The 112,548-nt window shown below is 44.8% G+C and overlaps 1 protein-coding gene across 1 annotated transcript; it reads right to left on the bottom strand.

Annotated features, from left to right (window-relative positions):
• Positions 1–243: 243 nt before the first annotated feature.
• UNC13C (unc-13 homolog C) lies at positions 244–82,907 on the bottom strand (the record flags this gene model as incomplete). Its single annotated transcript, XM_080351315.1, has 31 exons — positions 244–529; positions 1,350–1,509; positions 2,210–2,302; positions 6,037–6,184; positions 7,775–7,855; positions 8,882–8,938; positions 10,192–10,315; positions 10,616–10,765; positions 11,948–12,036; positions 16,811–16,888; positions 18,367–18,444; positions 19,442–19,585; positions 20,037–20,133; positions 20,427–20,553; positions 28,364–28,449; positions 32,948–33,081; positions 35,296–35,424; positions 36,396–36,485; positions 37,478–37,546; positions 38,366–38,516; positions 45,174–45,337; positions 46,004–46,119; positions 47,847–48,016; positions 52,027–52,168; positions 55,063–55,290; positions 58,339–58,558; positions 61,812–61,883; positions 66,749–66,827; positions 71,627–71,691; positions 72,194–72,216; positions 79,943–82,907. The coding sequence occupies 31 exons, from the start codon at positions 82,905–82,907 to the stop codon at positions 244–246; spliced, it is 6,615 nt and encodes a 2,204-aa protein (XP_080207441.1).
• Positions 82,908–112,548: the final 29,641 nt, after the last annotated feature.

The following is a 112,548-nucleotide window of genomic DNA, read 5'->3' on the forward strand; positions in this document are numbered from 1 at the left end:
ATGAAACCTATACTCTTAATCTTAGTTTTGGCACTTCATTGGGACAATTACTTTACCAAAGACCAAAATATGTATAAAAGATGTACAGCTCCTTGACATACCTTGCAAATATAGTACAGAAGTACTGGCAAACACTGAAAACATGGTTAAACATTCCCACAGATTTGCACATGCATGCACTACTCAGACGACAGCACTGGATCTAAGTTCTTGGCGGCGACAATCTTGCATCGCTTGGGTATTTTAGGCCGTTTCTTCAGCAGATCGTGTTTCTGATTTCAGTCTTACAAACTCTTTAGCAACTTCATCATTGTTCCTCTGAGAAAGTATTCTGAGAATGGTCAGCCCGGTTTCATCCACAGAGACGTTCCTCAGCAGGGGGTACCAGGAGGCACAGCCGCCCTTCTCCGCCACGTTCTGCAGCTGGATGACGGTCATGCCGATCACGCGATCCTCGCGCGCAAAGCAGTAATCCTTCACGGACACGTGCAGCTCGTAGGCTCCCGGCTTGTCTTCGCTACCCAAGATGCTGCATGCATTAAAAATGTGGATTTAGAACAAGCAGTTCAGTTTAATTCTCCTGAGGAAGGAACTTACTAGAAATCTTGTAAAAAGTAAAGTGATAGTAATAGTTTAGTTTTTGTAGATCCATCTACACAGTTATCTGTTCAGATGCTACTGGTGATGTAGCCTCTGTTGCCCACTGACCTGAACAGAAACGGGTAATTCACCGTTCCCTCAATGGCTGAAACGAACGCTCTTACCTTTCCTGGAGAGCACCTCGACCGGTCCCGCGGCTGCCATGGACAGACACGCCGGAAAGGAACCGCAGGAGCGGGGCCGCCAGCAGCGGGCGCCGGGCGCCCTGGTCAGGCGCCGGGAGGGCGAACGCCGCCCTAGCCGGGGCGCGGGCAGGAAAGGGGCTGCCAGGGTCACTCCAGGTTAGCTCAGTAATCCTTAGTGCCTTAAGGATTAATACTACTACTATTAACACGTGTACAACCCTTTACATACCTAGATAGCTCAACAGTCAGAAAAGCCCAGCTACCTCGCAGTACTAGTTAAGGCTTCAGTCCAGATAACTACTGGGGCAAATAGATTCGTTGGGTACATGAACAGTTACCCCTGTGCATGGAAATGAGTTGTACTTTAACTGGCTTTTGTAACACTGAAAGCTTAGTGTTGTCATTAATATAAAACAAAATTACAAGTTACTAAACAATTTTGAAGTCGTGTCTATCTGATACGTATAGAGGCCTTGGGATGTTTTTCATGTTCTTGCCAGTTTAACTGCAAAAAATTCTGACAAACTGCATACAATGTGCAAGTAACAGACAAAAAAGACTTACAATTGGAAAGTTTCGTTGTATTTTGGTGACCAGGTGTTGCTCTTTGTCTTGGTTCCGTGTTTTCTTTTCTTGTCACTTAGGTTAGGACCTAATATGCAAACTTCCACAAACGGCCGGAACATGGCTGTTGTTTGCCAGTTTAGTTTGTTAATTGCCACAACTATAAATAAATAAAAGCAAAGAAGTTCAATACAGTTCCATTGAAGAGATCCAAATAATTGTCCATATGGCTTCGTATAGGCAGTGAAAGGTGACCTGAGAGCTTTGCTGCAGGATGCCAATAGCCAGCACGCCTGCAAGGAGCTTCGCCTGTTCTCTGTACCACGTCTGACTGGTTTCAGTTACAACATAGCAAATATAAACATGTACTTTACAGCTCTTTTGTCTGCTACATTCACTGTAATTAAAAAAATATATACTAATGTAAATGATAGTGGGTTTCCTCTGCAATTCAGGTTGTGCAAAACAAAGACATTTGGTTAACAATTTAACTTTTAAAGTCAAGTCTTGATGCAATCATTCACTACCCAGCTTTGCTACAGCTTCTGGAAAATCAAATGATATGCAATTAATTCAGAAGTGTAATTTGGCACATTTGAATTTATCATTCCATGACTTCATGTAGTAAAGTCTGTCTACACAGAGACGCATGGGCAGCGCTTGCCACATCAGCTTAACTTCTGCTGATGAGCAAGGAGAAAGTACAGCCCCAAAGGCTTGAGCCATACTCAGAGATTTACAAGTACTGTAATACTTCACATTTGTTTTTTCGGTACTGGTGTGGTTTACTTAGGATGTAGTGCTTTGGGGTTTTGCACTTTGTAGTTGCTTTCTTTTCACATGAGCTATTTGAAACTTACCTTTTACAGTGACTTTATGCTCCCCGGTTCCAGGATGTGTAGAAATGTCCACCTGTATGGATATCTCACCCACCGTATTGTTAGTGCTGTGACCTGAAATAATAATGAGGAGATTAGCACACTTGGCTGCTCTACACATCCAGAGAAACAGACAAGGAGAGAAGGTAAGTGCTATTTTCTGTCATGCGAATTTCTGACATACACTTCATACTTAAGTGGGAATCAGTTACAGAGTCACAGGTGATTTGCACCTTGCAAGTGCAAATGTCTGTGTGAAGTGCCTCAGTAAAATAAAAGCCCCTTTCATTTGGAACCTCGCATTCCGGTTGTCATTGTGTTTGTATCCTGGGATGTACAACTTGGTGGTTCTGTCAGACTTTGTTTGCATGTGCAGCCCAGACACCATCCTGCAAGCCCACATTTGGGAAGTCATCTCTGTATTGCTATTGATGAATCCTTTGCTGGGGGTTAAGCCAAGTCTAAGCCAAGTACTAAAGTTCTGCGCTGGCACAGACAAAGTGCTACAAGTTACACTTCACCAGCCGTCTTTTCAATACGTGAACTTTTCAAATGGTTATTTTCTGCCACTCTTTTGAATGCATTGATTTTGATATTAGCATGTGCTAGAATACCTATATTGGCTTTAATTCTGCAAGTTTATTCGTTGTTGTTATGTTTTCTGTTGCTCGTTACTATCAATTCCTTGCAATTGTGTGTGACTTCTGCAGCTTCTAAGGCTGCTCTGTTTATTTTCTTTCTTGAAATAAGGTTGTGTAACACATGATCGTGACCTCAATTTCAAACTAGAGTGGATGAAGTGGGGATTATTTCTTGAGCAAAATTCTGTCTGCAGTGTAGGTTGTGAGAGAACTGGAAATGCTCTGTAGGACTTAAAGTTCATAATAGAACAGGCACAGCTTTCAAAATATGACAGTAAATAATACAACAATTCTGACATGTGAAAGACCAGGAAAAACAAGTTGCTTTTTCACTTACAAGAGCTGCCAAACAACTTCTATTTCCCATAGTCCGAAGTCATCGATCTGCTCGCCAAAACAGTGGTGCGTTTGCTGTTCGCCAAGTTAACTGTCAGTTCAGTATTTGAATCTGATTCCATCTATTTAAGAAGATAATGAGGTTCTGCTTTGCCTCGGACCGTTACGGGTGGCAGGAGAACATGGAACGCAGCTTTGGCTTTGAATTTACCTTCACTTTGATCATGTGATTTCCCTCCCTCGTGCTGGTGGCTTCACAAGATGAGTATGGAGTAACTGATACAGATACTCACTCTCATTAGGTGAGTATTTTACATTCCGCTTACTATATTTTACTGTTTTCAGATGCTTCTTCCCTTTTTTCCTTTCAATTGCCCACCATAAGAATGAAGAAATGCGCTCCCGCTGCGGCACCACGGGCTCTTCGGAGCCCAACTAGGAAGTACAGTGCAGCCCTGCCACTGTGGATCGCTGCATCGTATACCTTACGATAACAACAGCATGCTGTGGTGACATTTATGGAACTAAGCTACTGTGAATGTACAAGAAAAAATATTTCTCTATTTCCAATAAGTAACTACTTTGGATGGTATTTACTTTGTAGATATTAGTGGTAATGAATGCGAGCAAATTCAGAACACTAATGTTTGAAGTGGTCTTTTTTACATTGCTTGTTAAAACTAAAATCATATTAATCCAAATGTTATTAGAGCTGATGATAATCAAACGCAGCCATTCACAACACAGGCTCTAGTTTATGAAATTACTGAAGATTTAAGACAGTTGCTAAGATAAATCACAGGTATAAATCTCCTTTCAATGTTTATACCCTTTAAAGTACTCTAGAAGGTGAATGTATAACTTAATTCAATAAATGGGTGACTGCTAGGCTGAAAATTCTCATTTTTAAGGAATGAATTCTGAGAAGCATCACCAGGACTGGTCTGAGCATTAACAGTAAGGCAAATATACCATAGAGTAGGACCCACAGATATGGATGTAGTTTTACTTCACTGTTCTGTTTCTCCTTTTCTGAAATGCAGACATACCGTAAGAGTTCGTCCTTTATAGTTTTGTCTTGATTGTGAAACTGTGGTTGAATTTGGCTCAAGTTTAGTTAAAATTAACTCATCCTGCCTGATCTGAAATCGGACTTTCTTGTCTAGAGTTGATGTAGGTTGACAACTTGTATAAATACATAAATATACTAATACGTGGTCATTTGGAGCTCTCCTTGATGATCCTCTGTGCTGGCTTCCATCCCATCCAGCTGTTAGCCAGCTGTGGTGTGTGTTAGCCAGGCAGCACCGAGCCCCAGGTCCTGCAGCTGAGCGACTGTTCTACAACCGATCCACACTTGACATGACTGGAGCACACGGAACAATGGTACGGTCACTAAAGATGTTGAGAACAATCCATATTATAGTCTACGTTTGTGCCAAAATTGTGTCCTGCAGCTGGATTTAGAGAAGGAAAGAAGATCACTTTTACAGTAGTGTCCAATCTGAAAGTGACAGTTCAGAGCTGAGCAGCGTCCAGAGGAGCCAGAATCAACCGGAGGTCGGAACCTCAGGGCATCTGCTTGGTAATGGTGCACGGACGCGGTGAGACGCGCTTGGCTGTGCCTTATCCGCTCTTTGCAGAGGCATCAATCACAATTAGTGTGTAAGGTACCAGTCGGGCTCTGAAATGCTGCGGAAGACGGGAGTCGCCCAGGGTCCGGAACACCGTTCTGTTCGCTAAACTGACTTCAGGTCTTGAAAATCCTTCAGCTCTACATCGGTGTCCATTTTAGAGATGCTAAAACTGACCTGCTGCACAACATGGCTCTTGGCAGTGCTAACACTAGTGTATGGTTGAAAACGAAGAAGACGGTGATCCAGAACAATGTGCTTACAACAGGCGCTGCAGAATCACCCACACACCTTCTGGTTAATACTGAATGTGAACTTCAGGTAAGTGCAATTAATTTAGTTAGCAGTTTATAATGAGTTGTATATAAAATTGTAATGTTTTGCCACCAAACAATGTTGTTTGCAGAAGAGAATGCTGCTCTACAACTTGTACATTTGTGGGTGAGTATTAAAATAGATCAAGTGCTGGCAGGTTTTTCTTGTTTTCCTGCAGTTCTGATGAAGCTGGTGCGCAAGCACAGGCATCCCACGGTGCGCGCAGGAAAGAACGCAGACCTTGGACTGAATTGTGATGAAAATCGGAAAATCCAGGTTTCTGTTTCAGGACTTACAAAGGATTTCTGCTGCATTTTAGTCTACAGAAGCCTCCTATTCCTTTTGAATCCGCAGACCACCTGCTAGGGAAGTGTGTGTTCCGTAACGTGGAGCCAGTGACTTCCTTAGGGACACGCTGCTCAAAGTTTTATGTTCTTAATCCCCAAAGGAAACCTTAACTACAAAAATCATGACATATGCCTTATTTGTAATTAGTAACTAATATCCTCCAGCTCTGAAAGTATCTAGAGCTGCCAATGAACTCTAAGAATGTACTCTGTTTCTGCAATTATAATACACACTGATATGGCCTCTACTGCCCTGTTTGCATGTGGAGTGCTCCTATAGATAACCCAGATATTCAGTGATCATATACAGCTATAGGAACTATTCTTCCTGGTAGGTGACAAGCTGATGAACTCACTGCCCTCGGACAAGCTCCGCTGGTTGACAACAGCAGTTGGTATAGGATAACATCACAGGGGCAAATCTGTGGAAGTAAATGCTAAAGTACCACAGTGTTTGGAGAATGTAACGCAACCAACCGTTTAAAACACTTAAAACATCATTTGATGCACTTATTTCTCTATTATAGGTCACTTACTCTGAGACGTCTGAGTGTCTATGAACTTCTTTATCAGGGCGTCAGTCGTTTGTGTGTAAAGGCTCAGGGCGTATTTCAAGGACTGCAGGTCTGGGCTCTTCTCCAGGAAACCCTTCTTCAGGCCACTTCCTCCAGCGTGGAAGTATTGCTGAAACAACACCGGCACGGCTGTTCAGAGGCGAGTTACCCCGGTACAGACAGTTATTTAACACGCAGCGCGTGTGGCTACTGACGGTCACAGTGGTGAGGTAAGTGCCACCACGCCTGCCGCAGAGCTGCTCCAAGGGTCAGCGCTCGAGGGGTGGTGGAGAAAAGGGCAGAACGGTTATCTGGTGCTCGTGATGGCTGGTCCTGCCCATGGAGCACTTCGCAGCCAAGTCACATTCCTGCACCATCAAGGCTATTTACTTAGCATTTTGGACAATCGGATTTTGCCGTATGATGCAAGCAGAGCTTACACGGAGAAGTAAGGCTTTTCAGAGAGCATTGCTTTGCTCGGTTCATGAATGTGCTGCATGGAGATAATACGCTGTTCATTCTATAAACTGATTCAAGTTGTTTACATCAAGAAAAGACCCAGGCCAAAGTGAAAAGGACTGTTAAATACATTTAATCTTATTCCCTAATGATTTCTTTTGACTTCAGAAATCCAGTCTGTGAGGACTGTACAAAATTCTCTAGTTTTTAATCCAAAAAAAGGACAGTGTTGATTGCTTTACATTTTGGAGCATAATGCAATAACCATAAGAGGAGCGGAAGAGAAAACAAAGTTTTCAGAACATTTCAGCTGGCCTGTGGTCTAATCCTTTCAGCGTTACTTTATCAATAACCAATAAACTCATTAGCATTTCTAGCAATGCGATTAGCACCAGGTAAGGTTGGATGGATTGTGGCTGCTTTAAAACTCTAATGTAAAACATTTACTGCAATGCTAAGACTTTTCTAGAGTATTTTTACGCATTACCAACATCTGCATCAAGACAATGTTGGTAATGCATAAAAATTAACTTATTCAGAAGTGTTTTTAACAGGTGTGCAATGAATGGGGTTTTCTTGTTTTCACTGAAAAGGGACCAATGTGTAGAATAATTAAATGGTATCTTTAAATTAAATCAAAGTATGCAGGAGTGACAGTAAATTAGGTGGTGAATTCCAAATGACATATAGTTGATAAATTCAGCTGGACATAGAATTTAAAACAGCACACAGTAATTGATGCATGGTATTAAAAGCCCTGTTTTCTGGTGTGCGATAAAAACCCATGTCATACATGTTTGCAGGCAAGTGCAGCTTCGAATAACGGCACTCTTCAGACTCAGTGTCTTGTTTGTGGGAGAAACGAGGCCACGCCGCAGCACGGTGAGGACTCGACTCGCTCAGCCCGGCCGCGGCACGGTGAGGACTCGACTCGCTCAGCCCGGCCGCGGCACGGTGAGGACTCGACTCGCTCAGCCCGGCCGCAGCACGAGAACCAGATGAGCTGTGGCCGCCTCCTCCTTCAGGAGATGCTGCACTGTCCTGTCTGCAACTGGCGGAATAATGTTTCTAACTTTCCTGCAAGGAGACAATTAGACATTTGCTTTCAAGCCAATGCAAGCAGCTGAGGATCAAATGGTTCTGGACATATTAAAGGGATCTTCATGCTTCTAAAGGACAATTCTATTTTAGAATCTATTGTTTAGGCCAATGGTGTTCCCGGTCATTCCAGCACAGAACGGACAACCCGAGCAAGCCGCACCTTGATGGTCGCGAGGGCCACGTCCATGACCGCGCACTGCCGCAGCGTCAGGCTCCGCGCCTCCTCCCGGATCACGTGCTCCTGCAAAGCAAGACGGGGCTGCAGCGGCTGTGGAACCGGCGGCAGCGCGCGCTCCGCCTGTTCCTGGAGAGACACACAAACCCAGCTGCCAAGTGCCCAAGTGCCCCCGAGCCCCTACAGTTAATGGGGATTAATTCCACTTCCGATTTTTTCACAACAAATTATAACCTAAAGCGATCATGTTGTTTGTTAAAAACATAGATTGTAGGGAAAAAGAACCAATGTTTAATACTGAATATCTGTGTTGCTTTGTTTCTTTTTGTAGGATATATTACTTCTCTGTTCTGGAGGACAGGGAAAAGGTTACATTTTAAGTTAAAATAATTTTATTAGGTGATACTGAAACAATGCTATAAATAAACCTGACTGTTTAATTAATGTTTGTTCAAAATAAAAGTGTTTCCTATTAGAACATAAGCTTAATAGAGTCATAAAGTGACTACATTCTTGTGAAATCTTTGTCTAAAATAAGCATCCACTGATTTATTTAGGCAACATTCTAAGTCCCCCAGCAAACTTATCAGTTACTCATAGAAGCACAAATTACTGCATTTCTGCACAAATCTGAACTCTTAATGGCAGAACTGAGTGGCAACCACCTGACCTCGGTATCAGCTGTCCGAGCTCTCCATCGAGTGCACTAAGGACTTCAGTAATGCTGAAGTGCTGAGGAGTTTACTGTAGAAGTACGTTATATGTTTCTTTACATACCATAAAGAATAAGCAGAAGAAACGGCTAGTATTCCCATCCTAGAAGGGAACGTGACGTGTTCTGCTCGTGAGGTTCAGTGCTTACAGGGCCTATCTGTGCAACATGGGAAGGACGTCTCCTATGGGCATCTAGGGATCGCTTTACCAGTTAAGCATACAGTCTGTGCTCTATCACATTACTCACCTATGAATAATCAGTCTTAGGAAGTAAACAAGCACAAGAAAGCGACATGAAGCCTGGCCTCACAGTCACTAACACTTCATCTATTTTCTCCATTACAGCAAGCCATTCACTGCTTTATTTGGCTCCATTACCTTCAGTTTTGATAGCTGTCCAAGATCTTTGGCGGCACTGAATATCATCTGGGGGCCCTGTAATCACATTGAAAATTCAGGAAACAGCCTCTCTACACGGTGTTTGTTTTTATGACATGATGTTATGTTCTGCTAGGACATTAGCCAAAATCACTGTTTTGCAAAGCTAAATACAAATTTCAATTACACATGAGACATACTTTCATTCAGTTGCTAAGGCCAAGTAGCTGAGCGCCTGCAGCACGATTCCCTCCAGTGTCCCACACCCGATGCAAACAGCGCACGTTCTGTTGACCGGTGCTGTGTGCTCCCGTCTGCTATCTCAGTTTGTGTTCAGTATTTTTAAGCTGAGGCTGGGGTTGTTATACAGTGTGCCAGTGAGATATCTGTCCACAACCGCAGCTCTCAGGTCTATGCCAATATCAACCACCATGGAACGCGAGCGGCCCTGAGGAACCTGCAAAAGCTTAACTGTCCACAGTGAAATGCTCCGGTGAGGAACCCGGCGTAACAGCACCCAAAGCTGTTTTGTAAAGAGAAGATACCGAGGCGTTACAAAGTTAAAACAACATTTTACAATTGCCAAATCCTGATAGCGAAGTCCACTGCCTACGTGTTTGTCTTCGAGAAACAGAATGCTGCTGAAATGCCATGCTCACCTTTTTTATTACAATTACTCCAAGAAATAGAATTCCTAGTGCAGTTACTTGGCAGTTCAGCAGTTCTTGGCAGTTCTGAGTGCCTGGATTTCAAAGGTTATTTCCACTATGGTTAAAAGTAAAGGTCTATATTCAAACTCTTCAGGGGAATGTTTAAAAAAATGTTTTACTGTCTTAACTAACTGAACCACATTGTGCCATTGTCCAGGTCTTTGACAGGTAATTCTGCATTATGGGCAGCCAAGTAAAAAAAGCGACAGAAAACCCCAAACTCTGAACCACGTGAGTCAGAGCGCAACAAGTGATCCTGCACGCAGCTCCTGAACACCCCAGCGCCGGACAGGAGGTGCACTGATGCACTCACCCAGTTTGGATGCTGCTTCTGTATTTGCAGATTAAATTTGCACAAAAGTGTTTGCAACACAAATTAAATGTCTCAGAAATATAAATTTGACACATTCATTGAAAGAGAGGCTGTTTTTAAGTAAGCATAGTAAACCAGAGCATTGCAGTGAGTGTGAAGTGCAGTGAATGAAGTGCTGGCCACGGGCCTGTGATGAGCTGGAACGTTACCGACTCAGGTTTCCATCACCTCGTAACGCACAGTGTTTGTTACAGACCCGCACACTGCGTGTGAACTGGGACACTTACGGTTTGGTCCGTCAGAGGTGGAAGCACAATCTGTTTCTCTATTTTGTTCAAGACTAACTTCCACAGCTCTTTTAAAACGCGTTTCAGAACCGTCTTCTCACAGATCTTTGCAGAGACACTTAGGCTGGAAATAAAACCAAAACACAAATCAGTCTCCAAACGTAGCATTAAGACTTCAGAGGTGTTGTATCACTATATGCTCACATTAATGGCCATAATGGTTTAACTTTATCAGTAAGGATTTCTCAATGGCTTAGTTATTTTGCAATATTATCAATAAATATTTTTGGTAAAAAATTACAGATAAAGCAGGTAATTTTTTCCACACTCGGAATCCAGACACCGCACTTGACAGTGGTGCAAAAATAGTCAAATCTTACGAAGTGCATTGATGGAGCATTTGCCCGTTCCCTGCCACGCTTACGTTTTGTCCAGGAAATCCATGAGAGGTCGAAGCACAATCTCAGCATCGATGGCCGCACTGTTCTTATTGGCTGCTGCATTCCCGTTGCCTCTCATTTGATTGAGCTCATTGCTCATTTGCCTTACACAATCTTCAATAATAAACTGGAAACTACAGGATGAGGGAAAAAAGAGAGAATGAGAAAATTCTGGGATAGAAAGCAACATTTATCATTTTTGCATCAGGTTCTTTAACAAGACTTAAAAGTTTTCTGCAAAGATGGAAAGTTCACAAGCACAAGATACTGCGTGTGCTACAGACAGAAAACCATAATTAGGCAGTGAGCTGGTCCAGCTACACAGCCAAGCGTAGAAAGAGAATGCAGATTCCCATGTGAAAACACTGGGAAAGTGGGAAACCTTTCCAAGTACACCTGGATGTGTAATAACCTACACGTCAAAGCCCTGGATAAAATCAGCACGAAGCTGCTACTGATGCTGCTCCTGGAAATGCTAAGCACCAGTCACTGCCAGAAACGCCAGAGGACACACGCACGGGCTTTCCCTGGCACAGCCGCCTTCCCGACACCTTCAGCCCCACATCCCCCGCAACGCCCCGGCCCGTGCGCAGCGCTCGGGCTGCGTGGAGCAGCCCTGCACCGAGCCGTCCTGCCGCTCCTGTGCAGACACCCAGCCGGCTCATTCGGAAAGAAGCCCTGGGAAGGCAGTTCAAGGATGGATTAAAAAAGCAGCTACAGACTTCGCCTGATGAACACCACCACGGCACTAATCCCTCTTTCCTAGGGTCCATTCTAATTTGAAGTAAAATTAACTTGCAGCTTCTCAGAGCGCAGGCCCTGCTGGCACAGCACCACACTCATTCCAGACTGCAGCACGCACTCTGCTTAATGAAGGATTTGGAGAGTAAGGCTCAGCAGACAAGTTTTGCAGAGCCGCAGGCAAGCAGTGACCATCCCACGGCTGTCTGAGCAGGCTCGACACGGGCAGACATCCCTGGTTGAAGCAGCCCGCTCAGAAAGAGCGGTACAAGCGTAACAGCATCAGGCAAGAACAAACCAGCGATGTTTGTTTTCGCAAAGCAGAGAGGGAAGCCATGGGCCGCGCTGCTGCAGCACGTCCGTGCCCACGTAACCTCTTCCGTTTCCTTGCAGTGAAGTTACTGCCGTGTGCTTCAGTCTGAACACACACGCTCACATGCGCGCTCAAATACACCCCGCTCACCGGGGCAGAGCACGCCGCACCTGCAGACATCCAGACACCCGGACTCAAGCAACGAGGTACGTTTTGGAACAGGAACATTTCTCTGAGGTTTGCAGTAAAATAGGCTTCTTACCTTGTAGCGTATGTTATGCTGAGTTCGTCCAATACATTGCTCAGTTTCACCTGCAGTTCCTTCAGAACGACACTAGCTTCAGGGTCCAACTGCAAAGAGATAAGTAGCGTAATCTTCACCTATACAATATGTTTTGGGGTTTCCACTACAACTGATGAATGAGGAATTGTATGCAATGATGCACTGCATTATGGAAAACCAACTGTGGAAACACCTGTTACAACACAGGATTGCTTCAGTAGGCCTAAATATCCAATTTGCATTTAAAGGAAAACATTTTATTATAATAGTGAAGAATTATACTGTTAGAAACCAAAACTATGCCATTAAACAATGGCTTTCTGTGGAATGGTGCAAATTGTGTTGGCAGTCACAAGAACAGAACTGCCATTATCAGGCAGATGTTACTCACAGGCCATACCAGGAGAAGGATGTGGGAGACGCTAGTGTTTGTGCTAATAACACTGCAGATGCTTTTGGCTTTTAATTACGTTCACAGGTTTCAGCACAGTTGGTATTTGTTGTGATTTGTGTTGAAGACGTTTCATATTCCCATTAATGCAGTGGAAAAGCAGAAAAGGTGGTTTGAAGGCTTTCCATGCTGCTTCCGCTGGCGCGGTGTGAGGGAGGGGAATCCACTGCGTTCAGTACTCGTGTTCCTAAAGCCCGTGAGGACGTCCGTAACGCAAGCACAGCGCAACATGTTCTGATGCGCAGGGAGAACAGCTGCGGCACCTCCGATACGGGTTTTCTAAACATGGGAAAACGAGAATGCAGGGGAGAAATATGGTTTTACATTTACAGGGATGGGATCCATGCACAGATATTGAATCAAAAAGGCACTCTGTTGATATTGGCCACTTGTTTATTTGCTATGCATTCTCTTTCAAATTAAAAAATGATGGTTCTATACTATGAAATTCTGGAGGGACTTCACAAAGATAGTTTTAGGATGGTCTTGTGCAGCGGAGCTGAGTCAGCTCAGGAAGGGTTACTGTCTCCCTCCTAAATATTCTAACAGGTTGCAATTCACAACACGACTACCCTACACAAAAACATCACAGTTTTGAAACAAGCAGCTCAGAAAGGAATTTCATCTGTGCTTTAGAAGGATTTACTATTTCAGCAATTGTTTGAACAACTCCTGCTAACACATTTCACACCAGGTTTGCTTGTTCTCAGGAAAGCGCTGTGCGGGAAATGCACGGTAGCAATGTCCCAATGGCCTAATGAAGCTACAAGGCGCAAGACCTGCGCGTGTTGACACCCCAACACTCACACCGAGACCGCAACTCGCGCCTCTCCAAGCACCATGTTAGCGAGGAAAGCTTCCCAGTGAGGCAAGTCAGTGAGGAAGAGGTTAATTCATCTATCAGGCTTTCCAGAGACCACAAGGGACAGTCCTCAGCACGCCTGGCTCGGCTGAGGCCGCTTGCGAGCAAGGCAGTACCGACGAAAACGGCCACCCCTGCTGCACGAGCAGCCTGCCTCTGGACAGCGCAGAGTTACTCTGGGAGGCGTGCAAGAACCCAGGGAAATGCAACCTGCAATTCTTCAGGCCAGCTGCTACCAGCAGCAGCCTAAGGGAACGGACACGAATGCGCTGAGCTGCGGGACCGCAGCACCGGCTGTGGCCGCAGGAGCCGCAGGGAGCCCAGCGCGGGGCCGCCCTGCCCTGCGGCCGGGGAGCCGGGCAGAGCCCCAGCGCCGGGCACGTCTGAGAGGACGTCATGAAGGGACACGCAGCTATGAAAAGTACCTACAGTTCTTCAAGTCCCACCTGTTCCATGGGGTTTGATGAGGACAAAAACCCAAAAAACCACATGCCTGAACACTTCTCCAGAAAAATGTAAGAAACCTCCCCCCACACACCTGAGCAGATTATTGTCAGGGGAAAAAACAAGTTTCATTATGTGCCATATCTGATCTAAGAATCAAACGACAGAAACACCACTCGTCCCTTGGGTTCCCGCGCTGCGCTTGCGGCTCGCGCGCGCGGTCCTGCCGCACACCGCCCGGCCGCGCAGCTGCCAGCACCTGGACTTTCTACAGAGCAAACTTATTTTAGTAGTGGAAATGCTATTAACCTGTTAACATGTTAATTATACTTTTCTTCCAATTCTTAATTTGCTTGGCTTTCTTAGGTTCATAAATATTGCTGTTATTTTACCGCCTTCTTGAATAATAGATTTTATTTTCACCCCCAACAGAACATGCTGAGAAATCTTTCACAAGATCTGCTAATTACGGATTATTAAATAGATAATTAGAAGTCTGACTTTTTCTGAATGCTAAAGAAAAGCAGAGAATGCTTTTGCTGAAGAGATGAAAAAGAAATGAGGAGTATTTGAACATCACTGTTTCCAAATGCTGCCCGTCTAAAACCGTGACATTTTTACACATACAAGCCTCGGAAGAGCGTTAAAGATCTGATGAATTTGGCTGCTTTTGACATAATGTGTTAGATTGAGCTATTCCATGCTGTAATTTAATGCATGCTACTATGGACATAATCTCGTCAACTGCAAATTCGGTAATGTTTCTCTGGGAAACTACAGAGATGCAAATTACTTTTGCACAAGTTAAATGGAACCTCTCTAATCTGAATTCCATTTATCTGCAGCACCACAGGTCTAATTGCTTATAGTTTCCTAATGGGACCACCTGGTAACTCCTGTTCAGAAACAGTTGTACATGTTCTGTGCACATCCAGGGAAGACGCAGGGATTCCAGAGCCACCCCGTTGGGGCTGGTTCGCCCTCCTGCGCGCGCCGCTCCGCCAGCTGGGCACGGGCAGCCCCACAGCGCGTTCGGCTGCCGCTTCAAACGCTTCGGCCTCTGACTTAACAGGTTCCAAGACAGACACCTCAGGACTATTCTGCTCAACCCGGGGCCTCCGTCATGCCATCCAAGTCTTTAGGACCACACACAGATTCCTATAGGAATTCCTAAGCATTACCGGTAAAGTTGTAACTGAACTTACTGGAGAGGAAACACGATTTGCCTACAGTCAGTGTAATGCTGTTGTACACAAACAACCTGCTTTTTCTTTCCCCCTGTTTATTGTAAATGCCAATTGCAGTAACTCACTCCTGCCTGTTCTGCCATCTGGTGAAGGGCAACGCAGTTTTGTCTTTGCCTTTTTATCAGCTTCCAGCTTGGCAGACATGAAAAGTGGCTTAGTGCAAAGGTATGCTCTACTTTTGTACGAAACAAACAGGATCTAAGCAAAAATTCTACATTATGATAATCTGTGACCATAATTTAGGACGTGATTTTGAAGAAGGAAAGACAGTGGGCTGTATCCCACTTTACTACTCTTTATTAAGGCAGGCTGATCTGACTTACATGATTTTTTAGGTATGCTCCCTGCTCGGCTACAGCGGAGAGTTAACAAGAAACCCGTGTTGCTCAGACTCTTCACCCCGGTGCCGGGGGAGCCGCGGCGCTCCCCGCGCCGCAATGGCACCGGCCCCGCTCCGACACGGAGCTGCGGCTCGCCCGCGCCATCCTGACCGCACAGCGCAAAGACACTGCTCACAACGCGGCACCGAGGAGATTAACAGCGTTTCATTCTTAGGATCAGTTTTGCTTCAACTGAAATGGGTCTCATTATTCTACTGAAAAGCACCTGAATTCTTATGCTCTCCACATGCAAAAAATTAAACTGTTTCATTCCTGCGAGGAACCTGCTTACGGATCTTATTGCTGGCTTTGTTTTTTAAGTACCAGTTGGATGAGGTCAATTAGCTGTTAGCGTTCATGCTCTTGCAATAGCCAGGAAAGCAGGTATTCCAACTTGAGGGCAAACACGTCAGGAGAACTTCAACAGAGGTGCCACAAAATCGAAGATGAATGTGCCTTTCTTCAAGAAATTTCCCTAACGAGATGCAAACAAAACTCTGAAGGTATTTTCCAGATCTTTTTTCTTGCATTTTATCAGATACGCACTTAAGGTACCTAACAAAGGCATTTCAGAACAGGATCTCTCAATTCTCTCCAAGGGTTGCATGTTGCACCACATCTGTAGGAAATGTTGCAAATCAGCAAATTATTGGAGGACATGTTGATGTCCTTTACTGCTGACAGCACTTCAGGCACTTTGAAGTCTCCTGAAATATAAAGCCAGGCACGTTCTGGACTGTTGAGCAGCAGCTCTTGCTGACGCGGCGCCAAATCCTGCCCGCAAGCAGGCCCGCCGGTGCTGAACAGCGCACCGCAAAACGGTTCAGGGATTTGTTAGGAATTCCGAAAGACTTTACGCTATCTGCCTAGTAAGACTTTTCAATTTAGAGTATCAACTGAATGCCCAGGCATAGCTCTTTTTGATTTTAAATCACAGGGAATCGCACAAATGCATCAATGGAAATTAGTAGGAAATGTGACTGGTCTTAACCTTAGAAAATATGGTCTGGAATAATAAAAGATGCTTACTATCACAAACCTCATAAGAGAATCTCTCTCCTTCTTTCTTCTGCTCAGTGGAGTGCAAGTCAAAGGCATTAGACAAAGACAGGACACATTACAGACAAAGCACAAGGCACATATTGTACAGAGTTTTCAGATACAGGCGAAACACGTCAGTACATAAAAAAGCAAAGCATAGTCCAATACAAACAGTAAAACAAAGCTGGCACTGCAGATTACAACACAAAACACCCAGTGCTGCTGACCGTTACAGATCATTAGCATGTTTCTGTGAAATGCTGTCAGCTCTGTCTAGTGCTGTCACGACATTACATCGTTTTTGCAGACTTTTTAAAATTTGATTTTCTTTGCAAGCACAAGTGAAACTGGGTTGAAAACATGGTGCTAATGATCTCTAAGGAACTTTGAATGAACCAGGAAACAATTCTGACTCACCTCCTTTCCTCCCATGGACTCAAACATTTTCTCAAGCTGGACTCTCAATTGTTGAATGTTGTTCATCAAGATACGGGGCTGCAAAGAGAGCACCAAATGTGACAATGTGCAGGTTTTGTTCCTTTTATGTATGAATATATCTTCATAACTTTAGTCTCTTGTAATGTTGCTCACGCCAACCACCAATAGTTGATATCTAGCTGCAATAAATGTCTTTCTGAATTCTACCATGGTGTGTATGTTGGTGACCCCTAGATTACGCCGCCGCCTCACGCTACAGGGGGCAGGGCCCGGCCGGGAGGCGGCAGGACCCCCGGGATCTCTGTGTGAGCTCCGCCAGCGCTGCGCTGCACGGCCGGGCAGTGTGAGGGCAGGGCTGCCGTTACTGTCTACGCGTAGATGGGCACATCTGCACAACACACTACTAACCATAGTGACACGGTGCCAAGCGTTGCCTGCCTGGGCAGCACTGCCTTGGTTTGCGTATCAGTGACACCGAAAAGGCGGTTTACGAGAACAATTCGCCTCAGTCACGTTAAGCTACTAATAACGTCTTGGTTTGTTTAAGCACATCTTTAGTGCCCATATCTCATTCATTTCTGAGTCCATGGCAATCTGGCCCTTCACTGGGGACTCCCTTGTCAGCAGTGAGTCAGCACAACAGCACGCGGTGCTCCCCTCCGCGCCAGGGGCGAGGAGCCGAGCGAGTGGCGGGAGCAGCGCGGCTGCGGGGGGAGTAGGGCGGCCTGCAGCGGGAGCAGGGCGGCTGCGGCGGGAGCAGGGCGGCTGCGGGGGGAGTAGGGCGGCTGCGGGGGGAGTAGGGCGGCCTGCAGCGGGAGCAGGGCGGCTGCAGCGGGAGCAGGGCGGCTGCGGCGGGAGCAGCGCGGCTGCGGCGGGAGCAGCGCGGCTGCGGCGGGAGCAGGGCGGCTGCGGCGGGAGCAGGGCGGCTGCGGCGGGAGCAGGGCGGCTGCGGGGGGAGTAGGGCGGCCTGCAGCGGGAGCAGGGCGGCTGCAGCGGGAGCAGGGCGGCTGCGGGGGGAGTAGGGCGGCCTGCAGCGGGAGCAGGGCGGCTGCAGCAGGAGCAGGGCGGCTGCGGGGGGAGTAGGGCGGCCTGCAGCGGGAGCAGGGCGGCCTGCAGCAGCCCGCACGGGCAGGCGGCTCGCCAGCCCTCCTGGGAGCGCCGATCAAGCAAGCTGGTGCTGAGTGACAACACAGCAGCGTTTTCTTCTGGTTGGAAAAAACCAAAGGATGAAGACACGTGCACCACTGTATTAGGCTGTTACCAGGGGGTGTTTCTGACCATCCTGCATTTTTTTTCTACTTTAATACTGAAATTATTAACTACAATTCTTAACTAATTCCACCAATTCCAGATCTTACATAGCAAAGTAAGCAGTTATGAAAGCATGCTGGCCTTATTAAAAAATACAGCAACCCAAAAATCTCTTCCTCCATTCATGCTTTTTCTCACGGACAAAAATAATTACATTTCAAAAAGTACACTAAGTCACTTATACATCATTTCTGAAGCAGAAAGAAAACACGCTTCTTACTCACCACATCTTCTTTATCACAATATGAGCTGAAATAATTTGAAATAATTACAGCATACTGAAGAAGCACTTTGTTGATAGTCTAGGAGAAGAGAAGAATCTTTTAAATGGTTAATTTCACAACGTAAAACAAATATAATAATTAAAAAACACAGAAAGTGAGGTTTATATAAAGTATCGATTTTACAGGTGCTTCCATGTTTAGTATATGGTATGTTTTTAGATACAAAACACACAATCCCGTGAGTGCATTTCCAAATTCCCACACAAGAGCTGGTGGGTTTTTCCGCACGGAATGGAATCGCCAAGGGCGCAGACACTTCGACTTTGGTCGCACTGTTTCTGAGAGGCACTGACAGCTCTGCTCCTTGCAACGTGCTCCGTACTTAACGGAACGGTAGCAAGGTCAGGAGATCCTCTAGGGTTATAATGTATAGATTACAAATAATGGAGAAACAAGACCAAAGGCGTGTTGTTCAAAGCCTGGCAATATGGGCTTACCTTACAATAATAATGTAAATAGGAACTTTGTTTGCAATGGAAAACTGTTGCAACGGGAAAACAGGAATAAATGTAAATGCAAGCTTTTTTAAAGCCATCAGGACTATAATGGAAATCTATGTCCTGTGAGGAAATGTTACCATTCAAACAGAAAGCTGGCCTAACAAAGCTGAGTTTATCCAACAGCAGATGGATGAGAACTACTACCTAAGGACTTCTGCCAGCCATACGTTATTGCCATACCTTCAACTTCTCCTTCCCTTGCACCGAATAATGAGATAATTGCATTTCACTGAATTGCTCCATCAATGGAACTGTAATCAGTGCTTAATAATCGATTGTATAGCATACGTAAATATGAAATCTTAGAGAGGTTACAACGCCTCAAACTGGTAAATGATTTTGACAAAGTAGATGAAAGCCAGTCTGAAGCCACAGACAGCACATCTTTCTAAGGCTCTAAAGATCGCAGAAGAGATTGATTCTCAACGACACTGGAATTACTTAGCTCTTAAGTACATGGCGACACAATGTCACCCTCTCTGAAGCTTAGTTGAGGTGCAGTGATTTTAATTCACCTTCGCAAATCTTCTCATTAAATGAGATAGTGCTTCTGGATTAGGACACTCAAGCTTCCTAATAATCTCAAAGCTTTGGTTGAGCTGTGTGAAGACATCAACCACGGAACACGAGAAGAGAGCGTGATCCGATGTTTTCTGGAACTAGAGAGAAACATTCAAATGAGTTAATACTTGTTCGGAGATCAAAACCGTATGAACTGATTTTCTTAGATGTGAAATTCTTCGCAGAGTCATAAAAAGTATTAAAAAGAAAAAAAGGAAATTAAAAAGTCTCACTGCTAACACTGAGAAATGTAGCTTTACACATTTCTAGTACTTTTCAACCTCTTAAAAATAAGAACAAAATTCTCTTTCATGACATCAGTACCACATCAGTTCAGAGCAGCCATGGACTGAGGTCCATGGGGAGTTTGGGCAGATGGAACCAGAGGAGCCTGTCCCCAGGGTTATTATCTTCCAGAGCCGCTACTGACTGTGCACCTTGTGAGGTGCGACAAGGATACTGCGGGACCAACGGTACGTTTGGCTTCCTAATACTAAATAACTGTTTCAATACTTTCTTTACTCTCTTCTTTAAAAAGTAAAGGCTCACCCCGTCTTTTTTGTCTCTTTCTAGTGCTCCATGAAGAAATTCCATTGAGACGTCCTCGTTTTCATCCAGCCACTGAATGACAAATGGTTCAAACCACCTGAAAACAAAAACCGATTTTGTAAAGTATGTACATTTATTTGCTTTAATGAAACATCAGCTGTGTTTTATTTTTCTTTGATAACAGGCCCCATCCCATACAACAAATCAGCCAAATTGCAGCAGATTAAGGAGTGAGATTAAGGATAGATCATGTAAAAGCAGAGGCCTGAATGTATCAATTGCAGGAGGAAAGGTGAAAATGAAAACAGCAGCTGAATATTACCCCAAAGCAGTAAGAATAATTTCAGTAATATATCTATATACATAGAGACATGCCTCTACACTACTTACAGAGAGTATTCAGGCACCGCATCCTTGAAAGCAGAGAGTTCTCTCACGTATTCATTATAAAACCATTTCACTTTGAAGTGCAAATTCATATAATCTGTGCTTTTGCATAGCCGCTGCTTTTCATGTTCTGTAACAGAATGCGTTGAAATAAGAGCATTTAATAACATTCTAACAGTAAATAACATTCTCGTGCCTCAAAGCACTAGTGACATAATAATATAGTACTTGCATGATAAACAATTGGGCGGTTTAGAGGTAGACGGACCCACCGGTCCAGTCTTCAGGGTCTCGGTGCTCTTTGGAAAACCAAAGACAACGGGGAGCAGGGCAGGGCAGGGCAGGGCAGGGCAGGGCAGAGCAGGGCAGAGCAGGGCAGAGCAGGGCAGGGCAGGGCAGGGCAGGGCAGAGCAGGGCAGGGCAGGGCAGGGCAGGGCAGGGCAGGGCAGAGCAGGGCAGGGCAGGGCAGGGCAGAGCAGGGCAGGGCAGGGCAGGGCAGAGCAGAGCAGGGCAGGGCAGGGCAGGGCAGGGCAGGGCAGGGCAGGGCAGGGCAGGGCAGGGCAGGGCAGGGCAGAGCAGAGCAGGGCAGGGCAGGGCAGGGCAGGGCAGGGCAGGGCAGGGCAGAGCAGAGCAGAGCAGGGCAGAGCAGAGCAGAGCAGGGCAGGGCAGGGCAGGGCAGGGCAGGGCAGAGCAGAGCAGAGCAGAGCAGAGCAGGGCACAGCAGGGCAGAGCAGAGCAGAGCAGAGCAGAGCAGAGCAGGGCAGAGCAGGGCAGAGCAGGGCAGAGCAGGGCAGGGCAGAGCAGGGCAGAGCAGAGCAGGGCAGAGCTCAGCTCCTCGGTGCAGGAGGCCCTGCCGCCGGGCCTGGCCTCGGGCACTGGAGTTGGACCAGGGCCAGGGAGCTGTGCCAGGTGTCGAGTTAGAAACGACAAATAAAGCCCTGCAGCCAAATGAGGTAACAACTACAAATGACAGTCCTACAGGAATCTGTGAAACCTGCATTACTAAATGGGCTGCGTTTGTCCTATATAGTTAACGAAAGAGGAGACAGCTCCGCCGCTCTACAGCCGTCTAATTTATGCATGGCACAAGTAGAAAAGCTGCTTTAATAAAGCGCTGAAGTTTTTCAAATGGGCTTCTCCACTTTCTCAGTCTCCTGTTTTCAACATAATCAATATGCAGCTCATGGAGCCACCTGTAACCACCTTCTGCATTTCTGAAGCCTGATTTAACTGGTTGGTAACACATGCCCATCTCTGCCCCAGCACTGTGATCCTCACTTCAGCTTTCCAAGGCTCTGCAGTCCGTGCCCTCAGGCCCCCCAGCCCTGTCCCCTCCGTCCCCAGGCAACGGGCGCCTTATCCTGTTAGCAGCCAGGAGGTTCTGTTACGAACACCCCGGCTGCCCTCTGCCCTGTCCCCTCCACAGCAGGAGCCACGGCTCCGCCAGCCCCGGACCGCAGCCCTTCCCGCTCCGCCCGCTCGCAGCTCCGTCGCTCTGAGGTCCCGTGTCACTCGCGCGCTCTTCCTCGGGCAAAGCAGTTACGTCTTTTCCCTTAAAATGTGACCTCCCACAGACGCTGAGCAGCAATGGCGTTCCCGTGTAAACAGCACGTACTGCCAGCCCGCCTTTTCAAACCTCCTCATTCCTACTTCTGCTTGTGTGCTAACACAGTATTACACGTTTTTGCATATGTATTTTGGATGTGCACCTGATTTTATTAATAGCAGGAGCATCCCATCCTCTGTCATACACACACCCCAATACACCACCCGGTTCTGTGTTTTTCAGATCTGATCGGGTACAGTCAAAGGAAATTCATAGTTTTATTATGATGCCAAATCAGCACTCTACTAATATCACTGTGCCATACGAGAAAGAAATATTTCAGAAATGTATTATTATGCAGCGAACTACTAAGTTTTGTGGGAATCAGCTAATGAAGTGCCTCTGTGGGTCGGATTCAGACAGCAACTCAGTTTCTGTCTCAATACTGCACTCGTCCGCGCCCCATCGCTACTTGAGAGCACCATGAATTCTCCCCAGCACGGTATCATCCATTACTGAGAGCGCGATGGGCAGAACGTGTTTGCATAGCCTCACGATTCTTCCTTCCCACAGACCCGGGGAATCTTTGTTTCATTCTGGCAGGAGTTTTTGCACAATGTGTTACTACAGACAGCTGGATGACCACGTTTGCTCGATAAAGGCAGCTCTTACAAGCGATACCAGTCTTTGACAATTGTCTTACTGTTATCAAATCGACTGCACATCTACCGCTCAAGTCATTATTAAGAACGAACCATCTTCTGTTGCATCCAACAGAGTGGAATTTCTGAAATGAACAGCATTTTTTGCATGAATGGGTTATTAGATTATACAATGCAACTGAAGAGTGTTTGCTATAGTATCACAAACGAAGCAACTGCTCATTTCCATTTTAGAAATGAGCTGCTGCCAATGATGGGCAAACTTGTCTAAAGGGTACAATTTATACAATACCATTCATTTATATTTTCTCTTTTAAGTTAAGATCTAAATTACCACACATGAGAAATGAGCGCGCTAGTCGTTCATGAATAATTGAGGTGTTTTCTTGGGGCTATTATAACTTGTAAAGAATATTTCAAAAGAGTCTCCTAGGATATTATTGTAGCTGCACATAAGCGAAAAATGCACCCTCAATTCCTAATATTAACTATCAGAACATCAGAAAATACACATGATCTACAGAGCCATTGTGTATCCATGTGTGTTACCTCTTCAGCCTGTACGAACCAAAGAACGGAGAAAATGGTGCCTGCGCGAGGCAGTTTTAATGGATGGTATCAGGTGGGTTTATTGGCAGCAACCATCCCTTTCTGTCAGAGATCACAGGAGCATCGCTGTACGAACTCTAGATCTAGATTAGGACCCACCTTCTCAATTTCTGAAAAACTTGCACAAGGTAACGCAAAAGTGGGACGACATACATATACACCAGCAGTTGGGAGATGTGTCAGTCTTCCTGGGGGAAAACTGGCCCCGTGTTGTCCTGTGCAGACACATCCATTCCGGACGCTCTGCAGGACAGATGTGCCAGCTGTTTTTCTTTTACAGAAACATGTATACAAAGATCCTGCAGGAAGGACTATAATCCAAGGCGCTTTCCTCACGGGCCGGTAACCAAACTGCAACGCTCTGCAACCAGGGTTGATTTCAGCCATCGCTAAGAAAGCCGAGATGCTTTTCTTAAGGCAGCAAACAAAAAGAAACTGTAATACAACTATTATGTTCCGGTTTTATGTTGGTAGTGTCGTGGTGCTTTGTCAATAAAGTCATAACTGTGGCTTGTTAACAGAAACATCTATATGGCACTGAAGATACCATGCATTTAACAAACTGGGGCAGAATACTGTTCACTGTGGTTCTCTTTTCCTTTTTAACCTTAGGTACCATCAGTCTGAGTATCCACATCATTTCTGATATGTACTAGTTGCTAAAAAGGAAAATCTAATAACCTTCATAAAAGACGAACATTTTAAATGTTCAGGTAATCAATCTGATATTTTGTTCAGCTCTAATTTTCCTTTATTCTGGTACAAAAGCTGAGAGCATTTTATTTTACAGCAGCTTCCTCGCCCCTGTTTTTTGTTGAACTCCCTGAAGGATTCTAACAAGGCTGTTTTTAAAGAGTATTTCAAACCCTTACTAACAAAAACTGCAAGAAGGAAATGTGGCTGTAGAAATGAACAAACTAACTAAATATACATAAATATAGGTGAATATTTAACAAAAAGCCCCCAAACTTGTCCAGTTTCCAGGCTTTAATGTTTCAGAGATAACTACTACACAGAATATTTATGCGTAGCAAGTTAATTATGTCACAATCGCTTAGTCTGACTTAGTTAGACTTATGTCTAACTTATCTCTAGCTTTTGCAAAACTACCCATGCTACTGGTGAAGAACAGTGAAAGAAGAAAGAAGAGGCCCATTATTCTTCTGGGCTGGGACACCTCATAAACGCCAGGGGAAGCCCTGACTGCCCCTGGGTGTAAGACACAGCTGTCTCCCTGCTCCTACAGAAGACATACAGCCCCTCCAGCTGAGCACAACACTTCTCCCTTACTTGCATACTCAGCTGATTAGTTGGTGGAAAGGACAGGGCCATATGAGTTGTAAATAGCCCCTAATTATTAATCAATGCAGGGTTCATTGAAAGCATCATTTACAGTCTAATAACGTATCAAGCACAGCAGTAGTAGCACACGTTGACTAGCAAAATTGTCTTGCTCACAATTAGGCAACACTGGAAAAGTGTGTGTGCAAACATTTTACAGTCAGCGATTGCTTGGGTATGAGCTAAAAATGTTTCAGAACAGGATTAATATTAAGTGCTTAAAAGGAGATTAAATAAGGCCAGAGCTTTCATTAAGTATATGGGGCAATATACACTGCTATTATTGAGTGACAAATTAAAACTGAATAACGAAGCTGGGCATTCACCGGTGCACTCCGTTTTTTCTAGTAACATCTGGCCCCACACAGACACCACAACCAGCCATAAAGAAGCTTTAACTTACTAAGATTACTGTAGACTCGGACTGCAAGTATGAACACTCGGGTAACTGTTCTGATTACGGCTCAGTATTTAAAAACAAAGGAAAATGGGTTAGGGAATGAGGAATGACACGGTGGGATGCCCCCAAGTGCAAGGTCAGGCCATTCCAGGAGTCTCTGCGGTAGTTCCTGGTAAAATGACACAGCGATGCAGCACAATATGATGCCACGAAGAAATATTAACTTAGCTCCCGGGAGCAGTTCTGTCCACTTTATCTGTCTTAATTAGCTGGTCTAATTCACTTCAACAGAGCAGTGCCATTTGGCATGGTGACAGTGATTTTTAGGCAGGCCTGGGGACGTGCTGTCGCACGGGACAGGTTCTGCCCGGACGCCCAGCGCTCAGCGCGCACGGCACGCGGCCGCCGGTACCCGCACTGTCTGTGCGCCGACCGAAGGACACCGCTCACTCCCTTCCTCCTCCAATCATGTCACCTTAAATCTTATTGATTATCTGCCAAAGGAAAGTTTATTATTAACCCCAAATGAAATTTCCTTGTCTTTCTGAATCCCCCATGAGACTGCGTACGACTATTCCTCAGGCCCCTGGAGAAACGGGGATGGAATACATTTGTTGAAATGTGTGAACGCAGAATGGGATACACCAAGATACAAAGGTCTCACGTTTTGATATCCTGGTGAAACCCTGCGTTCTGGTTGATGCCGCCGCGTTCTCCTTTCCACCGCCTCAGTGCCACCTCCTCAAACCTGCTCTGGAGTCTCCCGCTAAGCTGGGGCTATATCTGAGGCTATATCCTGTCTGAAGGGGAACTTTGTAAATCTAGAGTGAAAACAGAGCTGAAATCCGACACCAAATGGCGTGACATTTCTCTGGGCAGCATTAGCCATTTCTGTTCGCTTTGTTGTATGCTGTCCCTGTGCTCAGCATCAACTCAGACCTGTCTCTTCTCTTTCCAATCACTTTATCAGTTTCTGTCATGAAAGAGGAATCTGTCAGAGAATCAGGATGACGATATCTGCTTATGCACTGAGGACAACAGCAACCTTAGAAAAACAAATCTACGGTAAACGCACAAAATGCTGTAAAGACCTTCTTGTTCTTCTATTTCTATAAAGCCTGACGCTTTGGAATCTTAGCTCTGCAGACTGACACTGTTTATTGCTGTATTTACATGGCAGATAATTCACTTCTGGCCTGATCCAGGTCTACCGGCCACTACTAGAATTAGATTATCATAATAACAGCAATTAGAATGTTCTCTTTCTAATAGACCACATAGCTTTGGACATTTGATCTGACCTATTCAAATGTTAAGAGATATGAGAGACCTGAAAACGACATTTCTGAGGACATAGAATAAAAAATCACATGACCAATTTCAACTCATTTCTCTTTTTCATAATCTATTAACCTTCACATCTTCATACTTATAGAAGGTTTCTTACCATATGATACCAGTAACAAATGACTTCCAGTGCTGCTGAAATGCTCTCTCTGTTCTCATTTGTTTGCGCCATAAATACAGAACAACTTAAGGACCAGACAGACAGTACAAAAACATTAACATCCTATAAGCTCAGATATTCTTGTGTAAACTCAATGCCGAACGACAATGTATAATCTATCATGCAAATCATTGTTGCTTTATGAATAACCTGCAGAGAAAAAGCAAAAAAAGGGGTAAATCTAATGAAGTCAGGTCTCCAAGAGAAACGTGTCATAGCTTCTCCATTCAAAACCTATACATGAAAATAACCGCACCTCCTCAGATCAGAAAAAATTACAACTAGCGAATTACTGTCGACTTAATTTGTTAAAGTCTGCATAAAACCTTTAACACTACACAAAGGTTAAAGATTGTTATTAATTTAGAATGGAAGAAAATCTAGAATGAGATGATGAACTCAATACCAGACTTCAGCGGTTCTGTTTGCAAGGCATGCCAGCTCGGCACAGTATAGCCCTGGTTCTTGGCCGCTGGTGAGACCCGAGCGGTGCTCTGGGATATGCTTTCTGCCTTCCCCCAGCAAGGGAGCTCTTGCCAACAGCCACCCGCCCCGCCACAGCAAACACGCCGCCCGCGCCGGCGAGCTGCGCAGCGCTGCGCCCCCTCCAGCCACAGGACACGGCTCCGCGCTGCGGTGCCCTCTGTCCCCTCCACGGCACCCAGCAGCCTCCCGGCCCGGCTGTGCGGGCAGGAACCGGGGCTGTCCGGGCAGGAACCGGGGCTGTCCCAGCAGGGCTGTCCGGGCAGGAACCGGGGCTGTCCCGGCTGCCGTGCCGGGATCACGGGGCTGTCCCAGCAGGGCTGTCCGGGCAGGAACCGGAGCTGCCCCGGCTGCCGTGCTGGGACCACGGGGCTGCCCCGGCTGCTGTGCCGGGACCACGGGGCTGTCCCGGCTGCCATGCCGAGCTCACGGCTCCTACCGGGACGGGGTCACAGCGCGGCTGGAGAGCACGAACCTCCTCAGCAGCAGCTGCCGCTCCAATCAGCCCCAAGCGCACCCAGGAGCACCCGTGCGGGGACAGGACGCAGCCCGAACAGCCATTCCAAACTGCTCTCAGAAAAGAGGGGAAAACGAATGTAACTGGAGGTCCCGTAATAGCCTTCTGTTAAAGAATGGAGTTATGACACACCCATTTCCTGAATTTAAGCTGATGGGAATGGCTGGATATATTTGGGAATATATAGCACAGGAAAAACCAGAAACAGGATCTTGGATGAGCTAATTCAGTCTTTTTTATCACATCAGCATTCCTTTTGCCAGTGTTGTTGAACTATTGCATTGCTTCTTGACTGGATGCAGAAAGGAATCAACTTTGTAACACAAAAGATGCTGCTTCAGGTGATTAACAGTAAATCAAATCACGCAAAGACTGCATCGCAGCCCTGGGCACCACATAGAACAGATGGCAGCCTACGCTAATAACCTGGAAGGTGAGACTGGCAGAGCAGGATGCAATACATTTTAATGAACTCCATTAAAACCATGAGGATCGGGTGCGACCATATTTAAGGGCTTGCTCCTAATCTTGTAGAATTCAAAGCAAAAAAATTTCTTGCCATCAGCAATTTTCAGCTAGGAAGAAAATACGGAATGCCTACGCTGCTGCCTAGCAAGCATATCTGTGTTTCTTCTGTCAGATTTAGGTAAGAACAAGCAGTATTTCAAGTCACAGCTCTTTTGCTTGCTTCTTCCGTACATAACTTCATACAGCTGCAGCGCAACAGTTCGCTTCCCTTGCAACACCCTGCCAGCAATCTAGTAAACACCTTGAACAAGTATGCCAGAAAACTCTTACCATTCACAGGCATCTGATGGCAGTGGCAAACAGTCTCGGTGAGCTCTCTAGTGCAATAAATAGTTCATTCTAATTACCTTCCAGAGCATATTTCATGTCCTGGGCAAACAGAATCCACATGATTTCAGCACTGACTTTTCCCATGTTCAGCTCTTGCGGGAACCTGCAATCAATGAATGACACCAGTTCACCCGATGCTGGGAATGATGCTTACAGCTGCACAGCAGAAAGGCAAGTATCCACAAAATAACTCCCCCTGTTCTGTCTTGCGCTTTGTACTATTACATGAACCATCCAATCTTCAAATAAAAACTTCCCCGTGTCTAACGTCAGGGGCCTAAGAAATTAGCTGAGTGTTGCACCAGTTCCCTCACATGACATTTTAAACCAAGAAACATCCACCTGTCTTACAGATAATTCTTCAGCTTCAGATAAATCAGGTGGCTTACGATACAACCTGACACAGGTGGCTCAGACGTTCAGCAGCTACAGGTTCTCCTTATTTCCCTTATTACAGCGCAAAATGTAAAGTTGTCTGTGAAGCAACATTGGATTATACTAGTTAAATCACTGTTGGAAGACTTCACTCTGAAGTATGGATAAAACAGTAAGGACTATAAAAGGTAGAAAAAGAAATACTTCCAATTAAAAAGTTTAGTTTTGGTCCTATGCCTCATGTCATCTCCAAGAAACAGTCCTTTTTAGATGTTCTTTGCTGTTATAAGCAAGTATTTTCCCCAACTTTTCCATAGATCCCAGCTGCTTCTTAATCTATGTGAATAAGTCACCGTCTGCACTGTCACCGACTGGCCACGCTGACGTTCTAGTGAGACGCTGTACACTGGTATCACAGGACACTTAGAAGGACAGGTATTGGTCTGTCGTTTACAAAAAACAACAGCGCCACCAACAAAAATAACCCAACAAAACCCCAAGCAAATATCTGTCCCTACATAAAACCCCCAGGGAATATTCCTGAGGAAACACGCGGAGCTACGTGGCTTTCATCGTGAGCAGCAGCAGACAATGTGATCCAAAGCAGTTTGACCTTCTGCTGGAGCAGTAATCAAATCCAGAAAATTCTGTAACAATTCTTGTAAAAATGTAAGAATTCTTAAAGGTGGCAGCAATGTGATCCAAGTGAGCTTTTCTTTCCAGGGACGTGTTTGACCCTCATCTTATCTGCAAAGAAAAAGGGCTTAAATAGCTCATTAGCTCTGTTGCTTTAATGTGAAGCAACTGTTAGCTCAGATCACAGATATGCCTTCGTTATGCTAATGGCTGCTCACTTACAGAACTTTGTATTAATTCTGTTAACACAAAATTAATTGTTGCTCAAAAGCTCAAATGTATTTCAACTGTCTTAATTTCTTTCTGTCCGGTCCAGCCTGAGTGTTGTTTCAGCTCAACTTTGACAATGCTGCGCTGAGGAAATACTTCAGAGTTGATTTAATATTGACACTGTCTTCTGGCCATAATGCAAGGCTGGGTTTGAGAAAAACGCATTTGTTTGATTAGTGGTGTGTACACAAGTATATATGTTTTACTATGTATCTTAAACAATCTATCCCACTGTCAAAATACCATTTGTGCATTTGATTAAGAGTAGAAGTGCACATGCACAGCTTGACACTGCAGAGTACTGATGAAGATTTTCTCTCTATAAGCACCGTATGGAAGTGCAAGCCGTTTTTCTTGTGCCGGGTGGGCACCGTGCCGACACAGCTTTCCTCAGAGCTACTCAGCTTTACTTTCATTTGGCTACTCATATTTCTAAGATTGCTCATGTAATAATAATCTATCATTTATTATTTGCATTACAGTAGCACTTAGAGGCTTCTGGTAGATTTAAAAAATTACTATGCAGGAACTTTAAAGTATGTAACGAGAAAAATCCCCGACCTTCAAAACACACAGCTTAGAAGGACAAGAAGAGGACAGGGAGGTGGCAGGGAGCAGTGCCTGCTCAGGAGCCCGTGACACGTGAGTGCGCTCAGCAAGAGAACCTAAGCTTTTGAATCTTCCTTCTGAGCCCTATTCCCAACCAGGACAGGGTTCTAGTTTGCTTTAGTATACATACCTACATACAAATATATATACATGCATACTATTACATGAATATTCAGAGAAAATACAAAATAAATAAGAAAGTTCCAGGTGATCAATTAATGTTTGATACTGATCTCCAAGTACGGGACTCCAACAAGCTCGCATCTTGTGTTCCGCGAGCCTCATTTCGCAGCCTGATTGAACTGACAGGCTGAATCATCAGCATTATGAGAAATGCCCATCTTAGAAAAGTACACAATAAGCGGTCATGTAAACTGCAAGGGAGAACATGACCGAGATTTTATTATGCCTGTTATTCTTCGGTATTCATCTGTTCAGAAGGTTTTGCTTCTAAGTATATTATGTACACTTAACATTTTCAATAGAGGACGCAGGAATTACAGGGATGTAAGAATCAGTAAATAACAAATCTAGAAGTCCCACCACAGCTGTCTTGTTTCTTAAATCTGTATTACAACACACACGGCTCTGCTGAGTTACGTGCTGTACAGCTGAAGGGAAAGCTTTCTACTGCGCAGTGGCACAAAGCTTAGATCCTCATTTCCAAACGCACAGGCAGATTTCAGTTGAAGATTTTGTTCTTGATTTGTTGATCATTTTAGCTGAACAGATAATTTATTTTGACAGCCATCTCTGCTGTCTCAGGGTGTGTACAACGCATATTGACAAGCGCTGGCAAGTCCTCGATCTGCTTGGGAATCGTTCCAATCACGTTTTACGTTGTATTAACTAGCAGGATGAGAATTTTACAACCTTAACACCAGACTTCATGTTTTCCCCTCGAACTTGTCAAGTTTCTGATATCACATCAGAGCTGCGGTTGCCACACAACTCCCACTGAGTGGGCTGGTGTGGTCTTTCGGTTGCTGCAAAGCTTGCTGAGGCAATCACATCATGTGTCATCTGGATTCACCATCTGATACAGTTCAAACTGCTCATCATACCATCTTCTTTGCCTCCAAGGTACGTTTAAAAATAGAGTTTCCAAAACTGGTTGAGGAAAAGAATTCTGAGCAATATTACACCATTATGAAAACTACTATGGGATTACTTGGAGCTCTCCTGGGGATCTCCAGCAACCTCGTTTCTACAGCAGGATTCAAAAGGATGTAGGCCTGATATTCCACTGAGACACCGCGTGGCCACACGCTGCTGATAAGGAGTCACAGATTTTGCAATATTCTTATACATCCAACTTACATTTTCCTTTTACCCCTTTTCTGGGGTAAAAAAGAGGGAAGAGGCTGTCTGTCATTTTTGTTGCCAGTTTTTACACGGTGCTTTTGTGTCAGGAAAACTTTAAAACAAAACAAAACAACAACAAACAGAAACCCCACCGAACTCTCCCGGGCTACCGTGGACAGTTGCTCTGGTTTCTCCACCCACAGCCTCTCTTTCTCTCCATCTCTTTCTCTTGGCGTCTCCTGTTTCTCAGAGACGTTTCATTCACGCTATTCACCCTTCCGCTTCCAAAACAGCAGCGAAGAAAGGAAGAACTCAGAAGGTAATGAAATATCTTCCAACCTCTGACTATCGCCAAGAGGTTTCTTTGGTAAATACATTGTGAGCCCACAAAAAGTACGATACCTTTTACCAAGAGATGAGCACATCTGTGTGTACACTCGACCACCCCATTTTGGCTGAAAGAAGCAGACTTGTTCTTTCCCCCTCTCGACCCTCCCATTAAAAGCCACTGCACACCTCTATTAATTGTTTAGCCTAACACGGATATAGGTTTCAATTTTAACTTTTGCGCAAGTCATCACAGCTACGCTATGCCCAGATTTTCTAGAATCTCTCTGTAAAATGGCTCTAAAAAGCTAAAACTCCTCCCTAGGCCTTCATCATGGCACATTTCTATTAGTGCAATATCCTTTTCTTCAGCCTTAAGATGTGAAATATGTTCCTTTGTACTCCTTCTGTGTATTTAATTTTGAAAATCCAGCATTCTATCTCCTCTTTCTGTGTTTATTGACTGGCGCTCTCTTCTCTACTAAACATCAGTTATTCAGCTTGTCTTGGCTACTGATTGTAACTCGCTCGTCTGTCACCTCTTCAGTTCTGGGAGTCAGTTCCATCTCTGCTGGGCCCAGGAAGCTGCTCTCCTTTCGGGAAGTTCCGGGAGGGCCTGGCCAGGCTTTGTCTCTAGCCAATAACCGATTTGTAGAGGGGTTTTTGTGAAGTTCATTATTCTTTTACAAACACAAGCCTAAAAGTCTATTATAATGCTTTAAAAAGCCTCAGCATGATTTGAACCTTTTATGTGCCAAGATAAAATCATAACATGAATATCATCACACTATTTCACTGAACTTTCCCTTCCGTCCATCCATTTAGCTCTCTCACATAATATTTTTCTATTTAACATGTAGGGATGGTTCATACATCACGTATCTATGGTGTTCGTGAAACAAGAGGTTCTCTTTCCATGATCACAGCGCTAAGTCAAACTACGTCACTGTTACATTCCATACTTCAAAAACCTCTAGTTAGGTTATATTTAAAATAAAACTACTGATTCCAGTGTATATCCTGTCCTTATTTTAATAAATCCATGATTCTTACTTTTTATGGGGAAAGTAATAACTTACTGGTTCAAGACGGGTGTATACGCTGTTTTATCTTCATCTATGATAGTGACCATCAGGGTAATAAGCTGTGCCCAGAAATCCAAATTCTTCGTTGTTGGTCCCTGTTCTTCTTTAGGAACTTCTTGTTTCTTACTCTGTTAAAACAAGGTGGAGTATATTTGACATTAGAGAAATTAAAGAAAATTGCTGGGATTTCCATCTGTAGAATGTTAATTGCTTGGAAAGAATGATGTATTAAGAATCTTCAGACATTCTGGACGGACTCTCTATCCATCTTCGAGCAGCTCGTATGGCAGACGGCACCTGGCTGTGGACACACACCGTGCAAAGACAGGTCAGCAAAGATAACGGAGACCTGGTTTGTAGTCTGCTTTTACAGACTGAATTTTCTATTCCCTCCCGTATCACCACCCAAACCTGGAAGGAGGGAAGAGAAAATCTCTTGAGCCCCAGACTCCTCTACCATCCGTCCCAAGGCCTTGAAATCTTTCCTCATTCCCCAGCTTTCACTACTGCACAATTTCACTTCCCACTTCATACTTTTGAATGCATTTGGCAGTCACACTTCACATGCTTCACGATTCAATTCTTACAGCGTTTCTGTAAGAAATTAATAACCTACTATTGTTTTGTCATGTCTGCTAAAGAAAAAGAGGTGCACCTTCAAAAGCAACTAAGTGGCTTGGGGTCCCAAATCCCAAATGGAAAGGTGACCAGGGACTCAGCAGAGCAGAGCTGAGCCGGCCCTGCGAGCGCAGGTCCATCCACACGCCAGCCTGCAGCGTCGCGCTAGCACAGAAACTCTGATTCCGAACGCTAGGGTGTTAGTAACACGTTATCGACCTGCCCTACGGTGTGACACCTCTCAGCAGAGATAAGTACTGTGCGGCTGCAGCCGTGCAACGTCTGGCTCCAGAACCAGTTAGTTTATTGCCAGCTCCCGGTCTCCTGCACCGCGCTCCACTGACACAACACCCAGAACTGAGCAACAGGCACAAGAAAAGGTCTCCAAAATCAGCTACAACTTCAATACTATTCCTCTGAGCAGGTGTCAAATACAGAGTATTCCCGTGTTTTGTTCCAGGGTGCTGGCACCATCAGTCATGAAACGATTTGCACTGATCAATGTGTACTGAGCTTTTCAAAAAACAGGAAGAATTTATCTGCACTTTGTTGGTTTCACTCAGTGGAGAAGATCGCAAAAAGAATATTGAGGGGACTTCAGTCATCGTGAGCACCAGCCAAGACTTCTCTCGTTTGTTGCTGTTTTCTTAAGAAAACAGAAACAGTGACATTCGTACAAGGAGTCAGAAAGTGATCCAAGCGCTCCCTGAACTACTCACCCAAGGCATTGTTTTTGCTCAGTCCAAGGCGGTACCTCTGCACTCCGATCAGTGTTCATTAAAACCAGAAAACACTACGTCTGCTGCATAGGGAATTAGGCAGTTACTCATCAGAGTGCTGTGTCTCAAATAACGAGGACAGTAATGTATGTGTCTGTAAGGCTGTCAAGATGTCATGTTTTACTACCTGTAGCACCCATTTGTTTTGGGTTTTTTGTCATCAGCTGTTCTTTGTATTCTGGTATGAAATTACAGTATGGCACTTTCTGCACACTGTGAGCACTGACCGTACTTTACCCCAGGAAATATTGCTGTTCCCCAGGGGTATTGTTTTGCTGCAAGATATTTGCTTTATAACGGTGGTTGTCTCTCGAACATGGAAGTAGAGACTAATAAAATGATGAAGTGGGGACTGCTGAGCATATTTTATGATTTACTTGTTGCTCTTGTTATAGTGATAGATTTCCCAAAACTCCAGCTTGAGCACCCTCAATTTCATCATTCATTGTTCTGTTTTCACCTCACATCAGACAACTGCACATAATCAGATATTAAACGTATTTTCTAGAAATACTGGGGCAGGCATCTTTGAAAATTCTAGGTTGAAGACAAAAGCAAATGCAGGAGGTGATTAACATGAGTTACACACGGAGATAGTACATATAACACGCAGGAACACCCACTTCTGGATCTTTTGGATCCCCATTATGGATCTTAAATAAACAGTAACAATCTAACATCATCTTCCCTAAAGCCACTGGAAAATTTTAGTCATGTCCAATGGGATGACTAAGTTAGGAGTTAACACATTCACTTTGAAACTCATATTGTCAAACATTTCAGAGTTCATAGGCATCTGTGGGTTTGTGTTACATTGCTCCTTCTCTCATAAATAACATGAAAATAACCTTGGTATGAGGAACATTGAGATGCTTTGTATTTACTTACGCTCAACTAAAAATAACGAATGAGCAACATGGCACGAAACAAGTTGACGGGTCCCACCTGATCCAGCAGCTGGGAATAGAGGTCGCAGCAGTTGTCGAAGATGTATCTGTAGGTCGAGTCCAGGCAGGCCCGCACGCAGTCCTTCACCACGGCGCTGGCTCGGGGCGGGCTCTGCAGCTCCAGCACCTGAGAACAGATCGCAGGAACTGCATTTAACACGAAAAATCCAAGTGTTGCAACTAACGTACTTCTGTAATACAGGATGAAAGGTTTAGAAATATAATAATAAATATAATAATAAATATAATAAGAAATGTTTAAAATTGTGATAACCAAAGGTGGTCTTAGCTTAAAGATGCAATAAAACATACACTTAAGCAAGTAGGTTGTATCACTAAGTTTTATTTGACTGAAACTATTCATATAATGGAAAAGGCAGATGTGCCCAGGGTTTACATCTTCACATTTCCCACTTAAGAAGTTTTTCCATTATTTAGGAACTATTTAGACACACAATTATGTACTTTCCTCTGAAAATCAGCCAAGTAGCTCTTCATTTTTTAAAGCAAAGGGTTCAGCTTTTTACTGCTTTTCAGGATACGTTAATTTGAACTCCAACTTACTGGATCAGTTTAATTCTCTATGTAGTGCCTGTCGCAGTGCAATCACATGCTATTGCAACAAATGTTGGCTTTCTATGTTTGCATTCAGTAATAACTATGTGTACCATTCTATTCTAAAAACTTTTCAGAACTTGACCACCTGGAGCAACTAAGGCAAGTGCAGTTATCAGATGTATTTTGCTGTTTAACCGTGTTGATACTAGTAGGAAAACATCATTCTACGTGTTCCTGAGTTCAGCTGAATTAGCTTCTTGTGACTTAACTTTACACTGATCTAAAAGGTAATTTCTGTTGTTTCCTTCAGGAAATGTAAAGTAATTGCTAAAAAAGGAAAAGTTAATTGTTTATTTATCATAGATAATGGCTTTACCAAACTGATAATACAAGGTGTGAATGAGTTCAATGATTGTCAGTACATAGAGTTATTTATTTAAAACTGAAGGAGTTAGGGGTGTTAACCAGAGCATGATTTTCCTGGAAAATAAAAGGCGACAGCATTTTTTTTAGAGTCACGGTGTTAATAAAGGACGATACCTTCATTCGAAAGAAAGTGATGCTGGTGAGCAGGTCCACGGTTGATTTCAGATCCTGGAGTCTTTCGGAATTGCTGGCAGGAAAATTATCCTGGTGAATGGAAGACGGGAATGACAACAGCTGAGTTACAGGTGGAACCTGGGCCACTGGGAAACAGCGCCCTAGGAAAACTGAGCTGCTGCTCGGAAGGAGCAGAAATGGTGAACCTGAAGTTAGCGATGAGTATCACTTTAAGAGGAACAGGAATAGTTCTGGTAACACGCCTGTATTCGTAATATGAGTGACTAAAAATATTGTGATCTTTCCAAAACATTAATGGAGTAAAAAATACTACAAAAAAGACTTTAAAATGTTGCTAATGAAAATCATTGATGGGCCACCCCTGGTACACAAATCACTTGTAGGCATAAATGCATTAACAAGCTTAACTGAACAAATCGTGTCTAAAAATTTGCTCTGATCTCTGGGTCAGCAGGAAGAGCGACTCCAGTACCGATCGGCTTCGTGCCGAAGCACCATCAGCGCACGGGCTCCACGGTGGAGGCGCGCGCGCTGCCTTCCCGAAAGGCCGGCGCTGCACCAGCCCCCGGCGGAAAGAGCTTCCGAGGCAGAGACGAAACCCGAATTCCGATCGCGTAGAAGCACCTAGAAACACTCCGAGGATCTTAGTACGGGAGCCGCAGGAAAGATGTCGGCCTCTCAGAATAAACACAGCAGTAACTGAAACTTGCACTACCTGAGCCAGTAACGGCAATTCCCAGAGGAATTAACATAACGAAGTTAGGGATTAATTTAATCAGCTGTTGGATCCTACTCTCTCCTGAATGTCTGCTCATTCCTTGACCCATTCTTAGCTTTTGGACAGAAAATAATAACTTTATTTTTCCCCCCCCCTCAAATTGGAAAAATATTGTTGAACTGCTTAAAATCTGTAAGCTTTTGTTCCAAAGGATTTGGGGTGTCTTGTTGGCACCCCGTATTTTCAGCTTCTACGCCACAAGAGGGATTCATCTCTCGAAGTTTCAGCAGATAGACACAAAAACCCACGGAGCCGTCCCCCAGACGGAAGGCACTGCACATACCCTGTACTTGGACAGATCAATCCTCAGAGAATTGTGCAACTGATCCAGCAGTTTTATGAACTTTTCCCTCTGTAAAAAGAAAACAAGCACATGTTGCACTAGAATTTGCAGGTTCCTGTCACTGGTGGGGTTTTAGAAAGCTGCTCTGCATTCTTAATTTATTTGAAAAATAGATTGCTTTCCATTGCTTCACGTAAAAGTGCTGGTTTGAGATGTCTGTTTTTCAAGGCCAGGCAACGTATCTTTTATCACTTTATTTTCCCTTGCTGTTCTGTATTGCAGTTTACACGGCACGCACCAACACCGTGCAGCTGTTACCGGCGAGGTGACATGGGCTTTCCTGCACACTGTTCTCCTTTCTTATCGACGGATGCGTTGTTAAATGACGTGAAAAGCACTGCCTGCTGCCTCTGATCAAAAATGGACCAACAGCATCCATTCAGTATAAAGTCCAAAGTCTTCAGTTACGTTAGCAAGCTCTATTAGAACAGACAAGCTTGTCACATTTTTATCTTTGCCCTGTAATTGCTTCCACTCTTGGAGAAAGCACTTCCCCCTCCCTTTGATGTGTACAAAATGATGCTCATTTACAGCAGAATTTGGGGTAAAAGTGTGACTGAAAATTATACTTTGAAACGGAGATTTTGTAAGAATAAGCAAAGTACTATTATGTAGTTATTGTTTTCCCTTCAACTGTGGAGATTAACTTGTTATCCTGATAGACAAAGTTGCAGTGAAAATATTTTGCTGTGCCATGCCCAGCTGAGTTGTGCCATTCTCAAGTAATACTAATGAGAGAAGCTAATTACCAATCTTCATGTTAGAACATACTCCATAGTTCACTGGACAAAACCGTGCAGAATTCTATTAAAAAGAAAGTCTACTCACCCCAAAGTTAGTGGCAGCAAATCGATCTGAGGCAGATACATTAGTTGCTGCGGTAGTATGAGCATAGAAAGCATTTATATTGGCCAACAACGTACTCATAACTGCTGGAACGCCAGGGCACATGTATTTAGAAGACAGACAGGAGAAGTGCCTACAATTCAAACAGACGTTTATTAAAGATGGTGAGAATTCTGATCTTTTCTCACACAACTTCCTTCAGTTCCAATAATGTCACTTCCAAGCTACCTCGTGGACAATTGTGCAGATACATATGAGGAAAATCCAGACAACGGATATAATTGTTGCACACTGATATTTTCAAATTGAACACATCAGATTCACATTTGCTTCTTACTCTGTTAATCTTATATACCAAAACATTATTTAACTATCTTAATTGCTATTAAGCAAAACATTCATTATTAAGCACAAAGTTAAAATCAAAGACAAACTTATAATCATAAAAGGCCACAAAAGATCTATACTCCAGTGGAGAAGGATTTAATTGATGCCAACAAAAAGACTGAAACCAGAATTTTACTGGGGCATGTATTTTAGGCTGCACAATTTATAACAGGTCATGCATCGAGCAGCTTCTAAGTCACTTTGATTTGATTCAGGCCGTAAGTGGAACTGTTCCCTTTGCTTCGGGCAAGTAAAGTTTGCGTGGCCTGTTAAATCCGAACCAGCCAAACCCAGACTTGTAATGTAGTAATGTTTACTTGTATAAAACAACAGGAGGTGTTTGCTTATAGCGCACAAAGAGCTTACAATGTAAGAAAACAAGAGAAACACAAGATAGATCTAACATGTGGTGAATACACAACACCATTGCAAAACAAAATCTGATTTTCAAGATTTATAGTAATGTAGAAATGGAAGGAAGATAAAGGAATAAGGAGTAAATGCACAGAGATAGGAAAGAGATGGAGGGGAACTAGGCAGAGAAGCTGGTGGTGAAATGAGCATGCGTTCAAGCAGAAGGGCCCTCTGGGGCTGTCCGCATGCCCAGCGGCTCGGTTTGGCAGCACCTCCCCTCGCTGGGGTCTGCAGCTCCTCTGTGTCCCGGGGAGCAGGGGCTCGGTTTGGCAGCACCTCCCCTCGCTGGGGTCTGCAGCTCCTCTGTGTCCCAGGGAGCAGGGGCTCGGTTTGGCAGCACCTCCCCTCGCTGGGGTCTGCAGCTCCTCTGTGTCCCGGGGAGCAGGGGCTCGGTTTGGCACCACCTCCCCTCGCTGGGGTCTGCAGCTCCTCTGTGTCCTGGGGAGCAGGGGCTCGGTTTGGCAGCACCTCCCCTCGTGGGGGTCTGCAGCTCCTCTGTGTCCTGGGGAGCAGGGGCTCGGTTTGGCAGCACCTCCCCTCGCTGGGGTCTGCAGCTCCTCTGTGTCCCGGGGAGCAGGGGCTCGGTTTGGCAGCACCTCCCCTCGCTGGGGTCTGCAGCTCCTCTGTGTCCCGGGGAGCAGGGGCTCGGTTTGGCAGCACGCTCCCCTCGCTGGGGTCTCCGGCTCCTCTGTGTCCCGGGGAGCAGGAGGCAGAGCAGCGTGCTGCGCCCACACCGCCTGGGCCCGGAGCCCACCCGAGGAAGCTAACTGAACTCGGTCCTGCTGAGCCTAAGCCAGTACTCGTAACTGTGGTCACTGCCCTAATATTCTTTCAGCCACAGCATTCAAGATTTCATCTTGCATTTGCATTCCTGTTCCTAAAGGTATAAACATGAGCTCTTTCCACGTTCTTGCAGGCCTGCACACAAACTCACCCCACGTACATTATGGAGGACGTGGGTCTTTCCACCCAAGCAGCAGGTGACAGGACAAGAGGAAACGGCCTCAGGTTGCACCAGGGGAGGTTTAGATTGGATATTAGGAAAAACTTCCTCATGGGAAGGGTTGTCAGGCATTGGAACAGGCTGCCCAGGGCAGCGGTGGAGCCACCGTCCCTGGAGGGGTTTAAAAGGCGTACGGACAAGGTTCCTAGGGACATGTTTTAGTGCTAGTTAGGCTATGGTTGGACTTGATGATCCTGAGGGTGTCTGCTGACCGAAATGATTCTATGATTCTACTGATACCCTTTCTGATACCCTCGTGCTGTTTCTGGTCCTCTGAGGCCTGCCTCGCGACCTGTGACGGACCCTGTTCACCATGCTCCTGTTTTCTGACGCTCCAAGGCTGCACAAACTCGCTTCTGCTGAAGAGACAACAGTATCTTTTCTGGGGTCTCTCACACCACTTACTTGGCATATTTGCAGATGCCTTTTTCATAACCCTCCGGGGTAATCTGCAATTTCATACCTGCCAAACAACCCTTCTTCTGTTGGCCTATGTAGTTTAAAAGGGAAATTGGGGGAACGGGATGAGTGCAGAAGGCAGCACATCAAGCCTGTCTCGCTGCTGCTCCTGCAGCACCCAGACACACGCTCCTCTGCAGGTTCAGAACGGGCCTTTACAAACACCCGGTGCTGCCAGGACCCCCCATCGCGGCCAGCAAGCCCCCCCGCGCTCCCCCCGCCTCTGCAAACGAGACATCCGAACCGTACCGTGTGCTCCCATCGCTGCCAGAGAGCCTCCCAACGTGCCCCCCGCCTCTGCAAACGAGACATCCACATCCGAACCGTACCGTGCGCTCCCATCGCTGCCAGAGAGCCCCCCAGTGCTCCCCCCGCCTCTGCAAACGAGACATCCACATCCGAACCGTACCGTGTGCTGCCATCGCTGCCAGAGAGCCCCCCAGTGCTCCCCCCGCCTCTGCAAACGAGACATCCACATCCGAACCGTACCGTGTGCTCCCATCGCTGCCAGAGAGCCCCCCAACGCGTCCCCCGCCTCTGCAAATGAGACATCCACATCCGAACCGTACCGTGTGCTCCCATCGCTGCCAGAGAGCCCCCCAGTGCTCCCCCCGCCTCTGCAAATGAGACATCCACATCCGAACCGTACCGTGTGCTCCCATCGCTGCCAGAGAGCCCCCCAACGCGCCCCCCGCCTCTGCAAATGAGACATCCACATCCGAACCGTACCGTGTGCTCCCATCGCTGCCAGAGAGCCTCTCAACGCGCCCCCCGCCTCTGCAAACGAGACATCCGAACCGTACCGTGTGCTCCCATCGCTGCCGGGGCTCAATCCGGCTGCCCCAGTGTCCAGGCTCAGGGATCAGTCCTCATTAATATACCCGATCTCCATTCAGTGCCTCCACATCAGAAATGACCCCACGACATGGCTGGCTCAGCTGCGCTCCTTGGCCAGCGAGACAGGCTCCAGAATGCAGCAGGACATGTGAAACAGAACCAGCTGCTGCAGCAGGGTGAACGGGGTGCTGAACACCTACTGCTGAGTTACACCGTCACTCTGGTTAACACAGGACGAAGGTTTAGGATTCATACTAAACTGTTTCTTAATCACAGAATCACACAGAATCACAGAATCACAGAATTTCCATTGAGTGCTCAAAACTCACTCAATGTGATCCATAAATTAAAGTATTTTCCTATTTTTTTTCTAAAAAAATAAAGCACAAGAGATGTATACCAATTGACCCTGTAATTGAAAAGCAATTGGCTGGAAAACTTCTGAAATTGGAATTTTCTAGCTCTTTTACATCTCACTCAAGATAAATCCTCTTATAATTTAAGTCATAATTCCCAAGAAAAAAGCCCAAGTCATTAATTATGCATGTACAAGTACCTAGAGGAAATCCCAGCACATATTCATATTTTGCTACTTTAAAGTATCATCCAGAGTCTCTGAGGTGTTGAAGCCACAACATTTCAATGGGAGCGCGTGCTGGGCTGAACCGGGCCCTGGATCGCACTGCGGAGCTGGGCTGAGCGCGGCACCCCTGCCGGACGCTCTGCCCTGCGTGACCGCGCGAAGAACCGCCAGGAGAGGGGATCCGCCTGGGGCCGGCACGCGTGAGGCAGGCTCACGTTAGACTGAGCCTAGGCCCGCGGCCTTTACGGCTCACGTTAGACTGAGCCTAGGCCCGCGGCCTTTACGGCTCACGTTAGGCAGAGCCTAGGCCCGCAGCCTTTACGGCTCACGTTAGGCAGAGCCTAGGCCCGCGGCCTTTACGGCTCACGTTAGACTGAGCCTAGGCCCGCGGCCTTTACGGCTCACGTTAGACTGAGCCTAGGCCCGCGGCCTCTACGGCTCACGTTAGACTGAGCCTAGGCCCGCAGCCTTTACGGCTCACGTTAGGCAGAGCCTAGGCCCGCGGCCTTTACGGCTCACGTTAGGCAGAGCCTAGGCCTGCTGGAATGAGAACTCTGGTGCTGATTTGGAAGCATTAGCTTCTACCTGTGGTGCCAGTAAGAGGCAAAGATCTTAATAGAGCTTTTATTGCACTTGACTTCGCTGCACAGTAAATTCAGGATGCTGACATCACATGTAATTTCAGTGTCTAGTCAAACACTGTTTCACTACATGCTCCACCTTCTGCCTTCTAAAGAGAAATAAATTACGTTGAAAGATGAATGAGAGGAAGAAGATTATTTTTTCTTGGTGGTCTAGAGGTTGCTTAATATATATATAGGTAAATAAGCTTCCAGTGCAATCCTGCTTCAGCATAACTAAGGTGAAGAAACTTCCTTCCTTAACAGAGTCCTCAAGACATTGAATTTATAGCATAAACCACCGTCCATCACTGCAGTCATTAAAACAAAGGCCAACTGGATCACCGAGCCGCTGTTCTGCTTTTGCTAATCTGTTCTCTGTCACATCTGTTTTCTTTCCTATTCTCCCACAGATAAGTGCTTCGGCTTCTGGAAGTACATGCACACCATTTGTGTAGCTAAGCATTTATTTGGCTGCTATCCTTCACAAAAATAAAGTCCTTCTGACCCATATAAGAATGGTAGTTGTCTTTCATTTCTTTTTCCAATGCAGACATTTTGTGGACAAATATTATAATTATAGGAAAGAAGAGTGGATTGTGGAATCTCTCCAGTTAAGACCTTTCAAAGAGCCGCAGTTACTGCAACACAAGCAGGCTTCTTGCATTTTGGTTTGGGGTCAATGGTTGAATTCCTATTCATGTGAATTCAACATCTGCCAACTTAAAAGCAGATTTCCTTGCGTAGGAACTGGGCAGTTGGGACCGATATCCTGAGAGCACGAGTTCTAAGTGGGCATCCTTGGACAAGAACTGACTTGGTCTCCAACAGCAGATGCAATCACATTTGTTTTAAGTTTAATGGGAAAGGTATCATCGGGGACAATTGAGGCAGGTAAATAACCACCTCTCTGACATCTGCTGGGCTGATACCCACATTCCAGTAAGGCTTTGGTGGTGCACAGGTGACCTCCTGCTGACCTAGAAACAAACACTGATGCATACGTGACAAGTTTTGAATAGCAGCAAATGAAGAATTTCTTTGCTGATGCTGATTGAGAGAGGAGAAGAGCATGAACTTCATGTTTTAAGGACTTTAAGTTGGTCGCCTATTGGACTGATTTTCCATTAAGCAGTCAGGCACAGAAACAATACAATTATCTAAATTCTTGTTTATCTTTGCTGAGCTGCCACAGTTGTGGTTGATGAGTAGACTCAGTGTATTTGGAAAATAAAGCCTATTCTTTTGAAATATTATTTCTGTGCTCTAAAGAAATAAATATAAATAGGTATTAATTTGAGAGCCAGAAACAAATATCAGAGTTTACTGAGAGGATCATAGCTGACAGACCAACCAGCATGAACCCGCAATGATAGACAATGACGGTGTTCATTACCATAGCAGAACAGGATGCCAAATTGTTCTAGGAATTGGTACTTTAGGGAGGCTTAATTAGATTTATGTTGTGTTCAGAAATACAGAATAGCATATGTTCCTATGCCAGCATATACTGTCTGTCCATACCTAAAGGTGTCAAGACTGCCTATCATTAAGTGACACTGAAACTTTCTATAATATGTAAGTCTAAAACTGCAAACAAATACAAATTTAAAAATTACATTCAGAGGAAAAGAGCATCTCGTTAGCAGCACCCTAAAACTCACTTGAGCCTGGTACGGGTGCATGAGAAGCATGGGGATGCTCTCTGGGGTCTGAGTTGCGGGCTATTAAAGCACAGTCAGTTTTGCATTTACAACTGCAAACATTTTAATTTACAATGTTATCATGAGACATGCAATAGAAATATTCTGCAACCAGATTCTCGAGCACAAAATGCTTACACAATATTCCTTTGGGCCAAGTGATTACATTCAAATTCTCTCTCTGCTGTGTGGTAGAAAATTGCTTTTCTTTTAGTGGGAAATTACCAAATAGAATCTGATCATTCTATTTTCCAAACCAAGAAGCTGTACACCTTTTCCCAGCGATTACAGTTTTTCCAGGAGAAAGAGCTGATCTCAGAAACACGAATAAAAACAACAGATAACAGTCCTAAAGAAAATTCACCATGACAGACCCAGTGTTTTCATTACTCTCCCCAAAGTCTGAGTGCTCTGAGACACAGGTCTGCAGGTGAATCAGTGAAACAACGTATACAAATATGTATATATATTCTTGTGAAACCCTGTTCTATGATCCTAATCCCATCTGGAACAGCAGAAGTCTTTCTGAACACTGTCACATATAGGTATCATAATGATTAAGAAATGCATTAGAGGTAGTATCAGGAACAGCTTATAAAATGCTTGTACCTTCATCCCATTGCACATAGAGGCACTTGAATCAGAATCAGATGGGCAAAAAGATAAGGATTTTAAATCAGGAACGGGAGTGAAATGGAGAATGAATGCGTGAAGGCTTGGGACTCACTGCTTCCCTCCAACGTTACTGACAGTAGAGTAGGAAACCAGACATGATAATACTTACGTCATAGCTTGATAAATATCTTCAATTCCATAGCGCATCGCAAATTCATCTACGATTTCTTGTGCGGCGTCGTCAAAGTACACCTTCCAGGCTTCGTCACCTCTCACTTCTGGGATCTTCACTATGCCATTCGATTGAACTTCCGTCAAGTAATGGAATAGATTCTGAATGGAAGAAATGTTTCAAATAGGAATTTTCAGCTTTTTAAGTGGCATTCTGAAGGTATATACTATATAATAGTCATCAATATGTTCATCCTTAGTTGTTTCTTCAGGAAAAAAAGTTCTGAAGACTGGCATTAACTAATAATCATTTGGTAAACACAAAGACACGGGTTTATCAGTGATTTTCTTTTTCAATGTTGACAAAAGAAATTTAGAGGATAGGAGAACCAAATTTTATACTGTCTGTGTCTTTCCTGCTTTTTCTTGCTCTCTCCAAAATACGAATTAATGTAGCAGGAAATAAGCCCTTTACAATTAATAGCTATATTTCTGTAATATACAGAAATGGTTGCATCTTTTTGATGCTAGCAAGCATGTACAGAGCACCAAAAAGCTCATATAAAGTCTGGTATAGGGAGAGCTCAGCTGCCTCCATCTCTTCCCTCTTCTCTCCCCCGCCGGTGGGAGCCCTGCTGGTGTCGCAGCTCCGCCTGTGACCGAGCCTGACGCGCCACCAGCAGCACGCGGTGGGGTGTGTGGAATGAACTTGGCCTGAGCTGCAGCAGCACTTATGTGTTTAACACTTCCCATGTTTTGCAGCTGTTTTTCCTTGTCAATGCAACAACCGAGTAGTAACTTCTGTCCAGTATGCTTTCCTCAACGTACCTCGTGTAGACAGGTGTACTGCACATGGTAGGAAGCAACTTTCTCCTCTCCTTCTATTTCAACATTGATTTTCAATCTAATGGCACCAGAGACAGCTGATTTATCTGTCCGCTTTTCTGAAGAGCAGAAAAATAATGTATTGGTAACTACCACGAACATCTGTATGTCATGTGAAAAGCCTTCATAAATCACTCTGCCTTAAGAAGAACGTTTTTTAAAGCCAGAAGGTCCTGCTGTCAAGAAAAAGGTCTTTATTTTGAAGTACCTCACATACGGCTCAGGCCGTGAAGCAGAATATCAAACTATGAAGAAAATAATCTGTCTTATTTTATCTGCCAAATCCAAACCAGTGCATTATTTAACATTTTTCCCTTTTCAACAGAAATCATTTCAATCTTCTACCTGATATCTGTACTAATTTTCATTATTGATACTTTCCTTTAGTTATGAAGACTTTACCAACTACTACTGCAATCACAGAGCTAAGCTGAACCTCACTCAATAGATGGTAGTTGCTCTCACGTAAAGAGCCGCTCCACCACCTCGCTCGGCTGGCCTGTGTTTCCTGACAAGGCCACGGCCATCCATGGCCACGTTCCAGCCACGTGACTGTCCCGCCGTGTCTCCGGCATTGCCACCAGGTCACAATCTCCTGCCCTAACGCAGGTTTGTGCCTCCTCCTGCTTGTTCCCCGTGCTGCGCGCGTTGGCGTGCAGGCGTCTCAGAGCGTCAGCCGAGCGCACCCGCTTCACCCGGGGCGTGGGAGGCCTCCCCGCCTTCATCAGCTCTGGAGTGAGGCCCTGCTGATGCAAGCCCAGCTTTAGATCAGTTTAAGTCACTAAAGGTTTGAGGGAATAAAATTCAGAATTCATAATGACCCACTTATCTTACCTTTAAGAAAATCTCACCATAAACAGGCCATAAAGCAAGGCTATTTTTCATTGCCAATAAGAATCAAATAGTTCCCTGACAACCTGTACACGTCACTGGGAAATGAAACACCAGGCAGGGAAACAAGGACTGCTGGTTAGGAAACTAAAAACAGCGCGGGCACAAAGCAAGGCTCATGAGAACCGCAGCGCGGGCACAAAGCAAGGCTGAGAACCGCAGCGCGGGCACAAAGCAAGGCTGATAACCGCAGCGCGGGCACAAAGCAAGGCTCGTGAGAACCGCAGTGTGGGCACAAAGCAAGGCTGAGAACCGCAGTGCAGGCACAAAGCAAGGCTGATAACCGCAGTGCGGGCACAAAGCAAGGCTGATAACCGCAGCGCGGGCACAAAGCAAGGCTGATAACCGCAGCGCGGGCACAAAGCAAGGCTCATGAGAACCGCAGTGTGGGCACAAAGCAAGGCTCGTGAGAACCGCAGTGTGGGCACAAAGCAAGGCTGAGAACCGCAGTGCAGGCACAAAGCAAGGCTGATAACCGCAGCGCGGGCACAAAGCAAGGCTGAGAACCGCAGCGCGGGCACAAAGCAAGGCTGATAACCGCAGCGCGGGCACAAAGCAAGGCTCGTGAGAACCGCAGTGTGGGCACAAAGCAAGGCTGAGAACCGCAGTGCAGGCACAAAGCAAGGCTGATAACCGCAGCGCGGGCACAAAGCAAGGCTCGTGAGAACCGCAGTGTGGGCACAAAGCAAGGCTGATAACCGCAGTGTGGGCACAAAGCAAGGCTCATGAGAACCGCAGTGTGGGCACAAAGCAAGGCTCATCTTGAAATCACCCTCTAATATTCAAGATTTTAAAAGCTGTATATTGGTACCAAAGCTATATATTTTGAAGCCCCCAATCTACAGATGCTGAGTTTCTACCTAAATATGTTTGAAAAGCACAGTAAGGATCATACCTAAATTATACCAGACATCCATTTCTCCACTCAGTGTTCTCACTTCGATGATTGTTTGGCCAAGGAAATCGTCTGATTCCTTTTTAAAATGTTGTTTTACTCTAGATTTGATGTCATCATCTTCATCCCATACTCTTACTTTTATTCTGTCTGTGGAGTTATGGCATTCACTGTAAAATAATAATAAAACGCAGAACGTGAGTGGTACCTCAGCTACGTGCACTCGTACTGCTGCCTAATCCATCGTCCTTGACCTCCAGGGACAAACCGACAATTACCACCTATAAGAGAAAGTAAAGATATTAACTTGACTGTGCTACATACACACATGGATTGTGTTCAGGAATGTCACAAACTCCTCATTAAAATTATTAATTAATTTACAATGTGTACTTCTTGATGCTATTACTTAGCAAATATCTTAGGAAAGATACAGTTAGATCAGGTTTATTCATTTAGGAATGCTATGTAGTACATACAGTAGACCACAAAATAGTAGCTTAGAATGCTATAATGCAAAAAGTGACAAAATCTTCAAGAATATTTCTAGTTCGTGGCTGGAAGTTTTGAAACAAACCCCAGCAAGTATGCACAACCACCACACCAAGACAACGTGGCAAGCAGAACAACCTGGGGAAAGAAGTAGCTGCTTTCCTTAGAAGATAGATTACTTTTCTCCAAGACATGCATTCCCTGGTGAGGAGGAGTAGGGACAGGCTGCTGTATCCTAACAAATTCCTTGCAAATTCCAGTGGCTTATGAACTTCCCACAAGTAGAGTGGATTTCAGACACTACTGGACGTGAGATGGGTTCACTTGAAATCTCCAGCGCCCTGTGGATCAAAGTTCTCACTCCCAGCACCGTCCTGCACGTATCTGCACAGCAATGGAAAAGCCCTCTCCTGTTTGCTCTCAGGAGGCACTGCGGGGACCGTCAGCACTGTGCCGCCGAAGCCGGAGGCGGTGAAGAGCCGCCGCTGCCGGCTGGGCAGCCCTGCCGGTCACAGGCCACGTCGCACTCGCACATCTGCACTAACTGGGCGCTTCTTCACTTCATACCCATTCAGGAATGCTGCAAAAATAGTTTAATTATTACGGATCTTTGATTATCTTTGAATAAATATAGCTTTGAGTGCAGCAGCAAATTTTCATCTTCAGTAAGGTCTTAGTTTGACACTAGATGAAGAGATCCTATTTGAATTCTATTCCAAGCACTATCACTGTTCAGTGATCTGTCTCAGCGTTCCCAGCATTAAAACAGTAATACTATAACTTATCTCCCAACTGGCACCCTCAGGGGGGTTCTAAGAATTAATTAGTGGTGGTAATGGGCTTTGGAAGTATAAAGTGCTTTAAATGGCATTATTACTGTCAAGGCCAATCAGTCACCACAAACGGCATGCACGGCTTTCGCTCCGCCTCACCGCGACATCGCTTGGCAGCACACGCGCCTGTCTGCCCGTGTTCCAGACCTTCATCACTGCAGAGATCTCTAGTAGTTACAACTCACGTTGTTCTGTGACCAGCAAAATCAACCCAGCACAGTTTCCCTTTGTCTTCTGACTGGCTTCCCTGCAATCACCTATCGAACCTTCTCCCATAATTGGGATTTTCATAAATTACCTCATTACTCCAATGGACTCCCTGATGTTATTGTGGGGTGAGCTGTGGTGGTTTGACAGGTGTTGCCCCACCTCAGCTAAAAAGGGGAGAGAAAAAATATAACAAGAGGCTTGTGGGTTGAGATACATAAAATACTGGAAGACAAATGGAGAAATTGGGCTAAACCCAGAAACCATTTAATTTTCCTAAAATGTAGCCCTAACAACATTGCCGGAGTCCAGAACTGCTCTGACTGTGCACCCAACAGAACTGTCGCCCAGGGGACTTCTGCAGTGGCGGGGAAGATCCATCACCCATCACGTCTGTGCTGCTCGTACACATCTTGTTCCTGCTTTGCTTCCCAGGGAGATGCTGCATATAGGTCATTAAATGGTACTTAAGTACCAATACCATGTTTTTATTCTCCTGAGACAACACCGATTTCCCTCTGATGTACACTCAGCTGATTAAGGAACATTTATTCAGCTCGTTGGGATGACTGCACTTTTCCGTGATATCCTCATTTGTCTCTCCCACATCTTTTTCTCTTTAACCTCAGATCAGTGAAACATGGTGAGACCGGTTACAACCAGTGGCTTTACTCTCATGTTCATCTCTGTGTGCAGATCTTCAGCACTGAGTCAGCTCTGCTATATGTTTATAATGTTCCTATGCCTGATATATATACATTTGTGATGTGTATCGATTTGTGATGCGGGAAGGGAGGGGTGGATGAACGCGTACGGGCCTGCCCCGTAGCACTGATGCTGCAGGGAGACTAATGCCTGCACAGAGCCGGCTCTGCGTGACGCTCCTCGCTCGCCCAGCGTCCCGGGAGCAGCTCTGCAAAGGGAGATACACGTTTTGCTCTGGTCGCTGGGGAAGTCCGTGCAGCAGCTCTGTGGCTCTGCAGGAGGCTCTGGCTGGGATCAGCACAATCGGCCCAGGGAATTCAAGGCACCGACAGCACACGCTGCCTTCCGTGCTCCTCGTCTAGCCAGCCAGCCTTACATGCTTAGTTACAGCGTCCACTACGGTGTGACGCTGGAAGGTGACACGTCAGCGCTTTAGCACACAGAGAACGAAGGTACCAGTGCTTCTGAAAGCTGGAAATGCTGCAGTAAATGCAGAGGTGCTGGATGGAAGAGACAGTTTTAATAATTTATCAACAATCTGGTGACACTACATTACTTCTGCATTTACAGAATGCAGCAGAGACGTGAAAGAAACCCCACGGCATTCCCGCTTATTCTAATGGCTGGAGTAATAAAAAAATGTAATAATAAACTTAATTATTGTAGCCACATGAAAATTTCATCTTGAGTGCACTGGAATGCCCCAACTGAGCACCTCATCTGAGAGATCTGCACCCAGTGTTCAAGTAATAACCAACTGATACCGTGCGACTTCCAGCAAAGAAATAAATGCAACTGAACGAAGAAGCTGGTAAAGAATCTATGGAGACTGATTTCCCAGTCTGTCAAAATGAAACACACTCAGAGCAGCATTCTCTCCTCACTCTTCAGTACAGACCCTCACACCAACCCCGACTTCGCATACTCTCAGCAGTCAGTCCAGGTGGAGAGATTCCCCCAGCGCACCACACTAAAGAAATATCATTTCTATAGCTTAAAGAAAATCATTTTTCCAATGAAACAGACTATATTGGTGAAATTCTGTAAGCAGTCGGCAAGGTTAGGCTATATCTAAGATTTAACAAAGTTTGCTGACGGGCCTGTGCGACACCTTTGCCAGCTCACTTCCAGTCTGGCACATTTTGCAGCCCCTGCCATGACCGCTCTGATACCAGACGTTACCCGACGGGTCACGCTCTGTCAGGAACGCGCTGTGTCCCAAGGCGATACTTCCAGGAAAGGAACAGCACCTGCGAGTTGGAATTTCTGCACTGTAATATGTCTTTCTGAAAGTAGTTCTAGGAACATGGCCAGCACCAAACTGGCATGAAATACGTTGAAAGCTTAGTCAACGAATTACAGACTGAACCATCGACTCTGCAGGCGCGGTAAACCGCGGTGCGGTGGCAACAGGCTGCGCCACGTGCTGCCCAGAGGCCGTGGCCAACCCAGGGGGACAGGACATGGGCCTTCAGGACAAGAGCCGGGCCCGGGGCGGGCGGGCTGTGCGCCGCCCAGAGCCCTGAGCGCCCAGCTCCTACTGAGGGCCCTCCGCACCCCGGAGAACTGCCGTGCTGGATAAAGCCACGTCTAACTTGCGTGGGCAGCACCTGAGATCAGACAGCACCTATAAGTCAAACATTTGGTATGTCATGTCAAAGTCTGGAAACTGTTACTGGAGTTTCCCCCAAAATTGCAATAACTAGATATCACCAATAGATCTCCCAAAATGCATAATTATGAGCTGTATGACTACCATATGACAAAGTCACGATAAACTTCTATGCTCTCTCCGTTCAGAACTTGCCTATTTATTAATGCTACTAATATGCATGGTATAGACAACAAATATTTTCAAATTAAGTAATTATTTCACTTAGTAGCATTATATTACTTAAATATAAATTTAAAAAGCAAGAAACAACAGTATCTTCCATACTTACAAATAGAATTTTTCATCCCACACTGGATTCAAGTTTCCAAAAATAGTCTTTGTTCTCCGCTTTGTTTTGCCAACTTGCACAGTGACGTAGGGGTCGCTGGAGCCGGTTTTGTCCTTGGCCTGTAGCCCCTGAGCACAGAGCACTGCAAGGGAAGAGAGGAGCGCGCCTGAGCCGCGCAGCCCGGGCAGCGAGCGGCGGCCACGGCGGCGGCAGCACGGCGCGCAGGCCCTGCGCGTGCTCCAGACGCAGCTTCCCGCAGGACCTCCCGTGCTGTCGCTCTGCAGCCAGACCGGGCCTGTCCCGCTGCCTTCTGGACTGCAACGTTCCTCAACGCGGTTTAACAGAGCAGCACATTACAGATTCCCCACAGAGTACAAAGCAAATACTTTTTTGCCATGTGTAATTCAGACACTTTTCTCAAACTTTGGTTTAATCTGCATGGCAAGTAATATAAGGCTGTTCTACAACCTGGTTTGAGACTAAGAATTCCCTAAAATGTCCATATTTCCAATTAGATAAATAAATAATGATTCCCAGAATTTCTCCAAAAATCGAAATGACATTCTGAAGTAAAACATCATCGCATTTTAAAAGTCTGCGCGGTGAGCGATGAAACTAAACATGAAGGGCATGGTTATGACTTTGGTGTTTGTTTTTCTCATGTGAGTGATGAACCACGAGAATTTTCAGAATACTTCCTATTGTGTCACAGACAGGATGACAGTTCAGATCAGTTATCATTAATGGCTTACGTGTTTGTGAGCCTTGCTGACAGTTACTGTGGGTGTATAGTAAATGTTTGCATTTTATGGCAAATATAAATACACACGATTTTATTTTCCATCATAATTCATAAAACTGGAGATCTCAGGAGGAAGCAGAACTGTCAAACAGCAGCCTACCAAACCCGGAGAGCTGCGTCCAAAACACTTGCTGTGTCTCCCAGCTTTAGTGTTTTGCACACATTATTTAAACCACCCGAGCAGCAACACTCGGTGAACGTTCTCGAAGGTCAGTTGTTGTGGGTAACGGAGCTCCCTCAGCGTGCTCAGGAAATGATCGCACGAAAACGGCACCTCTCACTCAGCAGATCAGCTCCGGGGGTGGTTTTACACATCTCATTCCTGAACAGACCAACTCTTAGGAACCAACTAGAACATGATTTGTCTTCCCTATTCACCGAAATCCAAAGGGAAACGTTTAGAAGGCAAGGAAGTGTCCCTCTCCTATTTCTGCAGGAGAATTCAGTGGCATCTTAGAAAATGTCTTCCAGATCTCTTAATTATTCTACTGGCCTGAACACGAGGCAGCCCAGAGCACCCTTCCGAGGCGGAACGGACAGCACGTGAATCCAGCGTTCCCAGTGCCCGGTGCCAGCCCCCGGGCTCAACAACCGCTCTGCCCAGCCCCGTGCGCTCTCTGGCCCGCGGGACGGCGCCCCCTCCGGCGGTCCCGGGGAGCGGGCCCTCCCGAGGGCACACGGCGGGGATCCCGCGATCCCCGCCGGACACGGGGGAAACAGCGTCACAGCGCGGGTGGCTGACAACCGCAGGACACGCTTCCAGAGACCCTGGAGGCTCCATCCTGGGAGAGTCCCAGAGCCACTCTGGACACAGCCCCGGGAAAGCTCATCTAACTTGGAAATGAGCCCTGCTTCTAGCAGAAAACTTGAATATACCGCAGAAACCCCTTCCAAGATCCCTTTCTAAATTATTCCATGATTTATTTATTAGGTCACGATTCTGCAGAAATCGAGTCAGTATGAGTTTTACTTCTGAAGGAGAAGAACCAAGCCATCCAGCAATATAACTGAGTTTTGTACCAACACTAGTAAAGTGATGTTTACCCAGATAGAGCGTGAAAACATGTGCAGGTTTACTGCATAACTTGCTAAAATAACGCCATCCATCTGCTCAGGGTACCCTCCCCACACGTTCTGCAATGAAAAGGGCAGTAAAGGACACTCCTGTGTTTCTGAACAGTGTGCGTGTGTTTGATCTTGCAGAATAATTACCATATGTAGAGGTGTGAACCACCAGGAGCTGTTTCAAACACACCTTTTAGGCAAGTTGCCGTTAAATAGTGAGAAAAATATGTTACTTGAGTATACATTATTGTTAATTTTTAAAATATAGCTTTTCTTTCACTTATTTTTAGGAAAACTGCCTAGTAAAAGCCAAAAATAACTTCCTAAAGTTTATCTCCTTATCCCCTGTAACAGGAATAATGCAGATGCTAGAGAAAGAGAGAACATTTAATATACTTCTAATATCAGAAGAGGGCTTATTATTTTTCATAACATTAAAATGAAATTGAGGTTAATTTTGATGTGAGATCTAAAGGACCAGAGTCCTTTAATGCTTCACATTACTGCCTTTCAATTCGTTGGTTATTCAGTTTGACACCTACTTGTCTCTATTCCGACACCACACAAAGTCAGGTTGACCTGTGTAGTCGGCTGAGCTTTCATTCAGCCGTTTTGTGCTGAGGCTTTAATCCGAACGCTGAAGGACCTGGGAATCTTCGGGAGAAGCCCGGCTGACGCAGCTGGAGCAATCCTGAGCACGTCCTGCCTGCACGGGCTCGTCCGGCTCAGCATCGCTAAACCAGAGCACACCCGCAGTCAAGCTACAAGAAGGGACAATGAGTTCCAACCCAATGGGGCCTGAGCTGCAAGCTGCGGCTTTCTGAGCGTTACAGCCATTAAAAACCTGTAAACGCTCCTGTGAACTTTAGCTCTTGCAATCGGTGGCAAAAAGTTCAGCGCCAGCACAGCAGATACTGGCAGGAGCAGAGGAGGCACCACGGACCATTCACTTGTCTTTGTTCCTGGAGCAGCGCGATGTAAAGCAGTTTTGCCAACAGCAGTAACTTAAAACTCTTCCAGGTAGCACGCTATAAATTCAGCCATTATAAACACACCAAGTACGCAACTGAACACATGATTCAAGCTCTAATCATAATAGATCATATTCCTGAACCAGGGGACAGGAAATAAAGAGCTCTCAAAGCAAACATTTTCAGAAGAAAATGTACCTGTGATGGTAATTTTTGCTGACCATTTGGACGTTCCATCCAGAACACTCTGTTTTGCTGCTTTTGTGTATTGTACAAAGTCTTCTTTGGAAATATTAAACATTTCCCGGATCACTTCAAACACTTCAGGTCTATTTTTCTCTCTAATTTTCATTCTTTCCTTCATAGCACTAATAATATTCTGTGTTCTATCTTCTGCACCATGTTTGGAACTTTTCTCAGCAGCTCCTGAAATAAAGGAAAAGATCAATACTTTGATTAAAACGTTGCTATCGTAGTTCTTTTTCTCCTCTGAAGTCTCCAGCCAGCGCTCGGCACCGCAGCACTCGAGGGAGAGCTGAGTTTCGTCTGGGTGATATGAAGGCTCTTATTTTTGTGATACCTAAAATCATCAATTGATTTAGTTTCACATTAAAATTCGACTTCAGTCATGTATTTGTTATACTAGAAATATCTGTTGAGTCCATGCTATTCAGTACTGGTCAGTGAACACCCTGAACAAGTCAGGAACTGTTCTGACACAATCAGGCACGCTGATTGTGCAGAACCTGCAGTATGTGCGTCTGTCTGCTCCGCTCTTTTCCTCTGACACTAGCTAAACTTCAACAGTGCATTTATGAACAGCTCTTCAAGTAAAAACCACCCCGTACTAGTAGAAACAGTATTTAAAGCAGATAACGTTTCCACCTCATTTTTCAGAGACTCCTGCTATCCTCTTTCACAGTGGAAATCTCGTGAATAGTGGAAAGAAACACGAATAGCAGCTTCGGATGCTTTCCTGACTGCCTCGAGATACACCTCAATATTTGCCAGTGCTGCCTGCACTCATGGACAGCTTTTCACTCCTTCCTGGAACAGTGCTCATTAAAAAAACATCATTACCACAAAAATCCATTTAAAGCAGCATTCACAATGTACTGGATGTAATAATTCACTGGATTTCAGCATTTAGCTTAGTGTGGCATTACCCTGTCAAACAGCTCCGTAATGCCGACCTGCCATCCCCAGCCCGGACCAGCAGCGCACGCTCTGAACACCGCGCGTGAACAAGAGTGCGGCGCGAGGCGCGACGGCAGCAGCGGCTCGTCCGGCGGCTGTTGGAGCCGCTGCTCCACACCCCGCCCCCCGGAGAGCAGACACAACACCCTGCCCAGGCTGCAGCTGGGGAGATTGAAGGGCAGGCTTTTCCAAGTATTCTAACACTGGAAGCACCTAGGCAATTTCTCCAAAGAATACTGTGTCTAGCAGACATAAAGAACGTTCTGGAAAGAGTGAGATGGGGATATGGAATCTTATGAAATCTCATTTTGCAAATTCATTGTAGGAAGAGTGACGTGAACCTGCATCATCCTGCTCTTAGGAGCTGCAGGCCAGGGACAGGATTCGCGGGAGAGAACTGCAGTCTCCTTCCTCTTATGGGACAGGAAGATGCAGATGCATTAACAGCTGTAAGCGCCACGGCAGTAGAAAGCAGAGAACCTTCTAACTAAACCAATCTATTTTCAAGTAAGAAATGTATGGCTTCGCTCCAAAGGCTTGTGCCGTGCAGAGAGAAACCTTATGGCAGAACACAGCGGCTGCGGGGCGGCTCTGAGACGCAGCAACACTTGCTGTCTCTTGCTGACACACTGGCAGTGATCCCTAACTCACCCGGAGTGTAACGTGACAGCGCGTACTACCAAATGCCAGCGCTAAAGAAACAAACACAGTACTATTATTCCCTTTCAATGGATAGTAAAATTGAGATAAAATTATGTTGAATAACTCACTACGCAATCAGAATTCAGATATTTCTACAATATCATCAAACACCATGACGTTCTTCTGATGGCGTTTGTTGCTGAGGCACTTCAGCTTGAAATGGCCAAAGAAAAAACGAGCAGCACATCTATGGAGCTGCAAAGGGTCATCTCATGCTGGAGTCTCACACAAAAATATTCTATACTTTGTCTTCTTTACTGTTTTGATTGTGTCTGAAGGTTTCCTAGGGCATTGCAGGATCACAAAGAAAGATAGATATACATATATATAAACAGTAAAGTAGGAAGGCATAATGTACATATTCCGGTTGAAAATCTTGCTTATTTTTGAGACAATACTGATAAAATTGGAATATGTGTTAAAATGCAACTTTCTTTAAGTTTTAATGAAAAATCAGCATAGCCTTCTATTTCTACTAAATCATTTATCGCAGCTACTTCTACATCCTCTATTGCTGACAGTCTATCAACAGCTCTTTTCACACAGTATTGATCAGACTCATTAAGACAATATTGCAGCTGATATTGCACAGGAAGTTAACAAGCCCGTTCTACCCCAGGGACCGCTACAAACTCGACATGATCAAAATCAATCCTGATTTAATATTGCACCTACTGCTACAAAGGGATGTTTTGTTGAAGATGAGAGGTCTAATGAAAGTACTACTGATTTTTTTAAAACCTAATTTAGAACAAGCTCAGATATTGACCTTAAAGACCTTGAGACGTTAATTCATTTCTACAGCCTATATTAGCAATCACTACATATCAAAAAACACAAACAAACCACAGAAGCTTGGAGGCCAAAATTTCCAACTGATCATGAGATGGCCAAAAGGACGATCGTGATAAACCACATTCATTTCACTTTATGGCACTGTTAGCATCGGCTTTCTTAGAAATACAGATTTAACTAACTGCACTGGTCAATTCATTTTTTAATGGAACAATAAATATTTTTAACATAAATGTAGTAAATTGCATGAACCTCATTTTTCAAGTACTACAATATTCAACTCACTGAACAATTAATCTGTTGCAAAACATACGATAGGATGTTCAAAACCATTTGCGCACTAATGGCAAGATCGGGACCTCTTAGGCCTGTTCAATGGGTTTTCCTATCTGCAGTTTGCCTTCTCGACGTTTCCTGTTTCAGAGTCAGTTGCTCGGTGCTTCCCAACTCCTCACCACACACGATGCAGCCCTCTATTTCTGCAGGCTCTGTCTACCTTGTCATGTGCGTATCTGCAAAAACTCTCCAGAAGCAACATGGTGCTCCCAACCACTTGTTATGGTTTTCTGGGGCTGGTGATATGGGCCAGGGAACCTCTGGGCTGAGTTTTGCTTCAGATAAAGAGGATACTTCAATTCTGCATGTCTTTTGCAGCTTTTCAGCAATACATGGATGGATACACCTCCCATCTGGCCCCTCATTTCAGGAAATATCCGGGTGTACACACAAAATCAAGAGGTGTGAAGTATTGCAAAGCTTTAGCTGTTAGGAAATACTCACTCTGCAAGCAGTCAGCATTCAGGAGGTCCTGGCACTTCTCGTGGCACTTGACACCACACTCGGTGCACCTCATGCCCTGCCTGGCTATGCCCCAAAGCAGACCTTCACATTCGTAGCAGTACGTGGGAGTCGTAGCTGTCCAGACTTCGAAGTTGTGAGGCGTGGTTGATGATATCGGGTAGATCAAAGCCTGCAATGTCTTCTTGAAGACATGTATTTTCTGTTGGATAAGAAACATAATGTAAACAAGACTTTGGTTGAAGTGCTGTTTAATACAAGTGAACTGGAGCCAAAGTGTATGTTATTACACTTTAAAGGTTACAAAGTACCAGAATATACATAGAAGTACGAACTGATTTGCAGAATACCGATTTACTCATTTTGCATTGCACTTTGAAGACAAAAGAAGCCTGGATGACCATCTTGACCGTGGAAACAGAAGAGTTCCCATGGAATTTAGATATCTGATGGATGTTTGATCCTATCCCCTCTGACAACACTGTGGAACCAAAGAAGCAGCTGATATCGCAGCAAGGACTGAAACAAACACCGAATTGCTCTCCAGGTGTTTTTCTAGCGCATCCTCGACCATTGGCCATCTAGCAGCGCTCCTGAAACAGGCGCGGGCCTGCCGCGCAGAGCACAAGGGCCAGGCCGGCCGCGGCCGCGCAGCGCGGCACGCCGACCCGGGCTCCCCTGCCGCCCACGCTGCAGCTCCCAGCTAGAGAGCTTCAGCAATGGCCTGACGTGAACTCATGCAGCTTGTTGTGGAATCGTATTCCTCACAAACCTTTGCAGATTCACCCTCGCCCACCTTGTGGCATCACTACAAATCCCACTCTTCCACCCCATTCAGCTTCGCTGTTACTTCACAGCACAAACCATTCCAGAATTCTGCCATTAGCCCCCTCTCTTTCTGAAACGGCAGTAAGAAATGAAATGGTGCGGCTCCACGGGCCTTGAAATCAACATCTGAGGCTCAATGAAGGTTTCAGTTGAAAAACACAATTTATAGATCGGTTTTACTGCCGAACACGATCCTTCCCCTGTTATTAATAAAGCAAACCACAATTGTAAAGGAGAATTTATTTCTTACTGTCTAGAGGCTAATGCTCCTCTCTGTTTAAATGTATCTGTTATATGCATTCACTGAGTTCTGGGAATGGCAACATTTAGAACTGTTGATATATAGCAGGATTATTTAGTTACCTGTTTATCCTCTGAAATGAAGTTTATTTCTGCCGTATACTGCTTGAGACACTTTTTCAATGTCATCTGCATATTATTTTCACAAACTCGCATCTCTGTGTCTGTTCAGCAAGGCAATAAACGAATGCCCAGCTGAAAGCGTATGTTTAAACACCACCAAAATTAATACTTTGACGCTGCTTAAAGTGTGCTTGCAGCAGCGCCCGAGAACACGCAGGCCCGCTGTGCCCGAGCGCGTTGCACCCGATCGGCAGCAGCGCGGTGCGGCCGAGCTCAGGGCCTTCACCCTCAGGTTTTCAATTTTGGAGCAAATGGCACTTCATTTTTAATAGGAGTCGTTAGTTCAAACAATTTCCATACTGAATCTCATCAGCCAAATGACCTGCTTCCATCAGAGCCGACACGACTCCCTCCAGAAAAGCTGAGGGAGAGCAGAATCCAGAAAAGTCTTCATCATAGGAATAACTCGCCCTAAGGGGATTTTCTTCCCTAACTGCCATCAGCGACTGCACTTCATCTATTCTGTGGAGAGCATCTCTAGAGTTCTTTGTGCCTGAAAATGTCTGTTCTTTTTATTTCCGAACCTCGCTCTACTCAGCTGTGAAGATCCCTCAGGGCATTAAGTTCCACTGGCTACTGAGAGAAAAGCATCACCTTTCACTCCTTCCCAATATCCTGCAAGTGGTTTTACTGGCTGTACCACCACATTTACTCTTCAAGCAATACCCACTTCCCCCTAGCGTGTTTAATGAGGACGTAAGACAGGTTTCTCTTAGTCACCTCTTCTGTGATCAGCGTTTTACATTCTTTCTCCTCTGAACAGCACCACTTCAGCCAAAATCTGTACGTGGAGGTCAAATTGTTCTTTCTTGTCCTGCATTTGTAATTAGTATAATCGCCCAAACTTGCACCTTTAGCTCTCCAAAGTCACAGCCTGGTAGATTTTGGATGAGGGGCAGTATGGAAATGAACAGTTGAACCTTCATTGATTGTCATAAAAGGTAGTAATACCTATAAATGGTTTTATCTGTTTGTTTAGTAGAAACCTTTGAGTAAAGCATGTGGAGTATCTCAGGGTCTTGTGCTGAACTTAGGTATGTTTGTAACAGCCGTGACGTTAAAGGGAAAAGGCATCAGTTTGCACTAATTGCCTTAACTTCTCTTTAAGATTTAATTGTTCTCCTTCATTCTATCAAACTTTGTTGCCATTTTGAGATAGAGGAACAAAACGACTACTGTTCCCACTGAAAGATCATTTCAAACCCCAGCTGTTTCCTGCCTCATCAATTCACCCCTGAGCACTGCCAAACCGTTCCTTTATTATTACCATATAGGCACAGAAAGTTCACAATACATCAGACAAGACTGACGGACGTATGTGCACTTGTGCTATAGGTTTCAGTTCCCCAAAAATCTGTCAACATATTCTGCTCCCCCATTCTTCTACTTTGGAGCTTAACAAGAGTGCAAGAGAAATGCAGCCCTTCCTTTCTCAGTGTAGGACACATCCTAGGAGGCTGTCAGGCTGTCTTCAGGCTGTCTGTCTCCAGGCTGTCTTCAGTGCTCCCAGTCTGTGCTTTTGCTTAGTTCAGCATGTGAATCCGCATGCATCACGCTAAGTATTCCTGAGGAAAATGGTGCCTGTTGTGCTTTCATTTAAAACAGATTCCTTTTGCACAACTAAGTGCAGTCAATAATGGAAAACCGCAACGCACAGGTTTTGCGAGCTATGAGAAAAAGATTTTTCAAAATATTTTCCTGGTCACTTCTTGCATGAATCAAACATTTCTCCATCTAGAACCAACTGAGTCATTGGCAGGAGTTGCATTTAGAAAATCAAATAGTGTCCCAACCACCTGTAAGGACGGGGAAACAAAATAATCCCACAGAGTCCTGTCACTCTAATTGTGCTCGAGGTGTGATGAAGACAGACGGACGCTGAAAGACGGCAGGCAACGCGTGGTGCGGCCGGATAGCTTGAAATAAAGCTTCTCCAGGGTAACTCTCCTGTAAAACAAAGGTTTCCTGCCCAGTCTCTTCTGGCTGTTGCGCACGTGAGGCCGCAGAAGCCAACGCGATCTTGTCACCGTGCATCGGCAGCACATCCGGCTCGAGACCCTCAACATTCCTACGCAAGCAACGGAATGCTCCTACACTCGGTTCTACCCAGTTTGGAGTGTCTAGGCGGGCCTAATTTCTAAAGAGCTTTACACAAAAATGCCTCCACTATTTAAACAACCTAAACTTCCACTGCAAACACTTACCATGTCATCGTTGTTTATGGAGGTCCGGATGAGCATGGCCATGGAAATACCAGATTTTCGAGCTGCAAGTGTCTGTTTAAAACAAATGCAAACGTTAAAACTTGCACTAGTAATTCTGATGGGAGAATCTAATGGAAGGCAAGTAGCACTTGATTTTGCTACTGGATTTAAGCAAAACTACAGGAGTTACAAAAACTTCTCGCTAATGTTTGTAGCACACAATTTTTAAGGTTTCAGTCCATAATGCAAGCGCACTTTCCATCATCATTACTGTTTCCGAAGTGCCTGGCTCAACTGCCATTTCTAATACACAACCTGTTATTCAGAGGTTTATGACTCCGTTTTTTTAAACCACAGGCTGTCACTGTTTTTCCACTTTGCCAACCAAATGAAGGTGGTACGAGGACGGGCATTCCGCCCTCACTGGAAGCTGCCTGTGCCTGCAGCGACACGGGAGAGCATTCCGCAATAGTCTTACAGTTCAAGCTCCCAGTCTGGATACGGTTTTGTAACTCACTGAGCAGTTCTAGACTAAGTGCATGTATATAAAATGCTACTTTTCTTAACTAAAAAGCCTTTGATTTTTTTCCTTGAAGGCAATATTAATCCAATACTCTGAATAGCCACATGGACAAACACTCTGGCTGTGGAGGGAGGGACAAGGCTGAGCTGTGTCCGTCTGTCCTCTGCCCACAGGATGTGCCCGGCATGTGAACCCTCCCCCTCCCGAGACCGCGGCCTCGGTAGCACAGCCAGCCTCGTTTGCTCCACCATGGCACATGCAAAGGCACTCGAAATGAAGTACATACAATAAACAAGGAATATTTCTCTTCCTTACTGCAATATTCCTGTAATTTAAATGGGTCCTTGAGAATTAATCAGAGAGTATAATGATTAGAAGAAAAAAGAACCTGGGGAAACGAGTTCTTTTTGTTTTCCAAATAATATTTCAACTCTTACTATAATGTCCTTTTGGCCTGACAGAAACAGGTAAGATTTATTCCACTGTACACAATATTAACTATAACACTATTATATTACTGTATTTTACCTGGAAAATTGAGCTCATGCATCCTTCCCAATTCTAAATAATTCCAGGGTGCCTGTATACCTGCACTTTATCACTGTTCTGTAATCTAGTGGCTGCTTTGTCATACGTTGCTGCCCTCGTAGTCCAGCAGTGTGAGGATGATCAATTATAACTGTAAGCCTGTTTGTACCTTTGTTGCGAGGACACAGATTTTCCCTTCCTGTGCAGTCCACCATGACAGAGCCGCTACACTAAAAGTTACAATTATATTTTGCCTTTGACATTCTTATTTTTGTGAGATACACATTGGGTCAGAAGCAATTTTGGCTGACATCAGCAGAGGAACCGCATCACTAATCTTTGGATGGAGAGACAATTACCATTTCTTCTCATTTTAGAATTTTAAACACTCACATAATTTAAATGGATTTTTTTATTATTTAGAGATATTGAGACTATTCATTTTAATTTTAAATGTTCACTTTCCTGTGAGAACATACCCACTCCATTTTCAATAAGCTTCCCTTGATGATAATTAAGCTTGCAGATAAACACAAAATTAGTAATCTTGTGAAATCAATTATAGGGTAAGAAATCATCTTTGCCACAGCAATATTTGATCTGATTCATACCTGTCCTACTACAGTTAATATGGATGCAAAGAACCTGCACCGTAATTAGCGCCACTCCTCTCCCTGGCTGCAGTGCCACCTCACATAAAAGCCCAAATGAGCACAGAAGGAGGAACATGTTTGTTTGAGAGCAGAAGTCACAGCGACCGCATTATCAAGCGCTCTCCACTCTTTCCCTGGCCGCATCTCAGAGCGGGGTTGGTTCAGAAGTCACAGCGACTCCATTATCAAGCGCTCTCCACTCTTTCCCTGGCCGCACCTCGGAGCGGGGTTGGTTTGAGAGCAGAAGTCACAGCGACTCCATTATCAAGCGCTCTCCACTCTTTCCCTGGCCGCACCTCGGAGCGGGGTCCGTCCCAGCCCCGCGCTGGTGCGCACGCAGCTCTGCATCACCACCTCAGTGATCGCCTCTCCTTCCGTTACCTTTACCTTTCCCTCCCACGCACAGATCTTGTCCTAGAGCTCCCACAAGGACCCTCAGGAAGCTCACGGCTTCCGCAGAGAGCTCCTTCCCTAGCTGGACTCTGCCTGCCGTGTCCCCTCTAACGACCCCATCCAAACCAGGCACGGAAAGTGGAGAACTGCGATGCATTGGTGAAAAACTTAGTGTATCTCAGAGATCTGACAGAACTAGGAAAAGACCCGGGTTGAAAAACGGCTTTTTCAGAATGTGAATTTATGGAAACAAAGAGGAGTCAAAGATACCATCGTAGGAAGAAGCCCATCATTTGATACACCTTACACCCAGACACTCGCTGGAAGCACAGAAACTCACGTAGAGGAACTGGAAGAGCAGAGGGACTCAGAAAATAAGGAGGGACCTTTACAAGTGCCAGAGTTGGTGAAAATAAATATTTCCATGAGTCACTAATTCAGTTATTAGAAAAAATTACACCATAGTACCTAAGAGGTCTTTGTGTACTTTGGGACAGTCACCTTTTAGAAGAGAGGTAAAATAATTCAGTTGATTGATACAAGAAGATTCAGAAGCAGGGAACACTTTTAACTTCTCTTTACCACGCTATCTAAGGTTGTTCAGTTCCACAGAGGACGCACCATGATTGGGTCCTAAACATCCTGCTTGTGTCGTTAGAAAGGATACTTAGAATACACAGATACACTTGTAACAAACTTCTTCTAATAATTTTGGCACGTATGAAGCAGAGGACAAGTCATTCACATGAGGCACAACTGCACTTAGGATTTGCTTCTGGGTCATAAAATAGTTTTTCTATTGTCCAGTAAAAGGTCAGCATGAAATATGATATTCATGAAATCCGTAAGAGTTCTTATGAACATTTTAGAACATTTATTAGTATAAAAGCACTTACCATAGCCTGAGAAATCCAGCAAAGATAGGAAAGAAATGAAAAAGGGTATTAATAATTATGTCAGGTTTATTGCAACAAAAAAAAGTATATCAAATGATATCTCTTTCAGTCAGTCAAAAGAGTTGAACACTCACTTCTAGCAATATTATTGCTGTATTTTTCAAACGATTGTATAAGTAAACAAAAAAGACCATTTACAATGTATCGGATCTTACAAGGACTGGAGAATTAATTTACTGACTTAAATGAGGTATTTTGGAATCAACCTATTACAAGCTCAGAACTCACAGGAGATTCCCTCAAATGCACACGCCTTCAAGTACAAATGATCTTTCGAAGATTAAGATGACCTCCACTAAGCCTGGCTCTACAGGCAGGGCCTGGGGCTCCCGGGTGGCGGCTGGTTTTACAGGACACCGCTCCGAACAGCGGGGGACTGGGCTGATGAGCGTCCAGGTCCCTTCCAACCCCTGACATCCCGGGATTCTGCGAAATAAGTTCCTCTTAAGTTGGCAAAATGGTTTTAAGTTTACAGCTGCAGAACTGAGTGGAAAAGAACTGGCTATTTTTAATAAGCATACAGTCAAGAGCTATACTCCAAGTCCACAATGACTGAATTCCAGAATAAATTTCCGTTTGAACACCCTGCAGCTGCCCTCACTGAAGTGCCATTGTCTCCAGAGCTGCTATCCTTCAGCGGCTGGACACAAGGCGGTGAGCGTTCCGCTGTAAACAGGACACAAAAGATGAATACAACAAAGGTTTTATCCCACCATTCAAAATGTGAGTTTGCTTTTTTGTTTCACTTTACCTGTTTTCACAATTACGTTGCTTTTCTAAGTGAATAATTAACAATAAGATTCTGATGTTTTAATTTGTTCTGAGCAATACCTGTCTGTAAACAGTTCCAACAATTAAGAATACAGTTAAGTACTATTTACTATGCATTAAAGTATCAATGTGCCTGTAAATTATACTTGTGTGTAATAAAAATTACAGAGGAGTGGCTGCTGTCAAAAAGATGGTTGCAATGGATGTGGCTCTACTATGTCATAAATTGCAACTTTTCATCCATTTCCGAAGGAATTCTACACTAAACTTGTGCTGTGCCCCCTCTGTGCCCCCTCGGGCAGTGCGGTGCAGCACTGCAGGGCCGCTGGACGGAGCAGCTGAGCAAACACGCAGCAGTAACTCAGCAAAGACTGATCTTTGAAGACAACGACAGCAATCACTTCCTTTGGCTGGTGCCCTTTCTTTATAATGATAAACTGGTTTTGGCGCGTGCCACCACCAGGAACTAAACATGTATTTTATTGAATTATGAATTCCATACTTCAGGAAAAGCAAAAGAGAAATATGAATGGCACTTTAAAATTCTTCAGAGCACAGAGATTCTACTTAATCTTATTTAGACTGGAAGTCAGAATAAATCTCAAAGGAACTATCATTCTTTTCACCTTTATGAAATTTATTTGCCTAGATCGTTATTGTCTACACTGACTCCTAAAATAACATACCTCATCTTGTCCCAAAAGGATGCACAAATCTTTAACACATCTATACTGAACCAGGGCTGCTTTTTTAACAAGGAATTTTCTTCCTCTTCCTGTATCACAATAAATCCAGTCAATGGGTACGCCAAGCACTCAATAACAGCTGTCCTCGTAACCCGATTCAATGAGAAAGTTAGTAATTATTGCACAAAATGGACATTACTTGATTTCACAAGTAATATCTAAACATCTGACAAAACAGTCAGAGTTATCTAGTATATTATAACAATGGCATCATTGACTTTTACTGGTCTCAATCCATTCTTTCAAGATACATTTTTTCCCATAAAGCAATTGTTGACGAGTCACCGTTCACATTAATAGTAATTACAAGGAAGATCTAGACAACTGGCAAATGAATCAACAGTTTTATGGCTCAGAAGTCACTCACCACGTCCCGAACGATGGGGAAAGACTTCTTCCTGCGCAGGTCCGGCATGCTGTCGATCCCGTACAGCCCGCGGCCCGCGCTGCGGGGAAAGGCAAAGCAGAAATTCACCCTGCGGCTTATAGGTGCGCATCCTAAGAACTGCTTATGTTAGCTGTACTCACAGCCAAAACCGAAATTAACGAAGGTAAGTGTTCTAATTATTATGAAAAATGAGAGTGTTCCTGGTGTGGCTGCCTTTTTGTCCTAGCATTAACCCAAAGCAAAGAGCAGCTGAAATGCTGCTTAGTATTGCCTAAAATGTTTTACCATGGATTTAGAAATTACACCAAGTTTTCCATCAAAAGGATTACTATATTTGGTAGTTGAGATACAGCCCAACACTGTACAGGATGTTGTTGTCATGAGTTTGACACAAAGAGTAAAATATCAAACTAAACACATGATCGCATCTCCTTGTGCGGGTCCCGGGCCTGTACATCCCTACTGTGAGGAAGCGCTCGTCACAGCTGCCAAGCGGCGATCCTCAGAATAAGTCAGATGGTGTTCACTGGGAGACGCCCATACACAGATGAGGCCCATAGAGGGAACAAAGCCCATTTCTCATATCTTGTAACAAACAAAGGCACTCTGAACGTTGTTTCTCATGTGGATTTTAAAAGACTAATGTTCAGGATCATCTTCACATTCATTTAATCATGTAGCTTATCATACCTGCAAAGACCTTGATAAGGATATCCTAATGTTTACACTGATACACACAAAATTCAGTCCCCCAAACTGATTGGTTTAACTTTAAAAATCCCGTGGAGTCAAGAATCTTTCTCCACAAACTCAGCAAGGACGTGCCCAGCTCTCCCAGCACCGCCAGCCCGACCGCACAGATCCTCCTCTGTCCTAAGAACTTAGAACTGGTTTTCATATGATGCCAAAGTTAGATTACTAAAATGCAATGCTTTTCTTCAAAAAAATTTAACTGCTGAAGTTTTTCCATAAATCGTATCCCTTTTCCCATTAAAAAAAAAAAATATTCAAAAAATCACATTTTGTTATCATGATCATGAAGCAACAACTAGTGTCGCATAGCCGCTAGGAGAATAAATTGCATTTCCTAGTGGGAGATAAGATATGCATTAACCATACATTAGGATATACTAACAGATGCTCAGACTCTGGCTGAGGCCGCAAAACCAATGTTGTGACCACAGCTTTGAGCCTCCCTCCCTCCTCCCTCCTGCCTCCTTCCCTCCCTCCTCCGTCAGAGCTCCAGGCTGCCGAGCGCGGCGCCCGGCGCAGGCCCAGGAGGGCGGCACAGCCCGGGCGGCACAGCCCCGACCTGCGCTCACGGGCCCGGGCGGGCGGCACAGCCCCGACCTGTGCTCACGGGCCCAGGCGGCACAGCCCTGACCTGCGCTCACGGGCCCAGGAGGGCGGCACAGCCCCGACCTGCGCTCACGGGCCCAGGCGGCACAGCCCCGACCTGTGCTCACGGGCCCAGGAGGGCGGCACAGCCCCGACCTGTGCTCACGGGCCCAGGCGGCACAGCCCTGACCTGTGCTCACGGGCCCAGGCGGCACAGCCCCGACCTGCGCTCACGGGCCCAGGAGGGCGGCACAGCCCTGACCTGTGCTCACGGGCCCAGGAGGGCGGCACAGCCCTGACCTGTGCTCACGGGCCCAGGAGGGCGGCACAGCCCCGACCTGCGCTCACGGGCCCAGGAGGGCGGCACAGCCCCGACCTGCGCTCACGGGCCCAGGCGGCACAGCCCCGACCTGCGCTCACGGGCCCAGGCGGCACAGCCCTGACCTGCGCTCACGGGCCCAGGCGGCACAGCCCTGACCTGCGCTCACGGGCCCGGGCGGCACAGCCCCGACCTGCGCTCACGGGCCCAGGCGGCACAGCCCCGACCTGCGCTCACGGGCCCGGGCGGCACAGCCCCGACCTGCGCTCACGGGCCCAGGCGGCACAGCCCTGACCTGCGCTCACGGGCCCAGGCGGCACAGCCCTGACCTGCGCTCACGGGCCCAGGAGGGCGGCACAGCCCCGACCTGCGCTCACGGGCCCAGGCGGCACAGCCCTGACCTGCGCTCACGGGCCCAGGAGGGCGGCACAGCCCCGACCTGCGCTCACGGGCCCAGGAGGGCGGCACAGCCCCGACCTGTGCTCATGGGCCCAGGAGGGCGGCACAGCCCCGACCTGTGCTCATGGGCCTCTGGGACACCCCAGCTTCTGGAGAAAATAAAGCTGCTTGCGAAGCAGTCCTGGCCTCACGCTCCTGCCATAGTGCCTGCCATGTCACAGGGAGATGAGGCCAGTCAACTACAATGACCTGGTGCTAGCCTCGGGCAATGTGGCCTCACTGCCATCACAACTTGTAAACCTTCCTCCCCCCCCAATATTTTGGAAAACAAAACAAAACAACAAAAAAACCCACAAACAGACAAACCCCTCCAAAACACTTCAATTATTTCCTGAGCATTAAAAATCAAGCACCAGCAGAACAGCATTAAAACTACATTTGCTGATATTCTTAACCCATAGCATCAGCAGTGATACTAACGACACAGCATTCGCAGTGCTGCAAAACTGTCGAGAAGGAAAATCTGGTCTAAACGTTAACATGCAAAGAGAAAAATCAGAACATCCTTCTCAAAATTAATGCTCCCTTAGCAGAACTGTTGCAATACCATAAAATCAAGGACTCCATTTGAATTCCCTCTACTATCCTTGCAGTCTATGGTTTCCTCAGTATCAATGTGGTCATAATGAATTAGACCAACAAGGGAAAGAAAAGAACGGATTTGCATAAAGCTTGTGAGAATTTATATGGTGGAGACAGGAAGCTCCAAAAGACACATTCACTTGCGAAAGCAGCACGGAGGCCTTCCTGGAGCCAGGTGGGGCAACAGCCTGCCACCCTTAGTTTAACATTGACAATATGCATCTCTGTGGCTGTCATATCATAGAATCACAGCATCTAATCAAAACAAGAATATAAACCTCCTGGAGCATAAAGAAATAAAACAGATTAAAAGCAATACTGAAACATCAGTGGCACTTTAATGAAGGTATAGAGTTCCTCCTAGTTGTAAGAGAAAAAACAGTCACCTGTTTGGCGCCTTGGCTGCGGGGGCTGGCTGTCAGCCGCAAGCGCAGATCCGCACACCGGTCTGCATCGTGAGCTCGAGGTTTGTTGAAAACCAGAACAGCTACAGTACCAGAACTAAACTGGGCAATATGCTATTGACAGTGAAAGATTATCTTTGTGTATAGTCTCTGGAACATTAAACACTACGGTCATGGACAAACTGTTCATGTTATGTAGGTTATACATTAAATTCTCTGCTCCTCTCCCCACCTCCAATAATAACAACGCAACAACATCCTGACACAGAAGATGATGAAGCTGAAGGCACACAAGTTATCATTCAAAGCAAGTTGATTATTTCTGTGTGCTTCCCAAGACATTCTGCATAACAATCATCTATTTGAATTTGTCAGAGAGTTCAAGAACAATACATTTGTTTTACCACTGAGAATACGGCACTGAGGGAAAGAGTAATCATCTGCACGCAGCACCATCTGGTACCATTAGCGAATTTCAGGATGGATGAGGGCCTGTGGTAAAATGATCAGCGCCTGACATCACTGCCAGCAAGCAGGCAGCGAATGGACCCACAGTGAGTCTGCAAAAGGCAGAACAGTACTGCCCTGGGTTCAGAAACGTGACGGAGAACACAACTGACTCCATGTGCTCCTCAGACATACCGAGAGAACAAATTCACAGTGTCTCGTCTCCAATAAAATGATGAAGATATTATTGGATACTGGCATGGAAAGAACAGGAAAGATGGAGCTTTTCTTTTGCCTTTTAACAGGGAAGTAGCATAAGAAGCCCCAGGAAAACTGTATTTGGTCTCTTCTCTCACTTCATGCAGCCAAGCGCAGATCACTGCAGAGAACGCCGAGCTGCAGTCTGTGCTACGGGCTGGAGATATTCTGGTGCACGTGAGATGGGTTCACAGCATCGTGCTGTGAGAAGAGGGGAGAGTAAAGCAGAAAAGAGGCAATGGAAGTATTGCTATATAGATAAAGCAAGGTATCCAACGGTTGTGAAGGAGATAATCTCACCTCAGTTCAAATGGCAACACCTTTTGTGAGACAGTAAGAGGGAAAAGGAAGAGGCTGAGGGATTCCGGAATTCAGGATTAGGTTTTACATGCAGGACTAGAGTGGGAGGTGTGATTACAACAGAACAACGAGAGCCTTTGAGATGTCGGGTTCTTCAGCTGAATGGGAACTTACATTAAAATTGCATCCCTGTTTTCAGGGAGTCCCAGGGAAACAGAGATACTGCAGACAGCAAAGGGAGTTTAAACTCCTGGTCTGGCCCAATGTAAGTTCTGTCAGCAAGAGGAGAACGGTTTAACCTGAGAACGTGAGCGGATACTGGGGCAGGAATCTCTAGAACCGGCTGCAAGACAGCGCTGCCTGGAGACAGACAGACAGAACCAACAGCTTCTGCCACACTCCCTCCCAGCAACTGCAAGATCTCTAGGCTTTCAGATATTAGACTGATATTGCTACATTGCTACACATTTACTAAAATGAAGACATAAAATCAAACCACAGCTTCAAAGCGCATTTATTTCGTATGCAAAGAGGTAAAAAATTGTCATCCGGTTGACCTGTGCAACTGAACTGCTGCATTTAATTTGTAAAAATTAAGGACTTAAATTAGAAGAAGATGTTCACAATGAAACTGATTATCTTCCTTTTAAAATATTTCAATTTCTTACAAGAACAAAACTGGGAAAAACACTATAACATTACGAGACTAATTTGCAGATACAAATAAAATTCAGTCATATCAGTACTTACCCACTAAATGCCTGGACTGCATAAAGCTTTGAAGGATCCAAGGAACTTCCGCTTACTATCCGAGCCTTTAATAAAGAGCAGAAGAAGTGCGGTTACTGGGCTGCGCTGAGGCTGGGGCGGAATCTGACGCACCAACACAGAACACCCAGTATGGCAATGCTCAGCAGGGTCAGCTCCAGGCAAAGCCAGAGCCACTGCTACTCTGGGACACGTTTTGGTAGCATTCACTTGAAAAACCCATGGGAAGATCAGATATCGCTTCCCAAATATTGTCCTTTAAGTCCTATGGTGTATACAGCGTAGATGATAACTGGAGGCCAAAATCCCAGCTATGGTATTTGACAGCAGCAGACCCCGTGCTGGCAGTTATGAGAAGCACAACAGTGAGACTTACCCTGTTAACAAACGCCACACGTTTGCAATACACTCAAAGGAGAACAAAAGAGCGGAAAGCTGGGAGAAACATGCGCATTTCACAATAAAATGGAGGAACCAAACAGGTCAAATCAGTCACAAACAAGCACCAACAAAATATACAATCCCTATAGTAAAGACAGGATTTTAAACCTTTTCATCCACAGAACCGCTATCTGAAAGAGAATCGAGGAGAAGGGGAATACAGGTTAGACAGAAGATTCTCAGAAAGTATCTTACGCTATCAAAAGCTGTCACTGTTTTAACCTCCTAACGCAGAGCAGAACCCAATAACACCTGAGACTGGCTGCACCACCGTGGCGAGACCATCACGTTGTATTCTCAACAAACGAGCGTTCGACCAAGGATACAGTTAAACCAACCAACCAACCATCTCCTGAGCTGTTACTGTTCTATTCCATCACAGCTATTCATATGATGACAGAGATTACCCCCCAAACGCTAATAGATGAACTACACTTGTCAAAGTATAACATACGATACACATATATCTCATAAATGGCTTAACGCAAAAATGTGATGTATTCACATTTACTATCAAGACAGAAAATATTTGCAGAGAGGAAACGCTACCTTTATTTTACTGTCTGGTCCATTTTAAAATACCAGTGCATTAGAATTGTTTACATATACTATTACACTGATGAATGTATCTTTTTTTGGACACTATAATACAGGGCATACATGAAACTGTATTGTTTTAATTGTCACCTTGCTGATCATTCCACTTTTCCTGCCCAAAGGGAGCACATGTTCTACAGGCCCTTTACATAGTTCAGGTATTTAAGATGTTTGGAGATATCTCACATTACACACGTTACAAAATTATTATTAACACCTTAAGTGTGTGTCATATTGCATTTTTAAACCTGTTTATGTACAAGAAAATATCACATTCAAACACAAATATGAAAACCAGACTGGCGAAGGTAAGGTACGTGCAGCATAGCACGGACAACCCCGGGAACCAACAGGCTCTCGTGCCACTAACTTTAAAGGCTACTTCTGTGATCAAAGCAAAGCGCATACAGAACAACGGTCAGAACAGAAACTGGAGATAAGTTGTTCAAAACATGTTTTACCGGGCAGATTATATTTGATTTTGTATGATTCACACAGGTTGAAAAGGACTGAGCTGCTAGGTACTACCAATGCCACGGCACCAAAGCGGAATGCGCAGCGCATGCAGCCACGCGGCCGTCCCTCCTCCGGGTGGCCGTACGAAAGCTTTACCTAATTTCACTGCACCTCCCTTAATGGAGCATCATCTAGGCTCAACTTAGGAAGGAGAGTGACAATCAATACTTAGGAAGGGGAAAAAATAATTATTACATGCTTGGTTTAAAAAAAAAGAAAAAAAAAAAAGGCAAGCAGTCTAACTTCTCTTTGCTAGCTAGAAATCGCATGACGCAGAAAATAGAAAACTGACACAAATTCCCCAAAATGAGATTCTGAGAGCATCTCTTTTTTGTAAGAAATCACTGCATCTTCAGAAACAAAATTAGGTTCACAACTTCATTGCTTATTGCTTCTTGTGGAATAACCTGAGCTGTGTGTGAGAGCGGGAGCTGTACAGTCAGCAGGCAATTCCCTTTGGTAGTCATTAGGCTACCAGAACCGACAGCAATGTGTCCCTGATGGAGATAAGGAATGAACTGTGATTATGTAAGAAACCACCAAATGTATTTTTCAAATCAGGGATACAAGCTTAGACATCTCAGATTATACTGCTGAGTGACAACGAGCTTAAAAGAGTTTATCTTCACACAATCCCAGAATGTCAGGGGTTGGAGGGCCCTGGAAAGCTCATCCAGTGCAATCCCCCCATGGAGCAGGAACACCCAGATGAGGTTACACAGGAAGGTGTCCAGGCGGGTTGCAATGTCTGCACAGAAGGAGACTCCACAACCCCCCTGGGCAGCCTGGGCCAGGCTCTGACACCCTCACCCCAACAAGTTTCTTCTCAGATTTCAGTGGAACCTCCTGTGTTCCAGTTTGCACCCATTGCCCCTTGTCCTGTCCCTGGTTGTCACCGAGAAGAGCCTGGCTCCATCCTCCTGACACTGCCCCTTTCCATCTTGATCCCCAGCAATGAGTCCCCCCTCAGTGTCCTCTTGTCCAGCTCCAGAGCCCCAGCTCCCTCAGCCTTTCCTCACATGGGAGATGCTCCACTCCCTGCAGCATCTTGGTGGCTGCGCTGGACTCTCTGCAGCAGTTCCCTGTCCTGCTGGAACTGAGGGGCCACAGCTGGACACAAGATTCCAGGTGTGGTCTCCCCAGGGCAGAGCAGAGGGGCAGGAGAACCTCTCTGACCCACTGACCACCCCCTTCTAACCCACCCCAGGTCCCATTGGCTTCCTGGCCACAAGGGCCAGTGCTGGCTCACGGTCACCCTGCTGTCCCCAGGACCCCCAGGTCCCTTTCCCCTGCACTGCTCTCTAATAGGTCATTCCCCAGCCTATACTGGCACCTGGGGTTGTTCCTGCCCACAATCAAGACTCTGCGCTCGCCCTTGTTCTATTTCATTACATTTTCCCCGCCCAGCTCTCCAGCCTGTCCAGGTCTCTGGATGGCAACACATGGTCTGATTTATCCACTTTTAACGGCAATATTGCTGGCTGTAACCACACGACACAGGAGTTCACCACGCAAGATAAACAGTTTCTATATCCAAACTTCCTAGAGAAAAATAAAAATAAATCTCAAGGATGCTGAAAAAGCAGCTTCTGCCAGCCTGGAAGATAAACCAGCACGGGAGACAGAGAGGCGCAGACAGACCTTCGGCTGTGCGGCTTATGAAACCCTCAGAAATACGGCTGGGCAGCAGTTTCCTCAGCCAGCACAGGTGCTCGTGTCGCAGGGGCCTGGCAGACTCCCCATCCCCGCGTTACTGCCCTTCAAGCTCACGTCGTTATTCCACTTCTGCATTTTTCTGAGCACAGAACATCTTCCTAATATATTTCTCTTTCTTTGATGGTCGCAAAAATGTAGTTCACCATCCCCCACCATAACACAAGAACTGTAATAAGGCCATAAAAATCCAAACCGTTAGGAAACCCTAGCACTGAAATGGTATTATTACCTTGATTTTCCATTGCTATAAGTGCACATAACTACACAAAACCAATCTGGAAAAAGATTTGAAGCTAATTAGTCTCTCAAAATATCATTTTAATCTTTAACACTGCAAAACAGCAGCAAGAATGTCAAACTGACTGATAATTACGTCATTCCTGGAGGCAAACCCTTTAGATGCAATACTCGCTGGGATTAGATAACAATACAGCTGTTCATGGAAATAACATGTAAAGCACCCTTAGTCAGAAGGAGTTTGTAGTCAGAGCCGGACAATTCTAATTAGTATGTATTGCTAAGGAAGGGAAATAAAAGATGAAAACCAGCTCAAATAAAAGCAGCACACTGAAGGAGTAGATTGTTTGTCCAAACAATAACACAAATTAACTCATGCTAAAATAATAACGCAGCCCGAAGCCAATATTGTCACCACGGAACAGAATGTATACAGTATGTAAGCCTAGAGGATGTTGTGTTGCTGAAGCGCGTTCTCGGCAGATATACTGTATAATGCCTGAACGCTAATGTTCAAGCTAGCACATCAGAGAAGATGAGCGATGCTTGTCTGACAAAGAGAAGGTCAGACTTGAATAAAGCTTAGTTGACAGCAGAAATAGAAGGATTGCTGCTAGCACTTCACTAGCAGTCATGTAGAAAAATTACTAGCGGATACATGGAGAGCCGAAACAAGAGGTCAGCTTGGCGAAAATAAAACTGCATTCGTGTCTTTATTAATAAACCAGTCTGCAAATCTGAAACAAGGGGACATGCTTTGAAAACATCTCTGGTGGTTAGAAATTAAGTCCCATTAGACTCTGAATGGCTCATGTTTTCTATTGTCTTTCACAGCTGCTAGATACTTCTACCAACTTCTGAAACCTGCGTCTAAGAGAATAATTACGGGCTGTCAACAGAACGATCTGCTGAGGGAGTGCGGTACGATACCACTGCTGCTTCATTTCTGGAGGTCTCAGAGAGCCAAGGTCCCCTTCCCTGACCGTCTCTGGCCTGACAGAGCCACGGGGGGAGTAAACGCAGAGTGCTCTCTCCAACCCCAGAACACACCGGAATGGTAAAGCACAGATTATCTATAAAAGATAGAGGGATACTTCAGCTTTTTTGATACCAATTATAACAGTAAATGGAACGAAGTAATTAAGTATCGCCTATGAAAGCAAACAGATAACTGACTGTTGCAAGTCTTCCATATCACACCGCCAACACTGCCACAAAACATTTGACTTGCAGGCTGAAGAAATGAGGTGATTACGACAACAGGAGGGTCTCAGAGATTTCAATTAATTCCTGCAAGATGACAAACTGTTACTTTTGTTGTGACAATGTCAGACTCATTAAAAAGGGGAAAATACAACTGTTATCAACACCGTCTTTTCTACTGGTGTGAACAAGATTGCCTGGCATTAGGTGTTACCACTGGTCAGCAAAAGAATCAGCAGCTCGGTTTGGCATAGTACATGCTAATATACGTGTCCTATTAATTACTGTGGTATTTTATACAATAAACTGGAATTCCACCATCTGACTAGACAAAAAGGCTAGAAAAGCTGTTGGAACAAGGAAACATACACTTCTCTCAAAAGACCATAGCTGGAATCAGCAGAGTTTGAAACAGGCATTAGTAACTTGTTCTGGTGCCAGCGTCCTTCCCGTGGAGCCGAGCGCGCGCACCGCGGGGGGTGTACGGCACCGCGGCACGGACCCCCGCCGCCTCCCACGCTAGCGGCGCGTTTCCTCCTTCGGGCACGTACAGAAGGCTGTATGGATACCCATCTCTAAGTTCTGTTCTTCAGTCAGACACCACTAAACATAACACTAATCCTTCCTACAGAACAACAGAAAACCAAACCTTCATCCACACGTTATAAAGTTAACGCACACACCTGGTCCCTGTGACCTGACCTGCCACCGTATGTGTGTATAAAGGTGAGTTCACCCCTCGTGACACCACAAGCAACCCACAGGTTACCCTGTGGCAGCAAACTCACACCAGCGGTTTCTAAGAGCCTGACCAGCCACTGGCGATCAGTGAGGTCTTCACCAACCAGATCAGGAGGGCAGAGCCTGCGAAGCGCCGCTCACAGGCACAGCCTGTGCTCGTACAGGCAGCTCGGCAGGGCGCACGCAGCTCATCCAGAGCCACGGGCTCCCCGGGAGCGACGACGATGCTTACTCCAAGCACCTGTGACAGCTATCGAGACAGGGACAGGACGGAAGACGCCCCCAGGAAAACAGAAAGCTAGAAAACATCAAGCGAGGCCTGAAACAATCAATAAAGGGTAAGCATTATCCTTGATTACAGTGGTAAAAGAAAAAACCACTGGCTAGCATTTCTCTGCTGTTCTTCTGAAAAGCCATGAATCCTCCCAGTAATACACATGCATTGTCACAATGCCGCTACGTCCTTACAGAACTTCAAATCCGAGGATTACTCATGTACCACTCACATCTCCTCTCACCCATACACCCATTACTTTCACTCCAGCGTGCCTCCAAAACCACGTTGTAATAAATGATACATAAGCAATCAGCCCATAGCGTATTTTGTCTCACCAGCTGGAGACAGAGAACAAGACTATGCAATGGGGCTCTTGCACACTAATCAATTATTTATGTACCAAAGTTTCGATAACCTTACCTCATGTGTTACTAGAATGAAAATAATAGTATTCTAAACCTTTCTTTTGCACTAATTTGGAGAAATAACACTACTGTTTGATCTGTCTACATCTCTGGTTGGCCAGATTGCTGTCCACCTGCTCCTGCCTACACAGAGAGGGAAAAGAATTCATTGAAAAACAGGTTATGCTTCGGTTATACAGTAAAGATTAATTCAAGGAATTTGATCTGCAACTAGTGCTTTGTCATCCATATTTAAGAAATCAGAAGATGACTGTGAATCAGGTACGGGGATAAGAGCGGAAAAACCACCAAAAAAACCCCAAACATCTATAAAAGTAATGTGAATTCTACATCAGCTATCGGTCACTTCGCTTTTAAGTTATTAGTGCTCCTACAAATACGAAAAGGAAGATACAAAGATATAATACCCCAAACTACTACCTGCATGAATAGTAAGTGAAGTATTCTCTGGACACGCGCGAATCGCACGTAAAGAAGAGGGGCAGGCTGCGAAAGCCCAGGCGCTGAGGACTGCACTTGTCTGCGCCGCACAGCTCCTCGCAGAACTAGCCTACAAAATGTTGTTTCCCATACTAAATCAAAGTATATGTGCAATCCAAGTAATAAACAGAAGTTAAACGTGTTTTGTCTTAGAGAACAAAGAAAACATCCTTCTGCAAAGCTGCACACAAGGTATTAGAAAACGTATGTCCTTACCACAGAACAGCTGAGGCTGGAAGGGACCACTGCAGACCATCCTGTCCAACAGCCCCTCGTTCTCGCACAGCCTATATTATCCACTAACATACACAAATGTACAGACTTTAAATAATAGAACCAATTCGGCCTGCACTATTTTGGACCCTTCCTGTGCGCTTTCTTTAATTAGGTCCTCAGACTCTTATATTCCTACTGTACAACAACGACGAGGTAAAATGCCTATGGTCCCCCACCCATACCACATAAAATCATGAAGAAGTCATAAAAACACTAGTTATCGCTGGCTGCTTTTCATACATACTCCATCTAGTGTCTGTTACTGTACAAAGATATCTGCCAAATGCAAATCTACAATCTAGTTTCATTATTTGAATATAAGAATATTTTAAATAAACTTTCAGATTAGCAATATTTAACAGTTTGTGTAACATATTTTCAACTTGACTATATTGCAAAGCAAGTTACCCATGTACAAAGGAACTTTACAGTACCTGGAGCTTTGGACGCTCACTACTAATACAATCTTTGGCCAAAGGCACAATTCTCCAGCTTTGAAATGAATGGATCGGCTGATTATTTTTCCAGGCAGATAAAGAAATGGAAGATTCAGTCAAGGTGACAATTACCATCTGGCAAGCTATAGTAATTACGTGCTCCCAATTAAATAAGCATACAATATTACAACAACTGCAATATAGTGGATGTTAATATTGAAAAACACCATTTTTGTGTATTACTACAGTTACGTATGTGACTGTCTGTTTTGAAGTCTGTTACGACAGATGCAAAAGATCATGAATAAAACTGCGTCAACACACGGAGTTAAGCCCCTTTCTACAGCCTCTTCACACAGGGCTGGTACCTTCTAGACCCCTCTCCTTCCGCACGCCCTTCTCGTCCCGTTTTTGGGGCTGACTACTTGTTTGAGGGGTACAGCTGGGAACACAATTAAAGTCGGTTCAGACTTACATTCCCACAAGTATGTAACAAGCTATAGGTTGCATCCAGGATGCAGAACACTGATCGTCAGGGTGAATATAGGATCAACCCTGCCTTGGAAACTGCTAAAGGAAGCACTGCGGTATCTGAACAGGAGGGATTACTCCTGTGAATACATTTGCAAAGCCATAAGGAAACCAAGAACTGTTTAGTTCTTTCTATAGGATTTATATATAATGAAATTTAACTTTTGAGTTGTTGAAATTCAACAATAAAATTTCTTATAGACATGACTGACCAAATGTATTCCAAAATTCCTTCAAAACAAACAATTTTAGCTTGTTGACTTTCTTGGGACTGTTTCACTCTAGGAACAAAAACCAGACATAAGCGGAACTTTTGTCACCAAATTCAGTGGAAGCAGCATCAGGTACCACACAGCAATTAATGTCCATCTCTAGTAAGAAGGATGTTTTACTTGGAAAGACAACACTAAAACACCATTACCTCCAGCAAGGATCTTCTCTTCCAAATCATTCATCTGTTTCTTGTATGCTTTTAAAGCGGCTTCTTTAAATGACGGTCGTATTCTTTTTCTCCTTGGGGTTTCAGCGAGCACTTCTGGGACATTCTGATTCTCATCTTCCTTCACCTCGGCGTCAGCAGCCGCGTCGCTGTCACGGTCCGGCGTCCCCGCGCCGAGCAGGCGGCCCGGCTGGGAGTCGAACCGCTCCTCCGACACCGCCGCGTGCGCGGGTTCGTACACAGGCTGCCCCAGCCCGTATTCTTGGACCTGCTCACTAGTTTCACTGCTGTTAGTTCTGTTTTCTAGTTTAGCAAGAACTTGCTCCATTACTTCTACATAGTCTGTTTCATTCTCACCAGGCGCTTGCATTAAGTCTTCCTCATACTCTGCTTTGTAGCAATAAGGCTCAGCATAAACATCAGAATCAAGTGTCGTACTGGATTCATTGGCAGTAGACTGCGATAAAGTCCTGAACCTCCCTATGAAAGATGATCCACTGTCTTCATACCCACTTAAACTCTGTGTACTTTTATTCCAGACTACCTCTAAAGCCGACTTAGCACGCTGAAGTGTAGATCCAAATCTAGGAAAGCTGAAAGTCCTATCAGAAAGATCGATGCTCAGCCGGCTGTGCCACGACTTCGGGGCTGTTTCTTCCGAGTCATCGCTTGGTAGCTCACTCTGACTGCGGTACATCATAGGCAAATTGTTTTCATTCTGATAGGGGGAGATGGAATTTGTTTCCTGATAATCATCATATTGACTAGTCCACTGACTTTGTGATTCACTATCAAGGCCTGGACATGATGGAGAAGTACCATCAAGAGTAAAATCATAGCTTTCGCTATCGTACTGGAGGTCAGAACTTTGGCACTTTGCAAAGTCTGTCTGTTGATCTGAAGGGCTGCTCATATCATACACGAAAACCTCCTGTCTGGATGAGTCTAGGCCTAAATCTGCCCCTTGGTCCAGCTGATTCCAGCCTTTCCATGGGGAAAGGTCACCATGTAAAGAAAGCTGAGACCCACTATAGTGGCTTCTGTCTCCAGACGCACATACCAGTCCATTGCTCACTCCACTGTCAAGAGCTGCTGTGTTCTCTGCTTGGTTTGGCTCTGGATACTGCGGCGTGTCTTGGGCAAACGTCTGCTCCTGGGAGCTGCCGTACCAGTTCGCAGAGTCATCCGGCCTTCGCTGCCACAGCTCTCGGTCAGAGGAGGACAACAGCGAGCTGCCGTTGGTTCTGCCAAAATACTGATTTTCTGAGAAGTCCTCAGAGTAAGACTGACACAGTTTTGAGAAATCTGACTCTGAACGGCTAAGTTTTGGTGTTGCAAAGTCATTCTGTAAATGCCATAGAGGAGTCATGTCTGAATAATAGCTCTTTGATTGTTTTTCCACGTTGTCAAATTCCGGTGACCGATTACCATAATCTCTTCTGTTTGAAAAGCTGCTGCTGTCAGCAGTTGTGTTAAGGTCTTGCGTATCTGGTGACTCAATATTGCCCTTTGCAGCGCTCGTTTTTGTCTGAAGTGCTGATTTGGATACCTTTGCGTAGCTGTTCTGATTGATGTCGGATTCCAGGTCTTTATCGCTGTCGGGTGACTCCCAGTCGTGCGTTTTAGCTTTTGCCTCCGCAGTGAGAGGTTTCATGTCCATGCTCTCGTACGTCTGGGAGGAAGGCAGTCCTCTTTCTTTCCTCTCTTTTATGTCATGGGAAAATATGTCTGTAGAAATTCCAATGCCAGTTCCCTTCAGTTTATAAGACTTTTTTAAAATCAAGTCTCTTTGCTGCGATGACTCAAAGTAAACGAGAATGGGCCTCGGCTTGGCATTTGGACAGTCTCTTTGGTGCCCCAGCCTTTGGGCAAACTCAATGTTAATAGTGCTTTGTGCCTCTGAGAACCCCATTTTATCTATTAGGATTTTGTAAACTGTGCTTTCAGGTTTTTCAAGCCTCTCTTCAGGCACATTTAGAAACCTAAGACTTGCTTTGTTTCCTGGATGGCCTATCTGCTTAATGTAGTCGTGTATGTCCCGAGTTTCTCTTCTGGACTGTACAAATCCAGTTCGCAATTGTTCAATTTCGTTTTGTACAACTTCTACGCTACTAGAAATCTCATCAATTGATTGTTTCAGAGCATTAACATGTCCCCTTAATTCAGACAGTTCCGTTTCAATTTGACTTATTCCCTGAAGCTCTTTAAAAATCATTTCCATAACATCATGGGTCTGACTAATGCAACTCGTTGAGCTGAAGCCAGGTTCAAGAGTATGTGATTTCTGGTGACGGCCAGTTCTGTCCAGAGATTTACTTCTCAGGCCCCACGTTTTCCTCCATGTACTCAGTTCTGAGTCCGATGAGACGCATTCCTGGCTCTTCTTCCACTTCCGGAGCCTTCGCAGAGCCCCCAGCTTCAGAGAGTGCAGCGTGCGCTCCCCGTCGGAGCTGCCGTCGGACGGCGCCAGGCTGCTCAGGCTCTTCCTGTTGCGTCTCACCGGCATCGTGTGGGACACGAACTCGGGGTTTCTGCTACTGCTCTTGATTTCACTTAGCGACTCAGAATATGAACTGTCATTTGAAGACAAATCTTGAATTATATCTTCATTATTATTGTTTGGTACAAAAACGTGCTTTTGCAGTCCATTGGCAATAGCGACTCTGTAACTGAACGTTGGAGAAAGCGAAAATTCTCTATTACTTTCCTCTTCCTCGGTTGACAGGTTGCGGGCAGACGGACACTTGGTAATCTTCTTAACGGTGCTTTTTAAAGTATTGGAAAACGTTGGGTTCCTTGTTTGTCCAATCTGAGTTAAGTCTTGGTCCTTTTTGCTCTGACAACTCTCTTTCCTTTTTGTACTAGTTCCCGATTTCTTTGTAAACATTCCTTTGCAAATCTTACCTATGTAAGCTGAGATCAGGCTCTTTAGGAGGGAAGAAACCATGGAATGCAACTTATATTAAACTGTTCCCACAGAACACAACTTTTGATCCAGACAAGTATTTGTGTCTCCAACAGGGTCATCCGCAAATATTTCATCAACAGACAAGACAGACGTATAAATTAGATGTATAAATTACTGATCGTTTGACAGAGAGAAGGAAAAAGCCAAAAAATGACACATCCTCTTGTTCCAACCCAAATCCTGGAGGGATTCTGTAAGTCCTGCAAATCTCCCTCTGCTGCACGTGTCTTCTTGGAGTATCTAAAAAGGAGGGAATGACATTACAATGGCTGACAAACTTCTCATTCAACAGTATTAATGTTGTTTTAACTGGATTACAATGGAAACACAGAGCATTTAAGCATTTATACTTTCCCCATAATTGTCTGAATAGAATTTTGCATGAAAAATTGAAGTTGAAAGCAGTTCTAGGCAAATATTTTTAACGTAAAGGAATGAGCTCTACTCATTTACTGGCTTCTTTGTCCAGTTTGATTCATTGACTTTAACTGAGATATTTGGCACTAATGTCGTCAGCATTCTTTCAGAGTAACGACCTTTCAATCCACATCCACAGGGCACTCGGCAGTGCTCAAAACGCCCACTCGGGAACAAGGCGCCTGTCGCTAGTAAAACAGAAACAGACAGGTCTGCCTTGGTTCATCTTTGGAGCAACGCGGGATTCTGTGCAGCGAACCAGAATTGTATTCATGAAGTACTATTGTGTCTTGAGACTGAATTGTGCACATTACTACGGTTTGAGAAATAGCTGCTTTCTTTTTATACCAGATTCTAACACGTATTACAGTAAGCCAGGACTCAGACATCCCTGCCGCCCTTCTTAAAGGAAAACAAAACCAAATCACTACAGAAATAACAGAAAACCATAATGAAACTAGCGGAACATTCTTACGCAGGTTACTAATTTGTACAGATTTTTGGTCGCAGGGAAAACAAACAAAAAAGAACCCTCCTCCCCCCCAAAAAACACCAAAACACAAAACAACAAACCCACACAAAACAAGAGCGAGAAACCAACACGACTGATAAGTCTCAGGTGCCGTTATAATAACACAGCAATTTGATCTAAAATACAGAAGAGTAAGAAAATATTTAATGGGGTATCTGGAAACTTCTGTTCCGTAAAACAAGAGCTGTATTCCACAGAAACAAAGTCAATGCAGTTAAAACACATAATTGTACTTGTTTGTACAGCGTATCATGCACCTCCCCGTCTCGCAGCTGCAGAATAACATCAAGGTACATAGTTCTGAAAAATCCAGCAAAGAAGCGGTTCTTAAAACAGCCATTTCACCTTTCCAAACCAGCTAAACATTCTCTGGCAGAATAAGAAGTCTGTTTAGATACAGGACACATGAAGGGTTCACACCTGCTCTGTGGTGTCTAAGGGAAGTAAAAGCTACGAGCTGTCCTCCTTGTCTGCAAACATCACGGCACTGCAGGAAATGTTACGGCCCCTCCACACCTCGAGTTCTGCTCTTTCGTTACAGAGTCTGTCCCAACGGCCGTGACCGTCACACCGGTGTCGCGGGCAGTATCGCAGGAGCCGCAGCGCACTGCTCCGCAGCGCGGGCAGAGCGGGACGCTGGGCTGCCCCGCGGTCCTGGGGCGCAGCACCTGCAGAGACTTATTTCTGTCCAGTTATAACGAAACTTGGATAAAGCAGCAGAGCGAACAAGAACAGACAACGTTCCTGATCCTTCCCAAAGCTGTTGCCTGTTATTTTAGAAAAGGTCAAATATTTGTGGAAAATGAATCACATTTTTAACACATATGCATCTGTATAGCTCTTGTGACCTCTTTTACATCCAGGCTTATACCTAAAGTCAGAGTATTAAGAGAGAACTAAGAGCAAGTAATGTTTGGAAGGAAAAGAATGCTCCATGGGTCTATACGCGATTCCAAGGCAAGCTGAGAGCAGCTCTCGCAACGTTACAAAGCGAACACCAGAGCCAAGGCTGCCTGGCTTGCACAAACTATTAGTAAAGGAAGGAACCATCTTGGGATACTTTTCAGTACAAAGGCGTGTTTCTAGATGGACACGACTCGCAGCGGGACCGCCTGTCTCCTCTGCACACAACCAAAGCCCTGAGGCACCCTCGCGCGCAAACTCTGCTCAGATAACCCGGACCTTCTTCTCATTGAAAGGACTTCAAACCAATGACGTATAAACAAGCCAGAAGGCTTCTCTACTGGCTCGGCCTACAGAACATCAAGAAATAATGAAGTTAACACTGGAATAATGAACACTGCCATTCATTTTAAATCAGGTTTAATTCCCTGTAGAAGAATATTGATTTCATAGCCAGCCATATATATGTTTTATCCAAAGCCTAACCTATGCTTTTTATCAGAGGTAATTGAAAGTATTATAAATAGCTGCAAATTCAATACTCAATTGATCTACACCCCGTTTCTGACAATGCCATAGTAAATTAGAAGTTGCACTGTTACAGACACACACAGATCTGCTAAATGGAGCAGATTTATGTTCTCTCATGCGAGTTCCATTCCATCCAGCTATATTAGTCAGAGGATCTGTTCATCGGTTTGCAGCCTACCATTGCCCTGTCAAATACCCCTTTTCTAAAATGGTGTATCTGCATACGGAACCGAGCTTTAGTCATGATAAGTCTCATACATTTCTTTTTGTGAAGATTTGTATTGGGTTGTCCTTACTGTTTTAAAACCAGTGTAGGCTAAAACTAGGAAATAAGGAGCAGTCTTTGGAGAAGACACAGGACTGAGTCAATCATCTGAATGAGCTGCAAGTTGTTATTCAGCAATTGTCCAGATTTATCCAGGTCTCACAATAAGCCATCATGACCCCATTTCTTATCTTCACTTTGCTTGTTTATTGATTTAAGTCAATTTATATGATAAAGTTGAACACAGATGTGTTAACCCATTCTAAGCAGAAGGAACTGAGTTGAGATGTTAGAGCAACACAGACTACATGCTTGATAGCTATAGAGCAGGAAACCGCACGGTGTTATGGATTGCGAGATTAGAAAGAAAAGAAATGGTTAATGGATTCCCTCTGTAAAGAGAGGACACAATGACAATTCCTTGAATTGTTTAGCAAGTCCGAATATAGACTTTTGTGAATCAGCTTTGTGAACAGGTATTTTAATTTGCATTGATTTCAGGGACAGCATTGACAACAAAGCATTGTCAAAATAAAACTTGTCAGTTGGAAGCATCGGGTATAAAGGATCTTACTGCTAAGCCTAAAACTAACGTGTCAGGCAGGAGGGGGTGGAGTGGGCTGGGTGAAGAAAAATAGCTTGTTAAATAAAGCAAGCAGTGTATTTTAGTTACATGTCTGCAAAATAATCCTCATAGATTCCCATTTTTTTCATTTTATTAGATCCAGCCCTTTATTTTTATAAAGAAAATGGAATAATCTTAAAATAATTTCAGTATTAAAAAAAAGAGCTAGATCACTGCTGACCTGTTGAGATCCCAGCTACCGGAGCTGCGGAGCAGCCCCCTCCATTCGGAGGCAGCTCTGCGGATGCAGACTGTCCCCCGGAAAAGCAGGAGGCAGGCAGGACCACGGCGCTGCTTAACCCGCTCGTGGTAGCGAACTACACGGGGCTCACGTGCGCTGGGAGCGGACAGGGAGGCAGGCGGGAGCGAAGCGGCGTTCTCTGCAGAAGGGCACGTGGCGCTTCTTGTGAACAACACCAAGACACTGGGGGAAACACAACAAACCCCAAAGCCTTCTTCTGCAGCACTGCCACAGCAGCCACTGCTGCCTACGGGCACGATCAGCTATCTGTGCACAGAAACAAATCCATCCCATGGGACAGAAGATGTAACCAGTCCACCCCGCAGCCCCAGGAGCCGAGGCTGAGAGAGGTGCTCTCACTGTCAGCAACAGAACAATTAGGAGTCAGATCTACAGATTTCTCAAGTATGGTCTTCGACTGGTCTTATGGTCAGCTGGGAATAAGGTTATCCTGCCATACCTGCACCTTTCACCAGTGTATGTCTGTTGGGCTAAAACTTTGCTACCTTTGGACGAGCATAACTGTGTATATTCCAGATTGCTTCATCAGCTTACTGTAATACCAGCACTATACTGAGGATCATCTCAGATGACCTCATGCAGAAGAACTTCACGATTATCTGCCGCTTTATATTCTTAAATTCTCCTCATATTCTTAAATATGGACACTTTAGACCTGTGTTACTGCTGAGTCTCCTGGGGTAAGGTGACACTCGGTACTGTGCAGCTGCACAGATCTGCTGCCTGCAGACCTGGCGAGGACGCAGCGGGACAGCAGCCCTGCTTTCTGTTTGATCGTTACTCTTTGTTCCAGGAATTCCTCGGGTTTTACCGACAGTTTTGCCCTATCCTACACCGGGGTGAGGTGTGGAGCGCGAACAGCACTCTCCTTCTGGCTACAAAGCTGTTCCTTTCTGCTGTTAATGGATCTGAACACCATTAAACTTGTTGCATTTCTATTCATGGGGAACGTCACCAACAAAAGTAATCACCAAACTGCTGTTTGAGCCCCGTCTAAAGAGACTAGAATCTGCTGATTTTTTAACCCGCAAGACCTACCGCTGTCCTGAAGAGCTTACACATACGCCATGAAATACAGCATGGAATCCAATCTAAATAGTAACAGGCGTACAGCAAAACCGGTCATTCACAGCTATTACTTGACTTACCTGTTCCTTCAGCATACAACTGAATCAAGTGTAAGGATCACAACAGATGCAAGTAGTACATGCTAAGAAAACTGACTTGGGCTCATTGTGATTTACAACAGCACCTGAAACAGAAACCGTATGCAAAACCTTGTGTATCAGTGAATTAACCCAGTGGTTTACCAGTCATCTGCAATTAAAGTACATTGTACCACATACAGCATACTCTCTGCAGGCCAGCTTCGAAGGAACCGTGCATTCAGAGTCAAGTACAATGAGCAGCTGCCCTGGAAAGCCGCCTGGGCTGCTCCGTGCTGCAGGAGGACAGCATGGCTGCAGGGACGGGGACGGGACGGCTGCAGGGCCGGGGACAGGACGGCTGCAGGGCCGGGGACAGGACGGCTGCAGGGCCGGGGATAGCACGGCTGCAGGGCCGGGGACAGCACGGCTGCAGGGCCGGGGACAGCACGGCTGCAGGGCCGAGGGCAGGACGGCTGCAGGGCCGGGGACAGCATGGCTGCAGGGACGAGGGCAGGACGGCTGCAGGGACGGGGACAGGACGGCTGCAGGGCCGAGGGCAGGACGGCAGCAGGGACGGGGACAGGACGGCTGCAGGGCCGGGGACAGCACGGCTGCAGGGCCGGGGACAGCACGGCTGCAGGGCCGGGGACAGGACGGCTGCAGGGACGGGGACAGGACGGCTGCAGGGCCGGGGACAGGACGGCTGCAGGGCCGGGGACAGCACGGCTGCAGGGAGGGCTCGTCCGCAGGGACAGCGGGGGACACACATGGGCTGGACAAGAAACAAACACACTTATTCTGCAATACTTTTCTTACTCTTTTAGTGACACTACCCTCTGCACCTTTGTGCTTATTCCTAATATCTACATTTCTCTCTGAGAAGTCTAGTGAGAGTAACTGTGAGGTCGAATCTGCCAATTATTAATGAATTACTAATAAAACTGCTGAAGACATTTAGAACACCATTCATTTCTTCAGTAACAATTGTGTAGTATGCTATTTTTATTACAAATATGAAAATGAAATTTGAAGTGATTGTCCTTAAAGGATAATAGCCTTGAGTGGAACTAAAACCGAAAGGAAGAGATTTGCCCAATATAGTAGATTAATACTTAAATGTAAAGAGTGATTGAACAGATTCCTACGGTTAACATGAGCTCCATTTAAAGAAGCAGATAGCTTAGGAGAGCATAGCTGGATATGTTAATGCACACAGGGGTGGGGAGGCTGCAGATGATTTGGAACACAGCTTCATTATTATCTGGCTATTTTTTTTTCTTTAATGTTTCTAGTTGTTTCCTCAACTTTTTAAATGAAGAGAAGAGAAAGAGATTGCAGCGTATGAAGGCAGCAGCAATAGGGAAACTGAGAGTTGGTTTCCCTCCTTCTACAGCTGTATATATGATGTATTCCACCCTATATAAACTTATGTTTAGCCAATACTCTCAGTTCAACAGCTGCTGCGATTCAGAGGTAACTCCACTCGTTAGCGCAGTCCTGTTTAATGTACCTACAAAAGGAACGGAAAACCCGGAGAGGGAGAAGTTATTTGCCGGCAATATGGTGCTAACTGTATCACTGATATACCTGAGTCGGTACCAGGTATATCAGCTTCTAAGTATGAGTCAGACTCTTACACACAGGCGATTATGTCAGATTACTACAAATACACAAATGATTTACTGTACAGAGTACAGAATAAGCAGAACCTATTTAGTGCCTTTAAAACAATAGCAAGCATCGTCATGCATGTGACCCAATCTCAGCTCTGTCCTTAAGTTTGTCAGTGTTTTTAATTGGGAGTTTTCTTTAGAGCATTATAACCTGATAGCCCAAGTGATTTAATTAACATTGAAGCATAACACATATGCAGAGGATATATTCACAGTATACTGAGAGTACGTTCAAAGTCCCATATAACACTAACATGTCAAACTTTTCTGCCACTGTAAACAATCTGTACAACCATGGCATGCAAACACATTCCGAGAATCCAGCCATTTTCTTCCAGGTATAGAACTCTGATCCTCTGGTCGCTCTGGGCTGAGCCTTGGAACGGGCACCCGTCTGCCCTGAACTGCATCTCCCCTGGACAGAGACTTCCCTGGAGTCTGCGACCGCACGTGCACTCCATGGAACACATTAGTTCAGAGTCCTATGGGCTTTTTCCCCTCAAGGGATCATTTTTTAAACTACTTGCAAAAATTCTCTTTGAAATGTTTAGATTAAGGGAACAACTTTAAATGGGCAAAATGATACTTTTAGGCTCCCTGGATTCCATCCTTCCCCCCCAAAAGGTTTGAAATATTTTCTAAAATGTAGTTAACTAATGATTCCATTAAATGTTTAGAACACAAAAGCATTAAACGCATTGTTTTGGATAAAGAAGTCTTTCTCTGCTTCAGTATACTGAGAGCTGCGGAGAGACACATTTCCGCCTGGAAGTACGAACCTCTGCTCTAGAGCTCTCAACCCAATTCACACCACAGACGACAGAAACAAAACCTGCGAAGAACCTCCTTAGCTGCCAAAGAGTTTCTACGCTTCAGAGCGTCTGTTTTCCCTCAATGGTCTCAGCAGGCAGAGTCTACTACACTGCTTCACTCTGCCCACACGTTCACAACAGTGAAGTTGAAAGAAACAGTGGAATTTTCAATGCTCCTCGACACTTTGATGAGCTGGGAGATCTCCTGAGCCAGCAGTCACCTCCAACTCCATAACGCCGTGGAACACTTCACCTGTGCTCTCCTAAGGGTTTCCACAGCAATCTACAGCCGTCACGAGAGCACTGTGCTGCCACCACCGCAGGATCGAGCCCGCGGACAGTGACAGAAACCCTTCATACGGCTCTCCGCAGGCCCTGAGAAAATTCACCCCACCAGAAAACCCTCATTTATCTTGCATCACGACTTCTTTCCAAATTTAAAAGTCTTTGAGGTGACTCTTAATCAGCATTTCTATCATAACATCCTTTACCAAAGTGATTTATGATGAATAAAGATGTTTTAACCTTAAATACTACATTTCACTCTTTCATGCTTTTAGACTCAACAGCATTCACTCCACACTTTTCTCAGTATGATGACTCCTGTGGTAAGAATTAGCACTGATTTTTATAACACTCTAATGTGTCAAGTAACCTTACATTTTCAATTGCCAAATCATAGCTGGGTATTGCACTAAATAAAGGCATAAAGGCACCTATTTTATATAATCACTGACAGCCTCATTCAGGAAACGAGCATTGTATCACCTCTTCTGGGAAAAATCACTGCAACTTTGCAATCAGAGTGTATTTTCACATCAGAAAGCAATTAAGTAATGCTACACCAGTGAACACTTCTACGACAGAACAACCCCTGCCAGCCAAGGGTTAATATCAGTATTAAGAAGCTGGAGCTGATATTAACCCTTTCTGTATCAACGTGTTATTAAAACCAAAGCAAAGCAAAGCAAAGCACGTCACCAACAAAAACCCCACGACTCACTTCAAACTGGGCTGCGTTCAAATCAGAAATGCAACAGAATGTTTTAAGAGATCTCAGGACTACTGAACAATTGGATGAGCATTATTTTTAATGCCTTAAATGTTTTTAATACATTTTTACTAGACATGCCCATTAGAAGACAACTCAGTGTCCTTAGTTTAAGGGCACATAGCTCTATGTTCTATTTCCTTTATTACATAGAGTCAGTAGTCTGTTGAAAGGAAATGTTAACAATAAGACAAGAAACTGCAGTTGGACCTCGGTGACTGAACAAAGTTGGGGGTTATTGAATACAGTCAGATTTTTTAACATCTGCATGATTCTTCCTCTTAAAGCAAAATGAGCCATCAACCTCACAGTAAGAAAATGGTCTCAGCTAATGTTACTCGGCTTCTACCATTGCAGAAGGCAAAATACAAATGTTAACTGCCTGAACCCAAACGGATGAACAGAAACGTATTAAACAGCTCCAGGCTTATTTTAGGCTGTGGATCGGGCGGCTACATGAAAGGGTATTCAGACACAGGTTTAGCTGTGGCACAGAATCAAGTGTGTCTCCTGAGCAAAAGAGAGCTGCAGAGTGTTCATCTTGGAGATTAATCAAGACCCCAAAATACATAAGCATCTGTAAAGCTCAATTTATCACTAATCCTATAATGAACTGGGAAAAAAAGTACTGGCAGATCAGCAAAATGTAATACATCTTCACCATGTATTTGTATACTAAATTATCTTTTTATACCGACTGAAATGTTCCAACTCATTGTGAAATCAAATACTACACTGTCTTGCTCAACTTACATTGTGAGCTTACCAACATTGCAAAACACCCCCCCGCTTTTTAATGAAGTGTTTATCCTTAAGTCCACAAGCCGAGGCAGTTTCATCAACATTACAGCATTAGAAAGCAAATCAGTAACAAATCAATGCATTGCATTAGCTACAACAGCGGGAGGTACATTCAGAATGAAAATAAGGAAAGGAAACAAAGGAAACAGGAAAATGTATGTAGACCAGGCACAAAAATACAGAGAGGATACATACCTGGATTAAAGTCTTCTTAAAAATAAAACACAAATTACATACCACCGTCTTTATATTGTTTTCCATTTATGCAGAAATACCATACACAACTCCATCGCTATGTTGCTGTTCTTCCTTCAGCCTTAAAAACGGTACAATAACGCAAGAGGCTGCTGCTCAGCGGTTCCACTCAAGTGCAATCAGGCGTGCTGCTCGTCCGCAGCAGTCTCTGCTCTCGATTCCGCTCTATTCCCCAGGTAGCATTCAATGGGTTGGGTTTTTTCTGACTCCCGCTCCCTTTTTTCCCCCACCTACAACTTGTGCTAACAGCTCAGAGTAATTGTCGCGTTAGCTACCAATTCATTGTGCAGCGCAGCTTCACTTCTCTCTAATAGCAGAACGGGAGTCAGCGTCCTACTCCTGCTCAAATTCAACACCGACACGAGAGAACAGTGATCATCCTGGCGGTTTATGTGCTGGCAACTTCAGCCGCTGCCGTTTTCCTCCTGCCAGCGCTCCTGAATGCAGCATCCGCTGCAACAGCCACAGCCCCCCTGCGCGGAAGGCAGCTCCTCTGCTCCCGATGGAGCCACGGAGGCTTACTGAGAGCCCTTGCTCAGGGAAACAACGCATGCAGCGCATGGCGAGGGCGGCGAGCGCAGCAGAGCCCGCCAGGACGACAGTGGGAGCCAGCATATCCTGCTTGGCGGGGCCGCTGTCACCTCACCTTTTATTTACCCGTCTGGCATGACCCAGAGAAACAACTGCACAGCTCTTTCTTTCAGCAGTGCTTTCATCAACAGCACATCGTTTTCATAATGAAGCTGCTAAATAGGTAACTACTATCGTGCCATGATTATCTAACAATGCTCCAGATAATAAGCAGCATATCAAATACTCTTCCATGAAAAGTATTTCACATGCTCCCAATTAACACCTCGGCAGCAGGACTCAAGCATTTGTTTACTGGGACTCAAATAGCAGAATGTTTCATTATTGTATTCCCCTGTACAGAATACAACGGGTGTTTTTAAACGCTTCCTGATCTCAGTGTGCGTAAGGCCACGTTCGGCCTTGCATATACTGAAGACGTGGTTAAAACTCTGACACATGAAGAACTACAGAAACGCATCCAGAATGACCCTATGGAAAACCAGTCTACATACAAAGCACACACACAATCTACGTGTAAAAGTGGCATCAAACATCCGCACACGCCTGACCCCACAGGTAACCATCATCCCCTGCGATCTCGGGAGACAGCATTTCACACGGCATTTCAGTGCCGCCAAGTTTTCAGCTAGTAAATATGTATGTTTCCTGTATAAAACAAAATACCTTTGGACCTTCTGGTAACAGCTGACACATCTGTGAAACTTGTCATTCAGTTATTTACTTCAAAAATATGTTAAGATTGCCTAGAATAGAAGGAAGCAGTTAAAATCTTGAATAATTTCTAGTAATACTTATTAAAGCTTATTGGCTGTAGCCTTCAATTTCTGCAATCCTTGTATTATTCAGTAATGAGAACTTGGGATACAATGCTTTTTAAGTACAGTTTATAACTGGAATTGTTCTAGAATAAAATATCTTACATACAGCGGTAAAACTAATATTTTGGATTCTTTTGTATATCATTGTCCTGCTGAAATGAATGCAACCTTTAAACACTCCACTAATTAGATTTATAGTTAAGAACCAGATGAATGCTTCATTATTCAAATCTCATTGTAATTATTAGCCTGCAGCAATTACTTAGTATTTCATCTAAACAAACTGATGCTTCAAATCTGCCACATTGCAAGCCAGGAAAGAATACACAGTAAAACTTGTTTATGTAAGTGTACAACAGGAAATATTCCGCTGGTATCAGTACTGACTGATACAGCCCTAATTACATGAGAAGGAACAACAGCGACTCAAAGTAGACAGGACTGCTCATGGAAGGACAAAGGAAAATCTGGCAGCCTCATCAGACACGGCCACCCACAACAGACACACAACACAGAAATAAACTGGCTTGCAATCAAGATTAAGGCAAATAGTTTTAAGACTACAGGCAGTAAAACCAGTAAATATTGGGAATGTTTTGCAAAAATATAAGGTTTGGTCATTGAAAAAAAAAAAATGCAAATAATGTTAACTCATAAGTCTTCGGTTAATGTTGCCATCTTCAAGCAAGCTGCTAAGTACCGAGCTTGTTTATAGCAATCTGATGTTCCCAGATGTTGAATGTTTCGGTTTGAAGCCACTTGTTTGATAGCCCAGCAGGAGCATGGAATTCTGCTCTGCCAAATGTGTCACTCAATTGATACTTGAGAGGAAAACCAAAAGCACATGAAAACAAAAACCAATTCACATTCATACCTAATTATGACTTATCTACCCTGGAATTAAAATTCCATGTAGAACTTGCCCAGGCCAGCAAAATGCTGACCTAGCTCATAGTGATACGGACCAATGAAGAATCTAGTTTCATGTATAAATACATACTAATTACTCGCAACTGGACTTACCCACATTCACCTTCACCACAACGTTATGTTGTACCTCTGTTCACACGATCCTCACACAGATACGATGTTAAGAACTTTCTACAGTAAATATATGAGCAGAGGCTTTGCTTCTGTAAAATGCTCAGAGTCGTGGTAGCCCAGGTACTCGTGAGCCAACGGCTCGAACGGCTCTTGAGGCGGCGCCCATGTCAGCCTTCACCGAGCCAGCGCAGGGAGCAGATCGCAACCTGGGCCACCTGCGTTTTTGTGGTCACTTGCCAGTAACCTCCCCGGACCCCCTGCTCCCCCCGGGCCTCTCTGCTCCTCCCAGACCCCCTGCTCCCCCTGGCCCCCGCTGCTCCCCCTGGACCCCCGTGCTCCCCGGGACCCCCCTGCTCCCCCTGGCCCTCCTGCTCCCCCTGGCCCTCCTGCTCCCCCTGGACCCCTCTGCTCCCCTGGACCCCCTGCTCCTCCCGGGCCCCTCTGTTCCCCTGGACCCCCCTGCTCCCCGGGGCCCCACTGCTCCCCTGGACCCCACTGCTCCCCTGGACCCCACTGCTCCCCCTGGCCCCTCTGCTCCCCGGGCCCCCCTACTCCCCTGGACCCCCCTGCTCCTCCCGGGCCCCTCTGCTCCCCTGGACCCCTCTGCTCCCCTGGACCCCACTGCTCCCCGGGGCCTCCCTGCTCCCCCGGACCCCCCTGCTCCCCCGCCGCTCCCCGCGCCCCCTGCTGGCTCCGCGGCCCCGCGCTGCCTCGGCTACGGCCGGACATTATTATTATTCTCCATACAAGATGTATTTTTCCTTACAATGATTATTTTCTTTACTGCAAATCTCATAGTTTTCTTCTAAAAAGAAGACTTTGTAATAGGAGTGAAAAAGAGAAAATAACTATTCATGAGATACAAATCTTGATATATCATGAGTGCATGGAATCCACCCGTAGAGCTGTTCTAGATTTTACTTCAGATAACTATGGTAAGTGTTTTGGAGTTTCTGAAATTACGAAGGCTAATGCCGTTTCTTATTCTGCACTAAACTTTTCCAAAAACTGTTTCCTTAAACCAATTTTATAAAATTATGCAGCTGAATTCCATGAAGGGGAGATGGTGGGGGACAGACAATGTGAGGACAGCAATTCAGTATCAGCAAGGATCCGGCCATTTCGAGGAGTGGCGGAGGACTCCCCCCTGCCTTTCCCAGCCCACTGGGACATGGAAACGGAACACAAACACTCTTGCGAGGGAGATACACCCATCAATGATCAGCCTAGTAACGCCCTAGTCCTGCCATTCTGTTCTTCATATTGAGAAACAAGGAGTTGCTCTGGACTCTTAAGTCACATTTATCTTGCCTGCAGAGTCTCTTCACGTATGGTAAAGCTCACTGGAACAACAGTGGCCTGGAGTGTGAGAGTTACAGCACCTCCATTCCACACAGCCCTCAGTCATATACTTAAACTCAAGTGTATACTCAACAGCACTAATTAAGAGTCTTCTTGAGACTCACCATGAGTAGCAGCAGCACAGAAAGATTCAGCAATAAAGAGCACATCTCCAAACTGGAAAAGCTTCCTCAGTAGTGGACTAAAACAACCAACCCCACTAGTGTGAAAATGGGTAAGGAGGGTAAATCACAGGAATACATGACAATGAAGGAGGAACTCCAAGGCAGATGCTGCAAGGATTCTAGAAGCTGAGTGCTTGCAACAATCCCGCTCACATTGCTGGGATTGCCAGCGTAGCGGGTTACATCATTTATCATAAATCTGGAACCAAGGCCATTTGCTCTCCTGGATACTCCCAGGGCGCCCAGAGCCCCCTGACTCCAGCTCAGATTCCATTAGTACCATGCACTGGCTTTTCAGGATACGACCTGTCGTCCACACCAGGATTCTGAGGCCCAGTGCCCCACTCCTGGCTGCTCTCCTCTCCTCTCCTTCTGGTCCTAGATCTCCCACCGATACGATTGCTGATCACTCCTGAATTCCCACTGCTGGCACTATGTAATATCTGCTTTACTATTAGTCTATCAAGTTTTGCTTCAGAATAAGACAGTAAATCAATAATGTTGACAGAACTAAGCTACTGGTAACTTGTCTGTTAGTGAGCATTTCCATACTGAGCATCACCACTGCATCCATCATATGGTTAACCATCAATCACAAAGAACAGCGTAAGAACAATCCACAGTGAATATCTAATTCTATATTTTTTATTTATTTTTTCAATATTGGAACACACACCAATATGTTTTTATTTAATGGCATAAACTGTGAAATACAGATGTACTACGCCAGTTTCTCAAACTAAGAAATAAGGCACGTAGGGAAGATACGCCCAGGTAGATCTGTGTCACTGTCACTACTGATCTCCAGGTTATGGGACCAGCCACCTTCCCTCCCATTCCCACCCCTGGCTTCAAGCACTCACTGCTATCACTAAGCACGGCTGTGGAATGATACAGGAGGTAACTCACGAGAGTGGTGTAATGTTAGCCTTAGGAATCGGTTCCTAGGCTCTGTACTTCACAAATGCACACCCATCGCAGAGGTGGCAATTATCTATTCAAGTGATTCGAGCAGTCTCTACTACACACAGGCTGAGCAGCTAAAGACACGATCAAAGTGACATTCACAACCGGGGAGGAAAGGAGAAAACCCATTTCACTACACTCAAGGCTGACACAAAGTTAAAAGAAAAAGAATCCTCTAAAAGCATCATTTCAAAATTATTGCCAGTACTTCACAGCACTCATTTCAAATGTTAGAGAACTGAAGCAACCAAACAAAACCCCGGCTGCTCGCTGTTCCTAGCAGTGCAGCGAACAGGGAGCTGGAAAACAGATATTAGGATTGGGTTACTGTAAAATAATTCTGGTCTGGATTGTTGTTTTTAATCGATAAGCAGAGAAGCAACTGAAGGACCCTATCTAGTCCCACATCACCTTTCTAAAAGCTATTCACTCTGATACACAGTTCTCCCTCAAATGTTGAACGCCTCTGCCCTCCCAAACATGGGGAGGATTTCCCTAACGCTCTTATTTCAGCACTGCTATACCCTGTATGATTGTGAGAAGGCCTAACTATTGCTATTCAAACAGACGCTGAGGCAACTTCTTATATAAAACGATACGTTCTCCAAAACAAACATTTGGCACTTTTCCTATCTGGTCAATATTTGAGTAAATATTCATTAGTTACAATGCCTCTGGCGCACTACTGAATGCCATCTCGTATTTCATCAGAACGGCCTAATTCAATTTCTTATTTCCATAGGTTAGAATTTAAAGCATACTATTCAAAATATTCTTACTGGAACTTAAGCCATCTATACATATTTTTAGTGCACTAAGAATTTATGTTTGTTTCGCCTGTGAGGAAATACCCATAAAGAAGCAGAGGGTTATTGCTTAAGGTAAGTATTTGAAGTATTTTGTAGTTACCTATTTTAAAGACCATCCAACCGAGAAATCTCCCCCCGCCCCAACCCCCCCACTCTCCTCTTCCACCTGAGCACACCCAGCTGCTCCTGTTTAACCACGCAGGGCTCCTGCTTCCTCCCTTGACTCCCTACGTGTCGGGTGCTCTGATCTTGTGCCTGGTACAAACAGTCCCTGAACACTGACCAACTCTCTTGGGCCCCTTTACCTTCAAGCCGCCTTGCCCATGGGATTTCCCCAGCAACTGCCTGGAAAGGCAATCCAGGGTTGCAATTCTGCGTGCTATCCTGCTCCTGCCACAGGAGGTACTGAGCTCCACCACTGTCTCTCCTGTGTTCCTCAAGGCCTCCAGCGACAGGGGCCCTGTACGACATGCTGTGTGAGCAGTCAGCACAGCACTTGTTAATGCACAAAATATTTAATAGACCTTGGGTAGTTAAGATCCAAATTCTTAAACAACTTATCTCAAGCTTTTTTAAAACACCAATCTGAAAGAGCTGTGTGAAATAATTTCCACTCAAAGACTATATAGTGGAGACAGCTGCTCGGCAAACATTGCTGAAAAAGGGCTTGGTTACTTTAAAATAATTGAGGTATTTAAAAGGAATTACAGAAAAGCAAAAAACCCAAACACCAGGCCTATAAAAGCCAATGACAACAGAAAATTATACACTGTTGCTTTTGACACTTCCTTCCCCCTCAGAAACATCAACAGTTACGCACAGCAGCCCTGGCCTCTCCCTGCTGTACTGAGGCGCACGGCTGCCCCGGGCCTGCCGGGGAGGGGAAGCGCTTCCTCAAGGCAGCGTTTAACCTGACAACAGCCGTACCAACGCCCGACCAGGCGCGCGGCCTCCCGGCCACGCACGGCCCTCCCGAGCGGCCGAGGAGCGCCGCGTTCCGGGGAGCAGCGCCGCGTTCCGGGGAGCAGCGCCGCGTTCCGGGGAGCAGCGCCGCGTTCCGGGGAGCAGCGCCGGACAGCGCCAGCGGCGCAGCTGAACCGCTCAGGCCAAAATCGGCACTGCGAGAGCTGCGTTATCAGCTCCTTTCCCGTACCCAGCAGGGGCACACAACTGACATGACGACTCAGCCACTGAGCGACCTCGGCAAGACCTGATGAGGTCTGAATCCTCAACCGCTCCTGTGAGACAACGGTTTGTACAGTCCAGGAGCAGCAGCAAGAGCGAAAACAGTTGGTACCATCACTGACCACATAAATAGAGCAAATGATCATCATAACGTCCCTTAGTCATCACATCTAATAAAAAAGGCCTGTTTAGGCAGTGGTATCATCAGGACAACTTACGAGATTTTTCTAAGAAAAAAATATTAAAACAATGTTCCTTAAACCATTCTTATTAAATATTATCGAAGTACCAAGGTTTCTCAAAATCGAACATTATTAAAAAATAGATGTCTGAAGATATGGTTTCTGGATTAATATGCAACACAGATAAAATGGCCACATTAAAGTAATTTCTCATGCATCCAGAAGTTTCAGAATCTCATCCTCCTTCCGTTTCAGAATAAAACAAATCCTGAGGTGAGAGGACCAGGCAGATTTAAGACCCCGCAGGAGGAAGCGCCTCTGCCAGCAGAGCTCAGCAGCTGTGCCCGCAGGTCCTGCCGCGACTGCTCAGCCTCTTACACGAACCACAATCCTTCAACTGCATTCTGCCTCCATCTGAGAAAACTCTTCAAATTACAGTAACACATCAGTAGTTTTAAGAGCAGCTCTTACCTTCTGAATAGCCCTGGCCCATCTTGCTTTTGCAAAATTACCTCCATCAGCTTGATCTTTATTTCTCCTGCAGAAACGGGGTGCGGGAAGAAAGAAAAAAAACGTACTCAGAACAGCTATGCTGAAAAAGAGTATTTGAAAGCGCTCTGCTAAGTCTACGGACAAGTGGGTTGGAAGAATAACTTCCAGTTTTGGTGAGGTTTATTTTATTGGAAAGAAACTTGCTTTACCAGGTTATCTGTCATTAAAGAACACAGGGAAGCCAATAAATATGCGTATTGTCTTGAAAATATTACCCTTTAAAACATCACCTTAAATGAAGGCCGATCGACCAACGCTTGCACTTCTGAAGCCATCTGTATACACATAATGATCTACTGCACAAGATTCTAGAATGTGATTCACCTCTTCGAATCATTAGATGATTACATTCTTGTTTTGTAGGAATTTATCCAAGATATTTCTGGTTGCCTTCAATATCTACATTTTCTGTAGTCTAAAATCCTCTTTTCTGACCACCAGCAATTCCTTGGGAAGGTATTTACAAACTGGTTTCACAGGATACAGGGTTTTTTTCTTTCAACAGAATATGAAGATTTATGATGCTCTGTCTCAGCATAATGGAAACATATGCCTTATGGTTTTATATGTTTATAAAACTTCCAGTCACATTCTTGCTTAAAAAAATTGCATACGTATCCATGTCATGCAGTACTTAAAACCAAAAACAGACCAAAAAGTTATGATTCATCTGGTATGAGAAATTAAAATACCTTAGTTGGCTTTCTTGTATGCTGAGACCACTTCCCGCGGCCGACAGACCGTCGTGTGCACCTTGATGTGGACGTCTCGTCCCCCCGCGCCAGCCTCTGCCGTCTACATCTTTGTGGGTATCTGCAGAGAAAGAAACCGCTAGAAATCTGCCAGTCCGTTTTACAGCAGGAACCTCTGAGAGAGGGAGCGCACATTAAATCAATTCATTCAGTTCATAGCAATAGGGAATTAATCAAGACAATTACAAAACATTGTTACAATTAAATTACTTTTTACAAGAATGGTAGAAACAGTTTCAAGATTACCTTCTGATTGCTGCTTTGAAAACAGGCCTAAGCCAGTTACCTTTTTGTTAGACAAATTTGGAAACAGTTCATATTACAGCTGAAAACTGAGCTATTGCTGGATTGGGAAGAAAATGGATCTCTTAGTTTTCCAGTCCAGCTTCAGTTCTTAACTAGCCATGCATTTCTTCTGTGTCCACGCACAGCACTCCAAGACAGGCTCTTTCCCGCTTGGTTTGGGGTTTTTTGTTGTTGTCAGTTTGTGTTTTAAGTAAGGAATCAAATCGTACTGCAATTCCATGTGCTGTTGGCCTAGAACTCTTCTGAAGCGCTGATGTCTTTGGAGAAACGCGGCAAGTCTCAGCTGCAACTGGAGGTACAAGCCGATTTCCCGCAGAACACGTACTGTGTGAACTGTCCGATTGGCTTCCGTGAGAGGAACGGGCTCCTCGTCTGCTCTGAGTGTGGGGGAATTTTCCTCCCTACTGATTACAAGAATTTTCTTTTCTTCCATTTTTAATGTTTCACTTCTGCATTAGGAACCAGGTTTTGATTTATTTCCTGTTTAGCCGCACATGGTTACCTGCCAAAAACCTAAAATTTATGTCCTATCTTTTGCTCCAAATCAAATCAACACTGCTGTGAAACAAAGCGAAGATACGAGATAAGACTTTTGAAATAAACATGACCTTGTGGTTTTCCCGCTGTGTCAATTAACTCCAACTTTTAGGTTGTAAACATATGTGAACTATGACACTAAGGTGCTCTGTACTTAGAATTTCATACTGTGATATATGAGTTTTCATGGCCCTGTTTCAGGCTGATCAAAATCGTATCAGAACAATTCATGTTCTCATTTCCTAGTCCCTTGCTCTATCAGTGTGGTGCTCTATAGTATGGTGCCTACCACAGAAAGAGGGATTGATCACTGTTACTTCATTCTTGTCACCTTATATCCTCATTTGCTAATTAACATATACGGCAGCATGTGATAAAGAGCCTAAAAGGTGAACGCCTGCATGGCAGTTACCAAAATCACTTCTGAGGTTCAAGTCGTGCTGACTTTCAGTAGGCTACTTGGCAAAACGAGACTGTAGCTCCCACGTCACACAAATGATGTTCAGAATTACAGCCATTGCCAAATACATTCCACTTAGGTAAAATTATCTTTCTTTTGTTCAGCTCACGCTCTCTATGTGAGGTATAATTGACTGTTAAGGAGCACGATAGATAGTGATGTCCTTTAATTTTTCTTCTGTCTTCTCTTACAAGAGTGACCTAACAAATTTGAAACAAAATTACTGTATTTCATAACAAAACCTGATTATCTTTTAAAAAAACCTTATATTTTAGAAATATTTAACACGTTCACAATTCCGATGTAGTATATCTAGAGTCCATGTTTTATTACTGTGAATTTGCTTGCAGAATTTTAAATATACAAGATCCTAATTTTACTTCGCAGCCTGTTTTTTTTCCTGCGGTTCAGTCTAGCTGAATGGTGACACGATAACTTTGCTGCTACTGCAACTAACATGAGATGATACCTCTAGACAAAAGCACTCATGAATGAACTAATGATGCTAAAACACTTGCCTGTTACTACAGGGAATGCTTCAAGTACAAATGAAGCCACGTTGCTAAAGCATTGTGGAAGGCTCTTCTATTCCCACCGGGTATCTGGCATTCTCAAAGGGACACCTTCCAGGAAAAGTGATAAAATAACTGCAGCCCTCTACCGTTCCAATGTCATTTGTCATAACAACGAGGCTGTACCTGTTCCAGTGGCCAAGGACAGAGTTTCAGCTGCTCACAGCTGAGCCCAGAGCCATTCAACAGAATAAGCTATCAAACGGGATGTCTTAGTCCACCTCCAGGTGGAGGGTAAAGTTAAACACGGGGCTTCTCAACACCCTGGACTTAATGGCTTTGGAGCCTTCCCTCTGCGCAGGAATCCACAGTGCGCTAGTGACCTCTACAGGATTTCCACAGAGCTCCCAGAACTGCCTTTAAAACTCATCCAAATGTAAATATTTGGAAACAATACAGGCATCAGCCTATGGACCGACACTCCCTCTGAGCAGCAGCCGGAAATCAGACACAACCTGGATTTACAGCTAGTAACAACGCAATTACAGTTTCTGCAACAGATTTGCACCAGGTTTCTACAATATGGAAACTATCTAAGGACACACAAAACACGCTGCTGATTCAAAGGAGGTTTCAAGGAGAATTAACAGCACATAGAAGAAATACCATTTGTACCAATTTCCTTTTATAATGGGTATTCCACTGTTACTGCACAAACTGCTGTCCTGTTCTGTCACATTCTTTATAAAGCACTCCTTCTTTGTACTACTATTCTCTTCTTATACTTGGGGATTCAGTCTATTTGACATGTGCACTTTCCATCATGCTTAGAGAAATAGAATTATCCTGTGAAAATGCCATGGAGGCACATGTGAACAGCAAGAAAAACGTTTGGCCACAGGAACTTCTACTTGGATAACTGAAAACTCCTTGTGGCTGCCGGGAAAAACAAACCAAACCAAAACACGACAAACCAAACCAAACCAACCAACCAACAGCAAATAAAAAGAAATCCCCAAACACACAATGAAGCAATGAAACAGAACAAGACTAAAACAAAACCAGACTGTGACTAGGCCCTAGGTTATCTTTCAAAGGCTAAGAAGCACTGAGTAAAGAGTAATGTCTGAAGGGCAACAAAAAAATAGATTTAGGCCCTGTTGTGGCTCATGAGAGTCCACAACAGCCCCGTTACTGTGTGAAAAGGTATACATTCCAGCACGTGTTAGCAAGAGTGCAGCTGTGCAGGCTACACACAGGAACACCAGAAATAGCTGGTCTGCTCTACTCAGCATTAACTGCATTGCCAACTTCAGTTCCAGACAATGCATTTGACAAGGAACACTCAGCAGCTGGAGAGCACACTTTTGGTGTGACTTCTATTTCTGCCTTTCAGAAGATACTGTTTCTCATTAGCATTTCTGCATGGTTTTTAATTTTGTTATTGTAAAGATTTTAGGATTACTCTCTTTAGCCATAGTTCATTAGACTGTTTAAAGAGTAAAATATTAAGCTAATTTATCTCTGTGAACTCATTTGGCATATTGGACCGTGTCATACAGATGGTCTGATAATCTTGATAAAGTCAATCTCTTTGTATTAAATCTGGGAATAATGTGAGGTCACAGACTATTTAATGTTCAGTTTCCATTTCTGCCTTCATACACACTATTTTCATTCACATATATGCAGTTTCCATCTTCATATGCACTATTCGTCAGGGCAGAGAACCTTTGCTACTAAGATGAAAATGCTGTTTAGTCCTAGACGTGACTAGAACCTACGTGGTGCCAATGACTGGTCAGAGCTGATGTGATACAGAGCTACAGCACAGGCGCTGGCAGAATGAGTCTTAATACCTCTTTCTTTAGCTCTACAATCCACATGCAGATGAACATGAACCAGTGGAATGGCTCATCCAGCTCCTCAGGGTAAGTGGCTCTCAGGGGCTTATCAGTATGTTATACAAATTCTCCAGAGGCAAACAAGCGTTTCAGATTCTAGACAACAATTACTATTTGCTATCGTATTTCAGGAACCCATAACTCACCAAAGGGTAATGCCAAGTAGACATCTAGTAAGATCTCATGCGAAGTTGGTGTTTTTGTGCCTTGAATGTCACTCCCCTTTTTTATTACTTCAGAATGCAACGTCCACCAGGTACCCGGACCTTCCTAGGAAAAACATTCTGAGTTACCTGGGTAGGATTTATAGCATTACTCACTTCTTCCTGAATGAAAGTTCCCTTAAGTCAATCGGAGTTTCTTTATTATATTCATAGGCTTAGGATCCATTCTAGATTCTTCCAACTTTTGTTTGTGTAAGTAGTAGTTAGGACTTCAAATTTTCTCACAGGCATGGAATTCAAAAGAATAAAATATTTGCTCTACAATAAATACAAATCCACCATAAATGTCATCAGTATTTGGCAAGGCTAAAAATAAGAAACTCATTTATGAGCTATAATAGGACATATGAGACTTCAGTCAGTGTTTTATATTTCTATAGAAAGTCAACTTACATCTGTTGCATGTTGCACAGTTGCAAGGGGGATCCACAGAACTCCTAAAATGCTATCCCAGAGCAAGCCTTTCTTCCACAGCTCTATAACGAAGCCCTTCACATCAGCACCGATTTCACTAAAGACAATAAACACACAAACCATTAAACTGGAAATGCCATCTCAACTGCTCAGTAACCCACCACAGTAACTTGAGTTAGTGACCTAAAGCAGACGCAGAGGTGTTTTGCTTTCAGTAATACTCAAAATGCAAGGTAGCAGGCACGATGCAAAGGTTAGAGTGGACAAGCCGAGCCCCAGTTCTTGTTGTTCAGGATTGCCCTAACGAACTGCCAAGGACAACTCCGCTGGAAATGCGGCACAGAAGCCCCAGTTGTCAAAGAAGGAAGAAGCGCTAGACCACTTCCTACAGGAAACAGAAACAGTTTATTGTTCTCATTGCAAAGGACTCCAGGTATAAAAGATGTTTGGAGCTTATTCCCTTCATCAGAATTGAAAAGTTGCACTATACAATAAAAATACAATGGGAAAACAACTCTCAACTCTGAGAGTTGCTGATCCAGGCTTTATGCAACTTTTACTTATAGGACACATTTTATAACTAGCGTTTATACCATACGACAATCTTATTTTGCCAGAATTTTAAAACCAAATTTTGTGAGGTCATATGACTCACCAGAAACACTGAACTGAAATGAAGAGAGAAGTTATTTCTTCACGGAATGTCTGCCTTTCCTCTGTATATTACTATAAGCAGTTACAGACCAGTTCTTTAAATACAAACAATATAACAAAGTAGGCACTGGTGTTTCTGCTGTGACTGATGGTATGAATCCACATTTGACTGAATTCACCTGGTGCATGTGGTGTGCTACATGAACTACCGCATACTCAAAGTGACAAGGACAAGTGAAACGGAGAAGGGCAAAGGACACCCCCCTGAGGTGGGTACTGGACTTGTCACACCACCCTCCGAAAACACGGTCTTGGCTGGCTCGGTGTCTGCTTTGCTGCTGGACTCATGCGGCTGAACAGGTACCGGGAGTCTCTGTTCAGCTTCTCCCTTCATAAAGATGTCACAGAAGACAGATTGTGAGTTCTTATCTCCTGGTATTTTTGGACCTCTACCTTAAAACTATTGCACTGATAACTGAACAGCGAAACTGCATTTTGGAAGTTTAAAGAATACATAATTTTTAAAATGCAAGCTGTTAATAGCTGCGTGTAACAGAACATGTTACTTTACCCTCCAAATGTACTGTAAGAGACAGAGATGGAGAGAGAGCCCTTAAGAAAATTAACTACAGTATGACTTTGCAAAGTCTATAAATGTATTTGTGAATGCCTACTTGTAACGCCTTCTAAAAGCTGCTGTGTTGTTGAGCAGGCAGCAGATGGAGCTACAGCAACCCCATTTCATATTTGCTAGAAATGTGGTTCAGTATTGTTTTATAACATCTAAATTGCAGACTAAGAAAATAATCCTAATAAATGGCTTGTTCTCACTGATGTCATGGGACATTCATTTACCTACAATATCATTAAAAGAAAAGCATATACACAACAGAAAAGCAAATGTATTAAATAATATTTTACACTTCTCAGGAAAATTTAAAGGACAGGTATACACACAGTCACATTAAAGCATTTCTAATTTCTTCCTGCACTAAAGGCAGCAGACAGGGCAACTGCTGGAATTTAATTTATCTACTTCACACAACCCCAGAATGTGAGGGGTTGGAGGGCCCTGCAAAGCTCACCCAGTGCAATCCCCCCATGGAGCAGGAACACCCAGATGAGGTGACACAGGAAGGTGTCCAGGCGGGTTGCAATGTCTGCACAGAAGGAGACTCCACAACCCCCTGGGCAGCCTGGGCCAGGCTCTGACACCCTCACCCCCAACAAGTTGCTTCTCATATTTAAGTAGAACCTCTTGTGTTCCAGTTCGAACCCATTACTCCTTGTCCTTGTGACTTGGATACAGGTTCGGATATCAGTTGAGTAAATTACCAAGGGGCAGCAACTAATACAATAGGAGCTCCACAGTGCGCGTGCACGCGGCTTCTCCAAAACAACGCCGGAGCCGCCGGGTCCGGGAGGAGCCCGCACCTGCCTGCACGCGGCGTGGGGTCATTTTAAAGGGATGCACGTACTCGTATTGAGTACGGAAAACACACGCGCAAATGCGCACGGAGAGTATCAATACGCGTGCAAATGGGCACGGAAAGTATCAATACCCGTGCAAACGTGCACGGAAAGTATCAACACGCGTGCAAACGCGCACGGAAAGTATCAATACCCGCGCAAATGCGCACGGACAGTATCAATACCCGCGCAAACGCGCACGGACAGTATCAATACCCGCGCAAATGCTGACGGATGCAGCCGCTCTCGCAGCGCTGCGGCGCCGACTCTCCTCACCGCGGCTGCGGGGCGCCCGGCGGCTCCGTCCCGGGGTCTCGGCGGCGGCATCTGGCTCGTGCTCCCAGAGACCCGCGACAAGGGGCGGAGTCTCGAGGAGAGCCCCGTTTTCTATTGGCTGATCAGATCTGACGTGCGCATTCCAGAAGCTTCTCCGCCCCCCCGGCCGCGGGCGCCCCTGCAGCCCCGAGCACCGCCCGCTGGTCGCGCGCCTCGGCGCTCGTGCCGGCGGCGCTGGGCGGGGCGGGGCCAAACGAGCACGGGCCGGGAGCTGCGTCCGCTCCGCCCCGGGAGGCGGGAGGGCAGACGGGGGTTCGCGTCCCGCCGCACTGACAGTAAAAGTGTTCCAAGTTCAGTTCAAACTTTAGGAAAAAATTGCGGTTTAGATGAATTCCTTAAGTGAGATTAAGAAACCATTAAATTAATATATGTGAAATACCTGTGAAGAAGAAAAATGGAGAATATTTTAGAAATGCTGTTATTAATGTAGAATAAAATTAAATTTGGGGGCTTATTTCAATCAAAATGTTGGTTTCCGCACACACAGAGCCTGGCCAAATAGATTTATAGTTTTTGATAACCAGAAGTACCAAAAAGGTATTCAAAACAACTCGTTCTTTGACAAAATACTGAAACACTTGGATTAGAGGAAAAAAAAAACACAAAACAGACCTCCACCCCCCCAGCACCAAAACAAAACTGTAATCAAACTGTAATTAGGACATCTTTCATAAAAATAACTAAAGCAAATTACATGTTTAATTCTGTACAAAACCCTCTAGACCTCAAGAATAAAGAGTGTGTGCTGACAGATTTGTGCAGGGAGAAAGGAGGGAACACAAATAGCAGAGATTAAGGTATTATCTCAGCGTCTAATGTTAAATATTTATCGGTTTAAAGTGCTTTGAAATGGACGGCGGAAAGCAAGTTTCCCCAGAATGAGCGGGTGTGCCAGCGTGCAGAGCCCTGCGCAGGGAGGTGCAGCGTAGGGCTGCAGAGAACAGAGGATGAAGACCGAGTAACGAGGTGGAGAGCTGGGTGAAGAGGTCAAAGAGCTGTAGACAGAAGCAAGAAACAGTAGGTCAGTAACAAAGAAGCTGCTTAAATTGGCAGTTAAGTAGATAAATGAATATATAAGATATGAAGCGTACAGTAAAGAAATTGAGTACAACAAGAATCAAGTTGCATGTGGATTGATTTCTCTTTCTGGTTCCTGTGTTCCTAAAACATTACATGAAATTAAAGATACTGGAAACAAAGATCTTCTTCCCTTTATTGACTGCTGGCCTTGATCTGCTGTGTGGCTTGCAAAATCAACTTGTGTTCTGTTCCCTAGAAGCAGCCTGGCACCTTCTCTCTGAGCTGAGTGGTTTTTCTTTGCTTTTACAGCCTGTACACAGTCTCAGATGTTACTGATTGCTCTAAACCATCCAGATACTGTGAAGATACAACAAAACCAATTGATAAGAATTCGCAGTTACTCACAACATGAAGTCCTGCTCCCAGCAAGGGTCACTCCCCCTTCTGTCTATTGTCGTGCTTTTTACATTTTGGACTTTTAAAACAACATAGGTTTTGAATGTATCTGAAAAAGAAAGAACCAGAGCATTAAACTCCACTTATTTCTTCATTTTCCACTCTGGCTAAATGTTGGTCCTGCAAGCAGAGTTACGGGGTCCTGGGCGGTTTGATTTGGTTCATGTTCATTGCCTAGGGCCTATATCCTATCTGTCCATCAGGATCTGCCCCCTGCAGTTCCTCACTGGCAAAATTCAGACACAGTCTCCTGGCTGCTCTGGTTAAGCTAAAATCCTGCTCTCTTCATATAAAAAAACCAGCCTCTCTTCACTGATTACCCACTTAGGTCATAAAATTATATGAAAATTCCTTTTAGCAGAAATATCCTTTAAATACCACTAGTTTGTGAGACAATAACGATAACTGAAAACTACAGATTGTGTGATGCCACAATGCTGTTTGTTAACTTGATCTTTAAAATATATGGGGGTTTTTTGGTTGGTTTGTTTTGTTTTAACTGAACCACGATGAAAGGCAGCACTCCCAGGTTTAAATGATCCTTTTGCGTGTAGAGCAGAAATTAAAAGGTAGAAATCAGACTTACCAGCTGCTTTATCCAACCTTCCTTTTTTCACTATATAAAAAAAGAGAAATATATTCTATTCAGAGAATACCTTATCAACACTTGCCCATACATTTTATGGAAAGAAAAAAAAATCTAAGGAATTTCTGTGGTATAAAACCCTGAATCGAAAATGAAAACTGGTACTCTTTAAAAACGCAAGCTCAGGCGCAGTGCGATAATACGATTACTCAGAACTCCTTGGGACATAAACCATGTCATAAGTCCCCACAGTTTACAGAAACTTAGTAATTACACAGACGTAACACGGAGACTGTGTGACCAGAGAGAATAGCATTCTATCCATCACCTCATAATGCTAGTTCAAAATGCTTCTCCATAATGGTCACAGCAGGCCTACAGGCTTCATATAGTCTAAAATAGTGTCTATCATCTTACAAAGAATCCTTTGTATTTGTATTCACTTTGAATCGTATTTACTCTACCTATTAGAAAAGACATACTGCAGTAAACACGTTATCAGTTCAAAAGTGAACATTTTAAATCTGGCTTCATTCAACAGCCGTACGTTCCACATTATGGTGTCCCTTCCATTAATGAAAAATGCCATGAAGCTAATAGGCTTGTGATTCAGATAGTAATGATGAAAATCTAGCTTGGTCATCATTTTGTATCAAGTGTCTGGCTACTAAAATCCATTGAATTTAAACTTGGAAATAATATAATTAAATATTCTTTAAGTTTTCCTGCCATAACAATGCATGTAAGACAGTTCGGTTCAATTTGAATGAAACATCACACTGCAGTCCTGCTCTAATTATATAGTTATATATATATATTTTGTATTTCGTATTTCACTACTATATTTAGGAGCTAGTAATTGTCAATAAAACAAAACATCAAGTCTGCAACTTTGCAGTGCGAAGGCTCCCAAAAGTTTACCATTGCGTTCCATTTCCCTTCCCGCTTGCCTAAGTTCACCTACGTTCCTTTCCTTATTCTTGCCTTCATCTATTCCTAAACATCCCCCAGTACTCCAAGGAATTGCTCCACATTTGCGGAATGTCCGACAGCGTGAACAGCTCCATGTCTCGTACTGACAACGCTTTCACTGTCAGGGCAAAGGGGGAGAAGCCACAAGCAGGGCCCGCACGCCGCAGGTCAGCTGCACCGCACAGTGCAGGATTTACACGCTGCCCCTGCTCGACCTCCCTTGACCGAAGTGCTGCAAGGAATATTCTCACCAACTTCAATGAGCACTGCACATTTGCAGTCTGTGAAGCTGCTTTTTATAGCCACCTACTACATATTTGTCACATTAGCAAAGGAGCTTATACGCTAAGAAAAACCTACCTTTTACAGAAAGAAGTTCCATTTCAGTAGAAAAATATTTTAAGGAACATAAATTGAAATGAAGCTTTTTTACAAATGGAAAAAAGCAGTTTGGCTTGCAGACTAAGTGAGGGTTTTCCTCCCGTTTCCTCACTCCAAGCGTGTGGCACTTCTGCCTGCGCTCCTCCCACGCTGCGCAGAGGAAACCAGCCCTGATGGGGCAGGGAAAGACCAACGCGTTCTTCCTCCCTCCGTACGCACTCTGAGATGGAACAGCCAAAGACCTTTCAGTCTGATGATTTACATACTTGGCATTAAAACTACATATTGTTCTTCTCAGGAAGTTCCTCCTCTACAGGCTATTGTAATGCAACAGCTATGGTCATGAATACGGATTTTACTATAATATGGAAAACAAGGAACACAGCACATTTGAATACTGATTGCAAAAACATGTGGAAGACAAATATCTCAACTCTCACATAAAAAAGAAAACACAGCCTGTTGTTGGTTTAAGATATTAGTTATAGAAAATAATGTTTAAAAATAAACCTGGTGGAAAAAAGCAGCCAAATTTCAACTGATATTACAAATACAGAGTGTAGGAACAGTTTCCTTGCATCTCCAACATTTCTACCTGTGAACATAATGAAACCATCTTTCCTTGGCTACTTTTAGGCTGACTCATGTCCTTTTAAAGAACTTTTGGCCTTGGAGCACAAACACTTTAAACTATCTTTCTTCTGAAATTCTTTGCTCCTTTGCAAATTAATATAGTCAGTGAAATCTTCAGCTGATCAACATTCATCACCATTTCTTTCCCTTAGCAGATGCAGAAATGTGCCAGTCACCTCACAACACTGCGAGATATACTGGTTTTTTTGCCTTCCCCTTGATTCAATCTTTTGCTTAAAACGAGAGCTAGTGAGAGAAGATTTCTGTCTATTACAGAAAAAAACAGGCAGATCAAATTCAAAGATAAACAACTATATCATCATCATTGTGATAACACAGAAAACCGAAACCAATGAGAAGGAATTCACAACCAGGGACGCAAAAAACCCAAACAAACACCAACCAAAAAAACACATAAAACAAAAACCCACACAGTTTTCCCATCCAATTCATTTCTACCTTTCAGAAATCCAGATTGTGCATCCCCAGGTGTATACTATAATTTTCAGTAGACTCCATAAGTGATAGAAGTAAAGAACTCTGTAACAAAGTATGCTATAAAGAGAGAGAGCAAAGCAACAGGATAAGCAGAAAACCTGTCAGCTGATTTTGCACCCTGAGAAACTATGAGCAGTATTGGAGACAAAAACTACAAACTGGGACAGTTTGGTCCTTGCAATCCTGCTTGCTATCCTGTTCCTGCCACAGGAGATCCTGAACTCCACCACCTCATGGGCGCTGCAACCAAGGCAGCCCTCAACCCTTACTGCTTCAACCAGCCCCTCCGTGTCAGCGAGGATGAGGTCCAGCAGCTCCTCTCCTGGTCGGCTCCGCCACCATCTGCATCACCAAGCTCTCGTCAAGGCGCTGGAGGAGCCTCCCAGACTGCGGCTGCCGGCCGAGTCCCCTTCCCACAAACACCGGGGAGCTGGAATCCCCACCACAACCAGGGCCTATGAAGGGCAGGCTTGTAACCCACGAAAGAGCAGTTTTCCAGTGTCCGGAATCTCTGTCCTCACGCAGCCTTAGCGGCTGTCTTAACTGTTTTTATT

This window comes from Nesoenas mayeri, assembly GCF_963082525.1.
Source record: "Nesoenas mayeri genome assembly, chromosome: 11".
In the NCBI taxonomy this organism is placed as follows: domain Eukaryota; kingdom Metazoa; phylum Chordata; class Aves; order Columbiformes; family Columbidae; genus Nesoenas; species Nesoenas mayeri.